Consider the following 144,179-nt stretch of genomic DNA (forward strand, 5'->3'; position numbering starts at 1 on the left):
TGAACGACGTGATCATCACAGGGCTGTACATAAAACCCCGGTCATATGCTCGGGCTGTGACTGCTGGCAGTAAAGAGGAGCAAGGAGATCTGGATGGGAGCTCTGCGGAGCAACAAGTAGCTGGTTTCTTGCAGTCGAAAGGGATCGACCTGGACTGTAATAACATCGAGGCATGCCACCCCTTGCCCAGGAGAAATGCTAGTGATAAACCAGCTATCATCATAAGATTTGTAAACAGGAAACACAAGAATGCACTGCTGAAGCAGGGGAGGAAACTAAAAGGATCGAACGTCTACATGAATGACCATCTAACCAAATCCAATGCTGACATAGCGAAGAAAGCACGATACCTAAAGAAACTGGGTAAAATTCAGAACACCTGGACTGCAAACTGTAAAATATTTATAAAGCTCAACGGTACACCGGAGGAAGCCAAGGTGCTGGTCATCAAATGCATCCAGGATCTGGAAAAATATTAACAGGTCACTTGACTACAAAGGCAAGGAGCGGGACAAACAATCTACAGTCATCAAAGCAGGTAATAGAAGACAACAACGGAAGCTAAAGCGTAACGTATTCAAGGATGAAACAATCAATTAATTCATTATCTGGGAATTATACATTGCTACCACAAAGGATTGCTAATCAGGAGATAAATTCACCAGTAAACACGGAATACAAAACACACTTCACAGAGCAGGACATTGATCCAGAACTGAACTTTTTTAACATCAAAAATACCTGCTACTATCATACTGAAGAACAATTCAACAAAACTGTCAAGGTCGACGGCAAAATATCTATAATCCACTTTAATAGTAGAAGTTTATATGCAAATTTTCACAAAATAAGGGAATATTTAAGCAAATTTACACATCCATTCAGTGTGATTGCAGTATCTGAAACATGGATTAATAAACAGAAAGGAGAGGACTTTGTAATAGATGGATATGAATTAAATCTTACAAATAGAAAGAATAAGAATGGCGGTGGTGTGGCCTTGTTTGTGGATAAAAATTTAAAATACAAGATGGTAGAAAAAATGACGGTGGCGGTAGATAATATATTAGAGTGTGTAACAATAGAAATTAGTATGGGAAAAGAGAAAAATGTCATTGTAAGCTGTATATATAGAACACCAGGTTCTAATATTGAAATTTTTAAGGAGTGGGTAGATAAAACATTCATTAGGACAAATCAAAAAGTCATGTTCATTTGTGGGGATTTTAACATAGATCTACTAAATCCAAACAAGCAGAGAGCGACAGAGGAATTTATTAATACAATGTATAGCTTGGGACTTTTTCCAGTGATCACTAAGCCCAGCAGGATTACAGCACAGTCGGCAACCCTAATAGACAATATATTTACTAATGAAATAGAAAATAGAACCATAAGTGGTCTCCTAATTAATGACATCAGTGATCATCTACCTGTTTTTATAGTGTATAACAGCAATTACAGGAAGGTTAAACAGCAAAACACAATAAAATACAAACGAGTGAGAACAGAAGAGTCAATAAACGCATTCAAAAGTGATTTACTCAAGCAAGAATGGGAGATGCTGTATAAGGAAAAAAATATTGATAAAGCTTATGAGATTTTTTTAGGAAAATTTAAACTGTTATATAATAGTCATTGCCCAGTAAAGAAATATAGTAAAAAACAAAAATATGCAGAGTGCCCATGGATTACAAAAGGATTGCAAAATGCATGTAAGAAGAAAAATACCTTATACAGAGAATTTATAATGAACAGAAGCACAGAAGCTGAAAATAAATACAAGAAATATAAAAATAAATTAACGAGTATTTTAAGGTCATGTAAAAAGGAATACTATGAAAAATTACTGATTATGAATAAAAATAATATTAAAGGGATCTGGAAAACATTAAATACCATCATCAAAAAGGGCTCGGGGCAGGCAGACTATCCTTCGTATTTCGCAAATAATGATAGAAATATTACTAATATGAGAGATGTGGTAAATGAGTTCAATAAATTCTTTGTAAGTGTTGGGCCAGACTTGGCTGAAACAATTCCTGATATAACAGATTCTGTAGAGAAAGAAACTAGACTCATTGACCGCAATCCTCATTCAATGTTCTTAACGGTGGTGGAAGAAATGGAAATCATTGATATTGTTGGGAAATCACAAACAAAAAACTCTACAGACTCTGACGACATTGATATGGAAATCGTTAAGAGAGTGATAGAGGGCATTTCCAAACCCTTAACACACATTTGCAATTTGTCCTTACAAACTGGTGCATTCCCAAAACAAATGAAAACAGCTAAAGTAACACCACTGTTTAAAAATGGTGACAGACACCAATTCACAAATTATAGGCCTGTCTCTCTACTTTCTCAATTTTCAAAAATACTGGAAAAAGTCTTTAGTAATAGACTTGACAAATTTATAGATAAACACAAAATAATAACGAATAGTCAGTATGGTTTCAGATCAAATAGATCAACATCATTGGCATTAATGGAACTGATCGAAAATATCACCAACAATATAGATAAAAGACAATGTATAGTTAGTGTATTCATTGACCTAAAAAAAGCTTTTGACACAATTAATCATGACATATTACTTGATAAACTGGAGTACTACGGCATTAGAGGAGTGGTGTTAGAATGGGTAAAGAGTTATTTGAGAGACAGGCAGCAATTTGTGAAAATTGGGGAATATCAATCAGAGTGTATGGACATTGTTTGTGGAGTTCCGCAGGGGTCAGTATTGGGACCAAAGCTGTTTATCCTCTATATCAATGATATATGCAGAACATCAGATATACTACAGTTTATTCTATTTGCAGATGATACAAATATTTTTTGTGCTGGAGAGAATTTACATCAGCTTTTGGAAATTGTCACACAAGAAATGATTAAACTGAAAACATGGTTTGATAGAAATAAGCTATCATTAAATTTGGAAAAAACTACATTTATGTTATTCGGAAATTGTAAAAAAGATGCAGGAGCAAAATTATTAGTAAACAATGTTGAAATAGAGCAAGTTTCGGATACAAAATTTCTGGGTGTGATAATAGATAACAAAATCTGCTGGAAACCTCACATAAAGCATATACAAGCCAAACTGTCAAGAAGCATCTCCGTACTAAGTAAAGTTAAATATTTTTTGCCTTCCAAATCACTCCGGGTACTTTATTGTTCACTTATATTGCCATATTTGGAATACTGTGTGGAAATTTGGGGAAACACATATAAAACTGCACTTCAACCAATATGTAAAATTCAAAAAAAAGCAATCAGGATGATTAATAAAGCAGGATTTAGAGACCATACTAACATCATGTTTTTGAAATTAAAAATACTGAAGTTTATGGATCTTATAAAATATAAAACTGCAAAAATTATGTACAAGGCCAGATACAATACGTTACCAGGAAATATACAGAGGATGTTCTATGACAGAGAAGGAGACTATGAATTGAGGGGGAAATTGAATCTAAGGATTCTTAAAGCACAGTCAAAGGTTAAAACCTTTTGTGTCACTATTTATGGGGTAAAACTGTGGAATAGTTTTACTATAGATCTACAGCAATGCTCAGGAATTAGTAAGTTCATGAAAAAACTTCGAAAACTGATTTTGGAAGAATATGATACCGATAAAGATGATCACCCATTGTATGTATAAAAATATCAAATTATATCCAAATTATATCAGTCACGGTAGCCAAGTTTATATAGGTTCTCCTCGTGTATCGTGTGGAGTATGTGATGATGGGAATTAGGTGAATTATGTGGGATCAATAAGATGTTGAGCAGGGGTAGGAATTAATAAGTATGTTCATACTTCTTCCTACTCCTTTTCAGACCAAACATTGTTACATTATGTCAGACGATTTTGTTTTATTTCATTATATATTTTTTGTTTATCTGAACACATACGTGTGTGTGTGTATATCTACATATATATTCGTATCTGTAAATGAAAATATATGTAGTGTGTATATATTGTTTTTTGTTTTATATGTCTGAAACAAATAAAGATACAATGTGATTATTTGTATGTGTGTGTTGTTCGTGGGGAGTAGACTTGCACAGCTGTTTTTCTTTCCTGTGTATGTGAGTCTGTTTATGTGTTTACTGAAGGGTAGAAGCAGATGATGAGGAGGTATCATCTTCGGATGATGCATTGTTTTGTGTACTGTCTTTGCCATTATCCGTTCTGTTTACTGTCTTTGTGTACATTACTACACTGACCAAATGAGATTCCTACATGCATAATAGACTTAAACTTGACTCGATTATATAGTATACCATCCGTAAGGGTACCACACATGTTAAGTAACATAATCGTGATAAATTATATTGTATGTATTTAGACATCTGCAGAGAACCTAAATAAATAAATAAACAAGACAGTTGATGAGGAATGTAGGAAATACCTTCTTTCTTTCAGCTTCTGTCTGACACACATAAGCAGTTTTGATTGAAGGCCGTAATTACATGAAAATTATGTAGATCGGTGCAAAGGAAGTAGCCTTATGGTGTTTGATCACTTTACAAACATGAATCCTAGCTTCATTCTATCAGAATAAAGCATGCCACCTTGTACAAAGAAGAATAATGGCAAAATATAGTTAACCAGTATTGGCTTTAATGATGATGATAATGCTCCATTATCATATTTTCAGATAAGATATAGATGCAGCACGTACAGCAGCTTTTGATTGCTTCTGGTAATGCACCCAACAACCATTATCATCTAACTTAAAGATAAGAACATTAACCTAATCAGTGTGCATTTTATTCACGTTTAGTCACTTAAACAAAAAAAAGGAACTACTGAACCCAGTGGTGAGTTGATCCGCTGGCTGTGTGGTGGTACGGGGCCCTGTTGCTGGCATAGCCTGGATTAACTTGTCCCTTTGAGGTAAAGGTCATTGCAAATTAATACAGTCTTTCTTAGTGATCTGCTTCAGCCAATACTGATAAAACTAACAGTCTTCTGCAAGACTGTTTAGGACATACTAAAAAAAGGGAAAAAGACATATCAATTAAAAATGCAATGATAATGTTTGCATGTGGTTTTCTATTGTTTTAAAATAAATGAAATCATGTCAGTGAGCTTGATTACTAATATTTATTCAGTTATTTCTACTCGAGTAGGTTGTTGACCTCGTTAAAAAAGTGTGCCCTCAAAATTATTCACTTACTTAACAGATACTTGTGCACCGCTGACAATTAACAGATATACGTCAAACAAGGAGTTGATTAGCTGGAAATCCATGTTTCACAAGAGTGCTATATTTTACAGACCCTGGGACTCTTAGTTTACTGAGTGATTCATCACATAATCGCTGCCTGCAGAGCACTCTGCATCAAAGCAACTTGAAATGATGCTCTGGTGTTTTTACAATCAAAGTCAACATCCTGTGTTTTGTCTGTACGGCTGACGCCTCATTAGGGTTAGATCACTTAAACCGTAATGTTGTCTGCAGGAAGCAGCCAAGTATTCATGTTTATGTAGCCTGAAACATAAAAATTGACATTTCAAACTTTCCTGTCTCAAAAGTTGGGAGACAGGATATGGCAGTAGCATATGGTCACATCGAAAGAACATATTCAATTAATAGTAAGAAGGATACACGAGTTTCTTCACTGCAGTTCTGTCAGCTTCAGACCTATCAAAAATGGTACCAAATGCAATTTTTGATAATGATTGATGGTATTTGATGGTAGTCAAATGCAGGCATTTACATTAGTTGTTAAAAGGTTGACTTTTAATCCAGAAAAAACTTTCCTTAGCATGAACAAAGTGATTCTGTTGCTAAAATCCAACCACACACGGGACCTTAATGCCAACCGTGGACTCCACAGTCACAGTTTGTATTTTCTATCTTTACCATATATCATGCTCGTGTCTCCATGAGTGGCATATGGTGGAATCGACAAATACATTTTCACAACAAATGCATCTTCCTTTTTTGTTGGTTACATTGATATACAGCAAACCCTTAATGTCACACAGTAGCAGAAGAACCATTTTACACTCTTTTTTTTCTTCTTTACATTTTTTTGTATGCAAATAGGGTCACAGGGTTAATGAACATACAAAATTCCTTTGAGCATGTCCAAACATTAGATATCAGCCAGTGTCATTTTGTACTCACATAAAGTTCCTCCTCTTATTTCTGTTGGCTACTAATGGAAATAGGCAAGGACATTTCCAATGCTTGACAGGAGGTTAAAGTATACAGAATACAGGATCAAGGAAGACGCAGAGTGAACAAATGCAAATCTCCCTCATGGTTAGTCCAACTAGACCAATTCAAGCCCTTACAAATCTTAAACCAATCTTCCGTTGAGCAAAAGTGTAATCCTTTATTTATTAATAAAATCAAATTGAACAAATGAGACTTTGGGTTGCTGTCTTGTCTATTATGCTGAAACTTCAAACCGTGGAGTTTCTTTCAAACAAATTGAAGCCACGTCTTGACACACTGGACATTTTATGGTAGGTTTAGCATGGAAATCTCAAAGGCTCATTAGATGTCTTCTGGCTGTGCTGGGTAGCTAAAGGGTATCTCCAAGTCTTATCTGAAGTGGCAGGCACCACTCAAATAAGACAAGAGCTATTATGAAACTAGTCCTTGCCAAACTTTAAGAGTCATGTCAATGAAGAGAAATATCTAATACCCTTCCCATTCTGGAGGACAGAGGTACCCATGACAATGCCTCCAGAGTGTTGTGGCCCTGTCTCCTGTTAAAATGATAGGCCACATCATTACTGGGCTTCCACACCACTGTGGATAGAGGGAAAGTCAGGTACTGACTGGGTGAAAAGGAAAGAGCAGTGCCTGGGATCAGCTCAGCGTAGCTGCTGGGGCACAACTGCCCCTATTCTGATTCAAACGTAGAGACTGGTGAGCTGCGACAGGGCTGTACCGGACCAGGTACATCTGTATCTCTTCCAGCACATTGTGGAGGAGGTGGTGAGTGACAGCAGGTGGGGACGCAGCCCAATTAGAGCAGGGCTGTTGGAGGATGATGAATGGGGCTGGCTTAGAGAGTCTAGGAGAAGCATAGGCATAGGCAGGCTTGAGATGCCCACAGCTGTCTCACTGAATGAGTATAAACATGCTGAGGGGCTCCTCCATACAGAATAATACAGCCGGCATCTGCAGGCTGGTGTGTGCTCCCTTGTCTCTTTCCACTTCTTTTTCACAGGCTTTGACAGTTATGAGCTCACCTCCTTGACTGGCATGGCCTTGAACTAAATTTAGAGAATCATGGAGCTTGACACTCACCCCCCTGTAGAATCATATGGAGCTAAAAGTATACGTTGTGCACTGTACAAAATGCTTTGCGTGTGTGTGTGTGTGTGTGTGTGTGTGTGTGTGTGTGTGTGTGTGTGTGTGTGTGTGTGAGTACAATGGTTATCACTGTGTGGAGAAAAGGCTATTGTATGTGAGTACAGCCCCATCACCTGTTGCTAGGGGATATAATCGAGCTGCCACTGAGATGTCAAGCTGTCATAATGAAGCCAAAAAATTCATGGTTTTGGCTTACGAAGGACAGTTCGATTAGAGCATTGAGTATTTTTAAATTCATATAAAGGTCAAACTGTGATTTAATATAAAGAACAAATGCTTGATTTTGGGATTTAGTGTAAAATGTCACATGTAAGATTAGATAAATAGCATTCAATGAAAAGCAAAATTCACATAGAACATGATAAATCACAGTATTTGGAGCAGGAAATACTTCTTAATTTAAACCATGTGCTGATTGCAGGCTACTGACATGCCTGCAGGTAGAAAATATCTTCTAGACCTTTGTGGGAGAGATTAGTAGAGGTTTATAATTCAATTTCATTACTGTATAAAATAGGAGGAGACTTCTTGGAGGCCACCTGTCTCCTCCTGTCTTCCTGTGTCATTACCTTAATCTCCTGCAGTTATGGGGGAAAGGCGCTTAGCTCTCTTTCTCCTCTATAATGTAAAGTTGTTTTAAAAAATGTCAAATGTTGATTATATAAACTTCTGGTGTGATCAATGTGAGAACGATACTGGTTTGGTGTGTACAGGAAAAGGAGTAATGCAGCACAGCAGTGCTTGAAATATAGAGCATACATTTCACCTGTTAATTCCCCCGTGAGTTACCTTGCCTTGCATCAGTTGGTGGATGCGGGTGAATGAGCACGACGATCGAAGAACAGATACAGTAGATTAAGAAAGATAAACAGCATTAGATGACTGTAAGTGAGGAAGGAACAGGAAGATAAGTGTGAGATGGGATGAGGAAAGAGTGCACATAAATGAAAGTGAGATAGAGAGAGATGTTGTAATGGAGAATTGTATGGGTGAATAAATTTGTCTTATTGCACCACCTGCCACGGAAACTAAACCTTTTAATAATCTATAATTCCATGACTTATACTAAACAAAGAAGTACTATAATACATGTGGAGAGCGAGCACTGTAGGGCAGATTCTGTAAAACAGAGCTAAGAAATGAGTGAAGGAGCGAAATTTACACTACCCACATTCACCAAATGGGAAAAAATGACACTGCGCAGAGGATGTGTAAACCCAGCAATCTCCCCCAGTTTCACAACAGCAGGTCTTATGAAAACCTGGCAAGCCTACCAATTCAGCGCTGATGTGTACTGTAAAATAATGCAAGCACTGTTGCAGATTTTTTTTAAAAATCCAACAAAATTAAACAAACAAGGCAAGCTGCTTAATCACAACAGTGCAGATACCCAAGTGCACAGAAACTTGAAAATGGATACATCATAACAAATAAAAATGAAAACACGTTATTGTAAAAAATAGACATTTAAATTATGTTAAGTGATTATGTTACTTTGCTATGAAAGAAACATAATCACTCAGTGTTGTATAGTTCCTGTACTACACAGAAGTCATATGTGGAGGCAGTGTTTTTATTTAGTCACACGTTATGCCTCACTCATACTTGACTTGACTGCAATCACTGCAATCAATCATAGATTGGCAAAAATTAGCAAATAATTTTCATGTGGTACTGCAGACAGGTTGCCATCACGTTGCAGTCAATATGAGTCCATTTGTGCCAGTGGATGCAACTTGTCTGGGGTGATTTGACTCGATGCAAATGCTTGTTTTTTGGTTATATTCAGACCAAGGTTGCTGCACTTCTATGCCCTTTCGCGGTCCTCTTTGAAATTGCTGCCCTATTGCAACCACATCACCATGTGGAGGAATTTCTGAATTTCTGTTTAAATTTTTAAAGTTTTGGCTGGACTCTGAATGTAGGTAGTTAATGTTTCTGTTTTACAACAGATGCAACAGATGGCAAATTTTGCTGATTTATCAAAGCTTATCTCTGCGTTTTCACAAATAGATTCCATAGTATTGCCATCTCGACTCCACTCAATCTCAAACTAATAGCAGACTGACTCTGTCTTATTGCCATTTTATTACCATGTCATACTTTAAAAGCAGCAGCTGACCAAATCAGTTGTCACTGTTCCCTGCCTGCAAAGCAACCAAGTCAAAGTGAACAGAGTGAAATAATTTTGGTCATGCCATCATCACCACCACTGTTGTCCCTGTGAATGTAACATTGTATATAAAGCTTTTCACACAATATATTTGCTGTTGCATATTAGTACCAAATAAATGCAATTCCTATTAAAATATATCCCTATTTTTCATAAGCCCAAGAGTAAGCAATCAAAAGAAGCAATATTTTATTAGACTTAATCATTGTAGATGCAGCAACTAATTAATTCATCAACCATATTTATAGTTAAAAGATTAGAACCCCCTCACAAAAACACATTTGGTTTTGTTCAACCAATTTGATTTTCAGTCCAAAGAAAATTACATAAAAAGAAAAAAACCCAAAACAAAACCTTCTGATTTGTGAAGTGACGTGTTGGACATGTATTAGTTTGTAGCTGCAATAAACTGTTGTTTACAGCATTATATTGAATTTAAGTCAATTTTTACTTGTTTCACAGCACTTTATAGGTATAAAGAATTCTAGTTCTGTGGACTCACCTTGAATCACCACTGTAGGTGATTACATCTAACAAAAAAAGCAAATGTAAAAATGCTAAAGTTTATTATTGTATTTAGTGGTCTCGCAAAACTCAAATGTCTGTCTCACTTCTACGTTTCGCTAAAGTCAAGAGTTTCACCTTGTAAAGGTGAAGGTTGGGGTCCTCTCTTGCCTGACAGGGATAATCCCCACCTCCAAAACGGTTGTGTTCAAACACTAATCACCACCCCCAGCATAATTGACTGATCCTAGTTTGGCACAGGCTAATTTATGTGTGCAACGCCAAGAAAGCTTAAAGACAATCCTGGGGTGTCATCTATGTGATAGATATCTCTCCCCGTGCCCTTGTTGCTGTGTAAAGTCTCGTGTGTTTACATATCTAGATTTGACAGGCTTGAAGTGAAAATGCAGGCTGCTGGGCATTTTCATGCAATGGTTCCACCTACAGCTCAAAGCGCCAGAGAACGTGTGTCTTTGAATATTCTGTGTAAAATTATGCTACTGGTGGCCAGCATATGTGATACCACATAATAAACCAGTTCAACTCATGACCATGCATGCAACATATTCATTTCCTCATTGTTTAGAATATTTATTAATAGGGATCTAAAAGATAAATTAGTGAAATGTACTGGCTCTTATTCTGCTATAAGCCTAATGTGAACCAGCATGTTAAGAATATACATTTGAGATATGAGGGCTGGATGTGTAAATTATATATTAAAGGCAACCTTATTTAACATAACTGTAGCCAGACCAGTGGCTCAGGCAGTCATGCATACATTTTTCAGTTCTAATATGCTAATAAATGCAGCACCCATGTTTGAAGACTGCTACATCTGTTTGTGTCTAAATATTTTCAGCAGTCATGGAACTGAAGTGCTTACAAGTATATTCAACAACCTTATAGTTTACTTGGAATCTACTCAGATCAATAGCAGCAGAGATGACAGTGGCATCTTCATACGCTGGCCATGGCCTCTGCTGACAGCAAAGATCTTATGAATGAGTGACAAAGTTCAAACAAGATTGAACAGATAGATTTAAGCATTGAAATTACTGGGTTAGCAAAAGATGATGGTTTCAGTTCATCATTACAAGCATTTAATGTCCTGATATAGTAGCGTGCTTACATTTATTGTATTCATGTTTACACATTTCATGTGTATTGTTTTAATCTAGGAGAAAGACGAGAGAATATAAAACGATACAGGCTTTGGTTGCATCAGCAACATGTGTTAGCAGCAAAAGCATTGGTGGTTTATTACGTTTTGATCTACTAAGAAATATATAGTGTTTACTACATCTAAATGATCTGCACCTAAATACATTTCAGATAAACCCTTAATGTATGAACATAGCCAGATTGTTATCTGTAGTGGCTGCAAGCAAATAATAATTTCAGCTTAAGAGTCAGCTGGGGTTGCTGTAAGGACTTGGAGATGTGGTTTGAGTTTGAAAGATCATCTGGACAAGTGGCAGAATCCTGCAGCTCATATCCACACTTTCAGTGATTGCCTTCCTGCCTAACCGTATCTCTGAGAAGACATACCGGTAACTATCAAATGCTTTAATATTTAAGTTTGCAAATGTTTGTAAGTAAGTAAGTAAGTGAAATTTTATTTATATAGCACCTTTCAAGACAAGGATCAAAAAGTGCTTCACAGCAAAATAACAGCCAACTAAGACAAGTCTAAAAAGATGAGGTTTAGTTAAGAGATCACTGAGTCCACAGATCTCAAACTCAGAGGGAGAGAGTCCCACTGTATCTGCTAAATGATTATCAAAATTCTATCTGGTCTCTTTTCTTTGTAATATCGACTCTTGCAATACAACCAACAATTCTATCATATAAATGTAGGTTTTGTTATGTTTAGAACTTGTGAGAAAGACAGGAATGTTGGTTACAAGTTTAAATGTGACTTGAAGAATTGTTAGAATTTGTCTGTGATTTGTTAATATCAATTTAAGTTAAATTAACCCATCATGCATTGCACACCATTATTTCTGTAATTAACTCCCCCATCCTGACATCCTTTTGTTTTATGGTTCTTTGTGGGGGGTTTTTGAGTGACACTGACTTTGGCAAAATGCACACAGTGCAAATGGGAAACTGGGAAGCATATGACAAGCAAATGCTTTTTGTCTTGTTTATACAATATTAATGTGATGTGTCATGTATATATTTGTTTTGATCTACCAAAAGACCAGAACTGGGTCGCTACCTGCTGTTTGCAGCCATGTATGTTGTTTATCTGGTTTGGGTTATAATTAGTTGTCTGTACTCTGGAGGTGAACATAGTCCATGATGCCTGTAAAGGTACATATAAAGAAAAGTTGATAAAAAGGAATCTGTCAAATTGCCTGCATCACATACAAGTTGTTACTAGTGGCCACAGGCTCAGTTCACTTTGTATGGGAGTAAAAAAAAAAAAAACAATTACATCAGCTACCACTTTGAAAAATTCAAACCCTGGGCACAACACTGACCTGCCAGAAAATTGTTGTTTGGAGAATTAAATGAATTATGAAAGTGAAGAAAAACAATTTAGTCTTGCATATCCAGCTGCCGTTCTAATAAATCACTGCCACCCAAAAAGAACTAATTTGTGTTGTTGTACTGTGAGCATGATTGATGAGTACGCATTGGGTTGCAGTAAAGGAGACACAGTTCAACGATGCTGTACTATATCTCAGTCTGAAGGGAAAAAAAATCCAGTCTTTAATCTCTTTAACCAACATCCATTATTGATATTGATACACCAGTACTTTTACATATAAACAAAATTGCTCCCCAGCAAAAGCCAAAACAATTATTGCCTTCCTTGTTCTTGTTTAACACCCTGCCTCCCCCCCCATCCCACTTCCAAAAAAGGCGAATGCTACATCTTGAAAGGATGTGTAGCAGCTGTCACTTAGGATGGTACAGTCTAAATTTATTCCAGTCCCATTTTTAGTGTAGCCTTGTTGAATCTTTATTGTTGCCGACTATAATGAATGACAAACTTCTTCATTTCCCGTTTTAAATAATACCTGCCAGAAACAAAAAGCGCCTCCAACTGAGAACATGTCCTAATGATAATGAGCATGGAGTGCATTAGCCTTGCTTGTTGTCACACCATGTAATTATTTCTTTTTTTTTTTTTTGTGAATGCTTTGGAGTCATTTGGCAGATGTCCTGTGATTCTTAAACTGCTGTTACTCTCCAAGAAAACTGACAGAACTTGGGCATTGCTACATACTAATAATAACAATAACAACCACATGCAAGTGTACATGAATCCTGCAAGAACACAGAGACTCTTTTCTTTGTAACTGATAGACAAAGAAAGTGTGGAGATGCTGAATAGCTCAGCCCTATTGTTGAGTAGGGGCAGACACCACAGACATCAAATTGATATTAATATCTATGAGAAGCCTTTACCTTTTGAGTTATCGCTCTAGCGGTCAAATGCCTTCTAGGACCGCGGCACAGCTGAGAACATGAATGTTTAACAAGACTGCTGCATGGTTCACCTCAATGCAAGCCTCCAGCTCTGAGCTGAATTATTAACCACTGCAAGCCTGGTCCAAATTCCTACTGAGATTACATTATAGGCCTGCATTCACAGTGTTGAGAAACAAATGAATTTGAAATATGAGAAATCCCTGATGTAATTATACACTGTGCAACTGACATTGGTAACAACTGGTTATATTTGGAAGGAACAGAACGCACTAACTACAGCAGTGACAATCCACACGCATGCCGGCTCACACACACAGACACACACTTTAAATGAGTAAGTCGTTTGTTATAAGAATGAGATAAAAAAATAACATTTTATATTTATGGTCCAAGCACGTTTCATTTTGTGCTTGCAAGCCTTACAAATAGAGTGACAACAAGAGATAAAATGTTCATTTTATACAACAGTGTAAGCATCGCGACAGACAGTGAAATCTGTCACCTGTCAACAAGCGAATGCTGAGTTCAGTTTAACTTTATCCAACTGCATTAAAATCAAAAACTGCCCATTTCAAGGTTAGTTGTGTTAACCTTGTGTTATTTCACTGTAGAGTTTCCACCACACCTTTCTATCTATTGCTTATTCTTATTGAAGAATGAGAAAGTATGTGCCCCTGTCTGTTTATTTATTAAAAAGAAAGGGGATAACAATAAAAATGTCACTGGACAGAATAAATCATTGAGGAGGCATCGGGGGTGAAAATCATTTCTCGTATTATTTTCTTAGTGCACTTTTAGGGGTTTTTTGTTCTTATTTTAATTTTTTAGAGCACTATGATCATAAGGCATAGTTGTAGTTCTGTGCAGATGCACACTGTTGTGACAATAGGATGCACAGCATTACATTGGCCATGTGTTACATCTATGCAAAGATGAATGTCAGTTGGATCTGCATGACTGGATCATGTGACAAGTAGTCTGTGATTTAAGGTGGCAGAGTTATTTGTTATCTATTTCCCCATCACAACAATTGTAGATTGGCAAAACAAGACTGTGACGGCCAAAAAACTCCAATGGGACTCCTCTAACCAGTGGGCGGCAGCATGGTGACTACTTCCATCTTCTGAATATTATTGCAGGCAGTAAGTTTATTTGCCAGAAAAAGAGTTTAGAGAGGGTAGAAAAATCCAAGCTCTTCAGTCTATAGCAAGTTGCGACTGGACATCTGCTTAGCAAATTGTCCAATAGTATATGCATTGACAAAATGTGTTAATGCTATCAGTAAGCCTATGATATATTATTGCTGTATATCAGACGGGTTATTTTGTGTCTGTCTTTTCTTCCTTCCACTGATGCACACACACACACACACACACCTGCGCGCACACACACTTGCAACCATCTGCACAGAGTACTGAAATCTTGTAGCATTCAGTTTACCCACTGCTTCTCTAGAAACACAGTGAGAGTGGGATCAGGGAGTACATGCCACGCATAATGAAGTACATAATGCACTATACACTATGTAGCATTTACAAAGTCACAATAAAATGGGTAAACCAGAACCTCGCCTGATTGGCAGCTGCACTGATAAACAGGTCTCTAATAGTCTGTGGATAGGAACAACCCCATCCATGAGTGACTCTGCTTTAAAGCAACACATCCGCTCTATTCACTCTAGTACTAGCACTTATGGATGGCAGCCAGCCCAACTCCACTTTATTCCATCCACAATAAACTTCAAACTGTAGCAATACTGTTGTTTGTTAAAACTATGAGTCACTTTAGAAGTGAATACCACATTGTACTTCCATGACTTGGAAGAATCTTAGTGGCTTCTTTTTTGTTTTGTGTGTGGATGTGTGGCAGGCCAGTGAGATGGTAAGAAGTGAGGGGCCAGTGTGGTATAGGAAATCAAGTACACAGACACATTGTTCATAAACCATACATTCTCTGTTTGGTACATTGCTAGAAGCATCTTGTAGTGGAGCCTGAAATACTGTTAGATTCCCAGGGTGCTGGTGCAAGTGAGCTATGGTAGTGGCTGGCCTTCTCCATCAAACAGCAGCAAATACAGTACTTCACCATGTGCTATATGTATTGCTAAAGGGGGTTGCACTGCTTTCGAAATATTCACCGTAAAGAAGATACATGTATTGCTACTGCTACATTTATTACTGCCTATAATGTTTGGTGATACACAAAACCTTCAAGTGTGTGATATCACACTCTTTAAAGCTAGAATGGCCCCTGCAATTAGTCATATGTTCATTTACACAGGAAAGTTATGACTTATCTTTCCTTCATCACATGTAAAAGCCTGGCATAATCATCATTCCTTCTATGGCGTTACTGCACATTCATTTACTGCACTAGAACTTAATCTATTACTGTGGGGGAAAATGTAGTTTCACAGCAAGAAGGTCCTGAGTTCAAATCCACTGGATGTCAGGGGCCTTTCTCTGCAGAGTGTGCATGTTCTCAATGTGCTTGTGTGGGTTCTCTCTGCGTACTACCACAGTCAAAGGGGTTAGGTTAAGCAGTGATTCTGAACGTGATTAATTTCCCATCTCTCTGTGTTAGCCCTATGATAGACTGGTCACCTGCTCAGGATGGACCCTGACTTTTGACCTGTGGCAGCTGAAAAAGGCTTCAGCTCTGCCACAACCCTGACTTGGATATGTAGAAAAAATGGATGTACAGATGAATGAATGGGGTTAAAAAAAATTCAATATGTTTTGCTTTGTTCTGTGATTCTAATAATTAGTATTAAGGTTGTGGAAAAAGCCAACAGTGTGTGTGGAACCATGCACACTGAAGTTTCTTTGATAAGGAAATGCTGCAGCATCTTTAAACATATAAGATTATTGAGTTTGCATCCGATGGAAACTGTGAAGTTAGGCAACATTACAACCATCAAATTAAAAAAACAAAACACAGTACTTACAGTAGAACAAGTGGGTGCAACGGGACTGACTTTGTCACCTGTAGATGATACTGTTGTTTGCTGACCTGAAGAGAATTGGCCTATTTAGGTTATCAGTCGCCTGCAGCCACGTTACTCCTTATAGAGTTAAAGAAGGGAAGAGTTTTTGTCAAAGTGGAAAGCTGGTTGAAGTCTTTGTGCTGCTCAATAAAACTGAATGAACTCTGAATATATGAAATGCAATAAGTGCGCTTTTCTGTAACTGCTAAGAAGAATCATACTGTATAATGATCGTAGCATATATATGTATGCTTGTATATCGCCTGGCTCTTCTTAGATTGCGTGGCCCAGTCATTGTGTAGGACACTGTAAGTGCCGACACCTGTGATATATATAAATATTTTATAAAAATCCCACAATTGTATATATTTGTACATTTGACAGTTCATTTGAGAGCTGAATACTGACCTGCGCATCGCTTGAAGGTTTACTAGTAAAAATAATGATGTTCACATCCAAATAATCCAAAGCCTATACCATTCATAGTATTCATCAGATACGGCTTATTCCACTTAAATTTAATCTAATCATTTATCAGTATTATTTAAACACCAGGCTGATTACATCACTGCTGTGTTGCCCAAAGGACACACAGAAAAAAAGAAAGTGGTTTGATAATGAACTGGGCAGCTGAGCTACATTAAAAACAAAGAAAACAAAAAACAGTGCTGCAAAGTGCAGGTCATGAATCTGTTTTATAAAACAACAGGTAAAACATTTACTCTGTAAATGTCAGATACCGTGTTTATTTCACTAGCAATGCCAGCGATCAAGCTGTCGGCTATGATATGTTAACAGTTTTAGTACAAAAAAGCTAAAAGTATTAGCTTTTAGATTCCTTTTCCCTGCTAGCTGTGCTAACAAGTCGAACGGCAGGGTCCCGAGTCTGAGTTGTATGTTCAGCAGAGCTGGACACTCTAGACTCATCTGCTCTCTAGGTTAATAATGTTAAATGTCAAAGTAAACTAAAAATAATGTGGTGCACATGGAAGTTACATTATTCATGTCTCTTTCTCGCTCTCCCACAGTTAAAGCTTGACTGGTAGTATTGAGTTCAGAATCAGAATCAGAATCAGAATACTTTATTGATCCCTGGGGGAAATTATTTTTTGTTACAGTGCTCCATTTTAAACCAACATTAAGACAAGACAGACAATACGCTAACTAAGAATAGTACAATATATACATATATATACATACATACATACATAAGTCACTTATAAATAAATATTTGGAAAAGAAACATGTGTAGTTGTAGCAGCAAACAGTGTGTTAAGTGGATGCGTTGTACAGGGAGATGGCCACAGGCAGGAATGATTTCCTGTGTCGTTCAGTGGTGCTTTTCGGTAATCTCAGTCTCTCACTGAACGAGCTCCTGTGACTGACCAACATGTCATGGAGTGGGTGGGAGGTGTTATCCAACATTGTCTTTATCTTGGACAGCATCCACCTCTCCGACACCACCTTGAGGGAGTCCAGCTCCATCCCCACAACATTGCTGGCCTTACGGATCAGTTTATTGAGTCTGTTGGCATCTGCGACCCTCAGCCTGCTCCCCCAGCATGCAACAGCATAGAGGATCGCACTGGCCACAACAGACTCATAGAAAATCCTCAGCATTTTCTGGCAGATGTTGAAGGACCTCAGTCGCCTCAAAAAATAGAGACGACTCTGGCCCTTCCTGTAAAGTGCTGTGGTGTTTTTAGCCCAGTCCAGTTTATTGTCAATGTGTACTCCAAGGTATTTATAGTCCTCCACAATGTCAACACTGACCCCCTGGATTGAAACAGGGGTCAAGTGTTTCCTGGTCTTCCTGAAGTCCACGATCAGTTCCTTGGTCTTTGCCACGTTGAGCTGCAGATGATTCTGCTCACACCACGTGACAAAGGAGTCGACCACAGCCCGGTACTCTGTCTCATCATCCCTGCTGATGCATCCAACCACCGCAGAGTCATCAGAAAACTTCTGAAGATGGCAGGTCTCTGTGCAGTGGCTGAAGTCTGTGGTGTAGAGGGTGAAGAGGAAGGGGGAGAGGACAGTCCCCTGTGGTGCCCCTGTGTTGCTAATCACCTTGTCAGACACACACTGTGGGAGACGTACATATTGTGGTCTTCCTGTCAGGTAATCAACAATCCAGGACACCAGAGAAGCATCCACCTGCATCGCTGCTAACTTATCACCCAGGAGGGTCGGCCTGATGGTGTTGAAAGCACTGGAAAAGTCAAAAAACATGACCCTCACAGTGCTCGCCGGCTGGTCCAGATGGGTGTAGACACGATTGAGCAGGTAGATGATGGCGTCCTCTGTTCCGAGACGAGGCTGATAAGCGAACTGAAGGGGATCCAGATGTGGTCTTACTATGGGTCGCAGCTGGTCCAGGATGAGCCTTTCCAGGGTCTTCATGATGTGGGAGGTCAGTGCCACGGGCCTGTAATCCTGGGGGCCACTGGGACGAGGCGTCTTTGGTACAGGGACGAGGCATGATGTCTTCCACATCACCGGGACCCTCTGCAGACTCAGACTCAGCATAAACAGTTTATGAAAGACTCCACACAGCTGGGGGGCACAGGCCTTGAGGACAAGGGGACTCACTCCGTCTGGTCCAGCAGACTTGCCTGAGTGAAGTCTCCTCATTTGCATCTCAACCTGGTATTGAGTGAAGGTGATGGGTGGGGGAGGGGTGTCAGGAATCTCACAGGAGGCAACATGTGAAGAGAGAGGCTGGCACAGTGGTGTGGCTCTGGATTCCAGGCTGACTGCAGGTGAGGTTGTGGGGGTGGGAGTTATTTACCATTAAAGTTAATCATTATTATCTGCTCCACTCACCACCGTCTTGCTTTTTTCCTCCTCTTCCCTTTTTTTTTTTTTACCTCCACTCCAAGAAAAATAACTCTTCTTTGTTTCTACTGAGTGGTTTTTGTTGTTGCCATTAGGGTTGTTTAAACAGAATGGAGAGTCTGGTGGGGCACCCTAAGGGCGGTCAGGCCTCTCTTACTGCCTTCACAAACTTTGCACATGGCCACTGCTGTAGTTTAAAGCTTGTCAGGTATCCCACTGGCCTGGGGCCCTAATCTGTTGTCTGCCTTGCCTGGTGGCAAATACAACCTCTGGGGTTACCCTGTTTGAAAGGTGATGCCTTTTATGACACATAGTTTTCCTTTCACGTGTGAGGTGCAATTGTTATCAAAACCTGCCATTTTTATACTTAAATAGCTCGCAAAGCTTATAACATGCAAAGAAATAAATAATTACAAATGAACTAATTGTTGGTTTTAAGCTTTTCCCATAATTTAAAAATGTATTCACCAAAATGGGCATGTATAATGCCTTTATAATATCATTAACTCTACCCTTTATCACACATTTTAAAGCACACAAAATATTTTAGTTGACAGTCCCCCCACTGCACCTCAGCAAGGACTGTCCTGGGAAACACATAGAGGGAATTTTAGACTGAAAAGAGAGAAGTTTTTAAAGACTCCCACTGGATTTAAATTACCCAAAAGCCTCAGGTTATGTTTGACTCAGATTTTGAATGAGTTTCCCAACACTGAGAATTTTGTTTTTCATCTCTTCTTTGTAGCTCTATTAACATGTAACATCTTATCAAGCAGGAGCCAAAAACTGTATTTACAGTGGGGAGGATGCTATAAGACAGACTTGACCAGTATGCACTTATACTTTAATGTAACAAAAACTGGACATGCAAGATTTAAGGAATAAGTATTTGATCAAACATCAGGTATCTGGAATTCAAATGTTTCCCCTCACAGTTTTTATACATTTACTACTGAATCAGAGAGAGCTGGCATTTTCTTTGTAGGTTTTCTGTTTTTTATTTTTGTTGTTTTTTTATTGTAGGTGTGCGCAAGTGAGAAGTGTAGAGTAAAATGAGTGCATACTTTGCCCAGCTGTCAGGTCACTGCCCAACTGGGAGTCCTTAATTGAGTGCAACCTTTAAAAGAACTCTTGTTTGCTGGACCAAAAAGGCTATGGTCACGGTGGAAATGAGAACACAAGTACTTTTTCTTGTAAGCACTCAGATATCACAGCCAAGAACCTGCTACTCATATTGCCTTTGAGTCTGGCAAGGTCATTTGACAAAGGGTTCTGGATGAATTGAGGTTTTGCAGTTTGAGTTGTTCTATGCAACAGGGTATTTGTTTTGGGTGTCTTTTTGCTATTGCATTCTCTTCTGGCTTTTGTACACCTAGCCCCTGTTCAAAATTTAGACTAAATTGGAAGTGTGAAGGAAATGAGGCATTTTCTATGAACTTCAATTCTTAACGACAAGCCCTTGACTATTATTAGAGTTTTCATGCTGTGATTTTAATTGGGTTTCAATTAAATTCAGACCCACAAGCATTTTCCAAACATTGTAAGTAATAGGCTAAAGCACTTCTTGGGTAAGAATGGTGCAAGGACACACATACAAACACATTCCTGTGTCTTGGTGAAATTTTTTTTTTTGCACTCTTCACAGTAATGCAGTACTTACAAAGAGAACAATTAACTGAGTTTAGGACCTCTTGTGAAGTTTTTTAAAGTAGCATTATAATGGGTGACAAGCAGACAGAATATAGAATCCAGCTCCTCTCTCTTTACCACTGCTCTAAAATCCCCCGATGGTGAGCAATATCAGCTACTTTATCAACTTTTCTCAAATACTGCAAAGCATTTGTTAATCTGCACCACAGATTACATTTATAAACAACACGTTTTAAGTAGCGTTGTGTTACACTATTTTATTTTTTCAAGGTATAAAATGACTCAATATTGCTTTGGACCTTAAAGATGAGCACAAGGTAAAGTTGTTTTGCCATCAGCAGGTTTTAGACATTTTATGTGTTTGCATGGATTTATGTATTCATGGACCAAGCTAGTAACTGTTAGGTACCTGGATTTACTTGATTAATGTTATAATTTCATGTTAAAATTGTTCTGTAGTAATTCTACAATTTGTCTTTTTCTGGCACAAGTCTACAAATCTGCTGTAACCTAATAGAAGTGATTCTTAGAAAACCATTCTGTATAATTAGGATTAGATAATCAACAGATTTATTATGTGTTATCTAACACTGTTTTCTCAGTCTTGTACTTGCTCTAGTCCACTTCTGCCATTGTCCTTATAAAGTAGACTGATAGTCTACCAATTATCCACGACAGTAAAACCAATAATGGGTGAAGAGAAGATGTACATCATCATAATCATTTGATTAAAGATATTGGAGTTCTCTTGGTTTACAGTAGTTTGTCCCAAATGGACATGTCTCCAAAGAAGGGCCAGATGTGATAGCTTCGTGGTTAACCATGGCTCATGGAGAACATAGACTGTACAACAAATTACTGAAAATCCTAATCCTGTCCATCATAGAATGGTTTCTGAAGCATAAAAAGCTGAAAATCTTGATGTTATGTTTAATATACTGTCATAACACACAGTGCTTCACAGCATGCTGCTGGTAGGGCCGCATAGCAAATTAGTCAGAGTGCCCATGCTGACCCCTGTACACCACCTACAGTAAAGCACCTGCAATGGTCACATGAGTATCGAAGCCACACAGGGGAGCAAGGAAAGATGTAGGCGTTCTGATGAATCAGCTGTTCTTTCACATCATGTGGACAGCCCTGTGGGCCATTTACCTCAGGAAGCAATGTCGGCACTATATCCTATGGGAAGAATTGTGTCCTAGTATTCATATGAATATTGCTTTTGTTGTTCCGGCTACCCAAATATTATTGCAAACTATGTTCCCCTTCAAGGCAACTGTATTCCCTGATGGCTGTGGTAGAGAATGATAAAGAATGGTTTGAGGAGCATGACAAAGTGTTTGAGGAATTAAAATTCTGCAGATCTCAGTTCAGTCGAGCATCTGTGGCGTCTGTGGAAAAGAAACACGTCTAGTCCATTTATGCCGTACCTTGCAGCTCACGGAAAGGACCTAAAGGATCTCCTGCTAACATCTTGATGCTCTCTATCACATTACAGTGCAGAATTGTTTTGAAGGCTGGAGATAGTGGCATTGTCACACAAATGTGCAAAAACAAATTGGTTTCAGTTCAGTTTTGATTTTCAAGGGACACAAAATAAACAGACTACATCATTCATCACGTATCATACCTTCATCCAGTTGGATATAGATGGGATTAGCCTGGCAAAAAACTTGAACAGAGGAGATACACTATGTCAACTCCATTGCACCATTTCCTTGATTGCAAAAGCACCAAGCTCTTGAAATAAAAAAAATAAAACAAATAAACTTTAAAATGGTCTCATTCTTTGACTGACCATTATTTAGTTTGTGTTGCTATCACTAATGCATGGTTTGATAAATTTTGGCTTGGTCATTTGTTCAAACAGACATAACAGGCAGTACTTAGGGGTTGAAAGCCACTAAGGGCTCTCATCTTTGTTGTTGCCCTTGTGAGTTGTGCTGGTTGATAGGAGCACCTGCACTGAGTAGGATGGGATCTGCCCGTTACACTGTTGTAGTGGAGCTAATTGGCAGCAGATGGGGAAAAAACATAATTTTGAAACACTAAATGCATTCGGTTTTACAAAGAAGAAGCATAATTAGGCTGTGTTATATGCCTATGGTGAAAGGCATCAGGATTTTCTTTTTCTCTCTTGCAAGAATATTCCATGAATCAGCGGGTTTGTCTTTCCCCAGTTTTTTCCTGTTAATAAACCACCACATTTTCAAGATCAAATGTTTTTCTGCTGCTTAAATTTGATCCATCAACTATACTCCAAATATCTAACATTCATATCCATATCTATTTGACAGCTTTCGAAAAAGGCGGAAAAAAAAAAAAGGATAATCGCGGGTGAGTTTAAGACAGGATTTTTTAAAAAATTCTTGACATCCTTAAATTATTCCACTTGCTCATATTCAAGGCTAAATAGCTCAATGAGGGTTGATATGAAAAGAACGGATAGAGGAAAGCATGAGTTGCGATGCTGATACGTTAGTGCTGCAGGCCCTGAGGCCGCTGCTCTTCTGCCTTCCAGTGGGAGGCAGATAGAGTCATCATTAGAAAAGGCTTGAGAGAGGGAGTTGGAATCAAACAGAGAGAGGGGGAGAAAAGAGAGAGAGAGAAATAACAGGTTTCACCTCAACTCCCCGCTCTCACTGATTCTCTTTGAACTCACAGCCAATTTTGCATGCTTGCACAGACCTACGCCTCTAAGCCAGAAGAGACCAGCGCTTCCGACATCTAACCTCAGTGCTCAACCTGTGGCGCCAACTCCCGCTCGTTGCTTTAACTGCCTGCTTCAGAACAAGGGCCAAAGTTGAAGGAGAGAAGCTGACACACCCCTTAGCTCCAGTAATCACCTGTGGCATATACTCCTTTTTTCTGCTGCCTGTGTGAATCAGTTTTAGCCTGAAGATAAGCCGTTTTACAACCATAAGCGCAGCAAAGCACATTTTGACAAAATGTGTTGAATACCAAGTGGGAATGTACTCATATTTTAAACTGAAACAAAGCCAACTAATATTTCACTTTTTTACCGATGGATATTATGAGCACTCGAGTTACTTTTATACTTTTATCTTTATTCTTTGGACCTTTTGTATTTACTTTTTGGAGTTAAGTGAAAAAAAACCCTAAATAGATAGCTATAGCTATAGTTATTGCTAAAAATAACTACCATCTACCACTGACAACCAACTTTAATTGTCTAGTTTTCAGTTGCAAATATTAGTTTATCTGAATCTTCTCATTTCAGTCTACATTTGTTTTTTTTAAATGATGTAGCCATTGAAAGTAGGATTGGTGGGACTAATTGATAAACTCTGCTAATCTACTCGATAACTTTGAATATTATTCGATTTTTCTTTCAATTCAGAATGGCTTGGAGATCTGCTGGAAAAGAAAACTTTTACGTCACTACACAATGGCTACCCTGCAATCTCGTGTTGGCGCTGAGCAGTTCAGTATGTATGCCACGGCCCCATGATTGTCCATTTTGTACGGTTGGAGACAAAATTTGCATGTAGGGCCTCAATAAATCTTTACTCTTGTAACTTAGGGTTGGAATCACAACATTAGCATCAGCAGTACCATAAATGAGTTGGTTTGATGCATAAAAATAATGAAACAGAGTACAACGGGTAAATGTGTAAACATAGATGAACCATTCAAATTTTTCAGTCTTTACTCTTGTAATGCTACCTAAGAATATGCTTCTGCATGTTCTGTCTTGTCAACTTAATGGTATTAAGTAATACTATTACATTTTTTTGAGCATTTGTGAATAAATTAGACTTATTTGGACAGGCTAGCTCGCCACAATCAAGTATAGAATCTTAACTACACAGTTGCATTGAATATATCTTATTAACTTGTACCTCAGACACTAAGCAGAACATTTTTCTTCTTCCACCACCCAACAAAGCTCTCCTTTACATACATGCTGTCTTTTATACTTACCTTCACAGCTGTATTCCAACAGTGAGAATGGAGAAGACTTTTCTGGAGGTGGCATTTTCCTTAGCTGGATCTCAAAGTGCTGGAGTTGAGAATGAACAAGAAAGGTGACAGCCCATAACCATGAGTCACTCCTTGGTAAGTCAAATACGGCTCCAAAGACGAACAAAATGCCACCAGATTGAGAGGAATTCATTTATCCTGTAGTTGAGGCGCCTCGTCAGATTCTAGGGCTGCATTCCCATTTAAGCCTTTTATGCTCTGTTTTGATTTATTGCTTTGTTTTTTTTGGTCATCTTTATTGAGCACATTACTTTCAGTCATGGTTATGTGAACAAAAAAAGATGTATTGTCAAGGATGGTTGTTCATAAAATGATATTCACTCTGAAAAATTGTTTACTTTAATTTCATTATTTATTTGAAATTTAATTTTAAATCAGGACGGTTTTATGGTAAAAAAAATGGCCTGTATTTGTAGAGCGCTTTATTAGTCCCTAAGGACCCCAAATTTCCAACAGCCACCTAATAGTGCAACACTTCAAACCACCTTCTGAGTAAGAAAATGCTCTTCTTGTTAACAAACCAAGCGTTTAATTGTAAGTTTTATGGTTAAAGGTTGCTGAAATTATTTTCGAGAACATCCTTTTAAATATCTTAACCCTGTACTGAAACAGCACAAGCATTTTCCAGCAGCTGCAGCTTTTCTATCATCAGTCAAGTTGTTCTCTTTTTTAAAGGTCTAGCACAATGTTTATGTGATTTGAAGGATCTACTTAGTTCACTATTTATACAGTGGATTGTATGTGCTAAGAAAAAGCTGGAAAAATACGATAAATAGTAGAAGCCAAATTGCAAAAGTATCTTCCTACAATTTGTGCATGTCTGAATGGAAGGAAGGGAGTACAATTTTCTCATTTCAGTTTGCTTTTAATGCAACAATTGGGGAGGATCTGTGCAATTGCAGCTCCAGCAGTGGTGTCAAATCTCAAACCTGGAAACAAACTGTTTGCAGACTAAGAAAACCTTGAATTCATGAAGAGAACCTTAACCTTAATTAACACAGGTTTCCTGAGATGTCAGAAATGGACACACAGAAGGTTTTGTTCAGGGTTAGAGGGGACAGTTTTAACACAGTGAAACAGGTAACATTAGTGAACACTGCTTAGCCTGCTAACATTAGTGTGCTAAGATACTCCATCGGGGGTTTTGACGGTTGCACGGAACAAATGAAGTCAATCAACTATGTGGTGTTATTGTAGCATGATTTAGTCTGACTAGGGAAGCCTGATAACCACAGAGTCAGCATTAAAAAAGTGAATAGGGACCACTTGCTAACAGATTAGTTTATTACATCTAGAGAAATAGTTATTGAACTGTTCACAATGTTACCTTTGCAGGTGAAGACTGTTCTGTTTTTCTGTTTCTATCTGAGTGATAGCAGTGGGGAAAAACAGAACAGTCTTCACCTGCAGTGCTAATGTTAACCAGTACAGGCAAGCCTAAAATTACTGGGAACAAAGTTTTACTATTTGTCTTTATTGCATGGGCTGTTTTCACAAGGGGGAAAAAAAATCCATGCTTATAATTAGAAATATAATTGCTGGAACATACTATTTATGCAGTACAAATGTGTGCATGCTGGTGATGTATTAAGTGTGCATACAGCAAGACTGATTAATGCGTGCTCAGAAATAATTCACCAAACCTTACATGTTTTAGAGAAGAGTGGAAATACAGTGTGGCTTGTTTCAGCACCGGTGTACACTGAACATAATTCCTCTGAATTCTTTTTTTGGCTTAAGCTGTGTTTGTGCCACAGTTATTCATTTCTTTTTCAATTTGATATGGTTTTTAAAAGAGTTGCCTCAGCAAATATTTCAGTTGTTTCCACTAACTGCTGGCAAGTGTCCACCATGAATCCATGAATCAGATTAAGCTTGAAATCATGTGCTTCCAAGTAACACAGTACCACTATGATGAAGTCTTTGCTTAAACAGAAGCTATAAATTTGTTAGGTGTAAAGGCAATAAAAGGGGCGTTGCTTGGAGTGTTGCATGAAAGATATGATTGCAATAAAATTCCTTCGACTTGTTATTTTCCTTATTTGTGATCTAGGATTTTAGAATTGCCCATTATAACTTTTCACAACTCACTTTGACAAATTTTATTGTCTTTTCCAATCATCCATCCATTTATCCATTCACCTCCTCTTATCCTTTTTTCAGGGTCGCCAGGGGGCAGGAGCCTATCCCAGCTGTCTTAGAGCGAGAGGCAGGGTACACCCTGAACAGGTTGCCAGTCTGTCACGTCACATAGACACTTTAGAGTTTCCAGTTAACCTAGCCCCACTAACTGCATGTCTTTGGACTGTGAGAGGAAGCCGGAGTACCCGGAGAGAGCCCACGCACACACTCTTTTCCAATCAGCGATTCAAAATCTGTCACAGAAAATATTCTAACATAATCAAAACCATTTTGTTTTTGTCATTTGTCCTTAAATAAATACTGAAATAATTAATTATCAGAAGACTAATCAAAGAGTCAAGAGACAACAAAATCCTCGTGACAAGATTTAGAGATTGAGTGATAGCAAGACATTATAAAACGAGACAGACATGATATGATATATTTAGAAACATATCATATCATAAGTGAAAAACAAATTATACATGTAATTATTAGGGTGGCTTCATTGTGGCTGTTTTCATACGTGATTGGCCACATGCAGCAAACAATTGCTGGTTCTATTCTTGCCCTCAATCAGTTTATGCATGCACACTGCTGGCAAGGTAAAGTCTGTTTAATTTCCAAACCAGCCGAATCGAACTGTGAAGGGTACATCATACAACATATCGTTTCAAGGGTAAGGTTCACAATATTTCAGTTCATGTATGAAAAGAGCTTTACAGGTGCAGCTAAATGCTAGAGCAGGAGAGCCGTCCGTGCTGTGGCCTAGACAACTAATGCTAATTACATTCACACACCATTCCGAATACATTTGACTTTCTTTTCTATCAAAGAAGGCAAACATCTGGGGGGCAGAACATCCACTCTGTACTCTCTACACTCATCCACCCACATGTAGAGCGTCTCCATACTTTGCAGACATAGTGTATCGTGAAAGGAAGCCTCTATTACAAATGGTTCTATTAAGTGCCCTCAGTGGAGGATTTTTAAGTAGCCTTGTGGTAATGATGGCTCCCACCTTCTCTCTCTGCTTTCTCTCTTACTCTCTAGCGCTTTTCCTCTCCTCTCTATCTTTTTCTTAGCACCAACCGACCCTGAGAGCACTAAAAGACACTTGTCTCTTCATCTCCTTTCAACGACAAAGAAAAGAAGATGACTTCTGTCTCTTATTCTCCCCCCTTATGCATATCTTAGGCACTGTTAAAAGGGGGCCTTCAGAATTTAGCAGGGACGTTTAGTATTCAGCCAGGCCGGCTTATGGTAGGAATGAATGCAGATCAGTGCTTTTACATGAGAATGTTTGATACATCCAAAAATCCCTCGTAGAAATGATTATGGATTCTGGGGGATACTTGGGCCCTGTTTGAATAGGGTGAGCTGTAGGCTGATTCCACTGCTAAGAAGAACAGAGGAGATCAGCCTTCATTGTCAAGCCTGACAAGATTAAGCTGACTCAAAAAGATGATCAAACCAAGCAAGATTCTGCGTGGTGAGGCGAGAAGTGGTGGCATAGGTGGCTGCTCTGAGGTGTAAACAGAGTTCTGACATTGACAGGGACACTTCTCATCTTGCCCTGCAGGAACAGCCAGAAGCCATACCCTCCCTTGCAGCACCACAACTGCCTTGTGAGCTGACGCGATGACCATGAAATCCTTATCTCGCTCACTTCAGCGCTAGTAGATATTGCTGCACAGTGGCATAGCTGCTGTAGTACAATAAGTGGCAGTCAGGCTTTATCTGTCTGCAAAAGGATGAATCAACTGGTTTTGTTTCATTTTCTGCAAAACCTCATTAGTGTTTTTGATATATGTATGTGTATATATATATAGAGAGAGAGAGATAGATATAGATATACATGCATATTTTTTTTCACTGTGTTAATCACTGTCACAATGGTAATGAATGGGGTTATTAAAGGAACAGCTGTACAGAATAGTATAAACATAAATCGGAATTTCTGCTGGAGCAGACAACCAATTTAAGAGCACAACAGATAAATACATCTCATTTGAAATGTCATCTCATGTGCCCCTCACCCATCTTCACTTAGTCTGTTTTATGTGTGGTCTCTTATGACCAGCCATGCTAGCTGATTATAACATTAGAAGAGTTGCCTTCTCAGCAGTCAAAAGTATTATAGCTCCACTACAGTAACAGCCATGTGTCTTCCCCTCGACATTTTCATCTCCTATGCAAATACAGACCCAATGGAGCCAGTAATCATTCATCAGGAAACTGTCTCCAAATGGTAACTGCTTCTGTCCTGCTCATTTATTATTCATCACCACGGACGGGTCAGGCAGCTAGAGGCTGCACTAGCACCACATACACAGTCAGCCTTGCTCCACTATTTATCTCTCTCACTCTATTGTAATAAGGGAAAAGTCCAGTGTTCTCTTACTTAGCTCTCTGTGTCAGACAGATATTAAGCTTGTTTGGTTTACTTCTCCACTCCTGGTTTTGATTAAAAACAAAACAAAAAAAAACTAACCTGCTACTGATACACTTGTTCATTACTTTGTTTAATGAGAAACTTCTGCATACACCGCACAAAGCACACAGGGAGCGCCCATTTCAGATAAGACGAATATGCATTTAGTAGGAGCTGTGGGTGGAGTTTTCTCACAAATGTGAAAGGAGATTAGCCATGTAAGGAACACCTTCATAAACAAGTCATTATAAAAGAAACAGTTCGATGGAAATTCATTCATATCTGTTGTCATGTGCAGTTTTTAAACCAACATCACACAGCAGCATCAGAAATGTCAAACCAATATGTTAACTTACCAGAATAATACTGTCTTTCTGGTGTCTCCTCCTGATACCAGCAGAAACCTTCAGTCTGCGTGATAATAATCACTTCAAATAAATATGCTCCCTTTAATGTGACTCACGTTCATTTAGAGGTTGTCGTGCTCTGTTACGAATCCCCACTGCACACTTCATGTAAACATATCAGACGCTGCATGCTGACCCGTGGCTGCAGTCTGTCATCGAGTAAGTCAGCGGTTTGGGCTTTGATTTTGATTTGTTTTCCTGCAAGAGCCCACACTTATAATGGATGATTTTCACATGCAGAATTCATCAAGGCTTGACACCATCCAAATGAATGGTTAAAGAAACTATTTGTTTAATGCTATGAAACTATAGATTGGCAAAACTTGACTTTACTTTGCTAATGGAATACATCCAGAAATAATATATGTTTTCTGTTTTCAAGTTGCCTGATAAGCTAAAATTTATTATAGTTGACTTTTGCCCTATAGCGACAGCTTCAGCAGGGGATGGCAGGATTTTTAGTTTTCAGCTGTGGGGGTTTTGTGAAGTTTATAGAAAGGGCCTGGGTACATCCCCTCTAGTCTGTCATCATACTTAAGTGGAGCATTGTCTAGGCCCTGCAGCTCCCCCAGATAAAACTGCCAGTGGTGCAATTTCCCCAAGACCCCTCAGGGCCCATAATTCTCTTTGTAGGTTGTCTGACAATTTGCTAAGCAGTTGAGTCGGGGACACAAGAAGAGTGAGAAGTGCAGTAGCTTCCAGAGCGTTTCCTGAATAAGAGGTTCTACAGACAGTTCTCCAAGGTTATAGGGACCCTTTAACTTCAAAATTTCACAAATTGCATGGAACATAAATTCACAGATTTCCCGTGGGAGTGCATCCTTTCACTGAGTGTCCAATGATATTTTGTCTCAAATAACTAATATAACAGTTTTAATAGCTGATAATATAATATCACTGTTATCTCACAGAGGAAATATATTTTTGGTGATCATCAGAAGAAAATAACGTCCTAAAAGGCAAAAGAAGAAAAGGATTTTGAGTCCCGCTCTATCAAGCTCTGATGCTTTCTGGGCAACCCGATTCAGTGCATCACAAGCGTTAATCACCCTGCAAAGTGTAAAATTTGCACCAAAGGAGTATGTTGGCTGTAAGCTAGAATGACATACATTTAGCATGCATGAGAGGCTTCAGTTGATGTACAACTGTACGTGGAGGGAGCCAAGTCTTGCAATGATGCTCGGCATTCTTCACTTGTCATGTTGCAGACATGATTATGAAGGAAGTGGGGATTTTTTTTGAGTTCATCATATCAAGCCATCTGTAATGCTGCAAAACTATCACTGTGCCATTCACAAGGACACTGGTTACTCTGGAAAGTGAAATTTATGCAAAAATCTGTTCTTGGGCTTGTAAAGAAGTTTATACTGTGGTGATTTGTGTGTCTGACAGGAAGAGAGGGACAGCAAGAGACGGTCATAAAACCGCTTCTCACCCCATTTTTTCAGTTAGCCATGGAAGTCAAATCATATTTCTAATCTTTTCACATTTTTCCTCTCACTGTGGACCATTCACAATCAACCTGTAATTGATTGTAAGAATGAAATTGCCTGTTACAATTGGGGATGGAATTGCCGGAGGGTTGGTGGTGGTGGCGGTGGTGGTGCTGGTGGTGGTGCTGGGACTAAATAACAAGTGAGAGGACAGGATGAAAGACACTACTTTAATTCACCACAACTGATTTGATAATAAAACTCGAGCCTATTTCACAGTATAGCCAATTACGTCGTCAGTGAGCTCTGCCATCACGGGTGTTGGAGTTTTATGCCTCACAATCAACTCGGTGGCATGCTCGAAACCAGCATGTTTGCACTTCAACGACGTGATGTGAAAATACAGATAATTAAACTGAATATACTAATTAAAAGTATTGCCTTTTCATAACCCTCTGCTATTTCCAAAGTTTTATTTTATAGTGAACTCTCTTTACTAATTTTGCAATTCAAAACACACGAGGGCTCCAAGGTGACATGAAGTATGAGTCAATTCCTCATGTGAAGGAAGTAATTAATTAGGATGTCAAATTCAGGGAGCATCTTTGCTTTCATTTTTCTTCTTAATAGGGGAATAATTTGGAATTTGGAGAGGTGGCAGATCACATTTAATGAAGATCGACACCTGTTATTTCTCCCAGTCTCCGCCACCCACCACTGACTATGATTTAATAATGGCCGTGCCCTTTTGTAACATACATGCAGTTCCTCAGAGCTCGCAGTCACCAGGGTCATGTCCCAACAGACAGTGACGATAGGTGGGCTGCTGGGAGCCACCCTTAAGGGCAGACCTTTGTGACTGAACAGGATCGCTTTTGGGCTCAACTCCTCATATCCTGTGTAACATCTGTCTCTCTCAGAGTGAGGCCTTCAGTTTGACAGAGATGATCGCCCTGAAAGGTTCCTCAGCGGCACTGCCCCCCCTTAAACTAATACCAGCTTTAACATACTTGGAAAGGTCAACCTTGTGTGTTTTTACCTTTCATGCCCACACCAAATTTAAGCTGCTGCCTGTATGTGGAAGGAAGATTAATTGCCCTCCACAGTCAGGTTGTACTTAATCTTGTGTCCTCAAAGTGTGGCTATGTTAGATTAGGTTGCACTAAGCCACCAAGCATTTGGTATACAGAGAGGGACATATTTAGATACACACACATATGTTAAACACACACACACATGCGCATGAATACACACACAAGGACAGTGGCACAGACAGGATCAACATAGATCAACACACAGCCAAACACACACATACACACACACACACAGCTGCAAAACCACTAAATGTCAATCATCAATCCAGAGTAATTCACTGGAGACAGTCCCGTGCGGCGTTGTCACAGGACAGAGAATCTTAATCAAACCTGAGCTCTGTCAGTCCACCGCTCACCTGTTTTTTTTCCCTTCGTTCATACAAAATCAAATTAAATGAGTGGGAGGGATTTGTGTGTGTCTGGAGAGCTGCTGGTCTGAAACAAGAGCAACGGTTCCATAAAAAGCAAGACTAAATAATCATTGTTTGGGTGAAGCAGATTGGGCAGCTTCAAAGGGTTAAGCATGAGTGGATTAAAACGGCAGCACACATCCGTTTCCATACACTAATCCTCTTAGTGCCCACTCCTAATACGTTTTTATATCTTTCCTATCTTTCACTGAGGTGAAATATCAGATTAGTTGCTTGGCTTTCACTATATCTTATTACAACCTTATCTATCACTGGAGTAGTGAGCTTTCAATGAGGCTGGGTAGTCAATGTGCTGATTGGCCTCACTACTCCTTGTAAAAATGCAAAATTAAAGTTTTATTGTTAACGCGGTGTGAATTAGTTGATTGGTCTATCATTGTCTCATTTGCTCTGCTATTCTGCTAAGCTTGTGGTCTGTTTTGTTTAAAGTGTAACATCAGAAGTCACGTCTTTTCACAAAGGCAGTGGCAGGAAGTGGCACATACTTTTGGTGAAGCAGGTGACGAAGGTCAAGCCATGTCTTGCTCTTAGCCTCTGCAGAGTACTGTGCATCAGTTTCAACAAGATCCTCAACACCACTGCCAGTATCAAACCATGACAGAGCCTCCACCATGTCCACCACTTGTCCAGTTTTCTCAAGTATTTTGAAGGACACAGTGCACAGCATATTTTTTGATGCAAAAATACTATTTAACGCCTGACAAACGGTGTTATCCTTGGAATTTTATATCGATTCAACTAATGAAATGGGAGCGAATTATGCAACAGGCCGCTAATAACAATGTGCCTAAAATGTAATATTGGTTCTTTGCTAAGTTTTCTGTTATGTGTAAGATCTAAGAGTTTTTTTTCAATGCTTGAATGATTCATGGGTCATTTTTAAGACTCGTGAAAAACGCAAGCAAAGAAAAATAAACATTCATCAGGACCGAAATGAATGGAAAAGCAGCCGATGTCCAAACAAAAACTTTGAAAGACCTTCAGACACACTTTAAAAATTATTAGAAATTCTAATTCTTTGAAAGTGAAATATCACCAGATCAGCTCAAGACATAGTTGTGTTTCCATATTAAACGTAAATATTTTTAATATCTATTAACCAGTTGTGATGTTTTCAAAACATGCATGTTGTTGTTTATGATTGTGTATTTTTGTCATGTTGTTATGCCCCCAGAAATGTGTTCTTTGTGTTCTCTTTATCTCGCTATCGTAGCTTAGAGCGGTGTGTGTATTTTCGTAACCATGACAACACGAGAGCAGTTTACGCTGAGAGTCAGGAAGTGAATCTACTGTGTGACTCGGGATATTAGCGTGTGGGCTCATTCAACCGCCAGCTCCGCCGTTACAGGATTAATCCTTTTCTCTTCGCTAAGGCATAGTCTGTGAGTATAATTCATTTTGTACAATTAAGCGGTGAAGCGTTTTGAACCGTTGTCTGTTATTCGGTTAACTTTATTGTGTCTCATATAAGCTATGCGGCTAGGCTGTCAAGCTGTGATAATTAGCCAGATGCTTTGAGCTTATTGCATCTATAATACATTTCATATATTTCATTGTATTGTGTTTACAGTATATTTCATTGTATTGTGTTTACAGTTTCACAAAAGTGCCCAGTAAAAACTTCTGGAATCCAATCGTCTGAGTCCTGGAGATTTTCTTGGGAGTGTTTAAGCTGAATGGAAACTTAGCCCATTACAGTGAAAAGACTGCAACGCAGCTAATAGGGATACGAGGATCGCCGCTGTACGGAGCTACTCATTATCGAGAGATAAGCAGCCTCCAATATAGCCTCGGAAAACTTCGCCGCAGCCGACATCTCCCGATACTGGAGACCCAACGACACGCAATGTCACAACGTAGCAATGCTGACAAAGGAAATGGAGACAACCAGTCAGAGTGTGTGCGCTCAAGGAGCAGTCGCTCATCTGGTACATCGTCTGGCTCAAAAATCAGCATAGCCATTGCCATGGCAAAAGCAAAGGCTGAAGCCGCGCAAGCTAGAGCGGCACATTCAAAAAGAGAAATCGAGCTTAAAGTGGAGCAAGCACGTATTCAAGCCAGCCTCGACGCACTAATCGATGAAAAAGAAAGGGATGCCGCCGTTGCTGAGGCGAACTCCCTAGTAGCTGGTCTGCAGGATATGGGTCTCGAAGTACGCAGCGAAGTTAACAGCCTGGTCCGCCAGTCTGTCAAAGACCAGCGCGTAGCCGCCTTTGTCTCCGAACAGGCCAGCCTGAGCGCCAAGGGTCTATCGGCTACAGAAAATAACCTTCCCCCTTCTCAGCCAGTCACTCACCCGCATAACGCGGCTCAGACCCAAGCTGCCGCTCCTGCTGCTATTACGCCACACCAAGCTCTTCAGGGCCCCTGGAGAAGCGACGCACCAACACGACAGAGCTCCAAGTCACCCTTCTACCCCCCTCCAACTCCACTCCTACAGCAGAACCCCAAACGAGATTCTACGTTTCCCACGCATCAGCCCATCCATGGGACACTCTACGGAGGTGATTACGACCATTCTACAACCACTGACCTCATCAAATATCTCGCTCGTAACCACTTGGTGACTTCAGGTCTCACCGCATATGACGACCAGCCAATAAACTATTGGGCCTGGAAAACATCATTCCAGAACGCCATTGCCAATCTAGACCTGTCTGCTGCAGAAGAACTCGACCTCCTAACCAGACACCTGGGAAAGGAGTCAACAGAGCAGGTAAGAAGAATAAAAACGGTCAACATCAGGAATCCAACTATTGGACTGTGCTCAGCATGGGGGCGCCTCGACGAACTATATGGCTCCCCAGAAGCCGTCGAACAAGCTCTGTTCAGCAAACTAGAAAGCTTCCCAAAGCTCACGACAAAAGATCCACGGAGACTCCGGGATCTAGCCGACCTGTTGTCAGAGCTACAAGCCGCTAAAGAAGATGGCTACCTCGCGGGCATGTCGTACTTGGATACCTCCAGAGGAATTAAGCCCATCATCGAGAAACTTCCATACAGCATACAAGAAAAGTGGCTATACCACGGGACGAGATACAAACAAGAACATTTCGTCAGCTTCCCACCTTTCTCCGTGTTGGTGAACTTCATCCGCACCGAGGCGAAAGCACGTACGGACCCAAGTTTCAACCTCTTCACGCCAAGCCCCCCAAACGAGAGAATGAATAAATGGGAGAGGCCCACGAAGACGTCCGTTCACACCCACAAAACACAAGTCTCAGGCACTGCCAAGTTCGAGTCTAAGGAAAGCAGGGAACGTATTGACCCGAATAAACATTGCCCCCTGCACAAAAAACCCCATCCTCTGAGGAAATGCAGAGGTTTCCGCGAGAAGAGCTTAGATGATCGCAAACAGCTTCTGAAAGAACACTACGTCTGCTTTCGCTGTTGCTCGTCAAAAGAAAACTTTGCAAAGAAATGCACAGCCAAGATAACATGCACCGAGTGTGGTAGCGCTGCCCACGTGACAGCCCTCCACCCTCACCCACCTACCTGGAAATCTAAATCGTTCCCCTCCATCTCAGAGGATAGCGGGGAGGAGGACAAAGCTGATAACCAGGAGGTCAACGCAACGTGCACACAGGTATGTGGGGAAGGTCTGAGTGCTAGAGCGTGTGCTAAGATCTGTCTCGTCAGGGTGTTCCCAAACGGACGAAGAGAGGAAGCCAAGAGAATGTACGCTATATTGGATGAGCAGAGTAATCGCTCCCTCGCGCGGTCAGAGTTCTTCGAAGCCTTCAAGATCTCCGGGCGCTCGTACTCATACACACTAAAGACCTGCGCGGGACGTACGGAGACATCAGGAAGGAGAGCCAGCGGCTACACCGTAGAGCCGTTGGACGAGAAACTGAGTATCTCTCTGCCTACACTCCTCGAGTGTAACCAAATTCCCAACATCCGCGCGGAGATTCCCACCCCCGGTGTGGCCTATCATCATACCCACCTAAAACGCATCGCTGACAAGATACCACCTCCGGACCCAGACGCCAGCATTCTTCTCTTACTGGGCAGAGATATCTTACGGGTCCACAAGGTCCGAGAGCAAATAAGCGGCCCAGGAGATGCTCCCTTCGCCCAAAGGCTTGACCTGGGATGGGTCATCGTCGGAGACGTGTGCCTCGGAGGTGCTCACAGACCACCGGAGGTGAGAAGCTACAAAACAGCCGTTCTAGGGAACGGTCGTACAAGCCATCTCCAGCCATGTAACAACCAGATGAAAGTAACAGAGGTGTTTGAACAAGCACGTGACTATCAACAACATCCAGCGCGAACCCCGACGACGCTAATCGGAGGCAATTTGGGGCAAACCGTCTTCGCTCGCACTCCCAACGACCACAAACTTGCTCCATCCAGGGAAGATTTGGAGTTTCTAAGGATAATGGAAGCCGAGTGTTGCCAAGACAGCTCCAACAGTTGGGTCGCACCTTTGCCGTTTAGGTCACCGAGGCAGCGACTCCCTAACAACAGGAAACAGGCTCTCGAACGCCTCGTCTCACTTCGGCGCTCACTGGAAAAACGACCACGGATGAAAGCCGACTTCCTAGAGTTTATGGAGAAGACGCTCAAGAAGGCGCACGCAGAAGCTGCCCCTCCCTTGCAACCCGGTCAGGAGCGTTGGTACTTGCCCCTGTTCGGCGTGTACCACCCCCGGAAGCCGGACAAGATCCGCGTGGTCTTCGACAGCAGTGCATCCTATGAGGGAGTATTGCTCAACGATGTCTTACTCAGTGGTCCCGATCTTAATAACAGCCTACTAGGTGTTCTTATGAGGTTTAGGAAGGAACAGGTTGCGATCACCGCCGACATCGAGCACATGTTCCACTGCTTCATCGTGAAAGAAGACCACCGGGATTTTCTCCGCTTCCTGTGGTATAGAGACAATGACCCTACCTCTGACGTCGTGGATTACAGGATGCGGGTGCATCTCTTTGGTAACAGCCCCTCGCCTGCCGTCGCAGTGTATTGCCTGCGGCGGGCGGCTAAGGCAGCAGAGGCCGACTACGGCAGCGATGCTAGGAGATTCGTCGACCGCGATTTCTACGTCGACGATGCCTTAAAGTCTTTCAGTACAGAGGAAGAAGGCATCGCAGTTCTCCAGCGAGCGCAGAAGATGCTCGCGGCTTCCAACCTCAGGCTGCACAAGGTTGCATCAAATTGTTCCGCGGTCATCAGAGCATTCCCCTCCCAGGATCGCTCTCAGGATTTCAATGGCCTGGATCTCTCCATCGATGATCTGCCTATCCAGCGTAGCCTGGGACTGTTCTGGAACATGCGCACGGACACTTTCACGTTCCAGATCGAGATCGATCAGAAGCCGTTCACCCGCAGAGGGGTACTCTCGACCGTGAACAGTCTATACGACCCCCTAGGGTTTCTAGCACCCATCACAGTTGATGGAAGACGGATCCTAAGAGAACTCACCTTGCAAGCGGAAGATTGGGACGCACCCCTTCCCAAAGACATGGAGACCGAGTGGACTAGATGGAAACAGTCTCTTCAAGACCTGGAGGGGCTCCAAATACCACGGCCTTATACGTCCCTCTCCACCACAGGAGCCCTAAGGAGAGAACTCTGCGTCTTTGCCGACGCATCCGTCAGAGCAATAGCGGCCGTAGCCTACATCAGGGTAACTGGCAAGCAGGGACAAACTGAGATTGGGTTTGTCTTTGGGAAATCGAAGTTGGCTCCCCAACCTAGCCTAACTGTCCCTAGACTTGAACTTTGTGCTGCTGTGCTCGCCGTCGAGATCGCCGAGATGATAGTCGCAGAGATGGACACAACGTATGACAACATCACCTACTACACAGACAGTAAGGTTGTACTGGGATACATCCATAACCAGTCAAGGAGATTTTATGTCTACGTACACAATAGGGTCCAACGTATCCTTCAGTCACCCTGTCCCGGCCAGTGGAAGTACGTTCCAACGCATCTTAACCCAGCTGACGTTGGGTCAAGAGCTGTAGCATCAGCCCTGCTCAGCAGTACACCATGGCTCAAAGGACCAGCCTTTCTTTGCGACGCATCAGGGCATCCATCCGAGCTTCAAGAGACGTACAATCTTGTCGACCCCGACATCGATGCCGAAGTGCGTCCACAGGTGACAACGAAACTCACCCATGTTGCTAAAGGCGTGGTACGCCCTCAACGCTTTGAACGCTTCTCCAAGTTCAGCACACTCCATGCAGCCATTGCACATTTGATCCACGTAGCTAGCTCCTTCGCTCGCTCGACGCAGGGCGAATGTCGAGGCTGGCACATCTGTCGTCCTACAGAAGAGGAGCTGCTGAAAGCCAAAGTGTGCATCGTAAAGAGTGTCCAGGGTGAGTGCTACGCGGAAGAGCTCAAGTGTATCGGTTCTGGAGTCGACATACCATCTTCCAGCAGCTTGTGGAGATTGCATCCCATTATGGACCAGGATCGACTACTCAGGGTAGGAGGTCGGATCGAGCAGTCAGGCTTAGGCATGAACGAGACTCATCCCATCATCATTCCTGGCCGGCATCACCTCGCAACTCTGCTTGTGTCCCACTATCACGAAGCAGTAAAACACCAGGGGAGACATCTTACTGAAGGTGCCGTTCGGGCCGCAGGTTTTTGGCTCGTGGGAGCCAAACGCTGTATCAGCAGTCTGCTCTACGGATGCATCACTTGTAAGAAGCTGCGAGGGAAGGCCGAACATCAACGGATGGCAGCCCTGCCGGCAGAACGGTTACAAGTAGCACCTCCCTTCACCTACATAGGTGTCGATGTCTTTGGACCGTGGGGCATCGTTTCACGCCGCACAAGAGGAGGAGTTTCGAACTCCAAGCGATGGGCGGTGATGTTCTCGTGTATGTGTTCCAGGGCAGTGCACATTGAGGTGATCGAAGCCATGAGTGCCAGCAGCTTTATTAACGCCTTGAGGAGATTCTTTGCGGTCAGGGGCCCCGCGAAGCAGATACGCTCGGACTGCGGAACTAACTTCGTCGGCGCTTCCCGTGAGCTGGGGATGGACAAGGAAAACTCAGGGTTCGACAGGGTGGAGAAGTACCTCAGTAAACAGAGCTGCACCTGGGTGTTTAACCCACCCCATGCATCCCATATGGGTGGCGCATGGGAGAGGATGATCGGCATTGCCCGCCGTATCTTGGACTGCATGCTGCTTGAACAGAGAAAGTCTCGCCTGACGCACGAGGTTCTGACCACGCTTATGGCCGAGGTAGCAGCAATTATGAACGCAAGGCCGATCATTCCAGTGTCATCCGACCCCGAGTCGCCCTGCATCCTCACACCAGCCATGCTCCTGACTCTCAAAACAGGCTCCGCGCCTCCTTTGCCGTCAGGCAAGTTCGAGGAAGCAGATCTCTTCAGGGAGGAGTGGAAACAAGTTCAGGGCCTGGCAGACATGTTTTGGAACAGATGGAGGCGTGAATACCTCAAAACACTGCAACTTCGACACAAGTGGCAAGGGAAACAGCCGAATCTTCAAGAAGGGGACGTAGTTCTCCTAAAGGATGATCGGGCAGAGAGAAATGAGTGGCCCATGGGCATCATCACGAAAGCCTTTCCAGGGAAGGACGGTCTGGTCCGGAGAGTCGAAGTGGAGGTCGTTAAAGATGGAAATAGAAGAGGATTCTCTCGTCCCATTACAGAAGTAGTTCTGCTTCTTTCTCCAAAGTCTGACTCTGCCAATTGATGTGGGCTCTTAAAGACCCCAAGCGGGGAGTGTTATGCCCCCAGAAATGTGTTCTTTGTGTTCTCTTTATCTCGCTATCGTAGCTTAGAGCGGTGTGTGTATTTTCGTAACCATGACAACACGAGAGCAGTTTACGCTGAGAGTCAGGAAGTGAATCTACTGTGTGACTCGGGATATTAGCGTGTGGGCTCATTCAACCGCCAGCTCCGCCGTTACAGGATTAATCCTTTTCTCTTCGCTAAGGCATAGTCTGTGAGTATAATTCATTTTGTACAATTAAGCGGTGAAGCGTTTTGAACCGTTGTCTGTTATTCGGTTAACTTTATTGTGTCTCATATAAGCTATGCGGCTAGGCTGTCAAGCTGTGATAATTAGCCAGATGCTTTGAGCTTATTGCATCTATAATACATTTCATATATTTCATTGTATTGTGTTTACAGTATATTTCATTGTATTGTGTTTACAGTTTCACAAAAGTGCCCAGTAAAAACTTCTGGAATCCAATCGTCTGAGTCCTGGAGATTTTCTTGGGAGTGTTTAAGCTGAATGGAAACTTAGCCCATTACACATGTTAATGTCTTTCCAAACATTTTGTTTGTTTTTCTTGTGGATGAGCAGTTCCCCTAGATTACATACATTCATTAATATAAGGTCACATAAAATGTGAGTCTCTACCTCTGCCACATGTTCACGTTTTTTCTATTCAGCACATTAAGGCCATTAATACCCAAATAGTTAAGATAATTGCTCTTAAGAACCTCTTGCCTTCATTGTTTCTTTTACTATGTAGTCGGATGGTGGTGCTTACTTTGGCAAGAGGCAGTCCTGCCCCGAGGCTATGGGGATTCCTTTCCCCCATGTGTCAGCTAATGTTTACTGAGGCCTGAGGACTGAGGTTGGATCACAGGATTTCATAATCCACTGCCCGTACAGTGGAGCAAGGGCAAAAAAATAATTCTCTTTGTGTCAACAGTTGTTTCATTCATGGGTAATTTCCCCATAGCCAGAGACAGGGATAGAAAGGAGAAAAGAAATGGAGGGAGAGAGGGAGGAGATAGCAAGAGAGATGTCCGCACTCAAGTGTCCTGCTTCCCCAGGAGCTGCTTCATGATTTGGTTGTGAAGCCTCGCTGTTTGTATTCCACCTGAGTTGTTTCGTCTTATTCATGTGTTTTAACCAACTATGTATTTGAATTTATGAGAGCTATATAAGTCACGAGATGCAGATGATGTCAGCAGTTCTTAAAGAAAGGAGGGACATCTCTGGAATTGCTACTCAACAGTTTTCTTCTTGCTCTTTGGACTCTGGCTATGTTCCAAGAGGATCAATGCACTGTGGGAGTGAACGCTGAATGGCAGCAGTGGAGGTAAAACTCGCTGGGACCTGAGCGTTGACTGTGCAAGTGAAATGTTGGAAATACAATATTTTGTATGTTGCAGAGCAGCAGTGCACCCTCTTTGATGCTCGTTTATTTTCTAATTATAGTAGCAGTGCTATTCAGGTGTTTCGCTTAGAAGACTTACACTTTACAGTAATTTTAGAGCTTTTGTGATTTCAGAAGGAAAATATTGTGGAATCTTTAGCACTCAAAGGCATCTTTATCCAACAACATGTTGGTGTGGCTGACTTTTCACTGGCGTAGCCGACTGTGGTTGCTTAGATAAATGATTTGATTAGCAAATAAGAGGCAGTGCAAATTCAGAGAGGGAAAAAAACATCACTCAAAATTTGACCTCGTGCTTAGGAGTGAACAGAGACAGCTCCTTGTAATCCCTCTTAACATTAATAGGCTGAAGCAAAAAAAGGGGCAACTAAATGACGTATATTTGACACTGATTACAGTGACATTTATTTTGCAGCTCAACATGTAACCAGTCACTCCCAAACACTGTTTGTAAATATTCAGTTTGTTTGTGCTTGACATCTAACAGAAATGTTTTATGCTTTTGCTGTTTTTCAAACTTTTAAAAATAGTGTATTGTTTACATCTTCGATCATTTGATTGCACCTTTCTGCCTGTGCGATACCGCAGGGTACTTTTAAATTATGCACTCTGCAACTGTCACACACCAGCCATTTTTCTTATTGCTGCCCACCTTATTAAGTCTTGCCCGACAACAGAGCGGCTAAAACAACTTCTTCAAACATCTCCTGTAGTCAAACTGTTAAACTTCCCCCATCAGTATGTGTTTATACTGCTATCACAACTACAACCTGGTGCTCATCTGCTATGTTCCTCAGTGAACACAAAGGTAACAAAACCCCATGTTTTTTGTGGGCGAGCCATCACGGCCCTTTGCAGCATGTACATTCAACGCATACCCGCGTACTTTTTCTCTCCTCAGCTTTTCCCTGTTATCGGGGCCACGCAGGACTGCAAAAGCAGGATCATCTTAAGGTGGATAAAGAAGAACTTTCCTATCATAACCCTCTGGATTAACTGGTCCCTTCTCTATGCTGATATGAAAGTGCACTGCGTTGCAGGCATAGCACATGAGTATTCCGGGCAGACTGTGCACTTTGAGTCAAAGGTGAATTGTTTAGCATTGTATCACTATGAATAGGTAACTGATAGTGTTTTGTTGGTTGACTGCTGCACTGGCAGAAGTCTGTATTCAATAGTTTCTTGTTCAACCAGCGCAAATATACATAATGAGAAAAGAACAAGTGACGGCAAGAAAATGAAAACAGTGGAATTACCACCCCTGTTCCATAAATAGCAAATATGGCGAAATAATAAAGGGGGAAATGAAATATTAAAGCAATAACAAGAAAGCAGAAAACAATAAGAAAACATTACAAACATGCAGCACCATTTGTGAACATCACTCACCTGTACTAGTTTTATTCTCGTAGTACTGCATGTGTTTATTATACTGGCAATAAAAGCGAGCATTTGATAGGGAGAAAAATAACGGCATCAGCCTCCCAGTGGTTAGTGCAAGAGTGAGAATTTTTCTGACAGCTGCAATATCTCCTGTTTGCCCGAAAGTAAGTACACAATAAACAAATACCGACACTTTTGTAAACCCACTCTAGAATTGTTAGAATTAAATATTAAAGTTTTAGCTAATTTCAGTAATTGAAAAAGCAGCAGTGGATTTAGTCTATTAAAAAAATCATTTAAGTAGAAATGCTAATATATGAGGGTTTTTTTATTTCTTTCAATTATTGGGTTGATAAAGCGATTTGCTGTTTTTGAGTAGTGCGGGAATGTTTTGAAAAGTGCACCTCATCACCTTTAGTGTTGCTGACAAGTTGAAATACTTCACTGCACAGAGCTTAGCTGCTGGCCACTGAACCTAAACCTAACTCACTAATTAACTTAGTCTATGGTTAATTATGCCAGTAAGTTTAGCATACGGGCATACTGTAACGCTGCTGTGAAATGAGAATCGCTGAAAGACACCTCCATGAAAACACTTTCATTGATTTGACTCCTGTGTTCTCATATGTTTCATTAACTTTTGCAAGAAACTGATTGATTTCAACTGTGTGAGATCTAGTTCAGCTGGGGGCAGTGTTAAAATAGAATTCAGGTCTCAGGCTGATAGACCCTTTGTTTACAGTATTTACTGTAAGGTGTGCATTATTACATGGGCTTGTCTGAGTGTGTATGTGCGCGCATCCAAATGTGACGCTGGATGCTGTTAAAAAACAACATGCGGGCTCAACCTTTTATTGCTCAAATGAACTGACTGTCTACATAAGAGTAAAAATTTGTATCCACTTCAGTTCAATTTGTGTAAATAAGCATATGACCCCAAACATTATCTCCATTATAAGCTACTAAGAGGTTGTGAAAACAAGTCAACAACCAAGCATTACTCCATAAAACTATAAAATGTTGCTGAAGCACAGCATACAATTATCGTATATCTGAATCATAACATCCCATGCTTCAAATGATGGGCCACTATTACACTTTTAACACATTACCTCACTGTAGTAAAATGCTCAGTACAGACTATATCACATCTCAAAACCACACTGATCTCAAGGTCAAGGTCAAATTTATTTATATAGCACATTTCAAACAGCCGATGCTGCACAAAGTGCTTAACAATATAAAAATGGTATTAAAAAGCAACAATGTAATACAATAGTAACATTAAAAAGACAATAATATCTCCAATCTCCAGCATTAACTGGCACCAACCCTGTTTTAGTAATATGCATAAAAGTCAAAACTACAATGACTTCATTAATTGATTGCCGAAAAACTGTTTTGCCAATTTTCTTTATTTTTCTAAATAAAGTTTTAATGTTCCCTTGAAACTATTGGGGGTTCTGTTTATTTTTTATTTATTTATTGCCATTTCTCTCCTTTTTGCACTCCCCAGAAGGATGTCAAGCTTAATGGCTTAATGTTTTACTTTTTCATCAACTATGTCCATTTATTCCCGTGTGTGTTCTGTAAGTGTCAACCTCATATTTAACGCACCAAATTAAAATGTCAGAGATGCTGTCAGATTTTTTTTCAAACTTATAAATTGCTGTGTTGATTTTATGGTTTAAATCCATTGGATTTAAAAAAAAAAATTAAATAAATCTTCTGATGCTCTGGAGACCCCACAGTTTACTGCAGTGCATTTTGAATTTGTGCTAGTTTATCACCAACGATAACACCAAGAAAAAAAGTGAGCGAAGGATGCGAATGCAAACCAGACTCATTTCTCAGGCCTGGGCTTGGTTCCATTAGGTAAACATTACAAACGTTCAGGAGCTCCAACCCTCTATGGATCAAAAGTCGGTGTGTGATGCTAAAATACAATCTGCTACCCCAGACCACTCTGTACTGAATGCACAATTAAAGTATACTAAACAGCATGAACTGCCTTTCATGTGCCATCTCAGTAATCGCACTTTGCACAGGGGGATGAGTCTCCCACGGAAGCCAATCCTTCTGTATCCCTACATTTTCTGTTACCCAGATATCTGCAAAGGGAACTGCCACCTTCCTGTAGCACCTTACACCACCTTTAACGCCAAAGGCTTTGAAGACAGCTAATTTCCATACTAATTTCTTTCTTTTCTCCCCACCCCCCCTCACCATAATTCCAGACCAGGCACGAGGCAAGAAGACATGTGTTGCTTGATCTAATGGTGGGGACTAATTGCATTCTGGGATACATGCCTGGAATTCAAAATGTTCAACAAAAAAAGCATGTTGTGCAAGCAGACCACATACAACATCGAGACAATTAATAACCCTCCTTCAGGGAAGAAATTTTGGACTGTCCAGCCTCCCAGAGGACTGCACTGCTGCCTTTATTGATATCTGTGGTCAGATAGAGACAGGCCCGCCATCCTCAGGCAGCATGACTCCACTGGGGCTCCACTGTGACTGGACTGTTATGAAGCCAACTTAGCCAGCCTGCTCCAATCATAGGAGCACAAACAAGCTCCTAACCACACTGAATGCTAAGCCAGATCAGTCTCGGGGGTGGTTTGTCAGGTTTTGCAGGATAACATAGCATGAGATTATTTTTTTCTCTCTCTCGCTCCCTCTCGCTGTCTCTCTTCCTCTATTTCTATCTCTGTGTCTGTTATTTTGAATTCACATGTCTCTGAGGAGGAGAATGCCTTTTCGACACATGCTGGCACGCACACACACTCACATCCATACATAGTGGCATAGACACAAATGCGCCTGTGCGGTTACACCCACACGCACTCTCACCTCCTATCTCCCCTCGACACAAGCAGCCAAAGCGTTCAAGGTCTCCATTTATATGGTTCAGCTGTGAAATTAAGATGAGGTGTTGACAAGCTAATGTTGAAATAACAAACCTACTAATTTGCGGCTAGCCTTCTGTACCCTGTGCCATCAAATGTTCCTCAAACCCAGTATTAGGGTGCTGAAGTGTAACATGTTAAACTGGCACAATGATAGGGCAAAGTCCTCTGGTGGCACATTACGAGAAGCAATAAACATGACCCTCCTGCGTGCTACTGCATCTATCACACAGACAACATATGGGTGCCTGCAGGGGTGACTGTGCTTACCCACTGGGGTTTGCTAACAGCACTGTCATGGTCACTAAAAAAGGAAATGTAATTTGATGAAAAAAAATAAATGAATACTTTTTTGTCAAAAGGAAGTCAGCAATTGTTTAAGTGAGAAGTTTCTGTCTTAAGTGAAAACCACTGCAGAAGATAGAGCAAGGCAATGGTAGGCAGAGAGGATTATTTGTTAGTGTGGCCATGCTGTGGAGGGAAGTGTTCATCTGTGAATATAACCTTATTGTCGCATTTTAGAGCATGCAGTCCAGTAAGGCTAGTCGGGATTTAACGCATTACCACGGCTAAGTCAGGCACAGCAGCTCAAAACATTTTTGGATATTAGATTAGATGGACAGATTAGAGAGGAATTTAAAGCCCAACAATATGTTTTTCCCTTCTTGGCTCCCCAGGCAGTGAATGCAAAGATCAATCAACACATTTACTTAACACTGGCATATGTCACCACCTATTAAACGCAGCTAATCACGGCCACACATGCATCAATTCAGAATCACAGCCAGACCCTAGTGACCATGACGTCTCCGTTCACTGCTTCACTCTGAGGGGGTGAAAAAAGGTACGCAGCCAAACTAATTTGTCTTGACGAGAAAACAGCTGTAAACACCCCCAAGAGGGGGGGCGACGAGATAAGTGCCATGTTGTTGAGATGGTATCAGATGGCGACAACGTCCCACCCAGGCACCACACACTATTTTCAGGTGTTCTATCCACCATGTTGTGCCTATTAATCAGAGCTGACACTGAATAGACACAGTAGCACAAAGCTAATTGACCATACACCACGTGAACACATGTTCACAGATCCTGTCTATTGTCCATTCAAAGCCTTAGGTTTGTGTGTCTTTGTTGTTTTATATAGATAGATAGATAGATAGATAGATAGATAGATAGATAGATAGATAGATAGATAGATAGATAGATAGATAGATAGATAGATAGATAGATAGATAGATAGATAGATAGATAGATAGATAGATAGATAGATAGATAGATAGATAGATAGATGTGTGTGTATTTTGCTCCTTGAAAAGGCCTAGACCTAACAAAGACAACTGATTTTGCACGCTGTGGTAATCAGATCAAAAGGAAATCTTTTGGTATTGTGCCCATGATTGCGCCTATTGTGCTTCATGCTATGGAAACAGGAAAGAGATGCTAAATATCATGATTCAAATGATCAAGGATTCAAAAACATGAAGCTCTAGAATTTTTAATCAATAAGGCAGATTTGGTCCAAAGCACACTGACAAAAGAGTATTTCTTTACCGGCTCAGGTTGCCTAAAGCATTCATAGCTCTAAAATACTTGATTTCCCAATACAGAAATGTTTTAAAGAATAGGTAGAGGTCAATGCTTGTCAAGGGAAAAAGAAAAATGTTAAAAAGAAGCATTTTGTTGATTTTGGAGGAATGCTACTATAATGGCAGATATGACTGATGTAAGGCTAAAAATGGTCGGTAAAGTATATCCTGCTTTTTTCTAAATGGATTTCCATCAGGCAGAAATGAGAAAATCAATAGATGGAAAAAAAATAACTATATGCCCTGTACTTTATATTTTTCAGATTTTATCCTTCATCTCATTAACTGTTCTAAAGTTTACACAAGCATATTCCTTTATTATCCAACCTGTTGGGCTACATTCAAAATTTTAAAAGAGGAAAAAATGATCAAGTAAACTAGAATGACAACAAATTGTTTATATTTCACTTCATCGGACTATACAGTAATTTTACAATAAGAACAGACTCAAACATAATTTAATACAACGAATTGCTGATGTTCTAAAACTGTAATTCCACTTGAACAAAAAAGCATTTAAACTGTTATTTATCATACAGACGTTCAAATAGAAACCACGAGAGAACATGAGAGGATTCTACACAAAGTCTGTTAATTGCCATCTAACAGCATAAATAGCTAAACCAATTATGCATAAATAGAATAAGCTTCTCTTAAATATGTTTCATTCAGAAGCAAATGGGTCATTGGGTTACAAATTATTAATTGTTTAAACATCAACAAACTGCATATTAAAATGATGCCGCTTTTGATGATCCGGAGCCCCACCAACCAACCCTACAACTTCAAACAGCCACATTCAACAATCCTTTCATTCATTTGCATCTGTATATAACAAGGACCGTATCCATTCTAATGCACGGCCATCTGAATCCATTTTCTGCTTGTATTGAGCAAAGCAAGGAAACAGCTGTATTTCCATTAAACCTGATGGAGGCTATTCAAGGAAGCCTTGGACATTCACAGGAAGGCATAAGATCAGATCTGTGAACACCAGCTCTTAAAGAATGAGATAATGTTTGTGCCTGAAATGTTTGTCAGCGAAAGTCACAAATCCAAGGGTTTTTTTTCAGCTATATGACAACACTCCAGCAAATAAGAGAGGAAAGTATGATGCCATAGAAATACTTGCATTTTATATCCACTCACTGATTTGCAGAGAAGTGACTGGGAGGGAGGGAAATGGTATCGAGTGGTAACAGGATGAATGACATAAAACAAAGCTGCAGCCACTGTAATCTGCCACTTTTGGGTCCCATACCAATGCTTTGGTAAACTCCGGATTCAAAATGCGATTCAATTAAAAGTCTCACATCAGCCACCAGCATTTCAGACAAAACAAAGTTGCTGAAAAGCAGAAAACCCGTCAATTTTGCCGTTGCATTGTGCACACAGCCATGTTGGTGTGCCCAAGGGACTGTGTGAACACTCAGATGGATGGTGAGAGTTGATACTAATTGATGTATCATGGACAGGCACAGTGTGGAATGGAGTGGAGGGCGTATCGTCATTGACGAGAGGTCCATAGATTAAGCTTGTCAGTTCCCCTTCCTTTTTATGCCTCTGGCAAGGGGTGCTCAGGAGGAATCAATTTTTTTGAGAAGCCGTATGGGTGAGGACCATAATAATAACATCATCCTCAGCTCCAGCCAAAATAAGCACGGCCATCTTGCCCAGTCTGAATCGATGTACCACTGTCTCTGCTGTCCTATGGTCGCTCCTGTAAGTCCATTGCTGTGCATGGGCCAAGATCCAATGCTGGGCAGGACATCGAGGTGATAATGCCAGCATCTGTCAGAGAAGCTTAGATATTCCTTTCCCAGCAAGCAGCAGGGACAGACTATAGATCTGTGCCATTCCTTGGCAGCAGAGGAGAAAAAAAGGTTATCAAATAAAATCAGTCATTCTCTGTGTGGACTGGTTCAAGCTTCCCACCATAAATGCTTCAAATAAACTCAAAAGTGATGTGAGGTTGTGAAATTCCCTTGGATTTAAGACTGCTCTGCCTTCAGACTTCAGGTTAAAGAATTAATCTCCACCCAGCTTTAATTCACACACAACACGGCGCTACATACATGTGAGGAAATAAATGTATGTTACATTTTTAAAAAAAAGAAAATGATATTTTGGTTAAAAAGACTGAATTTTCTTCCGAATCACAAACCTATTAATAGCCAGTATAAAATGAAACACTCAGTGCAGCTCGTGGTGAATAGTTTCTATCAAGAATAAATGCTGCGTGAGTTTAAACTGTGACACAGATGTGTCACGACTCAAATAAGGGCATAGTTTTCTATCTTTTCTGTTAGGTGTTGAAATGTACTGATTATCACTTTCCTATTTTGATGTATAATATATATTTTTATGGTAAATGTATCATATGTTGTTTCAGAGTTAAAAAGACTGTAACGTGGTGTAAAAGAGAACTTAGGCTGGAATATTATGTGTGCTCCTGAGCCTGACTGACAGTTTAATGAATCGGTGGACAAGTAAACACATTACTTTACTTTCTCGCAATAAGTTCTCCTCTTTTTCTTTTTCTTTTTACAGAACAAGTAATTGTTGTGGTTAAAGAAAAACCAAACACTAATGTTAAAGCAGACAATGCATCATCACTCACCCACAACAGAAAATTTAAGGATTTTTAATGTAGCTGTAAAATCAATAAAAGACACAAAGGTACGTCAACAGCAGGAAGTATATTGAGGTAGATTGTAGCTCATAAATGAAACATGCCATCGCTTTCTGAGAGAAAGAAATACATTGTGGCTAAATTACTGCTGTAGTTTATGATCTACCCTGCTGCTCCAGGCAGTGCTGTTGCGTTTATTCACACAGCACTCAACTGAAGGGTGAGAAACATCTCCAACATTTTTAACCTCTTAGCCCTCGCCACATACTGCAGCTCTTCAATCAGAAAATTTTCATACTTAAGGTTTTCTCTTTAACCTTACTGTACTGGGTTGATGGCAGAACTCAAGCCCTTTTGCAATTAGTAAGTCAATCTCTTAACACCTAAAAAACACACAAGAAACAATAAGTCCATCTTCACTTATTGCAAACTGTTGCTCACCCACTTTCCACCATATATGAGCACAATCAAAGCAGCAGTTTTAAGTTGCTCATTACTTTAATTGACAGTTTTTGTGAAGAACTTTTCTCTCTTTTTTACTTACAATCAAGCAAACAATACAAGCCTCTGCATCATAACCTCAGACTGACAGAAATACAAAGCGTCCTCTCCACTGTTTTGCACATACAGTGATCAGAAAGCCCGGAGGAGAAAAGAAGTCCCTTGCCATTGCCTAAGGTTGTTTAACTCAACATTAACAATGTATGAGCTTAAAGATTCTACTGGCACCGTCTTTGTACAATTGCAACACGTCTTAAAGATGTTGCAGCAAAGCAAACAAGTTGGTCACACTTGATTTTTTTGTCAAAATGTGATTTCTTTGTGCAAGAGAAGTTTAGACGTCCATTAAGACATTAGGGCATCTGAATCGCTTAAACATTAAGTGGTTCTTTTTTCTTTTTTTTTTCTTAATCTCAACATTTAAAGAGTATGGAGCTGATAGTAATTCTAAACTTCTAAGGACAAAAATTTGTTCTGTTCTGGTGCGGGAGATACAGTAATGTACTCTTTCATATCCATGTATTCTGAAGGGTTTTTGGTCAAGAGAGTACACAAAATCAGGCTCAGTGAAGCTGCTGTAGCTTGATTTTTTATTAAACGGACACAGCTGAAGCTTTTGTTGTGAATAGAAACATAAATGAATTTAGTAAATTACATCTTTACATTGCAAAACAACGACCGCATTCTCCTTTCCACATGCAGTTCAACAACCCTATATCGATAACAATGATTGGATATGGCTCAGAACTAATTCTCCTCCTGGTCAGAATATTAATTGTGGTCAAACTCTAGACTTCTGTTCCAATAAAGACAGGGAATTGATTTGCCGATGTGCTTCATTGTTATTCTTGTGGCACGCTATTTGTTTTTCGTGGGGGTGAAACAGTCTGGGGGTAAAATGGACAAGCTGGAATAACAGAATCGAGCGGAGGCTGCGGACGCTAGGTGTCACCCTTGTGACTTTGAAATCTGCCAGCCCTAGACAGGATGTGATGGCGGCTGAGCGCCGGTTAGAGTCAGGCAAGCAGCCTGGCTGCATGGGAGGAGGTGTGCGTGCGTGTCTGCGTGCAAAGGGCCGGCTGTAAGCGAGTGTCGCTTCCATCTGAATGAAAAGAGTGAGATTTCAAGGAGGGCGATGACAGTCTGCAATATGTGCAGAACGACTAAACTTCATATTCAATCCTTTTTTTCTTGCCATAGTTTCCTGCTTGTGTTGGCTGAGATTTAATGGTGGTAAACTGGTCACATTAGATGGAGCCATAATGTCAATTACCCATTGTGGAGATAGCACAACGGGCGCCTTGAATGTGTTGTTCCATTATGACCATTAGCTGTAGGTAGGATGAAGGTCACGGTGAACCCAACTCATTACTGGCCTTATTAACAAAAGGTTTAATATTTACAGCCATTAAATGGCGTAATAAAAATCATTATCTCTATAATTAAAAACACTCTGTTGTAGGCTTTCTATGGTTCTCGTGTTCATTACAAAGTATTTAACAAAATAATGAACTAATAGCGATAAAAAAAAAATACAACAACGCTAGCATCAAGGAGGTATGAAACAGACAACTGGCTGTGACCGTTCGTGGGGTAAAAGCTTGAGAATTTCTTTTTATTTTATATAAATCTGAGTTACTATTGATTCCCCCCCCCCCCCCCAGCTTGTTGTTACATGGAAGCCATCATCTAGGCCTATAATATTTGTTCATTATTGGAAATTGCCTCACCGTGGTGCCCGGTGTTGCTGAAGTTCAGAACATTAGATGCATGACAGCCACGTCTAGGGTCTAAATGATGCAACACGATGCGTGCACTTGCAACGGTTGTGGGCTATAGATCAGCAGGCCGTGGCTGACTCTAAAATATGCAGCATAAGCCAACAGTAAACACTGTCGAGTAGTTTCGATGTCTGCTCTGGCACGGAGGTGACCACACCTTGACGTATCACCTCTTGTCTCTAACAAAAGTCAAAAACAAGAGCGAGTATTCTCCTGTTGAAGATCTGTATAGTAAAATATGACTTGTTACATTTAATGGAGCACAACAGTAGAAAGGAACGCAGGGGCAAATCTGTGAAAACTTATCCGTGGGTTCGCTTCTCCGCTTCTGCTGGAAGAAATTAGTCTGTTACTCTTGTCTGTGGCATTCGTGGGAGTCTTTTCAAAGACCCCCATGGGTCCCCAGACCCTACATTTGGAACCGCATTCTAACGATCATCTAATACTCTGCTTCGTGTTTCGGCGTGTACGACGTAATTGCCCGTCAAGTCGTCCATCTGCAGGAGAACAGGTAGTTGGCCGCGTTTCATTGCTGTACTTTGCCCCACCCACCAGCAGCTCCAGCCCTCCTGTGTAACCCCTGATTGGCTGAGGGGATTGCGGGTCCTCAGACCGAGCGCTCGCCTCGGAGCTGAGAGTTCGCCAGTGTGCACCAGTGAAGCGAGAGGAGCGCTTGTTGGAGTCAACTAGACAGCCTTCTGGCAACGAGTAGTGATTTCTTTTTTTCTGCCTCAACCAGGCTGGATATAGGCGACTGTGCTTCAGTTTGCTGCAGCTAAACATGAAATGCGTTTTGAACATACAGTAGTGCTCTGACAAGGTTTCCTCCCACAGGCTTTTGGCTACATTTTCATCGGATTTTTTTTTCTTTTTTTCTGTGTTGCATGGACTAATAATCGGGATATGTGAAGCCTTTTCCAACTGACACAGAAGGAAATCAATTAGTAAGTAAAAGCTTGAAGACTTACGGAGGGGACGAAAGACTAAATCTGCTGGAAATAAAAAGGTAATCGGGACTTGAGTGATGTGATGAGACATTCCTGCAATTGCACCCTCTTTTTTTAAGCAAAGCTATCCGGACTTAGGCTGTTGAATAATTTTGCGACTGCTGATTCTTTATTTTATTTTATTTTTTTCATCAATTGTGCAGTTTAAAAGCCTATAGCTGTCTATCGATAAGGAAATTTGACCACTGCCTGTATTAAATTGCACAAAACAAGATGTTTATTCAAAATGCGACTTAAATATTGACTGGGATAAAGGCTGAAAATCTAACACGGACTTTTAAGCTCCTTTACTTTATCAACAAAGAAGATTTTTTTTTAAAATTGTGGACTTACTCAAAGGAATTTTGTGTCTATGCAGTCCGAACATTTATTTCTAGTTCCAGCCCACTTGAAAATGGACGATTCATCGCACGAGTTCTGTGTAAGACCACTTTGCCGCTTGATAAGAGCAGCACGGATTTATTCGACTAAATCAGTACTGTGAGAAGATTCAGCATGTTTTCACAGATCTGTCGTCCCCAGTGTTTCGTCCGCTGCAGTAGACCAGAGGATGTTCCCTGCCTGTGGAGAGTGAAATAGGCTAAGGCACTTGTTAGAATTTTAGCTTTCACACCTAGATATAATTTTCATACATACGAGATTTTCATCACTCAGATACTTTTTGGACATTTTAATGAGATGGTTAATTTGCATAATTTTTCCAGTTGTCTCTGACGTGTACCTCTGTGCGTAATTATCAAGGTCTTTGTTAGGCACAGGAAAAGTCAACAGGTACAATGCAAACGAAGGAGATGGAATTAATACAATTAACTGCTGTGTTCCTCCTTTTTTGGGTCGGGACTGAAGCTGTTATCAATTTAAAGTATGGAATAAACGAGGAAATGAGGGCCGGGTCAGTGATAGGAAACGTGACAAACGACGCACTAAAGCAAGGATTTCAGATTGCACCGCAGCCCCCGTACTTGAGGGTCATATCCAATTCACATCCTGGATATGTTGAACTGAGTCCAGCAGGAATTCTTACAGCCCAACAGAAAATAGATCGGGACGTATTTTGTCGACAAAACCCAAAGTGCATTATATCCCTAGAAGTGATGTCAAACTCTATGGAGATCTGTGTCATCAAAGTTGAAATTGAGGATTTGAACGATAACGCACCCAGATTCCCTACGAGCCACATTGACATAGAAATTTCTGAGAATGCTTCCCCTGGTACCAGGTTTCCCCTAGAGGGGGCAAGCGATCCGGACTCGGGGATCTTTGGAGTGCAATCATATTCTATCACTCCAAATGAGCTTTTCGGACTAGAAATAAAGACCAGAGGGGATGGGTCGAAAATTGCTGAGCTTGTTGTGCAAAAATCGTTAGACAGGGAAACTCAGTCCCACTATACATATGAAATCAGCGCAGAAGATGGAGGAGACCCACCAAAGATAGGTGCGGTCCAGTTAAATATTAAAGTAATTGATTCTAATGATAACAACCCCGTTTTTGACGAGCCAGTGTATACAGTTAATGTGATGGAGAATTCCCCCCGTAATTCATTAGTCATAGACTTGAATGCAACGGATCCCGACGAAGGCACTAATGGAGAGGTCTTGTACTCGTTCAACAGTTACGTCACCGAGAAAACGAGGGATGCTTTCAAAATTGACCCCAGAACCGGGGTTATCACTGTCATTGGTGATTTGGATTATGAAACGACGCAAATATATGAAATCGACGTCCAAGCCAAAGATCTAGGTCCAAACTCTATCCCAGCTCACTGCAAAGTCACCGTGAATGTGATGGATACTAACGATAACCCACCTGTCATCAGTTTACTCTCACTGAACACAGAGATGGTGGAAGTTAGTGAAAACGCGCAGCGTGGATATGTCATTGCGCTGGTGAGGGTGTCAGATAAGGATTCTGGGGCAAACGGCAAAGTGCAGTGCAGGCTGCAGGGTAATGTTCCGTTCAGACTACAAGAATATGAGAGCTTTTCCACTATACTTGTTGATGGCAGGCTGGACAGAGAGCAAAAGGACACATACAACCTGACCATCCAAGCAGAGGACAGTGGCATCCCCCCTTTACGCGCCACAAAGTCGTTGGTAGTAAAAGTCACAGATGAAAACGACAACCCTCCCCACTTTCTTAAGCCACACTATCAAGAGATGGTGATGGAAAACAACCTCCCTGGCTCATGCCTGCTAACAGTATCAGCTGAAGACCCTGATCTGGGGATGAATGGCACCGTTTCATACTCAATAGTCCCTGGTGAGATTAAGCACATGGATGTAAACACATATGTCAGCATAAACCCATCAGGCCGCATTTATTCAATGAGGTCGTTTGATCATGAATACACTAGGACTTTTGATTTCAAAGTGCTGGCCAGAGACAACGGCAATCCGTCTTTATCAAGTAACGCAACAGTGCGCATCGTCGTGTTGGATGTCAACGACAACACACCTGTTATGACAAACCCTCCGCTGGTTAATGGCACAGCGGAAGTTTCTATCCCAAGAAACGCTGCGAAGGGTTACATGGTGACCCAAATTAAAGCTGACGACTATGATGAGGGGGAGAACGGGCGGCTGACCTACACTATCTCAGAGGGAGACAGGACTTTCTTTGAAATCGACCAGGTGAACGGAGAGATACGCTCCACCAAAATGTTTGGGGAAAACGCCAAATCCACCTACGAAATCACAGTTGTGGCGAGGGATCACGGCAAGCCCTCCCTGTCCTCTTCGGCCTATATAGTGGTGTACCTCTCTCCAGACCTCAGCGCGCAGGAGTCTATAGGACCTGTCAACTTGTCTCTCATCTTCATCATCGCCTTGGGCTCTATCGCAGCTATCCTGTTTATCACCATGATTTTTGTGGCGGTCAAGTGCAAGAGGGATAACAAGGAGATCCGGACGTACAACTGCAGGTACTGACTAAAGCCCGTGCGTGCTTGTGTGTATGGATGTATAGATTTGTGTATGCAAGAGGGAGAGAGAGAGAGAGAGAGAGAGAGACATTTTGTGTGTTCGCAGTCACGCTTGAACCTGTCAGTTGTCAGTGCATTGCTTTTGTTATGCAGCATGTAAAGGCTTCTAATCTGAGGACAGCAGATTTCTTTCCACAGCTGAAATTGAGTTATATCTAAATAATCTCTACTGCATTAAATCAGAAACATTCGCTAAGGCCCACTGTTCCGTGTTAGCGGAACATGATTGATGGATTTAATTCTTTCATTGTAACCAATTGACTCATAAATATGACGGTTCAACTGTCATGTTCAATTTGCAGATGTGTTGCCGGACAATTAACGCCCCACTGGCTCAATAGCAGAACCAGACATTTATTATTTAACCTCCACCGTGGCTGATTGGCTGTTATCAGCTTTAATCTAGTGTGATTATGGATAGTCCTCAAGGATCATTCAGGCTCCCCTCTGCCTTTCTCTACAAAAAGTATAATAATGTAAATATAAATATAACATAAAAAGAAAAAGAGTTTAGATTCTATGAGAGTATGTAAGTCATATCCCACTCATTAACTATGAAGACTGCTTCATGGAAAGGAGCAGATTATTGTGTTCCTGAACTTGCATAGCGGATATTCTGTTGTGTTCATCAGTCTGAACATCAGTTCTGGCTTTGATTTCCCCGTGTCACATTACCACTAAATTTACATATAGATTGGATTTGAGAATTTAACCTGAAGCTATAATCATATTTTGCTCCAAACATTATTTTGTTGATTTAAAGTTACTTAATTTTTTTTAAGCAGTGGTGGTCATGAAAACGTGAGAACTGACTTAAGAATAATTGTTGTTGTTTTTTTCACCATTAATTACAAATGATGTACATATATGTATAAAAAATGTTCCCTTGAAATTATCACAGGCGTGTTTCAACACTCTTAATTGCAAAGATTGGACTTGGACTAGAGAGTTCTAAGAGGAAAACATAATCACAAACTATGTCTCCATCACAGTCGACCCCTTTTTTTAATTGTTAACAAGAGACACTAATATCTCCTGGAAAAATGTTATAAACGTGTTTTTATTTGAGCCTGTTTGGAAATACAGGGAAATCTATTTATTGACATCTCGACAGAAACATTTCTCACATTTTTTTTAATGTCAGTTGTGCATTTTCTTCAGAGAAAAAAAACCCCAATGATAGACAACAACAAATTCAAAATTCAGAACTGCTCCCAGTACTTTGCTCTCCGAGTGTGCGACACTATCCCTGCTGGGTGCTTTAATCAGCACTGATGTGCTCTGCTTCTCAGTCGCCACCTCGAATATGAGGAGCAGTTGTCTCCAATTTATTGCTTGTCCTCTGTCAGTCTTTCTGACTCTGAAGATTTTCCCTCCCAGATTTCATTGTGGGCACAAAGTAGAAAGAAAACATGTTAAAATGATAAATGAAACAGCGATGAAGCATTTTCTACCCTTGCAGCTGCCCATTTTCTTTCCTCTGAATCAAGGAGGAGCAGAATGGGGGTTGTTTCAAGATGCAATCTGAAAGACAAAAAGGAAAAAAGGAAAAAGACAAACTACAGTGGTGCACCTTCTTAGTCAGTGTGATTTTAGGAATGATAGAGGATAAGCGCTGCCTTTCAGAGAAGAACAGAGGTCAGTGAGGCCTAGTAAAGCAGAGACATGTTTGACATCAGAAAGGATCGGATACATTCAGGTAATTCAATTTCCTTGGCAGCTATAGTTTTGTTATCAAATTATTGTGGGAAACAAACCATATCCCCCATGCCATAAGGTTAAAAATGACCCTTTCCAGTCTTTGAGGTAATGCAGGTGGTAAAAAGGATCACATATTTTCTTGAATATGTCTAGTGAGGGTTGCACTGATCACTGCAGAGTATTTAGCATCTGTTCTCCTGTGGAAAACTGCAGGGCTGTGTGAAGAATGGATATTTCCCCCAGTCTGAGAATCCTTTGATAAAACATGGCTGTGTTGCTCATTTGCTCTCGTTAAAGTCAAAATACTCAGTTCAAGTTTGCAGCAGCCACTGAGAGCAGCTAAATGAATTTGAATCTGCAGTTCTCCTGCACTCCGTGTTGCTAGTGGGCTCCCTTGATAATGAAAGAAAAAATGGAATTAGTGTGGGATGTGTGCTTTGAATGTGATTGCATATACTGCCGATGCTGCTCGGTATCAGTGTGCTCTTTTTGCTGTGCTTCTGTGGTTTTGGCATGTTTGCATATTGTCTGCCTGTTTGTGACATGTCAATTGTTGAGCATGCAAATGCAAACAAACAAGGGATAACAGCTCCACTGCAAGCTTCGAGTGGAAGGTCACTTACATGCGCTGCTCCACCTTTGGAAAAGGGCAATTATCCCATGGTTGAACAGTGTCCTAGCTGGCATGGTGGGGAAACTTTTTGACCATATGGGCAGGGGAGGGGGAAGGCAGAACACTGCTTTATTGAGTCTGTTCAGTTTCTTCTACTTGCGCAGGGTCGCGGAGTACTCATACGGCAACCAGAAGAAGTCCAGCAAAAAGAAGAAGCTGAGCAAGAACGACATCCGCCTGGTGCCCCGAGACGTTGAAGAGACAGACAAGATGAATGTGGTGAGTTGCTCATCTCTCACCTCCTCGCTCAACTACTTCGACTACCACCAGCAGACCCTGCCGCTGGGCTGCAGGCGCTCTGAGAGCACCTTCCTCAACGTGGAGAACCAGAACTCACGCAATGCAGCTCCCAACCATGGCTATCAGCACCCGTTCACAGGGCAGGGTCACCAGCAGCAGCCAGACCTCATCATCAACGGCATGCCACTGCCAGAGGTGAGATAAAATCCACTGTGCTCTGTCCTTGATCCTTGGCTGGGCTGCTTTGGCTTTAGAATACATTTTAAATTTGAAACTGATTCCTGTGATTAAATGCAATGGTTTAGGAGAAACAAAGAAATTGTTACTTTTGTAATTTTAGCATTTAGTTTGCTTGATAATAAATAACAGGTATATGTGGGCAAAAATATCTAAAAAAAAAAAGGGTCCAGGGATATGTAGCATTCCACTGTACCAAAGAACACAGTGCCAGTGAAATGTTGGTCTATTATTGATGGAAAAGCTGAGCCACTGAAATGGCAATATGTCAGTCGATCTGAGAGGAATCCTTCAAGGCATTTTAAGGTGCTGAGGCACTGAAGCTGTCCTTTGATGAGAGTGCTTTGCCAAGCAGAAGTTGGAGGCCTAACAAAGTGGATTATTTGGCATCTCTTACTCCACTTGTTTTTTTATTTCTATGTGCTGAGCAATTGCAAAAAAAACCAGGAGTTTGTCCACCTGCCAGATGTATTGACCTGGCTAATCACCTCTACCTCACAGCATTTCAGGTGCTAACAGAAAGAATAATCATTGCTTAAATCAGTATGTCGTCCATTTGGCTACAGCATTACCGCATGGCTGCTCTGCACAGCCAGCCATTGAATTACCCTGACACACCATGCATGGCTCCAGCAGATCAGTGAAGGTCTGACTTGAAAGGCTATTCAAGCTGACAGGTGTATGCCGACCAGCTGATCCTTAGTTTATAGATCTTTTTGTATGTATGAACTCATCTATTGGATTCTGTCGTCAACCTTTCTTTTTTTCTTCATGACCCACTTCTCCTCAATCCCATGGGAGAGGGGGACATTTAGATTTGTATGTGTGTGTACTTGTATCAGAGTATTTACCACACCCACTCATATTAGTGGCAAGCTCCACATATACACACACACCCTTGTAAAGGATGGTTACAGTCTCCATTTGACATTCCAGTGAGGAGAAGGTGGGGGTAGGGGGTCTTAAAACAAGGAACACAACATGGATATTGATATATTGACTGGATGATCCTGAAAGATCCAGGCACCAATGGATTGTGAGAGGTCAATGAGACCTACTTACAGGCATGCTGATTTACTGAGCCTGTCTGAGCTGGTTCCAAGTGACTGTGTGTGAATAACACAGGTGGAAAAAATGAAAAATGTAGTTGTGTCAGTGGAGGCAGAGGTGTGGGATTCAGCAGGTACATGAAGTGACCAGTTTTCTGTGATTGTGGCAGCTGGTAGGCAGTGCTATGCAGGTCAACACAACCCTCTCTCTCTCTCTCTCTCAAAAAAAAAATCTACAAGATATCCACTAACCTGGTAAAAAAACAAAAACTTGAACAGCATCCTGTCTCTTTGGCTGAAGCATCCAATAAAAGCCCGTTTGCCGCAGGATCAGGACACCCTTTATTTGTTTCACCTAATGAAAAAGGGGAGAGGGAGCAAGTAAGGAGAAAGATTGATTTTGATGATTCCATATGCAAAGCTTAGAGTTGTCTTGATAGAGCTGTGTGAGGCCAGATAAAGAGATAAGGAGTGAGCCAGGGTGAATATTGAGTCTTAGTGCCAGGTGTCTGAGCCTCGACCACGTTTTCTCATTTTCTTGGAGGCAGTTGGTTGGCCTAATAGAGGCTGGGGCTGTTTAGCATGCAGCTTCCCTCTCTCTCCTTCTTCCACTAGATGCTGACAAACATCTCTTTGACCCGACATTTGCACATTTTCTGGACCGAGAAAAGAGAGTGTGTGTGTGTGAGATTCACTAAGTAAAGAAAACAGTATCAAGAGCATGCCTTGTCCCCCAGCAGATAACCCAGCACAATGACATTGTCACTGTTTTCTTGGCTCCTCATTGTGACACTTGCAAGAGACAGAGGCTATACAGGATGTACAAATGTTACTCTTAAATTAAAAAAAGAATGTTTTGGTATAATTACAATGCCATTTATAGCACAAACAAACAGCAGTGGGATGACTGTTAATTGCTTTGTTACAATGAGAAAGCTTGGGCTTGAAACCACTTGACTCCACAAGCCCTCAACCCATATCCCATTGACTGGCTAGGACACACGAGTGGCTGCACTGTTGTGATTACTAAGGCTGCTTTGTCCCCAAAAATTGTTTTCATCCTGAGGGCAACCTCGTAATTATCCATGATTCATTTATCCTTTGTTTTTACACCACGGCACAGTGATGTCGCTGCATTTGTTTATTTTCCAAACGTGTAGTTTAAAATTATCAGCCATCAGAACCTTGTCAGATTTGGTTTGTTAATGGAGGGAAACAGGATATGGGCTTGTATCTGTTTGTAATTTATGCTTTTGATCAATAGAAAGTTCTCCTCTATTGTTAGTTCATGTGGGGCAGCGAGAATCCTGCTTATGTCAGAGCAGCTGGAGTCGAGCTTTTCCTGCGTTAGACAAAGCATGCTGGCACACACACACACACACACACACACACACACACACACACACACACACACACACACACACACACACACACACACCTACAGCAGACTTTGCCAAGATAACAGTGACAGGTCTCCCCAAAGGCCTCATACCTGTAGTTGCATTGTGTATATTGCATTCTCCCTCGTGAGAATGTGGACCAGTATATCATCCATATACATTACTGTCCATTGTTTGGAAAAGCATCAGCTGTGAGATGTTTGTTAGACCTGCCTGTAGTAGCACTAATATGAATGCTCACAAGAGAATAGAGCTGTCTTCCATGGCTTAATTATAGTGAATCACTTGGTGGGGGAGACAATTATACAGTAAAGAAATAGCCTTTGGCTAGAATGTGTTTTTGAATTTGTAATGTGTACTAAGGCTCCTCACACCTGTGATTCCAGATAATGAGTATAGCAGGAAAATGAGTTGTCTTACTTCATCGATTAGCCTTATTCAGGTAAGAGATCTTTTTTTTGTAGGGAGGATTTATCAGAACAAGGTGATGTGTAAAATTGAAGAAAAAAGCGATTTGACATTGTGTTACACAGTGTAAAATGCATTCGGTCAAAAGTATGTTTTACAGGATAAATTGATTGATAACAGAAGCAGTCATCCAACAACCCAGCAATCCATATGCCCACCACACCCCTTCAAATACACTGTCCAAGTTTTAGTTATATAACAAGAAAAAAAAGTACCTTTTGTGTTTGCACTCGCAGTCAATCAAAGTATGCTAAATAAGAAAAAAAAAGAAAGAGATCTGCGTATCTGTCTTGCTGTTTTTCCCGTTAGTAACGAAGACATTTTGATATTGATGTAGGAAAGACAACAGGGAGTGGTTCCAGCGAGGATGCACATCCCTTGCTATCACTTCACATCGGGACAATATGCATGGGAGCATTCAGACGTGTCATATTGAGCATGCAAAATAGATGTCATGCTGTCAGTGCATACTACACATCTGTTGAAACTGCCAATCTCCCCCCACACATGTACTCGTGAATACACAGGCACACACAATATTTCTTATGGAGTGTCACATTTATTTGAAATATGGGCTGTGACATTATCATTTACATCATTATGACTGACTCAGAAATCTCAGAGAAGGAGGAGTGAGAAGCATATTTCATATTTTCAATAATCAAACAATGCTGTGAATTTTGCATTTAAAGTACACTTTTAGTGTCGTGTACTGCCGGCGCGTGGAAATGTTGCTAAAATGTTTTTATTTTAGTGTCATGTTTAGTGTTTGATCTCACAGGACAGTTCTGGTGTCACAAATTTACTGGTGTCTAGTTCTGGTCACAGATATACCTCTGCAACTCTGAATAGTTTGTCAAAGACTAATCGTGTTAGGAAAGAGAAAATGACAGTTATACAGATGTCGTGCAATAAGGGGAGGGATACATAACACCTTGATCTTGCATTTTATTTCATTTATTTATTTATTTTTTGATGCGTTGGAAGACTTGGGTGGGGTATGTTACATTCTTTAACGTCTCCTATTTTCAGACCGTTTGAAAAAGAATCGTTTCATCTACAAAAGCCTCAGAAGCTCACTGATTGAGTGGCAGTTGAATCTGTTAATTATTTAGAGAGGTTATTTGTAAGGTAGAGACTTCAGAAATCTTGTGCTTTTCAAGTGTCAGTGTTTATAAAGTGAAATAAAGCAGCATCTGTCAAAGAAAATTAAAAGTGTGATGTGATGTGCTTAGTGGCCTCTTATATCTGATTGTAATTAATTCGCCAAACTGGTCAAGCTGTAGCTGACAGAGCAGCGTTACTCAGCAAGATGGTTTTCAGTTCATGTACAACTAGTGCTAGTTTTACGCTTGGTTAGGTTTTTATAGCCTTGACCCTAACCCGCAACACCCCATCACCGCGTGTCATTCTCGATGTCGCAAAGCTACAATGAAATGACATAACAACCCCAGGCAGCCAGACAGAAGCATCCAGCCCCGCCGGGTTGCCGCCCTATCGTCAGGATCAGAGCATCCAGCCCCACCGGGTTGCCGCCCTATCGTCAGGATCAGAGCATCCAGCCCCGCCGGGTTGCCGCCCTATCGTCAGGATCAGAGCATCCAGCCAAAAGAGTTTAAGAGTCAAAACACACAAGTGACAGCATCTGATGTACACATGTCACTGCATGTATCCTTAACCACATGTGACTTGCAAAGATTGTACAGAGGGAGTTATGCTGCAGAAAAATGGCAAGGCCTGAAAAATCGAGTCCAGACAGAGTGGGAGGGGAAAGGGGGTGATATCTATTTATAGGATGTCAATGATTTTCTTCAACCTGTACTGCTGCAGCCTGAAACATGTTATTTTTCTGTCTAAAATACTGCATTGGGATGAGGAAGAGATTTTATTGCCCAAATCGTATTAACCGCGATACAGATAGCAATCATGTCGCTTCTTTATTGCATGTACAAGATGCTCTTCCCCCTTGAAAACACAAATATTATGATTACATTTGTGGACTCGTGAATGTGCTCCGTGGCACAGACGAACGACGGTGTTTTGAGTTTTGCACCACTCGATATCTTTCCTTTAAATCTCGACGGTCTTTTAAAATCAATCCTTTGAGGCGTGTCAGATTCGTTCAGCAGTTAAAAATCTCGAGTCAAATAACCGCGTACCGCAAGAGGCACGTGTCAGAAGATTGCACGCACACAGTTACTCTGAGCTAGAAAAGTAAAAGCATATCTACGTAATTGTTCCTCAATCTTTTGAGATGATTTTACTTAATCAGCTAAAAAAAATTAAAACCATGTCGACATAATCATTCCTCAATCTTTTGAGATAATTTTACTTAATTTGAGGAAGATACACTTTAATTTAGCTTTTTTCCCCCTAAATCCTTTAACCAAAGGGGTTTTTGTGAAACAAAAATATTTAGGTAATGGTTGTAGTCATATGCTAATTTCAGTAAGCTAAAAGAGGTATGACAGCACTGGGTTCGTACATTGATGGGTCCACCCCTAAATGAGAAATGGCAAAATGAAGAAAATGGACAAGGCGATGACGTTTATCGCTGGGGAAGGGGACCCTCATTACGCACCTTGTTAAGTCCTGCAAGCGATGCTTCGTGGACGTAATTACCCATTTAAATGAGTTTCCTCTGGTGTTGTTGTTTTTTTGTATTTTTCAAATTATGCTCTCTGACACAAATATGCCACATTTTGTTTTCTCAAGTGGAAATCCTGCAACACGAGGAGGACAACAGAGGTGTGCAAATGTACCATCACCAGTGATTTACTGAGACGTTTAAAGTGGTCATTCCAGCAGGTCACACTTTAAAAAAATTTTTTTTTAGCAAAGTTTATGTGCCAAGTCTGGCTGTTCTCGAGTGTGAAACAAAGCGGGGGTGAGGTTTTTCAGAAATAAACATGGAAATCAAGTAATACAAGTCTGAGGTAACTTTTCACACAGCTTCGGGAGCACAAGAATAATAAAAAAATATTATTAAAAAAAAAACTTTCTCTCGTTAATTCAGATTTTGCTGCCTTTTGTGGAAATGTCTGTATTTACATTAATATAGGATAGGAAAGGTCAGCTTACATATTTAAAAAAATACAAACCCTAAGACTTGTTATGGCCAGAAGTGAAATCTATTTGCTCACAATATTATTTTCTTTGTTGCATTCAGTGTGTGTCAAGAGGAATGTGCCGATTGCCATCCCTGTGGCTTAAGAATATTAAAACAGAAGCATATTTACAATGTCTACTGGCATGCACTGGAAGAAAACATAGACACTGCTTCAATATATTTGTTCCCTCTTGCAGATAAGAATAGCAAAGGGCTTGCCATCCATATTTGGAAAAATAATTGTTTTCTTTCCAGATGTGGTATTGAACAACAAAAGCACAATGTTTTTGGGAAAGTAAACGAAGTGAGAAAAAAGTAATTACAATTCTCCTGTAATGACCGTTACGTGTGCCAAAAACTAATTTTATCCAAATGCACAGAGAAAAGGTATTAATTAAAATTCATAGATATCGGGCTTCTAATTTTCCCCTTGTCCTGTTTTAGTTGAACTGTGGGTTGTCAGACTTGTTACCACATTGTTAAAAGAGTTCCCAGGGCTTTCTCTTGAGTGCTGATGTTGTGCCTTTTGAATGACAGGGAAATGGGGGAGGGATTCTGTGAAACGTAACAATAGTCGCTGTGAACAGAAACTTTTCCAAGCAGCCAGCTCTGACACCAGGGAAGAATGACCTTTCCAAGTGTCCTGTTTTTTGCCTAAAACAAAGAGGGAGCAGGAGGATCTTATGTAGCATTTCCCCCATCAGATTAAATGTCAACTTCTGCATGCATAATTGTAGAGTGGAAAGGAGCAAGACTTGAAGTGAACCAATTTGCTGGTGGATAGATGAATCCTGGGCTCACTTATTCACTGCATTGCAGATATTGTCACAGCAGTTTCAGGGACTCTAGTTTTCTTACACTTGGATCTATATTTTCAGACTGCACCTGGATTCGCGATAAGTCTTACACTTTGTGAAAAGAAAAGAAAAGAATTATCCATTTGTCGCTTGTCTGGCATTTAATACAATTTAAGGAAGGTGGATTAGACATTAGTCATTATATTACTCACACAAATGCTGCATTGTGCCATTGTTTTGTGCACACCGATGGTGAGTAGACCTTCCTGCTTCTCCCCTTTTTATTTTAGCACATTCAAACAGCACTTTTGTTTCTACACATAAACCTGAATTTGCGTTAGGGAGTCCATGTATGGGATGTTTGATGAGCACGGGGGCTGTTGGCAAGTGAGCCGCTATAGCAGCAATATCAGCCGCCTCAGAGGCATGCAGCAGTATGGCTAGAGAAGCAGCAGGGTAGCGTAATTGTGCATTGTTCATCCACACAACAGAGGCAGAGCATGTAATGAGCTGTAGCATTTTCACCCAACCGGGCTAATGGGCTATGACCGAGTGTAGGCCTCTCAAAGCCCCCCATTCCCTCATGCCCTGTGTGGCCAGTGTCTTGGGCCTCCTCTTTTCTTTTCTCCCACTCTGCCCTTCTTCTCTGCCTGATCAACGTCAGCAATTCATTCACCCCTGTTATCCCCTTCCTTTATCTCGCCTCCCTTACCCATTGTACCTCTGTCTAAGGCGATGGTAGGACCCCTAATGTGTTCAGTGTGTGGGTCCTTTTCTCATTCATGATGTCTGCAGACCTCTAAGCAGTTAGTGTGATTCAGCCTGACGCAAATCAGAATAGCTCATTGATGGAGCCCCGAATGCACTGTGATTACATTAAAAACCCAAACACTGAATACAAATAAAAGTTCAGGAGGCGAATATGCTGATGTTGTTTGTAGGGGATTTGATGTTAGAACTTGGCAAATTTTTCTATCAAAGGCTGTTTTGCATTTTGATTATCTAGTTTTCCTGAACGCAAATCAGGTGGGCCTGCTTCAATCAGGTTTGTTTTCTTGGGATTAAGGCTTTTCAGAAAGTGTCCAGGCATATTATTTACACCCATATCCATTTTCTAGAGAAGATGAGAATCCATTTCTTTGCTTGAGTGAGATTAGGTCAAGTTATAAAGGCAAAAATGCTTGGGAATAAATTAGATATCTACTCTGGGCTGAGTGTGGAAGATGAAAACAGTACCACTGATATTTATTATTCTCTTCCATGGGAATTGGTAACAACTTTACCCCCATCTCGGGTCTCTCTTTTGGCATTATAAAACAATGTTCAGGGTTCAGCCGTCTGGCCGTGGAGCACAATAGGACAACAGTTTTGACTTTCCCCTCACGTCCATGATTTGACATACCACAGCACAGGCAGCCAAGTAGATGAATGAAAAGCACTTGGCCTCTGTCAGACTGCTCCGAGAGCAGCGCGTTCCCCTGTAACCTCCTTAGTTCAAGATTAGCTGTTCCTAGTTCAGTTTTATGGGAAGCTAGTGAACGGAGAAGCCAGCATGTCTGCACTTGTTAAATTAAAGATTGTTTATAATTTCTGTGCTTTAATGACAGACTGACTCCTCCTTGGGGGAATAAAGCAGGAAGGTCACCGTGGAGGTAAATTCAAGTGCTCTTATCAAGTTTGGGGACTATTACATCAAAGCAGACTCTGATGTATCAACACAATGCATGTACGTGCATGCACAGAGATGAACACAACATGTTCGCTCTGTAAACAGAGGGAAACATTTGTCCTCCCAGTTTGGTGAAATAGTCTCCTTAAAAGAATCAGTTTGCAAAATCTTTTGACAAAATTGACTGTTGGATCTTTGAAAATAAAGAAAAACTACTCTAATATATATTTGCTCCATGTTAAGATTTAGCCAAAGGCAGATTACGACTGTCATTTTACCACTGCTTGCATTTTTTCCTTCAGTAAATGGACCTAACAAGATATAACACATTGCTTTCTGAGGTTTGTCATTGGTGGCATACACATTTTATTACATTTGCATAGAACTAGGCTCCCTGTTTCCAGGTAGCATATCAGTTGCTTGCTTTAACTTCATCTGGGAAGCACTAGCATGAGAATGGTATCGATGATCTTGAGTCCCAGTAAAAAAAACATATGAGCATATTTCCCAACATGTTAAAATATTCCTATAAATTACTGCAGCATGAATTTGTATATCTGACAAAAATCAATCCAAAAGAATGTCAGAGGGAGGCAGACATGGGAGTAGTGTTCTGACTTTTCATTTGTTTGCAACCCAGTAATGATTATTTTAGCCTCTAAGCCTCAGATTTGGCCTTGTTTTGCTGTGGGAAGTGGCATCAATGGGGACGTAACAGCCCTGCCCTGGTTGAGAAGCTTGTCTGTAGTTAAGCTGGCCGGCAACCAGAGTCAGGTACGAGTCAAATCACAGGAGGTCAGAGACAGAAAGATAGAATAGTCACTTTAGTGGGGAATGGGTCAGGCTTTGTTGCTGTGCTACTTTTGTTAGTTTATCTGGTGGCTAAGTGAGAAAATGTTCTAATTATAGACCTTCATCATTTGCCATGTTTGTAGAGCTGGTAACAAGCCAGTTGCCAGCTTGCATGAGCAACTGCAGAAAGCTGACTTTTGGTTTAATTTGGAGGACTAGCTATAATCCAGACTAAGTCCCTTAAAGCTGAAGCCTCCCCCCCCCCCTCCTCCCACCGCTGATGGATTACGGGAGTGTCTTTAAAAGGATAAGGCCCCGCTTATCGCTGCTTTCCTCAACACTTTTTTTTTTGGACTTCAGATGTGGGGGTGGACAGTTCATCGTCACCCAGTGGGGCCAGTGTGGATGTGAGTCATAGAGATTAGGCATCTGATGAATGAGATCAATGATAATCACAATTTACAGTTTTTAAATCCCTGCTGTCACAAAGACATATGGATCCTGGTGTATGCCTCTTCTTCCACTGCATGAATTCCATTAGTGTGTGGACTCTAATTTAAAAAAATATATAAAAAACTAAAAATAATAATAATAATTAATTCGACATCCAACAACAGTTGATGAGTGCAGTTTGTATTGCAGTCAAGTACTTTTACACACACATTTATTAACTATATGACACAATGGCTTCAGTCGCTGTTGCTGAAAAATGTGGATTCAAGACTGCCTCAGAAATCATCCGAACGTATATCAGGATAAAATGATCGAGGTGACAAATAAAAGGATTGTGTGAGTTTTCCTGTAGTTTCACTATTAATTTAAAATGGTACTTGATTGCAGAAAGCTTTAATTCTCCCACCTGGTGTATAGTGTTTAATATTTGCTCCTGTAATAATATTTATTGATGGATTCGTTTTTTTTCTGCATTTATTATTAATTAAATTATTTGTTTTGATATCACTATATATCTGATTGGCATACATAGAGGAAAGCTAGGAAGTAAGGCAATGTGTGAAGGAAAAATATGAGCTCACAACTTCCTGTAGAAGCAAACACTAAGATGTTGATTTGTATGTTTTCGAAGCGTGTGTGGCTTCCCTTTGGACAGATCCTATTGTTTGCAGTCTTAATGGCAAGCTTAGCTACCTGTCTTCTACTTGAGCTTCATGCTTATCGAGCGAGTGTAGTTTTCAAATCATCTAATTTATCTAGAAAGCAAATTAGGGTAATTTTCAAAATTCTGAACTATTAGCTAAGTGCTGTGTGCAAATTAATGCAAATCACGAGCTCTTAAAAAGCTAGGTAAAGCATGCCAAAATTTAAAAACATCCCAGTTTTGTCGACAGTAATGTGAGGCACTTTGCTGTAATAAATCAACTTCAACATGCAAAACAGTGATAGTTCAGGTGACAGACAGTAGCTGCAGCAAAAGTCTTATACTACCACTTTAGGGCTGTTTTGCATCCCTCTTTGCTAAAGAAGTGTTGTTGAGACTTGTGGGAGTACGAGGAGGTGTGTGTTTTGCAGCAGGGGATGGAGACCAATCTAGCACACATAAGCATATGTGTTGTTTGAGATGCTATTTTTGAGTACGAGGCTGTTACTTATCTCATCGGGGTGTGATGGTGGCGAGGTGAGGGAGCAGAGTGAATTCCTGATGGATCAAGACTGAGAACCCTGAGCTCTCAGCTTAGGAGCAATCTGGGAATTGCAGAGAGAGCCAAGCCACATGGGGGGAGCATAGAAATAGAAGAACCTTCGGTGTGAGTACTTGTTTACCTCTGTGTCAACATTTTTGACTCAGCTCATTAACCTGTGCACTTGGGTAGATCAGAACATCTCTCGCCGTCTCCCTCTCTTCCACAATTAATAGTGATAACTAAGGGTAAGCATAAACACATTAAACTCAAACTAATGAACAGATGCAACAACAGTGCGATGGGGCGGCTATCACACCTCTAAGGCAGCGAATCGATTTCCGCTGATACCAGTTAACAGATACACCCTGTAGCACTTTCCTCGAATCTAATCATGGATCCATTTAAACTGTGTTAGCTGGAAGTCTACTTGCCATTAAAATGGGGTTTCAATTTTTATTATTTTGAGAGCATTGGTTAAAAACGGAGCAAATGCAGAGGTAAAGTAACAGCTATACGTTTTCGATCTCTGAAAGACAGAATAGGAGCTCCGCCTTCCTCCTCCCATTACACAAGCAGCCAGCATCCTCTCTAAATTGTTTTGCATGACCTTTGCTACAGTAGCTCTAATTATTACCATCACACAGGCCCTGTAAGGCACACAGCTAATTATACTGGATTTATCTGAAGGGGCATTGGTGCCATTCTTCATAGGCATGTCTTGGCTAGCGTCAGCGCGGGTGATCTAAACCCAGAATAAGGTTAATTTGGGTAATACAGTAATAGTAATTAGAGTCACGATAATTACAAGCATAGTTGTAATAACAATGAAGACCAGCCTATCAGTTATAGGGATACATATGGAATAACTTATGTAATTGAGAAGAACAGCACTGCCAAAAAAAAAGGGTAATGGTGAGAAGTGCTGTGCAATATGCATAATGACATTATTACAGAGCCAGATTGTTGCTGTTTCCCTCCCATTGCTCAGAATTGATGTTTGACAGTAGAAGTTGAAAGATATATTTTCAAAGGCATTGTGGGATTATTCGTTAATGTAGGTACCAGGACCTCTAGTCATTGCATCTCATAAAGAGTTGTTACTAGAGGAAGCAATATTTTTCAAAGCTCTAACATGAATGAAGAGGGGCAGTTGGAGCCGTCTTTTGGCTGGCGGGCAACTCTTGTAATGAGCCTAAGAGGGTTCCAATTATTCCGCTTGCGATCAAAAAGGAGAAGGAGATTACTTCTCTTGCTTCTTTTTTCTTTGACATTTTACACAGTAACATCTTTTGATAGGGGCTGGGGGAGAGAGGAAAAACGAGTGCCTGATAGTCTTGAACAGGCTCCAGCAGTACAGTCCTTTCTGTCTCACACAGACAAGGCGATATACTTTCTTTCTTTCTTTTGACGGTGTTTGTAATAAAATTTCTTCTCCCAGTGCATGGTACATTAGCTTTTTCTCTGACTACATCACCTGCGCAAGACTGAGAGGAAGCTTTTGCATGACCGCAGGCTTTGGCTACAGCAGACTTGATAGCTGATCGGTGCCATATTTTTCCACAGAGCTAGTGTAAATTGTAAGGAGGAATCTTGGGTACTCACTCACTTACTGGATTTGTTTTCCTCTTCTACTTTGCATTGTAAGTCATGTTGCACTGAATACAAAAGGGAGTTAAATTATTTGATTGTGCACAGATTTTCCCCCTCAGCCTTTCCCAGATTACAAGTAAAAGCACATTAGATGCCTGGGGGTAACTAAAAGGATTTCTCCACTATAGGACATCAAACTATATCAGCCTTGGAGAAATAAACGATGAAAAAACAAAAGACAAATAATATTATGTACCACTGCACTGAGACAAAGAGAACTCCTCCAATCTGCATCAGCACAGATAAACATCCACCCCTAAGATATGTTCTTGGTAGATAACAGCTTAGTGTTTGCAACACACACAAACACAAGCACAGAACTGCACAGAGCGGAGCTTTGATAAGCAACGAAAATTACTACATGTTGTTCATGGTGGCAGAACAAAAGGATTAAAGGCCTTCATTTCAAGAAATTGAGCTATGGAAAGGTTGATGCAAGGTTTAAGATGCATGTCAGTTTGAGAGATTTGACTTGATAATATAGTCATAATTTGAGGGAAACAAGTCATTTGCTCAGGTGTATTTATTTGTGCGTGTGTGTGTGTGTGTGTGTGTGTGTGTGTGTGTGTGTGTGTGTGTGTGTGTGTGTGTGTGTGTGTGTGTACGTCTGAGAATACAGTGCGTCCCGTTCCCCTGTTGATGCACTGCGGGGGTAGGAGGCAGAGATCCACCGTCTGTTGCTGTTTTCCATGACCCCGTATGTCCCCTCGCAGTTAAAAACGATGTTTGCCCCCAAAGACGGCCCTAATACAAATTAAATTAAATGAAGTCACTGTGGCTAATCCCTGTGTGTTTCAGCTGCTGAAATACCCCCCATCCTAACTCTACCCCTCCCTTACAAATGAGTGGGTCAAGGCTGCTACATCTGGACTCCTATCCACTGACCCTGCTCTCAAGCTGCTGCGCTCCCAGTCCCCGGTGGAGCAGACATCAGGCCCCGCTCAGACTTTCTGCCCCACTGCGACTCTGTGTGCGTGTGAGTGTGTGTGTTTCTGCATGAAAAACAAAGTGTTTTAATGTAAATCCGTGTCGTGCAATTCTCTTTCTGACTCACATAGTATTTATTCCCCTTTGCCTGCTTTCCCTGTGCGCCTGTGTGTTTCTTCAAAAAAAGGTTTATTTTAGTTACTAGCTTATGCGTTTCACATGCGCTCCTTGTTTACTCCTTTTTAAACTTTTTTCATAAATTTATATTCAAATATAAAAGACAAAGAATTCACATTTAGACATTGTACTGAACATTAGTGGTGAAATGGAAAACAAGCACTGGTGTCGTCACAAAGCATTAGTTGTTGTTTTTGTTCCGTCTCCGTCCTGATGGCAGTCTGTCACAGTCCTGTTAACAAGCTGGATTTACAGATGCAGCGGAGATGTGCGTGCGGCTAATACTCTGCTGTCAATCCCAGCACCGATAGCTGTCTAGAAGGATTCATCCCAAATATTATCACCAGATGTGAGTCACACTGGAGCACCAGCAAATAGGATCAAAATGTTAACTAGGCCTCCGTGGCCGAATCGCTGATAGGAGTGGCCCATCTCTGACAAAAGCTAAAAGATCCGTTAAATAAAAGCCCCTTTTTGCTCTACATACTTTGGCATCAAGCCCAATCAGTAACCCCTGATCTGAGCGCCAGCTCTGATGTGCGAGACAAAGTGCATCAAGTGAGTTTTAGCAGCTGGTCTACACAGATAATGTGTTTGGGGGCTTGTGGGTTATGAGGGCGGGAACGTTTTTCATGAGCTTGAGGCTAGAGTACCTGTTTGTACGTGTGTTTGTGCATATGTGTACGTGTAGCAACAGTATGCGCATTTGTGTGTGCAGTTCTCAGCACCTGCACACATGCCCTTTGAAAAGCTCCATCACCCCTCCATCCAGCCAACATGCAGTGTAAACATGGTTTGTTTGAGCGAGTGGCCTGGGGTTGTTGGATTAATGAGCACTGATGAAGTTCCACTTGTATCCTAGGTGCTGCCTCCCTATTTGCTGGAGTGGCTGTGATGTGGTAGTGTGTCTGGAGGCGGTGACTCATTCCCAGTGTCAGATTAAGGCATGTCAATAAACAGACCCACTCAATCCATCTCCGAGTGACTGCATCCGCTCACAGAGCCTCCCAGTCTGTAATGAGCTGCTGCAAATCTCCATCCAACTAAAATGTCTGCAAAGATGCCTTGTCACAGTGAGCAAGACAAAAAGAAGAGAGAGCGAGAACACGAACAAGAGAGGCTACAGCAGCACCGATGTGACTGGCAGCCGCCTTTATGCCGCTAAGTGAGATTGTACAAGAGTTCAAGTTGATCCGCTCGCCACGCACATTGATAGACTTCTGTCGTCATGTGCATCAAGTTATTCAAAAATGAATTCCAAGTTTACTGATTTTGAAAGTGACTGAAAGTTATGCTGTTTATTCAGTCACTGCTCTCACGTAAGCATTTAAGCAGAATGTGTTTACATAATCTGCAGTGTTTCTGAGTGTTTATTTTTAAGGCCCAGCCCAGGGGAGGTGGGGAGAACCTTTGGGGATATCTTGTGCTCTAATTCAGCCGCCTCCCCTCCACCCAAACTAACTCAACACTGGCTAATGTAGGCCACAACTGAGCAGTGAAATTGCTATCTAGTAATTCTCTCAGAGAAACTAAATGACTGCTTAAAACATGTGTTTGTAATGCTTATTCCTAGAGGGCCGGAAACCATAAAGTCTACCTGGATTAGATGTTCTCATTGATGTTCGCGGAGTCTATTCAGAAAATCACCACCTACCTTTCTCATGCGGCGCCATACACACATTAACGGATTTTGGGATGAGAGGAGTGAGAAAACTTTTCAGTCTGACATCCAAATTAAAGAAAATCCCTCAAGACTTGCCTAAAGGGGAAGTTCCTGCCATTTGAGTTTGATTGGGCTCCACAGGCTTTAAGAAAAGTAAGCCGATTTCTTTGAGGAAACAGCATTGATAGTCGAGGCTTTTTCTTTCCTCCCCCTTATTTACTATGTAAAACCATGGATCCTAATGTCATGGAGAAGCACAGGTTTTCTTTGTGACATGCACGTAGCTTGAACAGCCCTGAACGCTGAACAGGTGTTGAATGAAACCTTATCCACTTTTATGTGGCTGGTTGAGGCAGTAGACACCTATTCGCTCTAATTGGAAGCTATAATTCCATCGGAAAGCCTTAAAAGCAGCAGACAAAAGCAAAACAAAAGCACCCCCCCAGGAAACCAAACAGCCACCAACAGTTTGAAACATGTTGGGCCCAAGCAGTGATTCCCTGTAAGACAACAGCTCTGACTTAAGCCTCTTTAGCGTCAGCCGACTCCGCTGGAATGCAGACATCTGCAAATGGGGGCTATTATTTAAAATCTTTTCATCATGCTGAAAGGGAGGGAAATATCTTTGACGTTGAGCAGCTCATGAATAATGAATGCTGTTTCTATCAATGTATGTATAATTAATCACATCTCTACTAACTGGACTTGTGTGGAGCCTGTAGTCCTGAGTGACATGGAGACTGGTCTGGGCTATTGTCTCTGTTTCAGAATAGAAGACGGCCACGCGGTCTGCAGTTTTCTTTAGATGTTATATACACAGGTGGAGGAAGCAATAGAATTGGACTCTGGCCGTTTTCCCCGTCCTTTACGCGGACGGGTTGACGGGGATTGTGTTGTTTTGAATGGGCAAATATTTGCTCAATTTCACACGGGAAGACGAGGAAACACAGGCAGGAAGGGCTGTCGTAGTTACGTATCTGTGTCATTGTTTTTCAGAAAAGCTGTTATTTAGTTTGCTGTGACAATAATGAACACTTAACAAATGTGTTGATGGATACAAGTGACCTCGCAACAGCATTTATTTCACCCTTTTTTTTCCAGTTACAGAGAGTGTAGACATGCACGAACTACAGCTGGGCGAGAGGAAGTCTTAAAAACCTTTCTCCACAGAATCACTCAGTTTCGTGACATGATTGATTTTCAAATGGGCTTCTGGGTTTGGGGTGAATTGATGGCTGATGAAGTGAAATGATGCAGACAATGTGGCAGGTTATTTGTCACACGTGCTCCCCTCTATCACAATTGATTGTGTATAATTTGAGTTTACAGGAGAGTCAGTTAATATTAAATAGTAACAACTCTCTGTATTCATCACAGCAGACCCCTTTAAGCAGGCAGAAATAGAAAACGTAATCTCATCCAGGACCACGGCTGTGCCTCAGGCACTCTTTCACCCTTTTTACCGCTGATCCTCCCTCAGGGGCCGGGGCCTCTCTAAAGGAAGAGGGAAATCTATAATCTAGCAGATGGCAGAGGGTCTATGGGAAATTTTATAATCAGGAAGAAAGTGGTGATGGTGGTCACTGGGTTAGAGGGCAAAGGTTTGGAAGCTAGTGAGGGTTATTGCATCTCAGGAGCCGAAAAACTTTCCTTTTTTTTCTTACACGGTAAACAATATAAGAAGCAGACTGAGTCTGAGCTGCTTAGAGACGTTCCTGGGTGCAGACCTAAAGACGAGGACAGCGGGCGCCAGCACAGACCTGCAAGTCAGGGATTGCTGGAGCAGTGCTTTTGTAGGGAAGTGCAGATAGAGGGTGTGTATGTGCGAGAGGATGAAAGCTCATATTCGCAGTGTACATTTAGAAAAGAGTATTAAGAAATAAAAAAGGAATATGAAACTGTCGGTGTCAATATGAAATATATTGGGTTTTATAAATAAACTTAAAAAACCCCAAATTTATATATGTGTTAACAGTCACTTTCATAAACTTTTATTCTTTTCTTTAATTTCCTCGCTTTCTTACTTTTTTCAACTCTTTTAGTTGAACCTAGAGGGATAATGAACCCATTCTTTCTTCCCTAATTGCAGCTGGTTTTTCCTTTAACCTGCCCGGATTGCTTCCCTCTCATCCCTTGCTTTAGCAATGGGATATCAATAACAGGGAACATTATGTTTAACATTTCCTTGTGAGGCCAAAGGGAGTCCTTGATAAACAAAGACTGAGGCACAACCACAGACTGCTCAAACACAAAGTGGAGGTCTGCTCAAATGCAAAATTTAATCTGACAGTTGTAATAGATTCTCTCTGGTCTGTTTTTCTTTATCTTTAAACTGTGCATTTCAGTGTGGCAGTAAGAGCATTTTGTGTCCACATGGAGTACGGCTGGATGTTTTTTGTCAGCTAAATTGATGACATTTTAGAGTTGCATCCATGACAGATGCGAATCGCTCATATCTGTAACCATGTTGTCTTACTTTTAGATGCGTAGCCTTTTTAAAGCCCCCGTCACCCAAATGTCTTCAAGGACATGTGTCATTCTTGCTGTATTTCAGAAAAAGGTTGATTGCTCTGGTATTAAAGTGAAACTTAATCTTTTGCATTTTTAATTTTTAACACACACACATATATATATGATATGTATATATATATGATATATATCATGTTTCATTCCACTTGTTTTCTTTAGATTGTAATGGAAAACCAATTTAAGTATAAAGCAAATAGCTGTTAGCAGCATCTTTTTTAAATAGCATGTCATTAGTGCATGATGTTTTTTCCTTGTTTAAATGTTACTCTGTGCCATATCAGCCTCAATAATACATACAGTAGGGCAGCTGTGTGACATTTTTTTTCTCTCTTTTTCTCTCCTATCTGTGTGACATCTGCTGAACTTGTCGGGTGTTTACTGGTGTAACAACTGGTGTCTTCACTCCCCCACTCCTCCTCTTCTCTCTGGTGCTTCCCATGCCCCCACACAATGAATACACTTGCATCCAGACTGCAGAACCAATTGTCACGCTGGGAGGAAGGCAAATCAAATCTTACGGCAGCAACTAGGCGAGGAGATTGCTTTTCCTCTCAGCTGCAGAGAAGCAAGTCCACCGTCCCTGTGCTTCGGGTTTTGCTGGAGAGAAAGAAGCAAGGGGTGAAAAGGGGAAAGCTATTGGGCTGCAGCAACTGGACAGCAAGTCTCCCAGAGGTCAAGTCTCACCCATTTCCTCCCATCTTCACTGTCTCTCGCTCCTCTCTACTCTCTTTTCACTCCGCTCCCCACTCATGCTGACACTACCTATCAGTCACCCGGCGACACCAGGGACTACATTCCTGCCTCCAGCCCTCCAGATGAAACGGAACAATAATTATGGGGATAGAGTGGCTCTGGCCGCCAAACTGGGGCCGCTCAAATCACAACAACACATTGTCCAACCTGATTAAGTAGCCATTTGTGGCATCCTCGCTGTAGTTAAGCAGTCCTCATCCTCTTGCCTGAAACCTGACCTCCCAGCAAGATATATTGACATGTCCTCCAATTTGAGGGTGGTTAGAAATGTGGGGGAAGACATTACATTTCTTTACAGGAAGTTCAAGCTATTATTCCTCAGAATAGGCACTACCGACTGACTCATCAGTGGACAAGAATAAGCCTTCACATGATAGGCGTTCGCCTAATTCCACTAACAATTTGATAAGTGGAGAAAATAAACCACATTCTTGGTTAATGGGGAGCTGTAAAGTGGATGAAGAGCTGATGTGGAAGAGATGGTGATGCAACACTATCGACTAGACTATTATGAGGAATCTCTTTGCGTTGTACACTCTTGAAAGAGCTTGATGTAAAATCATTATCTGATATTTGCATTATCAAAAATACAGTTCATTTTCAGTACAGGGACAGCGTGAGAGCAGCGGCATACACTCCTCTCTAAGGCATGCTCACATAGAACATGTTAACCACACCAATTACAGGCGGCAGCCAGGGTGACATTTACAAGAAAATTTTCTATCTTGTCGTTTAAATTAAGTTTTCTCCTTGTTACTCACGCCTTGCATTTTCATTTCTGTTTTCCTGGATGCACAGCCGCTATAGCAGATGAAGCAGTTTAATGCGTGTACACTGCGATCAAAATGCAGCGTAGGTAATAATGTAACGCAGTAGCAGATCAAGTATCTGCACTGGAATCGTTACAGCAATGCGCAGAGACAATCTGATAGAGCACTACGCAGATATCCGTGAAAAATAGCATACTTCTTTAATTATTGATTTATTTGGTTTACAGGTTACCTTTGATATAAAAAAGACTCAAGCTGATCAGGAACAAAAGGAGTCAGGGGTAATACAAAGGAACAAACACTGCGTGCTTCAAATTATGGGATAATAATAAAATGTTAATTAAATTCCTTTTTTTAATGAATTATCTTCCCCATTTTAATGAGTTAAAGTTTAATTAGGGGTAAATGGTAAAAGGGAAAAGGAATGATGTTAACCTTCAGTGCATAAATATATTGCATCATAATTTAACAAACCCCAATCAGAAGCCCACGTTGCACTGTTGCTTATTATCATGCATTTTTCCTGCAAAAAAATAAAATAATGAGGCATAAAGGAGGTGAGAAGGCAAGCAGGAGCTCTTGTGCTTATTTAAGACAGACGTAGTGCACGTCAGACTATTTAAAGATAAACAGGCTTGTGCTATAGAAACGTTTTTATCCACTGTAGGGACACGACGTGTGTCAGACTCTGACAAATAACGACGGCACACTTTGTTATTAAAGCCAGGTGAGAATGGCATCAATCTGAACAAATTAACATTAACTGCAAATAGGTCACAGGAGCCGTTCGCCAGGGGTAAACGCTGTGATCTTCCAGCATCGCTTTTATTTATTTATTTTTATTTATTTATTGGGAGAAAAAAAAAATCCAAGAAAACTGGGACTGATGTTTGACATTTCCTCTGCCCCTCCCAACCTCACCGCACAGACTCATCTGCATTGGGGTTTCACTTCCACTCAGACGTTGAAAAAGTTCAAAATGTTCAACCCCATTAACATCTAATAAGGAGAGTGTTCGCACAGTTGCACACTGAGTTTTAATCCAAATCTGTCTGGTCACCACGTATGACAGCTGCAGGGCCACTGCTACCTCAACAGCAGGCTTCTGTCAAATGTGCAGCATTAACCTTTCTTACCATCAGGGTGACTTTTTTCAACGGGGCTTTGATATAGGTACACTGTAGACTTTCCTCGGAAGCCAGCCATGGACTCAGCTGTTATCAGGATACAGTATCTGCACAATGGAATTTTAAGTGAAGGGCCTCGCTTTCTTTTAGGAGAAAATACCTGCATCTTATCAAACCTTGTCAAAAGGGTCACGTCCCGGCTTTTTGCAGGACTGAGCGTGTCCTTTGAGAGGATTTGATATCCTATGGCCTTCTGGCATCTTACCTTGTGTAAGTAGACGCTTGGCAGATGCAGGGAGGGTCTACTTGCTTAGTTTACACTAGTTTCTCTGCCCGTGTGCTCTTCTCGTCAGACACTATCCTTGCTAAATAAATGTTGGGAAGAAAAAAAATGAATGTAAGATCTCTTTGAACTGCATTCTCTAATGTGGGTCAGAGATCTATCGCATGCATATTCTGAAAGCCTTTCATCTGCAATTGCAAAGTTAAGATTCCCCTGGTACATTCTTAATTTCATCTACTTCTCTCGCAGTTATTTATTTAATATATCCACATTAATGTCTTCTCAAACATGGTAAAAGTGAAGAGTTCAGAGGGAAACTTTTCTTCTCCCTCTGTCTGCATGATAGTCTGTCCTCCCTTATGACTCCATTTTAAAGACAGTGGGCTGACCGGCAGTGGAGGGAGGGAGCAAGGGATCGAGAGCAGGGAGGGTGAACAGGAGAAGAGAGGCTGCGCTCACTGCAGCACTCTCCTCAGCTCTCAACTCCCAGTCAGCCCCTCTGTGTGTGTGCTTTGAAAGAGAATAGGATTCAGCCCTTTGAAAGCCGAGGCTGCTCACCAGGGCCTTTGTGTAAAATAACATCTCTACTGAAAGCCAATTACTGGTAACATTATTTTGGTTGCTTCCATTATTAAAAGTACCTCTCTCTGTTGCCCCCATCATCCCTCCACCACAACCCCCACCCCACCTGCTCCGCCATCACTCTCTTACAGACGGAGAATTATTCCATTGACTCCAGTTACGTGAACAGCAGAGCCCACCTCATTAAAAGGTATGTCTTGATTAGGAATTGTTACCAGCACCTCATTACCATTGTTATCTGTAATTGTTTTATCTAATGAGTGCACAGCTACTGTTGCAGTAGTTTTCATGTGTTCCTGCATGTTCTTCATTCTGTATAATTGCAAGGGGAGGATAAGATTTTAGGATAAATAGTATTACTCTAAAATAATGCGTTTAGTAGACACTTGTTGGGATGAGGCACAAAGTCATACTTTCGGATTATTAAATTACACAGGGCAGCAGAATCTGCAAGTAATGATTTTCATATTTGCAGATAAGTGTGATACACTTATGCACTTTGCTTCATTAATTACACATAAACTTGAATTTTATCAGGTAAACGGAAAAAAGAAACAACTACCTAATCGTCATATTATGTTTAAAATATTTTTTTTTAAAGAAAACAGTCACGAATGGACCATAATTGCCTCCTTTTTTCCCGTTTGTCAGGGAAAGAAGGATAAATGTTTTCATTGTGCATTGTTATTCAGCTCACCCAAACCAAGATCTTGGATAGGGTTTGAGGAATTCAGGACTGGAGACTGGGATGGGTTTCATAATTCCCTCAAGCCAAAGAGGGTTTTGTAAGCAGTCTCACTTTGTAAACTATAGTTCTCCCTTCTTACCTGCAGCTATAGAACATTCCAGGCTTCCTTTTGTTTGAGGCCATCCCAGCCTTTTGAAAACCCATTATGGCAATTTCTCCCCAAAAGAATCCCTGCATTAATGTAAACAAAGAGCATTCAAGTGTGGGCCTCTGCAGCATACTACAAAGAAATCCCCTCAGGAGCCAGGGAGCCTCTGGTCTGAGACAGGTGCAATTACAGTGATAACATCAGAGAGCCAGCATTACCTCCACTGCAGTCCTCTCTCCCACACTGGAGAATGTGAGGCTCGCACTATGGAATGCAGCTACCTTGCACTGTCCTTTGCTTCCTTTACACTTTTTGTGCACATTTGTTTACTTTCATTTTCTCCTCAGTCTGTCTTCTTCCTCCCCTCTAACCTCTAACACCCTCGTCTGTCTTTACATAAACTCATTCATGTTTTTTCCCCTCTGTCTCTCTCTCGTGCATGAACACGTGTTCATATATTCACCCCTATTTAGTGTTGTTTGTAAAGCAGAATTTGTTCCAGTGGGATGGAAATCAAGTGAAGGGAAATCACGCTGTTACTGTGCAGCTGTTGATTGTGCCCCCACACCCCACCCTCTTTATTGACTGTGAGCCCCAAACAAGGCAGATGCTCAGTTTGTATGCTTCCAGCATTTTCTACATCCATCTTCCTTCCAGGAATTCCTGATTACTGCAGTATTTGTTTGATTGTAGTGAGTGAGTGCCTCCTGTTTGTTCAATGCGATGTCCTTGAAGTCAGTGCATCCATCCAAAATGTCCCTGGCTGAAACATCCTGTGGCTGGTTTGCTATCTATGAAGTTGAAAAATGTCCACTTAATCCAAGAAGGCTGTCAGGAGATTTAAACGCCCTTCTTATTACATGGAAGTGCAAACAGAAGCTGGAAAGAGGTTTTGTTCTTTGAAAAGGTGTGGTGCTTAACTTAGACTTAGAGCCAGTGTAAATTAGTATTCATCCACTTTAAATTGATGGAAATGCACCAGGTTAAAGAAAGCAACAAAAAGCACAAAAAGGGACACGAAGCGAAAGATAGACAAGTCGTCACAAACCATCACATTAGAGATGGATGAAAAAGAGCATGTTTTTAGGTGAGGTGACAGTTAATCAACATTTCCCTTTCCTCCCTCCTGGCCCCCATGTAGCACATCGACATTCAAGGACCTGGAGGGGAACAGTCTGAAGGACAGCGGCCATGAGGAGAGCGACCAGACCGACAGCGAACATGATGTCCAGAGGGGACACTATGTTGACACGGCTGTCAATGACGTGCTGAACATGACTGTTCCTCCTAATGTTTGCCAGCTGCCAGACCAAGGTAAGAAAATCTGTGTCTGTTTGTGTTTATGTGTGTGCGCACTGTGTGTGTTTAGAGGATCGCTACATCGTTTGGGATGTGTTTCAAGTTTCAAGATAAGACCAATGTGTATTTTTGTGTGCCACTGAGACTGTTTTTATGCTACCGGAGCATCTTTTAAGATGCATTTACCCATTGGAAGTCCCAAATGTGCAAGTATATGAATAACATCACAGGTTTTTTTGTCTTTGATGTTAGTACAGCTAATATGAGGGATCTGTGACGGCAAAGGCTACCCTTTGATACAGGCTTAGCCAACGTTATTGACTGATAGTAGCCATGTCTGCTGTTGAGGATGAGCTGACTTCAGATGTGCTTGAATGGCAGCAATTAGGCTCATAAAGGTAGAAGGTGGAAATCTACATATCTCCATGTGCCCTCATCCATTATTCAATTGGATCATTTAGCAGGGAATTAATGTTGATGTTTCATTTCTGACTCCCCATTTAAAAAGACATCCGCTTGGTTGGCAGAAGTCAGTGTAAGGGTCATGTTCATTCTTAACTACTGCCAGTCAGACTGAAGTAGAGAGTGGGTCAGTTAGAGGGAGATAGAGGGGAAAAAAGCAGGATATAGCTGTCTGGGAGTCCAGGATGTTACTATATGCACCTGAGGGTATTTAAGTCCTAAAGGAAGCACTACACGCACAGGTGCAATGGCAGCGCAAGAGTCAGTGTGTGAAACGCTGCAGATATTTTAGGATAGCCCCATTAGGAATTTCATTCATAGTGAGGAGGAAAGCGTGGATGTTTGAGGACACTCTTATGGATATCCTTTGCATCGGAACTTTACGTTTGCCCCAATTTGGAAACTGATGCCAAATTTAGGTTTTCCTTCCTCATTTAACGTTGACATATTTTTAGTTCCTTTTTTTTCTAACACTGTCCTACTAAGGCTGTGTACTTTCTCACTACTCTACTTTCTTCTTTCGTAGCTTCATATAGTGAAAAAATTTTAATGAGCAAGAGATAACGAAAAGGAATACGACTTTATAAAAAAAAAAAAGCGCAAAGAAATGAAGATTATGTGATTTTTTTAATAAATTATTTATCTATTCTGTCTATTTTTGTCAGTGGACTGTGAAGTGTGTGGGTGTGGTTGAAAAGGCGGCAATGGATATCTGTAGGCTCTTTCCTGTCGGTTCCTGGCATATCTAACTAACGAGTTTCACTGTTGATATTGTTCGACTGGGTAATAATAACATTAGTCAGCCCACATTTTACGTTGTTCAAGAATGGAGTCGTGCATGTGGATATGCCTTCCTGGCTGGTAGTTCACACCTTGTAATGACTTAGCCGAGAAATACATAGGGTCAGGAAGTATGACGACCAGAGAATCAGCTTGTGCTGGGTGTTACCCTGGTGGCATCAGACGATAATGAACAGTGAAAAGCGAATCTGCTGACTAGTGGTTGTCAGCTGTAATTACTTCAGAACCTGCAAAAAATTCCTGGGTCTCTAAAAAATGCTTCTAGTAGTGGGATCTCATTATTGGAGACAATTAGAAGTAATGTACATGAAGAATATTACGAGTGGGGAGAGCTCTCTGAGGCAGATCTTTTTTCATTAACACCACCAATGATTGTATCTGTTTCAGCCAAATGGATGCATGCCTCCTGAATTTGTAATGCAGCACCACATAGCCGGTAAACAGAACAACAGGCTATTTCACAGTGTCTGTCCTTTCCTTTGACCAGAACAAATAGATGATAATGAGGTTGCTGTTTGGAATTACAATTTGATGGTTTGGTTTTTCTTTATTTTATTATTAATTTAATCGCTTTTAGCTCCAGACTCACGTTTGGCCTCTGATTTTTCTTTAGCGACAACAAAATACCTCAGTGGAATCTATTTTCCCATTGCTTTTGGTAGTCATTCTGCAGCAGTGGTCACACCACAAAGTAATGAGAGGGCGGTTATAACTATTAAATAAATTGGGCAAAGATCGCATGCGGAAATGTAATGACATTCCAAATGAAATCATCTTTCTATTGCAATCTCAACGGTCTAATTACACGGGTAAAGGGCATGGTAGGATGACATTATGGGCTGGTTCGCCATGATGCATGGTCCTGTCTCCTGGCGTATCAGGATTTGACAATATCCTCTTCTTTTTTGTTGTTGTTGTTTCTCAGGAGAAGGCCAGCTTATTCGTTTTCACGCTCTTTTTCTCCCCTTCTGCTTAAAGTGTCTTGAGTACAAAGGCAGAAAGGTTTCTACAATATAGAAGTAGTTGAGCTCAAAAATGGACACTATCTGCCAGTTCTGGTGAGTGAGTGGAGGGAATTTTCAGAAAACAAATAGGCATGTTCACTAAACACCCCGCTGTTTAGATGTCTTCTGGGAGTAACTGTGTTGTATAGTGCACCTCTCCTGCCAGCAAAAGCACAAAACATGTTGAGAGACTACAATTGCCAAAGGACAACAACACGCACAAGCTGAGGAGAGAAGAAGCTTGTTTTTTGTGTGTTTTTTATTGTTCTGTTTTCTTGTGTTGATAAGCGCTGAGAACAAAAGGAAGGGAGGTAGGGTTAAACTCTCGGGCTTTTACAGTGCAAATGTTTACTATTCCCAGTGTCATGTAAAGATGTTGTTTGCCCAGGAGACAATCTGTTACGGTTACACAACGGCCCTGCATCCATGTCATCTTGTTGACTTTCATGCGGGAATCCATTCGCGTGATGAGATTCAGCTGCTAACTAGCCCGGCACCATATCAACGCGGGCATTTTCCCCACCTAAAGCAATTTAGGAGTTTCATATTTGGCTTTTGTCCATCTGTTGTATGCCTTTTTTGTCAGTAATGCCTTTTCAACAACATTATTCATTGTTCCTGCACGAGCAAATACCAAGGTAACTTTGAGCAAAGTGCTTGTGAAGAGACTTTTGACTTAAATCTGAGTGAATTTGCTGAATCGCTGCCAAGAATCTAAAAAGACGTGTGTATGTACTCTTTTTGAAAACCTGACCTTAACTATCCTCACCCAGTGGATTAGATTAAGGAAGTATCTGAAGAACAAATGACATTAAATCTCTTAAAATCTATAAAGGAAGAGATATCTTTAACATGTAATGGCCCCCCTCGTATCTGCCAACAGAATAGAAATGAATGATATCGCTGCAACTATAAATTGAGAAGAGCAGCTATATAAAATGAATTCTTCGTTATCTTTATAGGCATGTCTGTGAAGTTGGGGGGATTTGGTTGAACTGTGCGACATGCTAGCTTTAGCTCTGTAGAACTATTAGTGTCAAGGGAGAAGCAAAGGAGACGACTCTAAAGGAGCTGTGACAAAGGGGGCTTAATCAATTTTTTTGACATCCTTTGATTGTCATAGCTCACATTTTAATTCACATGGATATGGATGAGCCGTGGATTTCAAGGATTAAGATTCATGTAACGCTAAATCGCTCGAGTTATCTCTGCGGGGGGGAATGGTGGGGGCACGATGTCATTTTACAGTGTCCGATCTGTGGCTTTAGATTTTTGTGATCTCACTTTTGGAATTGTATCCAGGTCAACGTGTAAGTGTTCTTCAAATAAAATCACTTTCTCTTGGCTTATTAAACTCAAAGGGATCTAAGACTGCTCAATTAGCCAGAGCAGGGAACAGGCCTCTTTTATTTCTGACATATTCCTTGGCCTCCACCTCCAGAGAATATCTCTCATCTATCTGTTAGCTCCCTGTGGGGGTGTGCCTGAAGCTGGAACCCAGGAATGGAAGCCCCCTCCGTGGGCTGCAAAATTCTCCGTATTCCCTTCTTCCATCAGCAGATCCACAGGGTTTCACTGTTCCTAATTGATTTTCTTTCGCTTTTTCTCTCTCCCTCCATATGTCTCTCCATCTTTATTTTCTCTTCTGTTTCCATCTACTGACTGCAAACATCTCCAGCCCACATCTCCCAACTTTGTGCCAGTCAAGCAGTTCCCTTTCCCTGTTGAATTAAAGAAAGAGTAAAGGCATCTCACATGTTCCTGCTGCAAACTTGCCCTAAATTCACCACGGGAACATTTCTAGTTTGCAGTTCTCTGATCTACTAACGAAAATGCTGACAGGTGTCAGAATCAGGAAGGCAACAGGAACAGGGCTGTGCTGACAACACGAGAAGGGGAGAGCGAGCCAGAGTCTGTGTGTGAGGGAGACAGAGATTGAGAGATGAGCTGAGAGTCTAGTAAGCAGTCTTAGCGAGAGAAAATAAAAAGAGGAAAAGAAGAAACAATCTCTGTGACAGGTGGGAATGATTTTTTTCCCTTTCTCTCACTCAGAGGTAACGTGCTAGAGGGTTTGACTGATTCTCAAACAACATTTGATTGAATTAAGCATCAAAATCCTTGTTGTAATTCAGGCTGGCAATGACACGTGTTGCGTTATGATACTTTACGATCAGATTAACATATAAACTCTATACTGGGACCATCCATTTTGATTTGGATTTGTCTAATCTAATGTGGAACCAGTGGAGGTAAAATGGCTGACAGTGACAAAGAGCTCAGAGCATTACAAGCATTAAGGAAGATAGAGTACAAACACACTGCATGCTCAAGCACACCAGAGAGTGCTTGCAAGCAGGTGTAGTGAACTCTGTAATGAACAACCTGGATGTAGATTTTTGCCTCCGAGCTGCGGAGAATTAAAGAAAAAAGATGTAATTTCATGCTGTGTCCGTCTGGGCTTAAATTTCTTTCTATTTTTTTTTAAATCTTGTTTACGTCGCCGAATAAAATTCGGTGACTGTGAAGTCTTGGCTCTGTCACATTGAAATTACACCTAATAATGTAAAACAGCTGCCTAATTTTTGCGTGTTGTTAAAAAAAGGTCTGAGGATTTTCTTTCTGTGTCACACTGTGAAGAAGAGTCTAAATCTGTACTGAAAACACTGCTCTTATTTGTCCTCTAATTTAAAAGAAATCCTGAGGCCTAAACCACTCCAACAATTTATATACAAACAGCAAAGACACCCAAAGAGGAATTTAAGAAAACGTGGTGCTTTTTGTTAAATTTCTGCGAGCAACATTACCTCTAGCTGCTCTTTCTCAGCTACTGCAGACACACACAAAAAGGGCATGCAAAGGATCTTAATTTCCACCATCAACTGCAAACATATAGTAATGTTATAATTCTATAATGGCATCCCCTGAACCTACACTCTGCCAAAGCTCTCCTGAATATACCCAGTGTATTTAATCAGCTCAAGAGGGGACTGCTTATCTCTTTGCACTTGTCATGGATAGCGTATTGAACATATCAGAGAGAGAAATGGGAATAGTTCATTATTTTCTAGGGCTCACAATGAGCCTGATGTATCTCATTGCAGGCCCTCCACTGACAGCTCATTTTCTAGACAATCCTGGCATTCAGTTCACAACGCGGCAGGGCAAGAGAGAGAGGGGGGAGAGAGAGGGAGGAAACACAGAGGCAGAGAGAAAATAGAGCTCCGGATCTCCATTGCTTATTCATGATGCTGTGGCATGCTAGGTGTGTTAATAATCTCCGCAGAAACCAAGTTTGTTGAACACCTAGCAAAGCTGGGCCCCAATCGACAGCAGATGGGAAAACAGGGGGATCAGGATGATCCCAGACAGAGGGAGGGAGATTAAGAACAGGTAATGTGCAGAAGTTGATGGGGGCCGAGTGTGTAATAAAGAGAGAGGAGAGAGTACCTGAATTTTAAACCTGTTCGAGAGTGTGTGCACAGCGTGTTGAGTGTGTGTGAGGCTGCAAGTGTGTGTCTTTAAAGGTTAATCAGGGAAAGAATGGGAACGAGAGAGAGGGAGAGGAGGGAGAAAGATAAAGAGATGGCACAAGAGTGAAATACTAGAAGTTTGGGGGAAATAGAGTGAATTGCAAGATGCCGAGCTGTGGTGTGCGTGTCTCCAGTCTACCTGCTTTTTTGTGGCTCTGACTGATTCTGGTCCTCGTTTGAGGAACCGAGGCAGCAGCCATTTTTACAGCCGCGATATTGTCCTTATAATTCTCTGAGATCACCACATGCCATAACCTCTCCTGCACCGCAAGCCATTTTAAACACGGTGTTAAAACAGGGGCTGTATGACTAAACAACTGCAGCCTCATTTGTGCTAAAATGAAATTGTAAAAAATCAATTGCCAATTGATCGATTTGATGTTATTAAGTACGATGAATCATTTTGTAATTATATAACTAGAATTAAAACATTTTACACCTTCGATCTTTCTGGAGGGTGACATCAGCACGCCGCTCATTACTTCACTTTTTGTTGTTTCTACGATGTAATAATGATATTAAAAATTAAGATAACACCCTTTTTTTCATTTATCTTTTTCAGTATCTTCAGAATTGAATTGAATCCTTCCTGGATTTAAAAAACATCCATTTGTGGTGCTCTTTGTAAGGGGCACATGAGCTAAAATAAAAAAAACCCTCTAAGGCCTTGAGAATAAAGGCATTTAATTTTTACATAAAAACAGAGGGCTTTGGAGCTTTTTTGATGTTTTAGCTTATTGTTGTATCTTTATTTTGACACGTTTTTGTGATTTTCTCCCGAGGGGTTGGGAGATCACTATCTCACCTTATTTTCACGTAAAGTCGACTCAGCAAAACAAAGAGCCCTATTTGCACGTTTCACCCACAACCCCCGCCACAGTATAATGCAGCAAATGCAAAATGTAATTTCTCCTTTAAATGCACTCATTTACATCTCCTTTAAATGTACTCAGTTTCCAATTTCCATGGTTGCTGCGTGTTTTTGTTACCTGCAAAGTAAAAGTTATTGTCACTTCTTCACAAGGGCGACGGTGACATTTCAACAACTGACCGCGGACAAAGCTCTCGAGATGTTATGGAAATTTGTCAGGAAAATAAGCGATTTTATTTAGAGCAGCAAAATCTGTAGAGAGTAGAGCTGTTAATATCAATATTTAACAAAGAGGCCTTTTTTTTAAAAAAATTCCAAAAGATTGTTGTGGTACACGTAAAGACATTACGACAAAGTGCCCCCCAGGGATTTCATGACTAAACCTCCCCTAGTAAAGTAAAGTAAAAGTTTATTTCTACAGCACCTTTCAAGACAAAGATCACAAAGAGCATCACAAAGAAATACCAAGGCATTTGTCACAAGTCACATTTTTGATTAACCAAGTCTTAATCATGGCGCTGTCATGTCATAAAATAGAAGTGGACCTCCGTTTATACCACTCATAGTATTACAGAGTATGTTTTATACTTAAGGGACTTTAAGCATTTTTAGTCTTTTGTTGTGATCACTGATGTTTTTTTCATTTACTTAAATGTAAGGACCTGTTGCACCGTGCTGTCCCACCTGCAACGATAAATTAATGGGACTAGCATACCATGTTTTAACACTTGATGCCCAGCACTGCGGTAAATATCCTTATTGTGAAATTTAGTGGAAATAAGGGCGGGGGATTACTGTGTTAACCCTACTGGCTGCTGGTCAGCTGAAAGGTTTATGTTGGGGGGGGATGCATTCCCAGCTGATTAGCCATTGTTGTGTGTTGTGTCGGGAATGCAGTTTGTTTGAGTAAGTTCGCCACCAGAAGCATTCTACACTTTGTTTAGAAAACAGCTGATACTATAATTCTGCAGCAGAGCCTGATCCTCTGTTGACAACATGAGGTCCTATCATGAGCCCACAAAAGTCCTTTGAAAGCATGACTTACCACAGCTTTGCTGCTGAAATTGTACGACTCCAGTCTGATACTTTGTTGAGTAAACAGCCTGATGAGGACATACTATACACATAGACAAACTCAAAGGAGCCTTGATGTGTGGCTGGAAGTGGGCAGGATAGTCACAGAGTGACTGCCAAAGCAAGGCTTGTATTACAGGGATCCCAGGATATCAGACACCAGGCGGCCTGTGCTCCCTCCAGGCAGGGCAGAGTCTGGCAGCTGGCCCACAGCCCAGATAGCTATAATCAGCTCCATTACCTGTAGCACTGACTTCCATTTAGGAGCCCTCATAGTGGAACTATGGCTTCACTGCGGGGATTAAGGATGCTGAGAAATTTAGGAAAAGTACAAACAGCATGCAGTTGCACATGCTATATCTACACCTGCTGCTGCAAACACGTATATTGTACACACAGGAACACATTCATAACTGCGCGCCACACAAACGTGTAGTGAATGGAGGGAGATTTCCTGGGCTTTAAGTGTCTTGGCACGAGGCCTTTCTTTTATCTTCTCCCCGTGTGAAAGGAAAGATTAAGAATATATTCTGCTCTGTTTAAGGGGAAAATCAGCTGTCTTTTGACAAGTACATTGTAGCCTGCAGTTTTCTGTCCAGAATACAAAGAGACATTTATCACTGCAGCTGGGGTAAGGGAGGAAGAGGGGGGGTCTCCTGTGCTGCAGCGATGTGCATTTCTTTTTTTAACCCCTATTACTTCCTTTCTGTGGGAAAAAAACACAGCACTCCCATCCTCCTTAATCCATTTGAGATTTCATTTGTTTTATTTTTCCTTTCATTTCACTGTCTACCCCCGATGCCTTTGTCTTCTCCATCCTGATTTTTATCTTAGTTCTCATCACCTTCTTTCTCCTGACAACATTATAGCTCAGATGGAATATGTAGCGGTAATATGTAAAGTTATGTCGTCCTTCTCCGTCGTGGCAACAAAAAGGTTACTACCTCAGGCAGAGTGCCATAATATTTCCATAGTTTGCTCTCCTCATGTATATTCAGCGAGAATGATTTATTCTGTAACATTTTACTTTTAGAAATGCAGGATTTCTCTTCTCGAGACTTTGCATATGCTGTAAAACAACACGGAAGCTTGTGCGCACTGGATTTGTACTCTAAAAGTAGTTAAGCAGAGGTTAAAGGGAAGTCATAGAAAACCAGCACTATCATTACTATCTTTCATTTACCAATTAGTGTCAGTGTTCCCCTCTCTGTCCCCGAGATGACCTTGCAGAGATGAGCTCAGTGTGTTGTAATTGAACATTTTGAGTCAGCCTCAACAGTGGTAGGTACTGTGCGGCTGCTAGTAGCCCAGAATATAAACTATTGATGAAAGAGGGAGATCAGAGTAATGGAGAGGGGGAAGCTGCTGAGATATGTGTGGATGCAGATAGCATCCCCCAGCCCGTTCTTGGCCACCAGGTTCCACAATGCCTTGCAGGCATTTTGTCTTTCGACACGTCTTCATAATCCTCTGTGCTCTGTTTATTTCTGACTTAGTGAATTAATGCGCACCTTAGTAATTTTAGTCGTTCAGATTAAAAAAGCATATATTACTGCTTATCTTAAAGGGGTCTTCTGCGCTGAGTGAGGATCAGATTTTAGAGCACATAACCTGAACATCACATTGAATTTAATCTGAGCTACTCTGGCATGCACACCCTGGATTCACTCTGCTTGGACTTAGTTCACTGGTGAGAAAGGTCAAGAACTGAACTGACTCAGAGCGGTGTTTCTCCGTTGTGGTGTATCTGGCGGTGGTGGATAATCAAATTAAGTAAATTTATCAGCATTAAAAAAAGAATATTCACAAAGGCCCTCTATTTTTGTATTATGCCGCTAATAAGATATTTGCTTAAGGCTACCACATATCTTTCTGGGCATTAACCTAATTATCATTTCACATTAGTATATTATGTAAAATCAGGTTAGCGCGAAACATGTAAATACTGGAGTAACTGTTAACATTAATCTGCTTAGTTTCAGAGATAGGGTTTATAATATAAAGAAAAATGCTTGTGATAAATTCCAGGAGGTTTTTTTATGTTGTTCCTTTTATGTATAATTGAACGAGAGAGAGAATTCGCTGCATCTTGGCAGCCAAATTTGAGTTTTTATACCACTCTGTACCCCACCTCTTTAAAGGGGAGGTCGGTTGTTACGTTTAATGGCGGACAGGAATGTCCCAGAATGGCTTTTTTTAATGATGTGCCTCTTCTCGTGCAGTCCTCGTTAAGGATGAGTTCCAAATGCACGGAGAGGACAGCGAGGGGACCGCGGCCGTATCCTGCACGACCCCCCGAGATGCAGCGGGGGGTCTCAGGCTCCTTTGTGTGTTCTCCAGCTCATCTTAGAAATCCAGTGCTCGTCTGTATTCAGCTCACATCAGCATCAGAAAATAAATAAAGCAAGCAATCAGGCCATGACCTCTTATACCCACAGTGCTTAGAGACCCCCCACTAATACCACCCTTCCTCCCCCTCCTCCCCCTCTGTTCCACTTTACATAGGTTTAACTACCTTGGATTTGCAACTGAATGTCAAGCTTGTGTTTGGCTTTACCACAGGGCAAGTTGTTCCTCAGCTGTCTCTAGAGAAAAGGAACTCAAAGATGGAGAGGAGCAGGGGAATTGGATCTTTGACACCTGTCACTTCCACTCTGCTGCACCTTGCTCTCTTGCCACACATAAGGACTTTTCATGTTATCACGAGTGGGCACAGGGGCTGAGAAATCCAATTACTAGCACTGTGTCAGGCCCCTGCTATCATCCTTATGTATGCTATAGTCATGTTCCTTAAATCAGAAAAGATGTGCTTATTAGCTCTTTCTCTTTTCTTCAGGCCAGTCTTCCACCTCCATTTCGATCTGTGTCTTAGATACAAGCTGTAGCCTCACCAGTGTCACTCCTCTATACAGTGTAGCACTGGGTGGGTGGCTAATGCTACAGACATTGGTTCTGACTGTCTTATATTAAGTGGTATCATGGTGCAAAGCTCACTGCGGTGGATAATGGAGAACCTGGGAGAGGATCAGAATGCCTCCCAGATGCCAAACAGATTGGCCTTTGTGACAGAGAAATGGAAGAGCATTAGAAAGTGTTGGAAGGCCTCCTTCGTGCGTTTCTTCTACCCAGTAGGTGGAAATCTAATGCATCTCAACACAGTGGAGACCTTGCTGTGTTTGTCTGATTTCTTTTATTTGCTGCTAAGTGATGTTGACTATTCAGGTGGAGAAAACTGTGTAATTATTTTTTTCATTTGTTTTTTTTCCCAAGCCGTGACCCGCTTTTCTCCGTGGTGACCCACCTCCTCTTACTGTATTAATAACCTGCCCATAACACATACTGTCCTATTTTGCAAAATGTGTTTCTTTTCTTTCTTCCTTTTTTTTTTAAAGGAAGGAAAAATTTGAAAACACAAGAACACGAGAGAGCAGGAGTCATGCTGGTACTTCTATGACAAGATAAAATGGAATATAAAACAGTCCTGGCTAGCATAATGTGGCTTCACATTCAGTCAAGTTCACTTTATATTAATTATGGAAGGCCAGTCTTTTGAGGCAAAGCAGAAGCTCACAGAGGGAGAGGAAATCCAAGATATTGGTTTTCTGCCCGGTGTGCCATCCCCAGTTGTTTGGATACAAGTGTTGAAGGATAGTGGGCATTTCAGATGGCTAAAAGAAATAACACTTAAGAGGTGAAAAAGTAATCTTTTCTCACTGTGAGAAATGTTTGCACCAAGAATAAGAATAATAAATAAATAAAAATAGAGTTAGAATCCTTGATATTTGTGAATAAAGCAATGAATTGGACTTCCTATTCACTAAAAGCCCCATAGCACACAAAGCAATGTTTTCTGTGTTGCAGTGTGCTATTACCTTGACCTTAGCGCTTTATCTTTTCTCTTATGTGGAACCATTACTTTTTTATTAGACTTATATTTTGGTTTCCTTGAAGAATATTTAATTGTCAGCCATAGATCGCAGTGACATCTGTTTTTACCTTACAGATTGGACAAAATATAACAATAGTCCATAGTGCTTCTATCCTTAAGCCGACTCTCCGGCTCTTTTTCTCTCCATCCCCACTCACCACGTACAGTAGCTTTCATCTATGCTCCAACCCCATTCATTGATGTAATTTAAGAGTGTGCCCCTTTGCTTCTCCCAGACTCAAGGGTTTAGGAGCAAATTAGCTCGCTAGCTCGGTCAAGCTTAAACACAGAAATGCTGCATTTGTTCCAGTGTATTTAAAGATGTCCTCTGCAGATGCATTGTAGGGGAAACGAGCCAAGCAGACAGAGGCAGGCAGGCAGGCGGTCTGGTTGGCTGGCATTGTGGAGTGGGCAGTTTGCAACAGGGACGCCGGCAGCCTGCTGTGCTGAGTTTGAGGGGCGTATTATATTGTTGTTGGGGGCATTCAGCGCCTGAGTACAGGTTAATTTGAAGCTCGTCATTAGAAGGGCAATTTAGCTGCTCAGACTTTACAAGGCCAAAATTCACCGTGCGATTTTTGCAAAGTGCATCACGTCATGGTAAAACACTCTATTTAAATGCATACACTTGCCGATGCAGTCGCTTTACAAAGAGATCTTTAAATCACTCATTGGGATTGTGTTGCTTCTTGTTTGTAGGTTAAAAAAAACCAAACGCAAATATTGTAATTCTGAAACATGCTACCTGCTTTTTGAAAGTCGGGATCCAAGAGAACTGAGAATAGTACACACTAACAATTCTTACAATTTGTCTTGATAATAGAAAAATATGGTAATAATAAAGCAAAGCTTTTTAAATGCTTTACAGTGCTTTTCCAATTAGGAAAACTGCAGTTTTGTTGCTGGCACCTTTGAAAGATTCCTTCATGCATGAGCTCCCCCCTGCCACCAAATGCTTTTTCAATTGGAAATACATCAAATTATGTGAATGAGATGAGCCCAAGTTTAAGATTAATTTCGACTTTAATTGCATATTATATATTTTAAAATAATCATCCATTTAAAACACTTCCAATCCAGGTAGCTCCATGACCTCCTGGGTTTTAATTGCACCTTAGAACACATATGCATCAACACTACAATGAGCGGGTGGAGGGAGGTTTGGAGTCTTCTCCCACCCCCATTCTCTGCGGCCTGCTGGAGCGGGAGGGCTAGTAGGAGGAGTTGGCCGTCCGACTGCGGTCTGGGGTGTGGGGCCTCCCTGCTGCTGCGGAGTCGGGGTGGTCTGCCTCTCCCCACCGCAGGGAAAAGGGTAACACCACCTGGGTCTGGGTGCAATTCCCCCCTCCAGGGGCAAGGGTACCTAGACCCGGTTTGTAGAGTACGCTTGGGGAGTGTGATTGTGTGTACAGCGTCTCTTTATGTCTGTCTCCACGTTGGTTGAGTGTGGAGTGAGTGCATATGAGAGCATGAGGGTGGGAATGGATGTTTGTATCTGTGTGTGCCTGTATGTCTGTGTCTATATGTCAGGTTGGGTATCAGACGCCACCTCTCTGGGGACACCTCAGGCCCTCCAAGGTTTGGAGGCCTATCTCCACCCACCACCACTTCCCCTGCCGGTGGCGGACTCCCTCAGGTGTCGGTGTGTTGGTGGTTCTTTGTGTCTGGGGGTGGGCGTCCGGGTGCACACCGGCTCACTCCTTGGCGGCCGCTTGTCGGGGCCTGGGGCCTGGGGCTCGCTCGGGCCCCTTTGGAGGTGGGGTGCCCCCGGCCTCTCGGCCTGGGGCTCGGTCACTCAGGCACAGCTGGGGGCCGGCGGAGCTCACGGGCGCGTCACTGCAACTCCCCCTGACTTCTGCTCCGCGGCTGCTGGGCGAGCCCTCATCTGGGACTCTCCTCAGCTCTTACTGGAACAGTGGCGCGGCTGCCCCTCTGTTGGTCTTCCATGGTCTCTTGTGTTCTGGGGGCCTCTGGATGTCTGGAGTTTTGATCTCCTCCATACCCGCTTCACACCCTGGAGGACGGGGCTGTGGCCCCCCCACACTCCCTAGCAGATCATTACATGGAGAAACCTTTGGAATGCAAGCATGCTGATCCACACAGGTATGCACACATGGGTATTCACAGACGCGGACTAAAGCTTTCTTGGCTGCTGCCTCAAAGCACACTGTGCGCTGTCTATCTTGCGTGCTGCACAATATCGTTTATTATTTAGTAAATATTGATATCTATGACTAGCTAGTTTATTGTGATGGTGCTTTGTTTTCTCTATTATTATGTTGCTCTTTGTTGTTTGCTGTCTCCTCTGTTTGTTTTTTTTGTTGTTTGTTTTTTTTTTTTTCTCCATACAGGTGACCCAGGAGTTTTTTTTTTTTTTCTCTCTCTTCCCCCCCCTTCTCACCGTCTCTTCTCCCCTTTGGTTTTCTTTCTTTCTCTCCCCCTCTTTCTCTCATTCATTCCCCCTGTCCTATTTATTAAAAAAAAAAAAAAAAAAAAAAAATGACAAAGGATGAACTGAAGCTCTGCCATCACGTAATGTCGCATACTGCTGTTTCTGATGTCATTTAGAAGGAAAAAAAAAAAAAAAAAAAAAGAAGGGCAATTTAGCTGCTCAGACTTTACAAGGCCAAAATTCACCGTGCGATTTTTGCAAAGTGCATCACGTCATGGTAAAACACTCTATTTAAATGCATACACTTGCCGATGCAGTCGCTTTACAAAGAGATCTTTAAATCACTCATTGGGATTGTGTTGCTTCTTGTTTGTAGGTTAAAAAAAACCAAACGCAAATATTGTAATTCTGAAACATGCTACCTGCTTTTTGAAAGTCGGGATCCAAGAGAACTGAGAATAGTACACACTAACAATTCTTACAATTTGTCTTGATAATAGAAAAATATGGTAATAATAAAGCAAAGCTTTTTAAATGCTTTACAGTGCTTTTCCAATTAGGAAAACTGCAGTTTTGTTGCTGGCACCTTTGAAAGATTCCTTCATGCATGAGCTCCCCCCTGCCACCAAATGCTTTTTCAATTGGAAATACATCAAATTATGTGAATGAGATGAGCCCAAGTTTAAGATTAATTTCGACTTTAATTGCATATTATATATTTTAAAATAATCATCCATTTAAAACACTTCCAATCCAGAGATGAAATTTATCTGATGAAATTCATCACCAAATTATATCCCTGATTAGTTTTTCTGTTTTTTTTCCTCAGGAAAGTTATATGTCCACAAAATTATCCAATTTAGTTCAGTAAAGTTATTAAGCTGATTTCTTTTTTCCTATGACAGTGTTGCGGTTGGCATCATTATCTCGCAGAAGAAGAACCACGTGTACAGTACAGATTTTTTTATCGTCTATTCACTGTACAGAATTAGGGAAATATATAATTAAAATCCAATCTGCTTTCAGTAACTTTTCAGTATCTGAAATGCAACTGGAATTTTAAAGTCCAAGTGCTGTATTTATTTATTTATTTATATAGTTCTTTAACAATAATGCCAATTAGCCCTAAGGATGGTGGTTTGATTACAACAGCAAAACCTGAACAGAATAATTGTGGGATATGGATATCATAATGATATGAATTTTAGTGTCCACTTAGTGTCATCACATGTTGTATGAATTGGCACTGTGGCTGAAGCGTGGGGTACTTTTCTGCCAGACACGATCCTGGCCTTATTTTTATGGAATTCTGTGAACATGTAAGTGTATTGTTCTGGTGATGGAGCCTGTGTTAAGAACCTTTTTACTGCCTCTTTAACACAGTACAGCTGTGTACAACTGGGCTTAGCTCTTTATGCGCTTCTGTCTGGGTTAAATCTAGTCCAGAGTGCCTGTGGAGAGAGTTAAATGGTCACTGGCTGATGTACTATATGAAAACCAGGGCATAAATTCTGATGTCTGTTCTTTTTTTTTTTTTTTTTTTTTTTTTTTTTCTTAAATGACATCAGAAACAGCAGTATGCGACATTACGTGATGGCAGAGCTTCAGTTCATCCTTTGTCATTTTTTTTTTTTTTTTTTTTTTTAATAAATAGGACAGGGGGAATGAATGAGAGAAAGAGGGGGAGAGAAAGAAAGAAAACCAAAGGGGAGAAGAGACGGTGAGAAGGGGGGGGAAGAGAGAGAAAAAAAAAAAAAACTCCTGGGTCACCTGTATGGAGAAAAAAAAAAAACAAACAAACAAACAAACAAAAACAAACAGAGGAGACAGCAAACAACAAAGAGCAACATAATAATAGAGAAAACAAAGCACCATCACAATAAACTAGCTAGTCATAGATATCAATATTTACTAAATAATAAACGATATTGTGCAGCACGCAAGATAGACAGCGCACAGTGTGCTTTGAGGCAGCAGCCAAGAAAGCTTTAGTCCGCGTCTGTGAATACCCATGTGTGCATACCTGTGTGGATCAGCATGCTTGCATTCCAAAGGTTTCTCCATGTAATGATCTGCTAGGGAGTGTGGGGGGGCCACAGCCCCGTCCTCCAGGGTGTGAAGCGGGTATGGAGGAGATCAAAACTCCAGACATCCAGAGGCCCCCAGAACACAAGAGACCATGGAAGACCAACAGAGGGGCAGCCGCGCCACTGTCCCAGTAAGAGCTGAGGAGAGTCCCAGATGAGGGCTCGCCCAGCAGCCGCGGAGCAGAAGTCAGGGGGAGTTGCAGTGACGCGCCCGTGAGCTCCGCCGGCCCCCAGCTGCGCCTGAGTGACCGAGCCCTAGGCCGAGAGGCCGGGGGCACCCCACCTCCAAAGGGGCCCGAGCGAGCCCCAGGCCCCAGGCCCCGACAAGCGGCCGCCAAGGAGTGAGCCGGTGTGCACCCGGACGCCCACCCCCAGACACAAAGAACCACCAACACACCGACACCTGAGGGAGTCCGCCACCGGCAGGGGAAGTGGTGGTGGGTGGAGATAGGCCTCCAAACCTTGGAGGGCCTGAGGTGTCCCCACAGAGGTGGCGTCTGATACCCAACCTGACATATAGACACAGACATACAGGCACACACAGACACAAACATCCATTCCCACCCTCATGCTCTCATATGCACTCACTCCACACTCAACCAACGTGGAGACAGACATAAAGAGACGCTGTACACACAATCACACTCCCCAAGCGTACTCTACAAACCGGGTCTAGGTACCCTTGCCCCTGGAGGGGGGAATTGCACCCAGACCCAGGTGGTGTTACCCTTTTCCCTGCGGTGGGGAGAGGCAGACCACCCCGACTCCGCAGCAGCAGGGAGGCCCCACACCCCAGACCGCAGTCGGACGGCCAACTCCTCCTACTAGCCCTCCCGCTCCAGCAGGCCGCAGAGAATGGGGGTGGGAGAAGACTCCAAACCTCCCTCCACCCGCTCATTGTAGTGTTGATGCATATGTGTTCTAAGGTGCAATTAAAACCCAGGAGGGCATGGAGCTACCTGCCAAGGAGCAGCAGGTAAGCGCATAGTCCCTCCTGCTAACCCTCAATGACTAAGTGTATTTAAAATTGAGAGGTGGGCAACGACGTCAGGGGTGAGGTATACACCCTGATGTCTGTTCAAACAAGACCTGAACACTGTAAATCATGCCCCTTCAAATGTTCTTTATGTCATGACCCGAGCCGAGGGTAATACTTTTAGAGCCTTTAAAACTGTTCCTGAGACACTGCAACCTCTAGGAGCCAGCTATGGTAGGAGTAGGCCACAATAAGGTGAGACAATTCTCTCAGCAAGACAGCATGTGTTGCCAGGGCATGGAAACCAGCCCACCCACGTATGTCATAATGACAACCAGTTCACATCGTTTCCACTACATCAAGCAGTCCATTGGCTAGTGGTCCTGCTTTTGAACAAAACACTGCTCTGCGATGACATAGTGATTTATAAAACAGCATAGCGATCACTTTTTTCATCCCGCTGCTGTTACACAGCTGTTAAACAGATGCCGTTTGTACCAATTTAGAGGCAAGTGCATTGTTTGTCAACACCACTTTGGAAATTCATTCTTTATACCCAGACCCATTATAGAAAGCTCTAGCGTTGCTGGATGGGCCAGCAGCAAGGGAAGCGAGCATACAGTGGAAGTAAAAATTTGCAGAATTTGGCACGTACTGTTGCTAGCATTTAGAACAATTATTGACAAGCATTTCCAAAGAACAGAAAGCGTAAGACTGGCTCAAAATGAAGTTAACTTGCCATCTTACATCAGGTTTTCGGAAAGACATAAGTAGGCCTGGTAGTAGTGACAAGCTGTCAGACACTCAGTGCAGCGCGGGATGTATTAGGCAGTGAATGTGTTCTTGATAAATTGACTGCTACTAATGCTCAGAAATAGAACGACGGCCCTATGAACCCCCGGCTTTAACAGTCATAAGACAGTACTAACAAGGCCACACAGTGTGTCTAATTTTCTTGACAATTAATATTTGACCGGCAGAACTGAAGGAATTCTGAACAGATAGGCAGAAATTAGAGAAGGTTTTTGGGTGAAGGATTCATTTAATTACATCAACGTATATGAGACAGTAGAACTGATTAGATGAAAGAGCAAGACAAAAGGAGGGGACGCATAAAGGATGGCCTTGTGCAGGGAGCTGTGAGGGATGAATTAGACGTTTCGGGGGGTGGGGGGGATAGCTTGATGTGACTGAACCAGATGCTGTAGGGAGAAGGAGAGGACTCGATGCTGTGCAGAGAATGATGGCTTACGTGGCGCAGTAAGGGTGCCCCTCTACTGTTTGTAAAAACAAGACCATCACACTCCATCTTGCTGCTCCCGCAGGAGCCAAGCCTCAAGGCTGATTTATGGCCCACAGACTGAATTGGCTGGCTGGGATGACAGCAGTGCTTGGACTCTCCCTTGTGAGTAGTGTAGGAGGCTGCTTGGCCAAGCCTCAGCCTCAGCTGGCCGTAGAACTGTCCTTTGCTGTAGTTAGGACAGACTAGATGTTAAGCTCTATTTGTTGTGTTAGGATCGGAGAGGACCAAACCTGTTAGTTCTTGAGCATATTTTGAACTCTAACCAACCACAGACAGGCACCGTCTTTTCTGTTCGTGCAGTATTTTTTCTCTCCCTTGTGACGCTTTCATCAGCTTTTGCATTACAGGCTCCATCAAGACTCTGTAGTAACAATTTAGATTTAATCATGCTTTGCCATGTGACTGCCAGGATGGAAAATTAATATGGAGTAGCAATTAGAAAACAGCCCTCTCATTGTTAAAGATACTGTGGCATACCAAGATGAGACCAGAAAAGTGGACATTTTAGCTGCAAATGAAAAGCTTTAAATGAAAACACACACACACGACAAGAAATTTTGACTCCTTAGGCCTTCGATCGTGTTTATAACTTATGAGTCGATTTTTGGATTTTACACCTGTACTCCCAACCAATGAAAAGGGGCACGTAGCATAATGGCAGTGTTGTTGTGTGCTGTTTGATCTTTTCAGACTATTTGGTAGCGTTGTTACTGAATATTTAATGGGGATTAATATCAAAGACAATAAGGTAACAACAGAAAAACAAGCAAAAGAAATCAAAGGGAACTGGTAAAGTCTGTGGAGGCCATAAGTAAAGCATAGCGAGGTTTAAATTAGTCTACATTATTTCCTTTCATAACAGTTCCATCACAGGAAGCTGTGATGCTGTCTGGATGTCTGTTGAGTAGCATCTGTTTTCATAAGACCATCAGTTGAAATGCATTGTTTCTTCTGCATCAAAAATGTCACATATAGAGGAAGTACAAACAAAAGTAGTTTAAGCCACAAGTGGCACTCTTAGTAAGATGATTTATCATACCGTACTGCTGTTCCTGCACTGCTGTTCATAATTCTTTTTAGGGTTTATCATCCTGTAAAACCAAACTGACTGCATCGTGTCATACTGCAGTTCCCAGTTGTCTTGTGGTAGTCAAACTAAGACATACAGAATTATGATTTTGTCACCTGAATCTGGTTCATATCTACTCAACCCTGTCTCTGCCCCTCCAAACTGGTATTCTCTGTTTTGCCGCTGCTTACGCTGATTTTACAGGATTACATCATCATTTTCTACCTTCAGGCTGTGTGCGCTACTTTTGGAGGGATAAGCGTTTGCGTTTTCCGAGTCAGGCAAACAGGACGCAGAATAGCTGGCGAAAGCTCAGGGAACGCATCCCTTCCCTTTTGTGTCAGTGGATTTTAGTCTTTTTAGTCTTTAGTCTTTCTTCTTTTCTTGCTACATTAGCAACAAACAAATAGCACCTGCAGCTGCATAACATGAAGGGATCATTATACGCAGTGCACAAGGGTAAACTGAGCAACGAGCTTGTCAGGATGTGGGATTCCCTCGCTGAAACTGAAGATCTGTCTGCTGTAAGCTGAAGTTCAGACACCTTCATCTGATTGAGTCAAATAGACAGGACAGAATCGGCTGCCGGCAGGTAACAGATGCAAGATGAGATGGAAGGAAGCATGGGTTTTTCACCCTGTGTTGATGCAAATTGGTGCTATAACTACAAACAGAAAAAACATGGAGTCCTATCAGGAGACTTTAGCTTTTGCACGTTTTATTTTTTTAATTTCATATTTTCAATCCTATATATAAAGTCCTTTCTACTACCTTGGAGTCAACATTAGAGTGCAGCATGTTTGATATAATAGTAGTGTTGTGATCTTGATACATGATTAGAGTTGTACTTTATTACCATTATATTGCACAATATTTTAAATGAACAAATCAGACACACACACACACAAAATCTGCAGCCCAGCCTGTACCTCCTGGTGGAGCTCCCTTCGTAATTAACTTTGTGGATCGGAAATGCTCCCAATGACATCCTTCTCTGTTCCGTACTCTAAATCTGTTCCTGGAGCTGATTGGCAAGCTTATTTTCCTGATAACTTTGAATACACATGCACAGCAGGAGGGCCTTTACTGTCTTCTATTCTGTACTTGTTGACTTCTAAATCTAAGCAGTGCTGTAAAAGCCTTTAATTCATCTCCTGCCTTACACAAGCTTGTTTTTCTCTTATCTTTTAATGGGAGGAGATTACGTTTTGTTAAAGGTCGATGGCCTGTCACTTTTTTCATTTAAATTTTGTCTCCTCCAGTTTTTGGGGCCTTTTAGAGCAACATCTGCGTTTTATGAAGCTGCAAGGAAAGGCAGGATGTGTGAGTGTTAATAGCACTTGGCTTTCATAACAATGTCATTTACAACCCAGTTGTTCGCTCATAGACCCCTAAAGGAAAGGAGAGAAATGGCATTCACTGCATTTGCACGCACGGCGCAGTAGAGAGCATACAACTTGTGTATGTTTCTTTGTGCCTCAAGGCTTTTCACGCCTTAGAAAGTGCTTTAGGCTATAGAAATAAGCCAAAGTGTTTAGAGGAAATTGAATTCATTACCGAGATGCTTGTAAATTTTTAATCAGTGCAGCAAAAGATCTACTTTGTCAAACATGCCAAACAAGAATTTTGGTGAGATTTCAGATTGCTAAATATAGAGCTCAACTTTTGAATGAATGTAAAACAAAAGTTTTCAATAAGAGCACTAAATGCTCATGTGAACAATTATCTTTACATTGCCTCTTCGAGTTTATATTTAAAAAAAATGCGTTTTAAAGTGCCGTTACAGGTAAAGCAGTTACGCGGGGTTAAAAAGGCTTTGAAATTGTGCTTTTTTATGTTTATTTATTTTTCTATTCATCATCCTCTATTATGTTCTTGGTACCTGGAAAAAATTACTTTCTGTTGTGATTGCATTATTACATCCTGATTGGAAATGTTTAAACAAAACCCCCAACTCAATGCCTTTTGTCTCCCTGATTGCTGCCATTGCAGTTTCGTGGACCAATCAGCATTCATTGTCATTTCCATAGATGCAGGACTATAACTAGTGGGAAATATTCAGTTTTCACACATTATTGCTTCTTGGCCTCATCAAATGAGCTTAAATGTATGGTAATTAAATAAAGCAGCCTCGTTATGCCTGTTACGTATAATTTGGATAGTATTGGGTGATAATAATTCAAAAATGCATTTTACATATTATTAAATTGTGTGTACTTAAATTGTTACTGTGAAGTATAGTTCAGATGCTTCAAAGACAACGGGATTTCTTCATCCACATTCATTTGAGAGAGAATGTCATGTCAGTGCATGTCAGCCTGTGCACAATTAGACAGACATGATGAGAGAAATCCTCTTCTGTCATATGGACATTGGTAACTCATGGCTTGCGATTTCGGTGCCCATAGGCGATGATTCCTTCACAATTTTAAGACAGCTCGTGATATCCCTAACATACTCATTCAGTTATTCCATGACATGGTAACCGGTCATATCTGTCAGTCTCATCAGATTATACTTTATGAGAGACAACTCTGGCATATCTGCTCCTGAAAAGCCTGTCTCCAGTCTTTAGATATCGATCCCCGGGGCCTTAGCAGAGGTGCCTCTCATGAGTACAGAAAAGAAGAGAGAAAAACAGATCATTAGTGATTTTAATTAGGTGATCTGTCAAGCTGCGATTGCCAGATGTAAGTGTATGCATTTGGGTCGATCGCAATCCCTCTCACGATCCCTTCTTGTCACCTTGGGCCTCTGAAAAGTAGGATGGCTCTTGCTTAGAGTAAAACAAGCAGTAGGGGAGAAAAGAAATATGTCACTGTGCATGTGTGTGGCAGGTTTCTTCCTAAGAAGCAGGTGGGGGGTTCGGTTTCATATCGAGGTTTAGGAAAAATGAGTTTTGTTTGAAATTTTCCAAAAAATATCAACGTTCTGCTGCTAAAGCTAGAAATGTGACACCGTGAACATTTTCTAAATGAAATTGACAGAGGACAAACAAAATTATGTGTACATGAGATTTCTGAGTACTGCTCTTTGGACTGTTAAAGAACAAACAAGAATTAAAGCATTTGAGTTTGAGAGACTTCGGCTCCTTTTGTTGTTATAATGATGCAGAAATGTTCTTAAATGTTTTTCCCTCAACACAACAAAATGCAGAAGACGCAGTTATACAGACTCAGACAAATCTTTTTTTCACTTCAGCGTTAAACATCATTACATATTTATAACCCGGCGCCAGATGACAGAAACAAAGAGGGAGAGAGATATGAACCGTGCAGCGGCACCGCAACTCGTCTGGTGTCTTTGTGAGATATCTGATTGCAATGTTTAAACCTGCCTTTCATCTAATGTTGCTACAGAAAACTCAATTATACAACAGCTGCAAATGGACTTTTGATTTAACAATTCATAATTTAATTGGCATATTAGACGTGCCCCTAACATCCAGCCCTAGTTATCATGGAGTAGTGTTAAAGGGAGTGCAATATTGCGCTCATGTAGATTGCAAAAAAATCATTTAGTAATGCTTAACTGAGTTTTCATGTGTTTTTCAAGTCAATTCTGACATACTTAAATCGTGAGGGGATTATCAGAATAAAGACGAAAATCAATTAACTTTAAGAACAAATATAACAATTAGGTTGTCTCTTTATTTCCCCACAGATCCCAGTGAGGGCTTTCACTGCCAGGATGAGTGTCGGATCCTAGGCCACTCTGACCGCTGCTGGATGCCTCGCGTTACAGTCCCAGCACGCGCCAAGTCACCCGAGCACGCTCGCAACGTCATCGCTTTGTCTATCGAGGCCACCACGGTGGACGTGCCACACTATGAGGATGGCACAACAAAGAGGACTTTTGCCACCTTTGGTAAGGATGGGTCTGAAGATGTGGAACGAGGAGACATAAAGGGAAAGCGGACTCAGGAGTCTCAGGTGTGTAGCCCCAAGGCCAATGGAGGGGCTGTTCGTGAAGCTGGCAATGGGCGGGAGGCGGCCAGTCCCATCACTTCCCCTGTGCACCTGAAGAGCCCAATGTGCAAGCCGTCATCTGCCTACAACACGCTTAAATGCCGTGACGCAGAGCGAATCGCCAACCACAGCCTGCTGCGGCAGCCGGAGGGGAAGGACAGTGAGCCGGCTGTAAGGGAGATCAACACGCTTCTCCACGACGGCCGAGACAAGGAATCCCCCAGCAGCAAGCGCCTGAAGGACATTGTGCTTTAGCAAGCTTCTCTGTGACACACACCAACATGTATACACACATCCAGTGTAAACTCACATATATATACCCCGCAATAGCTGTGTATACACAGAAGAAAATCTGGCTGTGGCAGTAGAGAGACACACCCATTTGCAGTATACAAAATTGAAAAACCAGCCTGGGCTGAAGATAAACTGACGTATGCTGCAGCTAGTTGTGTGCTCAGGCCCAGGTAGTGGATGTGGCTTCGTTGTAGTCGCAGTACTTTTTCCTTGTTTGCTTTTTGTTCAGATTTCTTTCTATCAGCCTGCGATGAGTGGACAGGCAGGTTACTGCCGACTGCATGGACACGGCCAGTGGAGCTCTCCAGCCCTCGACCCAAAGCAGGACTTTACATGTTTGGACACCTGAGGTGCCAGTTCATACGTACAGTTATGCCTTTTGAACTACTTTTGTATCACGAACTGATATTTGCCTTCTTTGGTTTTGCAGTCTGTTTTAGCTGCCAAAATCGCTCTTTGTTCCTTTGTATAGAGTTCTGTCACTGTAATAAACAAAAACAAATACACACAGGATTCATCCAAAAATATCATCAATTTACTCCTTCAGAAGTTTGCAGTGCATTCAGGAGAAGGAAGGTGAGGCCTCCCGGTCTCATGTCTTCCTGTCCCTGACAAATAAGAGAAACTTTCTCTGCATGTCCCTGAGGACATCCTCGTGTCATCAGACTGTGAGGTCCTTACAGTATTTATATTTTATCACGGATGGAGCTGATTGAACTCTCGTTGTCTGCCAAGCCGCTCTGACTGCAGGAGGTGGGGACAGACAGATACTTGTGATCAAATTGCGTTGTATGAAACAAAAAAAAGACTTTCTGCTTTTGAAATCTCCTGTGCCCAACCTTGATTGTAGCCAGTGGAGCACAAATTAGAACTTTGTGCTTTGGTCTTGTACTTTTTTTGACTTTTGACTATGGGGCTAGGATAGAAGGGATCGTCACTCATGTCTTGCTATGTGAAACTCTGTATAGGGTTTACTATTATCATTTTTAATAACCTGTTGTTATGTGACAATCCCTTTAATGTTTTGTTTCAAGAGAAAAAAAATGAATAAACATTGGTGTTCAACTGAAGCTACAGTAGCGTTTGTTACACAAACACAAAAATAAAAAAAAACATATATGCCAAAATATATTTTATAAATAATTTAAAATGTATAATGAGAATATTTAATGCTGTGTAGTTATTTTATCAGTAAGTTATACTTGAAATTAACTTGCTTTTCGTTCATTTGTCTTTTGCTTTTATATTGAACCGGATTTGTTTTGGGGTTTTTTTTTTTGTTGTTTATGTTCAAAACTTGGATTTTTTTTTTGTTTACTGTGTGATCCCTGGCAACTGTTGACTTGCAGTCTACCTTGTTGTAAAGAGTTTCTTATTGGTCAGTTCTTGTGCCATCCAGTTTCTGTGTGGGCTACCAGAAAATGTAAAAAGACAAAAAAAATTACATAAAACAACAACGACAAAAAAAAAAAGCGATTTCAGCACCAACATTAGTGTGTCAGTTCAATGAGCTTAGAGTGAGATAGCAAAAGAAACCAAAAAAGATGCAAACACAACCTTAATGATTGCAGGATGTTGCTTCATCTCAGTATCAAAGGAGGAAGAACAGCTTCCAGTGTTCTCCAGGCTGCAACGAGGTTCCACCTATTTTATCTGTGTAATAGGTTGGCTTTCCTATATGGCCCAATCACGTGGGGAAAAAAAGACTTTTCCAACTTCAGATGAGGGCATTGTGATGTGCAGATTAGCTTTACTCAGCACTGCTGTCACCCTGTACCATCTGTGTTCTCCTGATCTCAAAGCTAAGGTTGAGACCACAGTGGCATAAGCAGGGCTCTCCCTTACTATGAGCACCACACAACAGACTGGGTGGAATCATGCGAGAGGGAACTAAGGTCTTGGAAGAACCGTGTTGCACATCAGCAATGTGGTTTTATGTTGCTTTGCAGTAAACTATGTACAATGTGGAAAAATATGAATGAAAATGGACAAATTGCATACAACAAACTAGATCTCTGTAGCTGAATGTTTTGCTGGTCTCACCCATGGCTTCTGGCAACATGAAAATCGGAATAATCACTGAATGTATACAGCAGCTTATAATTAAACTATTAAATGTTCTCTGCTTTGTTTTCTTGTTTTTACTCGACACCGGTGAAATTTCGGGTTGAACTGAAATTTGAATCCACTGCTTCTTAACAACCATTGTGTCTTTGTGTACTGAAAGAAGTTCTCAGCTGAACTTTATCCATCACAGTGCTGCCTAAATAAGTATAGTACTGTGCAAAAGGATTGAGCCACTTCCCCTTTTTTATTTTGCTGAGCTTTCTCATTACTTCTTTAGGTCGTCTTTGGGATTAGTTTTTTCTTTTGTTTCCTTCTGTGTCAAGATTACACCATACCGCTTCAATAATGTTGAGGTCTAGGCTCTGAGGCCAGGCCGTGACTGATAGTGTTCCATTGTGTGTTTTTCTATCCAGGTATACATTCACTGCACTGGCAGCAGTGTGTTCAGTATCATTGTCATGCTGAAAAATGAAGCCACTGTCAATCAGAAACTTTCCAGGTGGTATTGCATGGTGGATCCAAATTTGACAGTACTTCTTTATGTTCAGAATTCCATCAATTTTGACAAGATCCCCAATACCATGACAGAGCTTCCACTGTACGTGTACCGCGCCCTGTTCTCCTGTTTCCCTTTCTTAAGAACGGCTTCTTGACAGCCGCGCTTCCACTGAGACCATTTCCGAGACCATCTGGCCCTTCTCGACTGAAGAGCCAGATGCATTTCTCAGGGCCTGTGTCACTCTCTCAGATACTGCTGTAGATACTTTTTAGCCCTGCTACTTCTTCTTTTGTCATCCACTTGCCCTGTTTCCCCAGTTGGTTTAAGGACACACTGGACATGCCAACATGTGCCAAGTTTTCAGCTAATAGCTTTTTGTAAAACTGTGATATTTTTGGCATTTTTCATAGATTCAGCTGAAGAAATGAGAAGAAATTCTGTTTTTGCAGTAGTTTTTGATAGAAACAAATGACCTAAAGAATCTATTTAAAATAGGTTCTTTGCTAGTTAGTCTGAAATGTGTGGACATACCACTGGTCGTCTTTTCTATTTAGGTTTCTTTTTTATGCTTGAATGATTCATATGTCAAACTGGTCAGTGTCCACAGAAAAACAAAATTCTTTTGGAAAGCCTGGAAAACTATTGCCCAAGATGACTTAAAAATTTCAAAGGAAGTCTGTGTCCTTGGAATCAAAATACAAACAAATGAGTGGTGGCGCAACAGTTTTCTCACATTCAGACTGAAACAAAAAACGGAGACATGTGAAGATATTTCTCAGCCAGGAATTGTTGTAATTTCAGTTCATCCTTGACGCTGATGTTGTAAGCCGGTGTAGGAGGTGAGTGGAGAATGCAACAGGCTCTTTATTATGAGACAATTCAGTCTTTCCACAATACATTAACATTTTGTATTACAAAGTGAATTTCAGCACGCTGTTCTTGAAAACAGCACGATAACACATCAGCACATGTCCTTTCTGCTTGATATGTGATATCTGTTTGATATTAAGAGTTTTTGCTGAGGCTGGCTTAAAGCCTTCATTAATATTCCATGCATTCACTGTTGTTCTTTCCCATTATTTCCAAAGCAGACCTTTGGGAATCTTTCAGAAAGTGAGGCTAGTGTGTGTGTGTGTGTGTGTGTGTGTGTGTGTGTGTGCTAGTGTCTCTTTCAGACAGAGCGCCTTCATCCGCAACAGTGGGTCAAACATGTCACTTTTAGGAGATTTAACACTGTAAATGTCTCTCAAAAAAACTACAACGTAGACACTGATCAGGAGCACGAAGGCTGTCATCGAGACTCACATTCCACTGGTGGGTAATGTGCTTTCACAGCCAACAGTATGATGTCACTGAAACACTAGATCCCACTTGAAACATTGATTTATTAGTCGACTTTGAGTGGAAGGTTGTAAAAGCTATGAAATAAGTTGAAAAGCAAGACAAAGCTGGATTCTTTCTCAGCAAGTCTGAAACACTTTATATGAAATTTTCACTCAATAAAGGCTCCACTCTTCACCTCCCTCGCAGACAGCAGGTCTTTCTCACGAGTAAGGCGGTATGGATTGATAAAGGGAAGCAGAGATTAGATACAGAGCAGGACACTTTTTGCCACTGTAGCGACTGAACGAAGCAAACAAGCAAGAGGAAACACACATGCCACACAGCTGCCCTCTATGATAAGAAAAGAGGTTGGCTTCATTTCTATAATTAATTTGCCATTCCCTCTATACCCCCTGGTGGAGCCAACATGAAAGCTGGTCTGAAAGCACACTTGCTAACACATCCATTAGTCTATAAGGAGGATCTTGTTTCTTCCAGCTAAAGTCTCTCCTCATGGGCAAAACCACTATTCTAGCCCTGCCTCACTCATATGAATTACTCATGCCCTTTCAGCAGTGTTTAGACCCTTGGGTCCCCATAACAAACTTGCCTGAACCAAAGGTACAGTCCTGCCTCCAACTGAAGGGCAAAGTATGCATTTTAAAATCCATATTAGAGAACCCAGTCTCATTAGCATTAACCTGAAAAACAGACTCGGTGCCACAATACTGCAGTAATCCTTTTTTATTTTCTAACAAATACATGTAGCACGTTTGTCTCCTGCATCAATCCATTATCCCACTCAGTCAAACCTTATTTGCAATGCAGGAAATTCCCAAACTAGTGTTTTTCCATGCATATTTAATTACTCTTGATTCATGGTGGTCATGGAGAATATTCTCCATTAGGGTAAGATTTATATAAAAGGTTACTAGGACACACATCCTATTAACATCCTATTAATGTTTCAATTATCATTTAGCAAAATGGTGAGAGGGGGAATCTGAGATCAATTAAAATGATTTATTTTGAACACAGGCATCCGTTGAAAAAGAGCAGAAGGAGTGCCTGCAGCCTCACATTCCTTCAATACAAAATAGTTTGTCGCCGGTTCTTTTGAGTGAGACACACCCCTGACCAACCCCCATTCAGGCTCACTGATAGCTCACGCTCTAGTGACCTCATTTTATCAAAAGGGCTCGCAGCTGCTCTTGCCTCATTACGACCATCTATTCCATTCACTAACCTCTGGTGGAGGTTCACCATTGAAGTAGGTGACAGCCGACAACATGTTTGAGGTAACGTGCTAAATCTCATATTGAAACCTGTTGCAATCTTTAAACACCAGAAAATTGATGAAAAAAATATATATAGAAAGAAAACATTAATCAAATGTGATGTTTAATGCCTTAAAATGTAAACACTGGTGCCATTTGTTTGTTAGTTCAGTAACTTCATCCACAAATATTGTGTCTGCATATTAGAAAATCCACTCATTTTTGTCCACTGCAGTGTGCCAAGAGATTTCTAAATCAGGCATGTAACTAAAATTCACATCACAAGGTTAACATCTTTTCTCTAATGTTTCTACCACTGAAAAGCAGGTGAGCTGGTTAAGACTTTTTAGTCACAAGATAGAAAAAAAGCTTTTTCACCTTAATTTATGTAAAACTATTAATGGATAATAAGGAAAGTGCCACTTTTTTTATTAGTATTTAGGCATTTTCTCAATTGGGTATTTTTATATCCTCTCTAGGCCATTTGCCAAACAGATGATGGTTTGTTTCCCAGGTCCACACCTGAGCAAATTCATATCAGCACAGAGCCGAGTTCATCTAGCCTCATATGTGTCATCACACCAAGTCTGCACAACTTCCAACCTAGGCCTGGATGTAGATAAGAGGTCCTTGATGGATTCTGGCTTGCACTGCACTGTGGATCTAAAGTTCAGCCTTTGCCACCGTTAAGGATTGCTGCAGTCACAGTCATTTGAAAGTGGCAAGCTCCAAGAATGGGATATCAGCTCAGAGGCTATAGTGTGAGGCCAGAAAGTTTTTAGAAATTATAAGTAGTCTCAGAGACGTATTTTTCTAGTCAGAAGGTACTGCTATCTGCACAAAAAGAACAACCTCTTGCTATAGCTTCATATTGTATAGGAGAGGTTAGCCTTTGTCGTAATGGGCAGGGATAGCTCAGTAGGTAAAGTGGTCGCCCCATGATCGGAAGGTCGGCGGTTCGAATCCACTTAACGGCTACCCTGAGGTACCCCTGAGCAAGGTACCGTCCCTACACACTGCTCCCCGGGCGCCTGCTTAGTGGGCTGCCCACTGCTTCACTGAGTGAATGGGTCAAATGCAGAGAAAAACAAGTAATTTCCCCATGGGGATCAATAAAGTATCCATTAATGAGAAGCCGGCTGGTCATGGTATCAATAAGAAGACTGATTACCCTCTCCATCTCCCCACCACAACCACATCTAACAGGGTTGGCCAGTGGCCATTTCCTTTTGTGGTAGTCACAACAAAACTCTGATCACCACTGAAATGAGCGGCTCAAACAATAGTCTACAGTCAGAGAGCGCTACTGAGCCCTCACTGACATGGGAAGCAGTGTCTGCCACATTCCCCCAGCAAGCTTTAATTGGAAGTGATGCTAGACAGATCATATCATAACCATTAGTGATGGCCTGATAAGACTGACCAAGGAGCTGCTCTATAAAGCTTCTTTGTCCCAAAAAAAAGGGTCCAATGAGCCCCTGGACCCGACAGCATGCCATCTCCAGCAGCAATCACAGCCTGACCTTAGTCACCTCTCTCAGCCCTTAATGCCCAGGATGTCGGCTCTAGGGCTGTGGAACTGGGGCAGTTGACCTCCCCCTCTCTAGAGGGTAAAATCCCTGATAGCAGGGACTAGAAATTAAAGACTGTGGCCTTTGAAAGCCTCTATTATTGTCAGAGGGAGCACAGCAATGAATCTCGCCAGCCTCTCCATGGACATGCATTATCAGAGGGGTGATTGTTTGACCTAAACTCTCTGCTTGGCAATGATTTATTTTACCCTGGCACAGGTACATTCTCTGACCTCTCTGTCCTCTTGGAGTGACAGAAAATGTCAGGTTTTTTGAATATTGGCTCATAAGCGGTATAAACACCGTACGCATTTTAAAAGAAGAACTGAGAATCCATTTCTTTAGTCCATCTCAATCTGTTTTCTGTCTCTGTGGAATGATGCTTTTTACAGGAATATACTGGGAACTAAAAAGACTGGATCAATTGTTCCGGTGCTGTAATTCAGAAAGATGGATTGCAGTCCAGCGTGAGACCAAAATGTGCTGTGAAAAGCTAAAACCAAAGGAGCATGTCACTTCAAATGTCAGCTCCCCTGGTTAAAACTATTCTCTTGTCTGCTTGCTTGCAGACAAGAGAATAGTTTTCAAATATATGCAATATCTTCAAAAACCTCTGCAGGAGTGAAAAGGTCTTTGTTATTTTACGTGCTGTGTTTGTGTTTCTTGTGATCTTTTGACAACAAACTACACAAAATATAAAATGAGTGTTTTCAGCACTTTCTTTTTATCTTGTTGTGACTCATATTGCAATGCTGTTTGAATTGTTTTATTGATAATTTACTAAATAGCTGATGGCATATTGATTTTATACTTTTTTTTCCCTGAGCAAATGCGCAACACAGCATATTAGACAAACAATGCATGGTTTTATCACTGGGGGAAACAGTGCATCCATTGTGTGCACATAAATCTTTGCGTCGGGCATGCCTGAAAAACTCTGTATTCTTTATCAGTCACCAAGCTAAAGGGGAATGACTATGAGAACGCACATTAGGTTTTGCAGTATACCCAACACTTTGAGTTGGAGCTCTTCTGACACCTTTGGGTTGGTTACAAAATGCAAACTAAAGTGTCAGGTGATGAGAAAGAGAGCTGAAAAGATCTTGAACATTCATTCAGTGTCATTTCTCTGTGTTTGTCCTTCTGCCTTTTCTTTTGTGTCGGTACAAGGAAAGAATTATTTTCTGAAAACCAGCCTAGTGGGAATTTCTTGACCATTTAGCTGACAGTTATTTCTTGAGCACAAGGCAAGAACGAACAGCTCCGCTTTTTCGAAGCGGAGCTGTTCGTTCATTTCTGTCTTTGACACTGTGAGTTTTTAATTGTGATTTACTCATTAGAGAGATTTCTTTTTATCAGCCAGGAGATAAACATGTTGTATATGCACATGTTGTGTACTAGACCCGTGCATCTTTGGGGATTAAATAAAGCTCTTAAAATTGGCCATTATCAAAATACATCAGTGCCCCAAGTTGAATAACTTTGGTCAAAGAAGTTTAATTTTGGAAGGTCTAGAAATTAACATAACATATATTTCAAGGCCTCCTCGGCGGTAAAATGAAAATCACTCTAAATGAATGGACACTGCATGGAATGCACTCTTATTTCTTTCATAACAAAACACTGGAGCTGCTTAATGGGGAATAAAATCTTTCAAGGATAAAGACAAATATTATATTTTATAATGCAGAACCTTTATTGTTTGTTGCTGTTGTTTCCTCTACTATAACCTTGTTTATCTCTTTTGTGAGCTACTATTCCTTTTGTACCAATTATATGCTTTTGAGAATTATAACAATTTTTGAATGGACGGATAGAAATGAAATTTCTCAGAATCAATCTGTACTTATTAACAATGGTAAATGGCCTGTATTTGTATAGCGCTTTTCTAGTCCCTAAGGACCCCAAAGCGCTTTACATATCCAGTCATCCACCCATTCACACACACAGGTGATGGCAGCTACATTGTAGCCACAGCCACCCTGGGGCGCACTGACAGAGGCGAGGCTGCTGGACACTGGCGCCACCGGGCCCTCTGACCACCACCAGTAGGCAACGGGTGAAGTGTCTTGCCCAAGGACACAACGACCAAGACTGTCCAAGCCGGGGCTCGAACCAGCAACCTTCCGATTACAAGGCGAACTCCCAACTCTTGAGCCACGATCGCCCCAATGTAACAAAAACCTTTTCAAACCTCAGTACCATTGGCTGAAATGCAGTCTCAAACCATGTCGCTATTGTGCTTTACAGATGGGTGTAAGCACTCACTGTTGGACTACTCTCCTGACCTTCTCTGTACATATTGATGACGATTTGAACCAAAAATCTGGATACATCACTCTGTCAGACCTCGTGCCACATATTTTCAGTCCAGTTTATTTGTAATTTGCTGCTGTTGATAGCTTATTTAAAAGCAGCTACTTACTCTTTTCTCCTCCACTTGTCCAGTTTCCTCACATTTTTAAGGACACGCAGTACACCATGATGAGAAATGCCAAGTTTCTGGCTAATAAATAAATAAAGCGACATATTAAACAGCACTAAAGATAAATGCCTGGTAGCTGAAATTTAAGAACCACTGTTTTGCATTATATACCACCTGAATAATTCTGCTTTAACACACATTGTGACTTTTTTTTTCTTTCTGAGTTCCACTAAAGGATGAAAATATATCAAGTCTGATACACGAGTGACTCATTCTTTTTATTGCAAATATAGAATGTTGGACTTCTGGCTGATAATGCCGATAATGGTCTTTCTCACAACAACTAAAAGATTAAAGGAAATTATTAACAAATAAAAAACATGCACATGAATTACTATTACTATGCAAATGTTATGCATACAACATATATGCATAACATTTGCACAGGGCTTCTGCAAATAAATGCCATTAGGTAGTCAAAAAATGGCTGAATGGATCTCACCATTTTGAAGAGAAGAATGAGAGATTACTCCGAGAGCTGAAATTGGAACGGTGTGTAGAGTGCATGCTACTTATTGTTCTCTGTTTTACTTAAATCTCTCAACAAAAGTAAATGGATAGCTCGCAGCTTCAACGACAGACACGTGCAGCTTCCAGGCAGCTGCTGGAAGAAACTGGACCTTTTTTTTTTTTGCCTATTGTACATTTGTCTGATGCAGAATTGTCCTCAACATTAAAGAAGAAGAAGAATATAGGCTGGAATGAAATATTAAACTTGAAAAAGTGTGCTCTGATCTGGCCATTGTGGCTGTATCATCACAAATACATCTTCACAGATTTCTTGTGGGTGGTTTATGTAATTTGCTACTCGACACCAAGATAGTCAGCACAGCAGAGTGTATATCTCATGCTGTGATTGTATTGTATTGGTACAATTCTCTGGTAGCGCATACAATAACTGGAGCTTTATCAACACCTGTGATCCCTCTTTGGGTTTAATATTCTTGTAAGACTCGTTCATGTCCAGTATTATACTTGTTATATATTTGTTGTCAAACACCATGCTTAATGGCAGCATCATTTAAGTGTATGAGCTTCAGTTTTCACAGTTCAGTGTTCATTACACACTTTCCATTTTGGAAAATGCTATTCAACCTCATCTCACCAATGCAGCTCAATGCAATGCTTTTAGAAGTCACAGAAAACCCCAGGGAGTATGTGTCTTTGTTTAATGTGACCCCATGAAGAATAAGTAGCCTGTGTGAGTTTTTACCCCCAAAATGCTTCAACAATAGAAGGCCTGGGTGATAACACTGCAGGAGTGTGAGGGCAGTAAAGGCTTCCAGGGATTCAGTTTGACAAAGTGTGAGTATTAGAAATTCCACTCCTTAATATCTGGATCCTTTAGCCTCTCTCTCTAACTCACTTGGGAACTTGTTCTCAGACTCAACAGGATGGATTCTAATAAACCTGGACCCCAATTTCCAACGCAAACTAGCATTTTCATGGAACAATGTGCCACCATTATAAGAACTTCTAGTCTAAGAACTCCTTAAGGGATTAAGGGAAGTCTATATCACAGCTTAAGTGGTGCAGTTCATCAAGACTTTTGATCAGCAAAGTATATAAGAGAGCAGTGGAAGTGGGAATTAGGATATAGCTAATGTTTATTGAAACACAACCAAAGGTTAGGCCATTGTTCTTATACAAGGGTCTACATTCACTAACACAGACATTTTGAAGGAAATGGCCTATTGAATGTTTTTCAGTGCATTTAGAGACAGTAACTGTGGCAGGATTATAAGAAAGTCTTGCTCTTTCTGTCTCCTGACAACAAGTAAACCACCTTGTAGAGCAGCAATCAATCAAAATGCTCTCACAGAAACAAATGAATAATGAAATCTGCTGCATCACAAATGGCAATCACTATTGTTTTACCTGCATAACAATGACTGGCTGAACAAATAAATTAAACAAGAGATAAAAGGTCAAACATAATTTAAGGCAATGCTTTCTTTTATTATTCTCACACATTATTCCTCTCAACCAGCTTTAATAGGACACTTTATTTCTTACACAGTGGATATTGGTAAGCAATGGAATGACAGGGCTCCTGCTGTTGCATAACGCTGCCATAGAAATATGATTGTTGTCATGATTATAAATCAGAGACCAGTGTCTTTGTGCTGCAGTGATTTACATCAATACTGGGATAACAAAAAATCAGCTTTTTCCTATTTACAAAGAGCATGGTGGAAATAATAATTTAATTCAAACAAGCAGGTAATTGGCTATATTACAAACGCAATTTAACACAAGACAATTCAATGCTTTAGATCTTATTTATCTTTTTGTTTACCACTCTGGTCTTGCAAAATGGAAAAACAGGGTTCTTAAGAAAAATACTCGGGACTGGTTTAAAAAATACCTATCGGTAAAAAAAATGTATTAAAAAAAAGAATGAAGATTACAGACATTTTTTAATCTAACATTAAAATTTGCTTTGTGAGCAAATAAATGATATGAAAGTGGTTGACCAGGGTTGAAAATGCTATGTAAGAAAAACCAAAGTCATTATATTTTATAAAATCACATAAAATATATAAATGTAAAATCACATCTTGGTCCTGTTCCAGCAAAATAAAGTAAAGACTTTCCTCGGAAACAAAGAATGTTACTGGGTTTATGCAGGCATTCATTAAAACTGGTATTTGGCATGATTAATGATACTTGCAATTTGCAAGGAAAAGTGCAGGCTCTGTTGAGGTCTGAACAGAGAAATGTGTCTGCAGTGGGTAAAGGGGTGGGTGGTCCTTGCTCCTCTCTGTGAAACCCCACTTTCTCTGTGATGTTGTGCTGTGCTGCAATTCCTCTTAGGGATCAACGCTCTGCAACACAACGACTTGATTTCTTTCGACAAGTAGTCTCTTAATTTTTTTCTCTTTTTTTGGTGGGCCTGATCATTATTTCCTCATTTTGCATTCGTTTCATCAGAGATAATTTATCTCTGCCTGCTTTAATGAAGTGATAATTCCATGATAATTAACGTAATCCTGCACCAAAGCAAATTTGCCTAATGACTGTTGTTTTGATAGTCAGAGTTGCTGCATGGGAGAATGTCCACACTGGGATGAATCAAGGCTCTGTGCCAGGCAGAGGAAACGGGAGAAAGCCGAGCTGGCAGCCAAAGGACGGAGAAAAGTACAAGAGAATTTTACTTTATGACCTTAACTTAGCTGTGGGCTAAAGGACCCCAGCCCGTTTTATTCAGGAGTACAAACAATATGGTGCTAATAGGTGTGATCATTGAAAGAAAGCCTATTTAGAAAGTCCTCTTATACCTGACTAAAAATATAATGATGTGAGAATGATGGGCCAAGTGAGGAAAGGCTTGAGCTGAGGTATTGTCTCTGACATTTCATTTGATCAGGGGTACCAACTTTGACATTTCCTGTGTTTGATATTTGTTAGACCCACATCCCAGAAAATTTAACCTTTTCAAATCTTGGAATAAATGGCTTAAATACTCCTTCTCCAGTCTAAACACACACACACACACACACACACACACACACACACACACACACACACACACACACACACACACACACACACACACACACACATGAATTATGTTAATTAAGCTCACAATGTAGTTAGTAGCAGTGCATTATGCTTGGGTTTCTTTTTAAAATATATTTTGACATAAATACATCGCTGAGAGACAGCTAGGACACATACAACAAACAGAGGTTCACCCACATGGCCATACTCTGTCTCTAAATATACCTTGAATATATGTGGCTCTTGAACCCAGCTCTTCACAGCACTTTACATAAGTGAACAAGAATGGAGTTTGAGTGCATAACGCATACACATTTACACTTGTTAGGGATCCAGAATTGTAAATTCAAAACTGCAATTCATGGACATTACATGGTGTATATTGATTTGATTTGATTTGATTTAATCTATGTAATTACACACACTAAAATGTTTGGACACTGCCAAATTAACTAAAAAATAATTGAAAAACTGGAATATTATCATTATTATTACCATCAACAACTGCAAAGCAAAGGCATGAAGACTGGCCTGGATTAATAGCTTTAAAGGGAACGCAGAGTTGGAACATCCAGTTGGCTAGATCTATCCACTGGCTCACCCTAAATGTGGGGAAGACTGGCAGCCAACAAATCACCACCGTGTTTGTGTGTTTTACATGATTAAGCATATGGAAGGAGCATTAAATCAGCCTTACCTCACTTGACAAACTGGCATCTGCAAGACCCACTTCCTATCTCCATGCACATACTGACAGGTAGTGTTTCCATTAAAAAATTAATTAATTATCTGACATAAAAACATGACAATTACCACCGAGAGCAATAAATTAAACTTCTTTTAGCCAGTCTCAAGATTTAGAGTGCTGTGTTGACCAGCAGCTTTTATTGCTAAGTAATGATAGACTTGGTAGTTAGCATTAGCAAATGGATATAGCTTTTACCATTAAACAAACCACATAAATTACTTTATAATTGGTTTAAATTTAATCATATTGTATGCATTCACTTGTGCTGCAAATACTGAGATAAGTTTGAAAACTTATATCAATTACTCTTTGTGATTTGGATCCCAAAGTGGCAATTTGCTTCTCTTTGTTTAAAGGAGAGCATTAAAACGTTAAAGAAGCTAACTCCTGGGAGTCTGCTGGAAAGCTAATTGGGGTTAAATATAAAATATGTAGGAAAAAAACAGAACCAGGTACACTGTAATACTAACAGATATTCCTTTTGAATTTTCTTGACTGCTGAAATGCTTATATTGCGTGTACACAGGTAGCTAATATTCATATGTTGAATAGCGCTGTCCAGCCACTGCTAACGTGTAAACATCCTGTTTTTCCAAAATTACTTTTAGAGAAACTGTACAACTCTTATTTTGCTAAAATCGTAATGATGATGGAAAAGTAAGAAAACATAAACAGTATATGAACTGTATTTTCGTCGAGTTAAGATTCAAACTCGGCACAGCTGGGCTTCAACACAGCTCTATATTTGAACAAGGAGACCAGTGCAATTGCTTCTCTTACCAAAAATAAGAAATAAAATGCTGAATGCAAAGTTAACTCAGAAAGGCTAGAGAGTGAAAAAAAATGAATAAAATAATTAATACTGCAATCAATAATATACTCTTTAACAAATATAATTAGCTTTTTTTTTTTCAAGATAATTTCACAAAACATTACTGCGGAGTAGCAAAGTGCTGTTACTGATGCAAATGGTGTGTGAAAAGAACTACGAGGAAACTATAATTGAGAACTGATCTGGCACAGAAAGAAAACCTATTACTGCAGTTCATCTCATTTACTGAGGAAGCATAATGGAAGGTCTTCCAGACTCCAAAGTCCAGCTGTGGGTAGCTGTTCTGTAGACAATGTTGCAGAAACAGGGTGGTCGCTCATTAAAAACCTCCCATTTGCTGAAAGAACAATGAAAATAGGCCCAAAAGGCATCTGCAGTGCTGAGGACCTGCACACCCTTTCACAGCAGTGTCAGTGTTTGTGTGCGGGTATATCAATTAGGGAGGCTTGTTGGGTTCCTCTCTTCAAAGCACCTAAATAATTTAACCATCAGGGGTGAGATCCTATAAACCAGTTTGACACTGTTAGGTATTTTAGTACCATGGTAGCATTTACTGGATATTGTTTTATAGTGACATTATGCAGGAAAACTCTGTCATTCAATAAGGCCCCTTTGTTTTAGTTATTTTTCTCTTTGACCCAAGAATTGATGTGTGAGAATCACAGGCTGGTACAAGGTTGAAATACCACGGAGATCACTCCCTCAGCTACATTAGTTTCTTAATCTTTTAGATGCCTGTTGAAGGCCAAATGGTTTGTTTCAGACTTCACTAATGAAAGAACTCTTTGTTTTGTGCCTTGAAAATATGTCGCTGAGATAATCACAATTGTAGCTGAACTAATAAACTACACAAAGGATGCTTCTTCACCCAAGGGCAGGAAGACGCTCCCTTATCTTGGTCTGTACTGGTTTAAACTGATAATCTGCTGTCTCATGAATTTTACCCTCTATATAAACTGTTGTACTTGTGAATAAAGTTGAGTCACTTTGGGAAGACAATCTGAAGCAGTCTCTGTTTTCTTGTTCTCCCAAGCTGCTCCCGAGCTCGTACTAACACGCTGAATGGCATGCTTGAATATTACTTGAGAATATATTTGACTGTGTTACAGACTAAGGGACATTCTCTGCTGATAGGTGAAGGTACATTCTCTGCTGATAGACGTCCACGCCTCGAAGGAAGTCGATCCACGGATTAGGCCCTGGAAACCGTTTCCTTCAGACACCAGGTCTACACTGGCAGTTTTTATAGAGCTCCAAACTATTTAGAAAAGCTAAAGAGAATAAAGGTTAAGAAAGTTTGACACTACATGATGCAGCCTTCCACATTTGAAAGCTTGGAAGCAGTGTCGACCATATAACTACAAGTATCTGCTACTCACTGCTAAGGTGGAAGAAGCACAAATAGGCTCTACTGATGCTTTAACTGCTTCCATCAAACTAGATTAGGAAGGTGAGCTGGAAGACGGACCCCTGATGGTTAATTGAAGTTTTATTAATGCTACTGAAATTCAACTGGAAAAGCAGCCAATATGACCGCAGGGCTGGCAGGGAGCCTTCCACATTGCAGTGTTTTAAACCAATTACAGGTATTTTCCAATGTCTTTATCCTTATACATTTGGCAAAGAAACCTATTTTATTTGACCTTGGATGTCCCTCTGTGGTTGTCTGCTGTGAGGATACTGAGTAGCTCCCTGGTGAGAATTCTATGTATTCTATAATTAATAATTCATCAGATCATTGCTAACAGATAGCAGTCTACTGAGAGACTGACACATTAGTAGGTTGGGACAGTCTCTTCACTCTGCCTCAATGAGGTGTTTATAGTTGATTATGTAACAATACTATGTATATTCAGACTTTTTCTATTCTACTGCTGTCAGGATGATTCACAACTGTGATAAAAGACGATCCTCTCTTTTCAGATTAACTTTTTAATAATATTCGAATGCTTTTCACATAACAAATTTTATTCATCAGTAGATTTGAAGAATACATTGGTAATTTTGAGACTTCCTTAACTGATTAGTCAAAGGGACCTTTTACCCAAAACCAAAGGATTCCATTTTCTGAGTTCTACATTTGCATTTTCAAATTCTGATCTGTTGAATTCAAAACAGTTAGGACATAAAACTTATATCAAGAAAACAAGGAAACAACTACTGTGTTTTATAAGTGTCATTTGTATAAATCTAATCAGCTATGTGATTGGCCATGCAAAAGTCTTAAGCTACATCTCATTCTTTACATTTTGCAGGAAAATTGGTGGAAAGATGAACTGAAACATGAAACAGCACAGAGGACAAAGTTTATACAGTACAGTTTTTATTAGTGAGCTCAAAAGTCACTAGTTCCTCAATATACAGCCTTAACCTGAACCTGAAAATCCTTAGGTAAGCTTTCTTTGAATTTTTTAAGTAGTCTTTAGGAATAATAATAATAATGGGGAGGCCAATGTATGACTGAGTATTCCACTGTATGCTTTTCTATCCAGGTATGCTTTTACTGCACTGGTAGCAGGTATAGTATCCCATTTTAAGTATTGGTTGACACTTTTCTTTTCTTAAGCATATGACTTTTAGATAAACCTAACATTTTTTTTTTGTCCTACTGCTTCTAGGGATGGGTACCCGGTTCTGACATAAACGGTAGTAACCAGACTGAAAAGCAGCGCACATTTCTGTGCTTTATTTTGGTGCTTTTTTTCCTGAGATGTCAGACACTTTGGATTCTAGCCAATCATTTTACGTTTCCGAGGATAGTAGGCGGGCCCAGGTACGTACGTTCTTTTAGAGCAGAGCTACAGATTAAAAATGTCCAAGGCGAAGCGGTCAAAGTCTGGCTGTACTTCACAGCAAAATATGCAAACTCAGCAGCAACAAGTGCTTTAAGCTGATACTGTGATACTGTGCAAAGGAGCTAACACCTCGAATCTGATGAAACACCTGGCGACGCATAGCGGGGGTTTTAAGCCGAGAAATGCGCCGTATTTGATAGCTTGCTGCAAGACCGAGCACATCTACTGCGGGTGTGGTGCCTGTTATCGGACCCGGAGTTAGCAACATCCCCCAAGAACCCGAAGAGGAGAGTCCTGGCCCCTAGCCCTGCCAGTGTAGCAGAAATGATGAGGATGATGCAGCAGCAGCCGTTCTTCTCTGCGTGAGTAGCTTCATGTTGTTCGAGTGTAATTTACGTTGAGTAGGCTACCCACGTGATTACATTAATGCATGTAAGGTGAACTAGCAAACATCATCATAGCTACATGCGGCTGTCTTCTTGTTTGATGGCAGATACTCCCTTCACCCTGGCCAAAAAGGCTAAAATGACCAAAGGAAAAGTGGAAAACAGTTAAACATGAGAGGTTTAGGACAAAGTTTGTTTTTTCCATTGATTAAGCACTGCTTCCAGCCAAGAGTGATACCATATATGCCCCATAGCTGCAGAAAAGGCTAACATTGTTATCTTTTTACAAAAAACAGCTGAACATGAGAGATTTTTGGACAAGTTTGTGTTCTCTATTCTTTAAGCACCGGTTCAAACACCGTTTTAGCACCAGCACTGTTTCAAAAGTACCGGTTTGGTACTAGTATCGGATAAAACTTAAACGTTACCCATCCCTAAATGCTTCTTTGTCCTGCATTTGTCTAGTTTTCTGTATTTGTTTGTTAAACACACACTGATCACAATGCCAAGTTGCTTGATACCTCTTTAGCAATAACTTTGTTGCTGCAACAAAATACTATCTTATGCCTGAGAAACTATATTTTCTCTGGCATCGTTCATAGATTGAGCAAAATGAATGGGAACAAATCCTGTGTTTTTGTCACAGACTGCTAGTAACAAAGTGCCTGAAGATACAATTTTAAATTATTTGCTAAGTTGTCAGTTATGTAATGACACAACACAGGTTCATCTCTGAGTTGGGTGCCTTTATTCTTGAATAATTCAAAGATGATTGTTAAAAAAAAAAAAAAAAAGTACAAGAAAGTCTGGCTCCTTGGAAACAAAGTATAAATAAATGAGGGGTGGATTAAGACTTTTGCACAGTGCTTTATGTATACAGAGCCAAGCTTGTTAAGGAACAAAAGGAGTCTTCCCAGAATGAAAGAATAGGATCTATGCCCCTGCAAACATGTGCACATAATTTTGAAAGCTTTTTATTACAGATTCTACAATTTCTGATCAGATGTGTGTGCTCACAAGTTTGTCAGCTGCAGAAAGTGTGTATAATGCTGCTGTCTGTGGGTGTTTACTAATATCTGTGGATTAATTGACACTTCTGCTTGCTGGTGTTACTGGTGTCAAGTAAATTGAGAACAGGCAGTGGTAGCTGTCATAAATGTTAGGGTGGTGGTTCCACACGCTATTTGCAGCCTTTTCGGTTCAAGGTTTTGCTTCTCCTGCTGCCCATGTTTTGTCAGTTTAGAGTTTGTTCACTTTACTTTATTCTGCACCATGAATACAAGTAAATATTACAAATATTTGTTTTTAGATAATGGGAGTCCACTAATAATAGGAACATAAAACTATTTCTAGTGTCATTCATTTTAGATTTTGTGTTATTAATTATTTTCCATTTGTACCAGACGTGTCCTGTGCATTTATTAGTTGATTCCCTTTCCAGAAGAAAATAAGGGTTGGTTGTTGATCGAGCACGCAGTCCTGCAGGATCGGACCCTCTTGAATAGACCCCATTAAGTACACCTAGAAATCAGTAGTAACTGCCTTTTAGACTGACGACCCCTTCTACTAGTGAAGCTTCCAGTCTGTATAACATTAATATTCATGTTCTTGGTTTTAACGAAGCAGGCAACAAGCATGGGGTGCCTCGGGAGCACTGCGTTTAGCATTAATGGAGATACAGTCAAACAACCAAACACAGAGGGAGGAAGTTGGCTGTCTCCTTCCCCTGGGCTCCATATTAATGAGACAATGCCACACTGCAGCCAATTACAGCCACTCCCAGACAGATGCCTTTGGTCTTAGACAACCTCCCACTGTAGATTCAACCCCCACCCCGAGTCGCCATTCCTTTTCATGAGCATACATATGTCATTTCTCTCTGACAAAAATCCATTCAGGAAATGCATTCCACAACCTCTCAAGCTCATCAGGTTGGATGGTGCTCAGATCTGTACAGAGATGTTAGTTTGGGTTCAAGTTTAGGCTCTGGCTGGGTCAATTAAAAGCATTCACTGGGTGGTCCTGAAGCTATTCCTTTGTTATCTTGGCAATGTGCTCAGGGTTGTTGTTCTGTTGGAAGGTGAACCTTCACCCATTCTGAGGTCCAGAGCAGTTTGTAGCAGGTTATCATCAGGGATGTCTTTGTACATTGCTGTAATTCCTGCAGCTGAAAAACATCCTCACAGCATGATGCTGCCACCACTACGCTTCACTGCAGGGATGGTATTGACCATTTTGGAATAAGGCTATAGAGATTGACAGACCACGTGTCTTTCACGCATTGCATGCTGGGTACTCGTGGCAAAACAATCCAAGCAATGCATCAAACGCAAACATTTGCAGAACCGCAAAACGTTCATTCTCCGGTTCCAGTACCTTCTTGCTTTTTCTTTGCCCCCCAAAAAAGGTATGTACAAAACGAAGGAGAACAATGCCGGTCCGTACAAAGACAGACTTGATGAAAAGTCAAAGAAAAGATATGAGGAAAAAAATCACAGAATGAAAAGCTGTGAATACTTTCCTTATGCACTGTATATATAGTTCCAAAATATGTATATATCGCACAGGATTATCTGTGCCTTTAAAGTGAGTTTCCCACGACATTTGCACAAATGCACCCATTGCACTTACTGGTTTTTGAATTGTGCCCTCTCTGCTTAGACTGCTGCCCCCGCGACCTATCCATAGAGAGATGGACTGCTGAAACACTCTACTGCCAGTGTGATTTGTTCCTTGCACATTGTAATTTCTGAAGATTCTTTCTATTTTTTTCTGTTTTACATTGTGCTGAAATTCATCTTGGGCTTGATAAAAGTTCTAAACTACAACGTATTTTGAACACTGTAAGAAAATCCTAGTATTTTGACATTGTCTTATAATATGGAAATTAAAAAGGACTGAATCTGTCACAATCTGGCAGCCAAGAAGTGTGTGCAGACAAAAGACTGGCCCATTTCTAGAACGGATGCAGACAGATACCAATAGGGGCCTGGGGACCTGAAAATCGTTGGGCTTGGCTGGTATTCAGGGTGAATCAAGGCCAGTAGTGCAATGCATGGGCCTCATACAACTCAGGGGAGGGAGTGGCATGACTGGAATTAATTTTCTGTGATTGAGGCAATTGCCAAGGTTACTGCAGAGAATCAAACAGCTGAATGTCATAGGAAGTGTTGTTTTTAGAGTTACATCCTTAGTCACAGCTCATACAAAGAAGATGGTAATTACAGCTTCACGTTATATCTCCTGGAAAAAAATACTTAAGTTACATCATGTAGTGTTAACTTATGTAACACTTATGGTGTTACAGCACAAGAGACTTATATTAAACCAATCCAAATGATTCCTTGTGTGAACAATTATAAGATGCACACAAGGTGCACATAACAAACTGAGTGACAATAATTTATTTAAATTATTATTAATTTATTTATATGGCAAGGTAGCCATAGGTAATTGCACTGTAAGTATAAACGAAGCTAAAGAACTGAGACCGACTGAAAAGAGAAAATTTTGAACATGCTGAAAATATATAAATGAACAAATAACAAACAAATAAAAATAACAGATAAGTCCAAAGTTTTTGCTTGAGATTTCTCCAGATGGCAGAATGCCATTCAGTGGCGTATAATAAGGGCAGCCATCCTGGAAGACAACACTCAGACCAAAGGTGACTGGTGAAACAAACAAAACGCACACACACACACACACACACACACACACACACACACACACACACACACACAGTGGAAGTTGAGAGAGTTTCTCAGTGCATTAATGATTTTATGCACCAAAGCCAAATTATGACATTAACCAGTTTGATCTCACACTTCAAATACTGTATGCAGAAGCTGAAAAATACTAGTAAGAGCCACCTGACAGCGGTCACTGTGAACCACAAAATCCAGCTGCTTTTTATACATATACAAGCTTATATATTAATTGAACTGTGCTTCTAAGATCTGTTGCAATTATCATTTAGAAACATGAATAAAGTGGCGATGTCCAGTTATGAGAAGAATGCTTGTGTTTTATATGAAAGGTAGAACATCAGTATCATTCTATTTCAATTTTAAAATAGAATGAATATAAAATCAATATTACATTTGTAAAGTGAAACTAAAAAGTGGGTCTTTTTGTCTAAAGGAGATGTGAAGGGTAAAAAAATAATTACCTCATTCACCTTTATTCACTGAGCAGTATCTTGTGCCCTCTAGAGAATTAATGGCATTTCTTGTGGAATTGCATTAACAAGAAGTTAACTCTTTTCCTTGATCTCGGTGGAAATGTCATAGGGTCAAGGAAAAACTTTAAGGAGGATTCATAAGCAGTAAGAAAATGCAAGCGCTAGGAGAATCCAACTGCACTTCTGCTAAGCTATATGTCTGTGAAGGTTCTCAGTTACCCAGGTCATTGTAGACTAAGGAGCTTGGAAAGAAAAGCATCTGGACTTCTTTAACGTTCCTTGAAGATGTTTCACCGCTCATCCATTCAGTGACCTGCATCTAAAGGTCAAAGGTCACTCTTTTGAGGATGCCAATGTTCACAATTTGGACAGAGAGGACAGACTGTTTGAAAGAGGAGTGAAAGAAGCCATCTATGTCCACTGTGAGCGACCATCTTCGAACAGAGGTGGTGGCTTACAACACCAACTGTCTGCCATCTATAATCCAGTTTTGAGATCCCTTCACAGATGCCGTTAACACCCACTCACATCCTGGGCCTTTGGCCTCAGTAAATCACATGATAGGGTGGGGCTAGGTTTCACAATGGGTTAACCCGAAACCTTGGCTGATTGTGCCCCAGGGATGATCTGATATCGTTGTGTTGGTGTTGTTCCTGGAACAACATAGTAAATGTTGTTCCAGGAACAACATTGCAAGTGACCAATCACATTGTTGTGACGTTATTCTTTGGCGCGCCAAGCCATTCGTGCATTTATGAAATTCCAATGTTGCAAGGACAATATCAATTCTGCTTAGCGTTTATTAAAGGGTTAGGGTCAGGGTCCATTGATCGGCAGACAGAGGCAGTTTCTCGCAGCTTAAGTACAGTTTTTTGTTTTACGGCGGTTTTTCCCAAAGTCGCAAAAGTATGACGTCACAACATTCTGATTGGTCACTTGCAATGTTGATCCTGGAACAACATTTACTATGTTGATGTGGGAACAACACCAACACGACAATATGAGATCGTGCGTGACCCAGACCCATTTTCACCACTTGGCTTGTGTGATTAGGTAGAGGATCAATAGGAGGTCCATGACCCTCTTGGGGACACTCCCATAGTGCTTAAAATCTGGGACTCTCCACCAATTGCTCTTAGAACTGAAGAAGCTTCCCAGATGAGAGGTGAAACGTCTTCAAGGAAACTTAAAGAACTCCAGACGCTTTTCTTTCCAAGCTCCTTAGACTTCTGCTAAGCTATTTAACTATACAATGGTGGATGCTGGTGACCTGACTCGGTATACGTGGAAAAATTGATCTAGAGAGCGATAATAGGTAATTTCACATCATTCTGTGGATTAAAATGAAAAATGAGTCCCAAACTTCAGCTTTTCAGTTAGAAACACTGCAGAGTAGTGAGAACTTCTGAAATCACATAATGAGCAACAGGTGCCATCATCAGTTAGTGTCGCTGCTAGCAATAGTCACAGTCAGGCATCTGTAGTAAAGATAGAGGTAGAGTTGAAGCAGACACATTAGTCCCACTGCCAGCATCAGGGCTATCATCAGCAATGGAAGTAGTGTTTGCTTGGCAAGGTTTGTAAACGACAGCTCTCGAGGGTCAGATAAAGCAAAAATCAGAGAATGGGCCAAGAGTCAGGACAAGCCACAAGACGAACTGTGCCAGCAGAAGCTGTTTGCACACAGTGATGGTGGAGTCTGGAGAAATGGTGATGGCATCTCATCAGTTCTAACCAAGGAAAAAAGACTCTGAAAAAAGGCCCTGCAGCCTTATAGCTGTTTGAGGAGCCATTTCATCTCTAACCTGTTGCAGGTTAGAGAAAGAAGGCTTTCTTTTTCTTTGTGTGTGTCTGTGTTTTTTTTTTTTTTTTTTCTTTCTCCTAGTCTCATCTTTGACTCGCTCAGATTATATTAGCTCAGAACAAACTCTGCACTATCACGGTTTCAAACTGGTGTAAACATAATGACTTTGAAGACTGGATAGATATGTTTGCAAAAGGAAAAGGAATAAATACTTTTTAATTTTTGTGCTTTATTCAATGCTCAGCATAACTGGTTTCTGTGTGGTGTGCAATGGCAATGTCACAGATTATTTTTGTTGGTCTTTTTACTGGTGCTCTGAGGTTGCTTGACTTTTAATGAGCGGGTTATGAAATGTAAGATTTACCATTAATATGCTAGGCACTCTACTGCTACACCCATAACACACACATAGATGCGCACACACCTTCACATATCAGTACTGACTGTGGTAATTAGGGTTTTCTTTCTTTGTCTGACATGGAAACATAAGATTTGTGACCCTACCTACATAAACAGACCCTAGGAAATTGTCTCTCAACCACCAAAAGCAACAGTATAAAGAAAGAAAATAATAAAAGGCTTACCATGAGACCTCTACAAAAAATATATATTTGTCATTTGAAAATGCAAAGACATTGATGATTTTGTCACAGTCCAGGGGCAGTGTTTACTGCCAGCAGTGCTAGGTTACTGGTTCAAGAGTCCCCACTGCTCTTTTTCCAAGTAGTTTTTCAAATGGCACACTTACTGATGTGATAGGAAGTCTCAAACATGTTCTTTTCAATTCAGTACAAGCCTATAAATGCATCTTTGTAGGGCTTCATTAGGGAGAGCAACTCTTGAGGGCTGGTGATAGCATGTGCATGTTATTCTTTTTTTACGCAGCAGGTAGAGCTCTGCAAAATCTCATTTCCAGGTTTTAACTGAGGCATCATACATTATCCATTATGACACACGCACCTGCTAAACCAAAAAACTAAGTGGGCGTAGGTCAAAAATTCAACACCTATTACACCAGTTGGCCAATGGGTTAAATGAAATATTTTTGTGTTTTAGTCTAAATATTATTTTATTTTATTTTTTAATTATAGTATTCACACAATAAAAAAATGAGAATTATATTAATGAATCATGGAAAATCATTGGGGGTGCTACAGGGGTTTCATGACTTCCATACAGGTAGCTAGAGAATCCCAAAAGCCGTCCGTGGGGCTGCCTGTGCTGGGAAATCTGTGTTGCATATTTATATTGGTTGTTCTCAATGTGACATTGTTTCCACAAGACTGTCACGTCAGTCTGTTGTTGTGCTCAGTGATTCTGTGGTTGCTCTTTGACAATCTTTTACCTTTGCTCGCATGAGTGAAGTAGCACTGCTTAGAGCTCAGGTGATTGTGAATTGCAGCAGTCTTTCAGACAGACTCTCTTTAATTATGCTGTAAGTAAGATATGCTTGGTTTCCCTCTTTGTCTGTTGGCTGTCAAACCTAGAAAGATTCTGTGATGTGACTACACATATAACTAAAATGCAGTTCCAGCAGAATACGTTACAATATGCATAATGTCAACCATAGTAGTTAGCACACACAGCAAGTATGGGATAGTATATATATTTTACTGTAAGTATCCAGTAAACTGGACAGGACAAAACTTAATACATTCATAAAAAACTCTAAACTGTTACATTTAATTTTCTATTTCTACCATTTAGTTTTTATTTTTGATATTTATGTCTCCAGTTATCATCTGATTAAACAGTGGGGTATTTATGAATCTGAAATACTGAAAAATCAAAATATTTTGTGGAGGGGAATTTAACCAAATATACAGAGGATTCAGGTCGAGGGTCGAGTTGAACACATGTAACTTTTTTTTCAACAAGTGTGTGTAATGTTGCACAAAAGATTATTTTCGCTACTGAAAAAGTATTTTTCTGTACTTGATCAACTTTGTGTAATTACATAAAGCCAAATTACTTCCTAATATTGCTTAAGTGTGTACCTTGTTCCCAGTGTATTGATGGAGTAAAGCTATCTGGGGTTTCCATTAACATGATGCTACTTTTTTCTGAGATTTTGTGCAGGAATTTGTGGTAATACCACACTAGCTTTTTCAACTTGATTTCTTTCAGCAGCAGAAGGTGCCATCCTTAGGTTTCTTTTATGTGCAGGTAGAGCTGGGCGATATGAGATTTTTTCATATCACGATATGTTTTTTTCATTTCAGGCGATAACGATATCTATCACGATATAAGCCAAATAACTATATTTGTAAGATTTAAATGTGCCGTTGCTCACAAGTAAAATGTGAAATAATCAGCAGCTTGTTTTTATTTAAATATTTATTTCCCATAATAAGTTCAACAGGGTAGATGTACTTAAGGAACATGAGAAATATTACAAACTACACAAAAGGCAGCCGCTAAAGCGTTTAAGTTTCAAAATAGAACAAACGAAACAGACTACTAAATTGTCAATTCCACTTAGAAACAAAATATTAATTCTAAAAATAAATCTTAGTTTGTTTTACAGAAGAACAGACAAAACTGACTAACTTTTGTCAATATCAAATAAACTGAGAACTAAAAGGAAATTCTCAATCTCTCCTTGTTGTATAGCTTAGCTTTTCAAACAGTTTTAACAGTTACTTTAGTCTGACAAAAGCCGAATGACGAATTAGCGCTTCCAGTCAGAGACTGAGGCTACGTCCACACGTACACGGGTATTTTTGAAAACGGAGATTTTCCGTTTTCGTTTTAAAAAATAATCTCGTCCACACATAAAGGCAGAAATGAAGGAAAACGCTGCTATGAACATGCCAAAGCAGCAGGTGGCGCTAGATTCCTAACCGTGCAGAAATGTTGGCCAATCAGAAGTCTAGAAGCCTCGGTGGGAAAAAGTAAACAAAGCTGGGGCATAGAAGCAGAACCGAGTCGTATGTGTGGAGGGACAGTAACTGTGTGTATATGTAAGCATTTAAACACTGCAGAGAGTAGAATTAACAGTAACAGTATTGTAGAAATTCATTTCACCGAAACAATAACGTGGCGCACAGTGTGACGCATGCACCAGTTTATTGTATTTCCAGACTTGCTTTCGGCACAATTTACAGTGCACGCTACTCTGTTTTTTGTCAGACTTGAAATAGCCGAAATACCTTCACACTACGGAACTTCTATGGCTCTTCCGTTCGACAATCTCTCCGGCGTTGGAACCATCATCTGTTTTCTCTTCGGTCACGCTCGGTTGATTTTTCTAGTCGGCACACTCATTTCCTCCATTACGCGCTGGCTGCTTCCCAAACAAACACACGTGCGGCTTGGCACTTGTGCTGTATGTAACAAGTCACGCGACGTGACGCTGCGGCTGTGATTGGTTCGGCTCTGCGCTACTGAATTTGGATTGGCTGACCTTTTTTTTTTTTTTTTTTCTTTAAAGAGGACAAGAGCGGCGAGGTCTATCGCGATAGCTTAATTTCTCTAGGTTTGGAGGCCTATCTCCCCCTACCACCACTTCCCCTGCCAGTGGCGGACCCCCTCAGACATCGGTGCGTTGGTGGTTCTTTGTGTCCGGGGATGGGCGTCCAGGTACACACCGGCTCACTCCTTGGCGGCCGCTTATCGGGGCCTGGAGCCTGGGGCTCGCTCGGGCCACTTCGGAGGTGGGGTGCCCCCGGCCTCTCGGCCTGGGGCTCGGTCACTCAGGCGCAGCTGGCTGCCGGCGGAGCTCACGGGCGCGTCACTGCAACTCCCCCTGGCTTCTGCTCCGCGGCTGCTGAGTGAGCCCTCATCTGGGACTCTCCTCAGCTCTTTCCGGGACAGTGGCGCAGCTGCCCCTCTGTTGGTCTTCCTTGGTCTCTTGTGTTCTGGGGGCCTCTGGATGTCTGGAGTTTTGATCTCCTCCACACCTGCTTCACGCCCTGGAGGACGGGGCTGTGGCCCCCCCACACCCTCTAGCAGATTATTACATGAAGGAACCTTTTAAAAAACAAAAAACAAGGGCGTCCATGCTCACAGGTGTACACACGGGTGATCACACCCACAAACTACACCCTTTTTGGCTCCTACCTCAAAGCACACTGTGTTCTGTTGATCTTATGTGCTGCACAATAATGTTTAATATTTAATATTTACTGTCATATTCCCATATATCATTGTGATGTTGTTTATTCTATTACTCTTGTTCTCTTCTGCTTGCTTTCTTTTTTCTTTCTCAGCAGGTGATCCAGGTGATTGATATATGCATTTTTTTTCTCTGCCCGTTCTGTTGGTTTTTGTCTTTTGCCCTTCTCCCCCGTCCCTCTTCTCAGCTGTTTCTCTTTCCCTCTTTCTTTCTCCCCTTCTTTCCCCCAGTCAAGTCTGTCCCGTATTCAGTAAGTGAAAATAAAATAAACAATAAAAGGTGAATCAAATGGACCATTACGGCAAGGCTGGGATGGTCAGTTTGGTAAAGTAAATCCGTTGGGCATCTTTCTTTGCCTTTAGACAACAATTCTGATGCAAAAGAGCCAAACGGGACAGGCCAAAAAAAAAAAAAAAAAAGAAAAAAAAAAAAGCTTAATTTCTCTATCGAGTAAAAGTTATATCGCGATACATATCGTTATCGTTCTATCGCCCAGCTCTATGTGCAGGTATGAATGTCATGTGAAAAAAAGAGCATTCTTCATTCTTTATATTTCTTCAGTCAAGTTTCAGGATATCATGAGATCACTGTAAGACTCAGCTACTTTTCTTTTGTGGGTGCTTGACTTGTTGAAAATGAAACTGCAAGAATAATGGGAGTGGACATTACTCCTCCATGAGAAATTAATTTGTTGTAGTAAAATATACAGTGCATCAAAATCTGACATTAACTAATTGGCATGATTAAATGTCATTTTAAGATAATTGACTGCAAATTGTCTAACAAGGCCACTGCACATAATTGTGTTAAATATTTTTTTAATTTTCGCTATTTTGTCTTCATTTTGCTGTACTTTATCAAATGCAAAATAAAGTAAATAGCAACATGATAGTGCTGTTAAAATAATTACTCCTGGGTCACTGAAACTCCCATTACAATTGACCAGTAGTTAGAAAAGTCCCAGGAGGTCTCCAATCTACTTTTTTTCCCTAATTGTGTCACAGGCCTTGTAATGTGATGACCTTGTAATGCGTACTGCGCAACAGTACACGTTACAAGCTCCACAAAGATCTGTAGAACATACTAGTTAAAATTCTATTGCATCAATAATCAGATACACTTCAGATAGACTATAATTATAGTTCTGGATCTGCAATAAAATCTGTCTTTTGCATGAAAAATAATTGCAAAATAAAACAATGAAGTAAATATACTTTTACAACAAATATGGTCCTAGGACTCTCAAATCCAAATGAGGTTTAGTCATATGGAATGGTGATAAGACCTTGAAAAGTGAGAATGGTAATTACTATAGTCAGTAATAAAATGTAACAAATATGCACAAGTTAAACCAAAATTCTTGCTTGGAGTTTTTCTGACCTGTAAGAACATGCAGTACAGTATAAAAAGAACTAGGGCTGTGCTTTGGGAACCTTTCACACCTTTATCCACTGAAAACCAGACCACAAACTATGCCACTGGAATCAACCCCATTGGCAAGGACTGTCCAGCCTTGGAGAGCTTGTGTTTGGCTTTGTCCCTGAAACATCTCTTTGCAGCTGAGGTGTGTTCCATGGTGACAATTTGCTATTAGGTCTTAGTAATGCTATGTGGGCAGACAGAGGTGACCTTTGCCCTCCCACTTGCTTTCCACAAGGCAAAGAGAGGCTCCTGTCTTGTCTGGGTCAACTTCCCTTTCAAGCAGACAGGTCTTCAAACTGTAGGGACTGCAGTCACCTCTGAGTCAACTATGTGCCTCACTGAGAGCCTTGGCCCTCTCACCTTTTGCAATTACATCCTAGAACACTGTGCTGCTGTTGCATCTGCAGGAGCTGAAAAAGTGAGTAAGTGTAAACAAAGAGCTGGTTTAGATGTACCACTGACACTTTTGGCCAATTACTCATGTCTGTGGTCTACAATTGGCTGTCTGGAAAGAGAAAATGGGTCTGAAGTGAAACATCATTGAGGTCCAACCACAATAAATATAATTTTGTTTTGTTTTCCTCCATGCCTTTAGTGCATACAAACAATTGTTCAAGATTTTATAGTATAAACCTGGAATTGAAGATTATTTTTAGATAAATGGTTGATATGTCCCTCTGTGGAATACCATAAAACACTAAAAACAAACAAACATGTGCCTTTTGAAAGTGACAACGCCTGTACTGTCATCAAGATTTGCACTAGCTTCTTTGTGTTTTGGTTTTGTTTGTTTTTTAGATTGACTTTTGCCTATTAAGTCTCTTAAAAAGCATTGCTGTGTACAGGTAGCAGCACTCTTTGGCCAGGTTTGCATCCATGTTTTTTACAGTAAAACATAAGCCTAAGCAGAACTGCACAGTCGACACTGGCTAGTATGAGAGAGGTATTAGAAGAGATGTGCATTTGAGTGAATTTTTTGATTGTGATGCTGCACAGAACTGGAAAGAGTCATTTTTTCAGCTTAGATGCGTTATAGCCAGCTGCCCTCATGGTGAATTGAGGCTTCAAAATTGTAACTTACATTTAAATAGAATAGAATGGACTCACTGATGGTAGTTCGTTTGTATGGCAGCTAGTATGTTGTACAAGCCTCTGTTGTTGACACATTTTTTCCTAACATATTTGTAACACATATAGAGTTGATTTACTGTTTATAAAGTTGTAATGTTTAAAATATTCTTATGTAAACAAACGTAGCAGACACCAGTAAAGATTTAGATTTACCAATCAGCAAAATTATCTCCAAATACCACGGATCCATGGTATCACCTTGCACATTTGGCCAAACCTGAACCATGCAAAAAGGAAATGTTCATCATCCTTCACATAACATAAAAAAACTGACTTCCAGCAGCCAGTGTTGGGAAGGTTACTTTTAAAATGTATTCCATTACAGATTACAGATTACATGCCCCAAAATGTATTCTGTAATGTATTCCGTTACGTTACTCTCAGTAACGTAACGGAATACTTAATATATTATCATGCTTTTTACAACTACGTGAATGTACTATTGCTGTGTGATTTATTACTATTACTGAAGGTCCGCGGCTCCGAACCGTAGTAAAGGGACCTCTGACTAATACGGTGGGGTCCCTGTCGGCTCGTAGCTGAAAACTAGCTCTACTTTGTTGTGTGGGTCAACTTTGCTAGCAAGAGACAGAGAGAGGCGTTGAAAGACTGCTCCAACGGAGCTTATTGTTTTCGGAGGAAAACACGAACACGGTGTACAGTCGAGTCTTAATAGCTTACTTACAACTGGGCTCGTCAGGCACTCTTCTTGGCTGAAGTGGTTATTATTATATTTACATGCTTCCAGCTCCCGTTTTTGCTCGATGACAACTCGTACTTTTCCTTTTTCTCCCTCCCTCGCTCACAGACACATTAATGGGTATGGCAGTCCATTCTCCCTGCAGCACGGACTACACTGCCCATGATGCTACATTCTTTAGAGCTATGCCTGTAGCATTCTGCCTGTTAGCTTAGCACAACAACAACAACAAAAAGGCCTCTCTCACCCAGGAAACACGCAGAGAGAGAGCGTCACCCTGTAACCATGGCAACCGTAACGCTGCCGCCTGGAACAACAGAACGTAGCTGTCAAACAAACCCAAACAGTCCTGACCCGCCACAATATGAAACAGGGAAGTACCACCGTGTAATCCATTTATTTCAACAAAGTAACTGTATTCTAAATACCACCTTTTTAAACGGTAACTGTAACGGAATACAGTTACTCATATTTTGTATTTTAAATACATAACGGCGGTACATGTATTCCGTTACTCGCCAACACTGGCAGCAGCATACTGTAAATTCCATTTTTTGTAAGAAAGCATAATGTCATCACAATGATTCGATTCAACAGATCCTACTACTCCTATCATATAACAATTAATTATAATGTGTCGGCGATATCTGTCAAAGCCATTTATGTAAGCAGAGAAACATCCAATATAAATTCAAGTCCAACTTGATTAAGAATGAGAAGCTATAACTGTGGAATGTATGGAAAAATCCAGTAGCAAATCAGCTGCTGATTTTCTGGTAACTGACCAGCTAATTGCTTTAGCTCTAGGGCCACATTAATGCAGGAAAAAAAGGAATGACACTTTTAGTAAGAGTCCCTCAAAATAGTTACAATTAACTGCAGAATCTATAGCTGTTTAACGATATGTGTGCATTGTGTAACCAAGTTTAGTCAAAAATATTTGTTTCAAGTTCGTTTTTAATCAGAATATGTATTCAGAACGTTAAATGAATGTTAAAGTAAAGCCAAAGAAACAAGAGAAAGGTTGACAAAGATAGAAAACCCATTACTTCCATCCTTCACGGTTTCTGCAATACCTCCTGTGTTCTTGTGAATTAACTTTCAAGGGCACAGAGTTTCAGCAAATATTTCATTTCCCAAGATGGCCATCACTCAAGCTATCACTTGAACAACTCAAATCCGTCTTTTGTGAAGAAAAAGGGGGGAAAGATAGAGGGTATATAGAAAGCGGAAGATGACTGAGATTACTTTTTGCTTTTTTTGAGTGTCAATATCTGGAGAAGTTGGAAAAGTAAGATTGGAACACTTCATATCTATTTGATGTCAGTGGACAATACATGTTTTTACACTTCTATTGTGTTAAAATAAAACATTTTTTTTCTTAATATTCAAACTGTTCCTTTGCACATATTTTCAAAGGATTCATTTCTTGTAATTAAGATAAATGAACCTATTTTTAGGTCAGAAAAACTGCCAATGACACTGTGTTAAATGCTATTTTTTGCTTACTTCAAATGTATCTATTTTTAATTGATTTTGTCTGTTAAGTTGTCCATTAATCATTTGATGGCATGAGAAAAATCGCAGTTACCCAGCAGTGATGTAAATTGGCTTTCAAAGAGCAGGTTTTATTTTTAAAATCACAGAGCAAGCTGTTCTTATTCAAGTCGATTATATCTACGTTCAAAGGTTTAGTGAAAAGTGTTGGAGAACAAATACCACCATGTGGAATCGATGCATTCCATATAGGTGTGCTGGATTGTGATGGATTCTTTGTACCCAAAAGAGAGGGGCCTCTCGGGGCGCTTTGATTAATAATTTGCATGGTCTCCTTTACAACGTCGGAATGTAGGCTATTTAAACATCATACTTTATTTAAATTGCCTTGTACTTTGTCATACAGGAATATCATCAGATTTTTTTGCATATACTTTGGTGACAACAATTCTCAAGTTTAAATTGCATGTTGAATGGGGGTGGTGGTTGGGACACTGAAGACAAGGCTCTAGAGGTCAGTGTCTTACCGCTGGTGCTTTCACCATCTTGGAACAACAGGCAGAAGGTCAGAGTATCCCCACCAGGATTTGAAAAGAAAAGGCAATGCATTAGCCGGGCCTTTGTTCCTTTAACATACATGGGCTTCTCCCACCGGTACTGCTGGTTCATTGTCCCCAGGCCGTCAATGGGTCACAAGCTTTTGGAATAGAAAGGACACGGGGTCGTCATACTGCTTTCTAAAGGTTGGTGGGTATGTCTGTCATAGCCCTAAGCCATCAATGGGAAACAACTGTTGCTCCTCTATCGCAATACAGGGTTATTAAACCTATTTATCTAGATGTCCTGCCTCTGCAAAGACAGCTGGGACAGACTCTGATGCATGCTTAATACACTAATCACAGTTTCTCCCTAGGACCCCTGTTGGCTACCCTAATCTGTTTCTCTCACTGTTTCTCTCTTTCTCATAACTTTGATAGTCTATGTCACACAAACAGAAACTGACAAGTAGTGCACTCATAAAACTGCTGGCATCCCCAAATACATCAGTGAGTGCTTGTGCTGGCTTATGCTGCCTTTTACACAGAAACAAACTCAGAATAAGTTGACACTGGTGTGCCTTTAGGGTACCTGTTTATTTTTTCAGATTCCTATGAGTCCCATCATCACTAGCTTCTCCTGCATGTACATCTCTGCTCAACATATAAAATCATGCGTGGTTGCTTCTACAATTAGTATATTTACCAAGAATGCTAATGTAATAGGCTTGATGCTATTGTGTCAAGCTTTTTATCTTTTAGAACTAAAACATAAAATATTAATCATTGAGAAACATGAAAAGTTTAGTATTTTACTTTAAAATGTTCTGTTAAAATGACCAATGACATGACAATAATTAAAAAAAATCATACTTGAAAATGTGGCCTGAAGCGTAATCAATTATCATTTGTATAATAATCTTTAATTATACTGTGCAATGAATTTTTACTCAAAAAGGTTTTAGCAGGGAATTATTTCTCAGCTTTATTTAGCAGAGCTACCTGAAGACGTGTTGATAGTAATAGTCTGTGAGGCTCTCTGGGAGAAGGCTATATCCTTAAACATCTCTCAATTGTACTTGATTGGACTGATGTTCTGTATGTAGTTAACAGCAGGCTGACGGATCAATTGCTGCAGCAATTTTCATCTGAAGCCGTTCATAGCGGCTGTTACAAATCGATGGCTTTTAACGACTGATGGGTGGGATTGTGTCTTCTCGGTTATTGTTGTCAGTGATCTTTTTCCCTCCTTGAAGACAAAAAAAAAAGAAACTGACACTCAGATGGTTGGGCGCTAACCAATTCCCATACTCGTTCCAAAACCAATTTTCTAGCTAATTTGACGTTTTAGAGTTAAATATCAATACTAAATAGTAGAAAGTGAACAATTTAACTTTTCGTAACTTCCTCAATCTGCAATTTACATGTAAGTCAATAGTCAGAGCACCGACACTGGAAATGCTTATTTTGTCTGTTAGCTTGAATGATTGTATGTCATACATATGTACCAGAAGCTATAGTGATCAGCTATTTCATACACTTATGTTAGTGGCATAGTTTGTCTTCATTAAAAAGTGTGAGCATTTTCTATATTAAAATGAATGACACTCATTCATAATGACTGCACTGGCAGTTTGAAGGAAATTACATTGTGTTTAAAAGCCCATCAAAGCTCTGGACATAAAAATTCACCTGCAATCGTATTAGAATAGCTGTTTGCTTTTATGTGAAGTGCAACCAAATACATGAAGCTGAAGTCTATTTCTAAGGGTTTTGCATTGCCACACTTCCACAATGTCTTATTGTACTCTAGGAAAATAAGGTTGTATTGCTCTTGGGTCATTGCTTTTTCCTACATTGCATTAACTTGGAGCTGTTCTTCTTTTTCCTTAAACCTACATCTTTTTTATGGATTTGACATGATTTACAAATACAAATTTTTATTTGTCACATACACAGTACAACATATATTGAACATGTAGTGAAATGCTTGAGTCCGAACTGCGGACAAGCTACAGACGTAGCCGTACCATAATGATTTGTCAATCATATCATATATTCTATTTAATTTCTGAATGTCTCTTGTCATTAACCCTGATCCAGTACACGGATGTTGTGCCGCATGTCTCTTAAAGGTGATTAGGTAAGCTTATATTGCAGTTAACCTCTGTTTCCAGTACTGGTGCTTTGCATTTGGCAGGCTGGGTGGGCAGAACGAGTGACAACATTTCTGCCTGCTACAGTAGTCCCGTAAAATGTAAAATATTGCGCTTACATAACTGGGCAACACAGCTGTCCCCGCATAGGTTTTCTGTTCACTATTTAACCTCTCTTCTTGGCTTTCTTGAACTCATTTAAAAAAAAAAAAAAAAGGATAATTATGTAAGACCTTGTACTGAATGAATCAGTGTGTGTAAATATTTTTCTTTCCGACGTTCAGCCCCAAAGCCGAAAAAAGTGAGGCTGCTTTGGTAACAAAATCCCCTTTGTGTTATAGCCCGTTGTCTTTAGTTTCCAAATTATGGATAAGAAAGTTGCAGGTAATGTGTAGTTTCTGTTAAGAGTTTAAAATTTCAGATAAACATATTTTTAAATTCTCTGTCTTCAACATTTCAACAGATCAAGGCTATTATGTTTTTAATGCAATGTTAGGCAACATCTATGACTCAAACAGTGACAAAGTGTCCATGACACCCCTGTATAGTTTCATTCTGTGTGCTTTATCAGTAGCATGCTGTTTTGAATCACTTTTTTCAAACTGAAGGACGCTGAAGTCTTCCACAGAAATAAATATATTTAGAAATATACATACTGCAAAGAAGCATTAATGAATAAAGTAAGTAGAGATAGTGATTAGAGACAACACTACTGAGAGACAACTGAATGTCTTGATAACATTCCCCACCTTTTATACTTACTGAGGTCCAAAGTTACCAAGGCTGACATAGCTATTCATCACAGCTATAGCATATTTTCACTTGCTCACACTGGATTCTCAAAACCTCCTCTTACTGTATGTCCTATGTCCCCATGCACCACCAATTGAATAAGCCAGTGGCTTAAAAACTATTAACATCTTTTTTTTTTTCTTATTTAATCAGGGTTTGGTTGTGTGTGTAGTGTGTTGCACCAGTGAATAGGATAAATAAATAACCAAGGCAAAGATATTTAAAGTGAGTTTTATTTACTTTAAGAAGTTTTTTCAGGGTGTAATTTTACAACTCCAACTCCAAATAAGTTGAGATGCTGTGTAAAATTTAAATAAAAACTGAACTCAATAATTTCCAAATCTCATAAACCTGTATTTTATCCACAGTAGAACATAGAAAACATGTTAAATGTTTAAACTGAGAAAAATGTATGCTTTTAAGAAATTTGATGTCATCTCAAAAAAAGTTGGGACATGGACAAAGTAAGTATAATCACATTACATTTTTTCAGTAAAGCAGTAATGTAACATGTTACTGTACTAAATTCAGTAATTACGTTGCAGTTATAATTATGCCATTACTTGAGTTATCTGCACAACACAGAATGTAAAAAATCTGAGTAAACTTTTGTCTTCCTGCCTGCTTCCCATATAATCAGCCGATTATCGTTTATGTGCAGGGAGGAGGAAAATGATGGGGTAATCTACAGCGTTTGAGGAGTGAAGATATGGATATTATTGTTATCACATGAAAGGACAAGAGTACAATTTTGAAACTGCATCCAAGACAGGAAATATCTCATTATACTACAAATAGAACTTCTGTCAACAAGCATTTGCACTGACAGAATGCTAACACAAAGCTAGCCAAGAATTCAAAATGCTATTAGATCTGAGTGATTTACAACCTCAGCTTAGCAACCAGACTCTGAACTTCAACAGGTAACAAAGGCAGTGATGAGCAGTCAACCTTGCAGCATTGTAGTAGCCTCTGTTTCTGTACTTTTCCTACAGTAGCCTAACTGAGCCTGCTTTTCACCTTTGCTTTGTGTTGTTGGTTTTTGTGTTCATACCCTAAAATGAAATAGAAATTACTATGTGTGTCCTCACTAGAATAGGTATTTGTGTTGATGTGTGTAACTGGTAATTATGTGACAATGTGTTTCAGGTCAATTTCCGAAGTAACACGAATATGTTGTAGTAGTGTAACCACAGAGAAACTAAGGACCAGAAACACATACTATAGGAGTAGAGAAAAAAAATATGAGCCAGTAGTGGCATTACTCCACTATATTTCACCAAAAGACTGAACATATGACACCAGTGTCAACTTATTCTGAGTTTGTCTAATACTTTTGTTGTAGTGATGTTGTTTTTGCTGTTATTTGCTGTCTATATAATGGTAGTTTCCATGTAATAGATAAGAAAAAGTAAACAGTCATAACAGAGAAT

The 144,179-nt window shown here is 40.8% G+C and overlaps 2 protein-coding genes across 9 annotated transcripts in view; both read left to right on the forward strand.

Moving 5' to 3' along the window:
- The window catches only part of LOC146677963 (uncharacterized), a 1,485-nt gene extending 562 nt beyond the window's left edge, over positions 1–923 (forward strand). The window contains exon 1 of the mRNA XM_085428809.1: positions 1–923. This exon is cut by the window's left edge and continues 562 nt beyond it. Within this exon, the coding sequence (XP_085284935.1) occupies positions 1–479 (479 nt within the window). The 3' untranslated portion in view covers positions 480–923.
- A 52,490-nt stretch (positions 924–53,413) lies between these two features.
- Positions 53,414–109,041, forward strand: pcdh19 (protocadherin 19). Of its 8 annotated transcripts, none has more exons than XM_085428817.1 (5): positions 53,414–56,731; positions 59,252–59,600; positions 81,159–81,216; positions 82,992–83,177; positions 106,323–109,041. In XM_085428817.1, the coding sequence occupies exons 1-5, from the start codon at positions 54,585–54,587 to the stop codon at positions 106,880–106,882; spliced, it is 3,300 nt and encodes a 1,099-aa protein (XP_085284943.1). In that variant the 5' UTR covers positions 53,414–54,584; the 3' UTR covers positions 106,883–109,041. The 8 variants fall into 8 exon arrangements, with proteins under 8 accessions (XP_085284943.1, XP_085284971.1, XP_085284964.1 ...); XM_085428845.1 differs by having other exon boundaries at positions 59,252–59,384; positions 81,159–81,217; positions 83,005–83,177; XM_085428838.1 differs by having other exon boundaries at positions 59,252–59,384.
- Positions 109,042–144,179: the final 35,138 nt, after the last annotated feature.

Source organism: Rhamphochromis longiceps, linkage group LG2 (assembly GCF_057381845.1).
Source record: "Rhamphochromis longiceps isolate RC_006_pf linkage group LG2, R_longiceps_female_GT1.1, whole genome shotgun sequence".
Lineage (NCBI taxonomy): Eukaryota > Metazoa > Chordata > Actinopteri > Cichliformes > Cichlidae > Rhamphochromis > Rhamphochromis longiceps.

What these genes read in the sequence shown, in the direction of transcription:
- pcdh19 (XM_085428817.1), top strand. Translation starts at nt 54,585, where the DNA reads ATGCAAACGAAGGAGATGGAATTAATACAATTAACTGCTGTGTTCCTC. An exon ending in ACGGCATGCCACTGCCAGAG is followed by an intron (nt 59,601 to 81,158) that starts GTGAGATAAAAT and finishes ACTCTCTTACAG; the next exon opens with ACGGAGAATTATTCCATTGA. An exon ending in CAGAGCCCACCTCATTAAAA is followed by an intron (nt 81,217 to 82,991) that starts GGTATGTCTTGA and finishes TTCCTCCCTCCT; the next exon opens with GGCCCCCATGTAGCACATCG.